The sequence below is a fragment of the Poeciliopsis prolifica genome, unplaced genomic scaffold (genome assembly GCF_027474105.1).
Source record: "Poeciliopsis prolifica strain line A6 unplaced genomic scaffold, Auburn_PproV2 SCAFFOLD012, whole genome shotgun sequence".
Classification (NCBI taxonomy): Eukaryota; Metazoa; Chordata; class Actinopteri; order Cyprinodontiformes; family Poeciliidae; genus Poeciliopsis; species Poeciliopsis prolifica.
The window spans coordinates 11,659,204-11,803,382 of record NW_026562387.1 but is presented as its reverse complement, the minus strand read 5'-3'; the positions used below and the strand labels follow the sequence as shown (position 1 = coordinate 11,803,382).

The following is a 144,179-nucleotide window of genomic DNA, read 5'->3' as shown; positions in this document are numbered from 1 at the left end:
CTCCACAGAGCTCTCCGTGGACAACACTCATTAAACTAATTACACATTGAACCTAAACTGAGAGGAGCGTAATGGGCTATGTGATATTCACGAGAAACTTATGCCGCTGGGAACATGCCAGCGCAAATTTATGACACCACCGTTCCACACCTGCTTGAAACTCACACCCAGAGAAAGCATGATAGGTCTTTTAAAACTATTTGAGTAATTGGTCATGCAGTTGTAAAAAGCAATAGAGGGGAAAACGGGATGCTATTCTGAATTTAAAAGATTTTTTTCTTTGTTTGAGCAAAAATAAAATTCATTTTGACTCCCAATAACTTTACAGGACTGGGATTATATGATGTTAAATGATACAGTGTTTTAGAGGTTGCAGGTCAGAGCAACCCTGAACAGTTTCACATTTCAAACGTAGGTGATCTGCTGTTTTCTTCATCTCCTATTTCCGTTTCCTTTTCATTTGCAAATAATGCAGAAAACCTTTTCACATCTAATTCATAGAATAGATGTGGAGAGAACAGGATAAGCCAATTCTAAAAATGACAAAAGAAGACACTGCCACACACCATAAAATGACAAAGTTTAATAAACTTTGTCATTTTGTCATTTGTTCATCAGACAAATACATTTCAAACATCACAAATTCCTGTGAATTTAAACAGTTTGTCAGTGTAGTACCTAAAAGTTCGACTGCTGTTGCATTTAATTAGTAGTATGAAATGACTACAAAAATCAAAACATCTGAATTGAGCAACAGCACAGATTGATTGATTGATTGATTGATTGATTATTGATTGATTGATTGATTGATTGATTGATTGATTGATTGATTGATTGATTGATTGATTGATTGATTGATTGATTGGTTGATTTGTGACTTTGAGTCAGTTTAGTCATTTTGGTTTGTTCAATGACTTTAGTCACTGTAGCTTGGCAGGAAAAACAACACAGTTTAATCAATAAAATAAACTGTGATTCACATCTATAATTTAAGTACATAAATGCATGCATCAAAAAAAACAATAAAAAGTGAGCACTTTAAAACTTGAACTGGTAAATGTCCCCAAAGACCAATCAAATGGCCACCTGAAAATTGTGTTGGAGCTTTGGAAACAAGAAGGAGAAAAACATTACATTCACCATGATGGGATGTGCAAAATGTGACTTTTGCATGGAAGGTTTACACTCAAGATTAATCAATAGGAGTTTAATTTATTTGGTTTATATGTGTTTTTTTTTTTTGTTGTTGTTGTTTTTGCATATTTTACATGGAAAGCAAAAATTAAACCTTTTTCTTCGATCCAACAGTGTGAAAGATAGGCTTTTGAGCAGACATACAGGAATATAAATTCTAGAGTATTTTGCCTCAATCTACCCGACAAAACTTTATGAAGCACGAAGCTGCTCCACCATGAAGCAAACAAGCCTGTAGGTTCGAAGAGGGTGCGATTAGGGAGATACCCTCTTCACAAGTGAGTTACCACATGGAGTTTCTTATTACAGTTACAAGTATCATGAGAGTCATCCTTCTCATCCTATAAAAGTCTCTTTTTTCTTCACTTTTTCTTTTTTTTTTTTTTTTGGTGTTGGTTTTACCCGGGATTGGTGAATTAAATGCTTTGCAATAAAAAAAACTGAATTAAAGAATAAAAATCTCAATCTCACATCATCGCCTTCTCCTTTGGGGGAAGAGCAGATAAAATAGCTTAAATAGGAGTAAATGCATTGAAGCTGTTTAGTCCAATGAAAATGTAAAATATTTGGGTTTTGTATGTTTGAGTTGGACTCATAGTCACAGTTTGAGAATTTCTTCAAATATCCCAGTTGAGGCCTACATTCTATGCTAAAAAACCACCAATGAAAACACAACTGCTTTATGTTGTTTCACCAAATACCCTTGAATTTGCATGGCCTCCCATTAAAATAATACGGTTTAAATGGGAGTCCATGCAGGGCAGGGAAGTTACAAAAGAGCTAAACTCTGAAGTGTTTTTATCCATTTATACATCAAAGGGCCAACACAGGAACAAACAAAGCAAACTTTCCCCACACCTAATGGCAGCTTAGTGTACGCTCCTATCTGTATTTTGAGAGTTAACCAACAAAACCACTGTGCAAAACAAATAAAAATTAAATAAGACCAAATGTTTTGTGGAATTTTTTCCCCAAACTTTTCTCTTCTGGAACAGGAAATTCTTGATGACTGCAACTTTTTTGCGACGCTGTTTTTCTCTACCTCCACCATTACCATCACTGTGGGCATGTGTGCAAAATCGCAGCTCAAAAAAGGAAGGCATTTAATTCTCTTTGCTCTCCATGCAGCCATCTAATAGGCATGAAGAATTAATACATTGCCGCTTTTATACTTCGCTAATAAATTTGCACTGCTATGTTTATTACATCCCACACTGAGGCAAGGATATCACTTTTCATTGAGAAGGACTATTTGTTCAAATGTTTTATTTCTGTGCAACTCTCTGGCTTTACTTCTAAGCCTCCCCGCTTGCTTTCGTTCCTCTTTTTTTCTTTTTTTTTTTTTTTACTTCCTCTACCCCCTCCTCACTGCACTAAACACATCCAGACAGGCTGTGATGGTGTGCGCTGGAAGTTTTCCATGCATCATAATTGTTTCGCTAATTTACTATGCTAATTGAGTAATTAATTCGGGAACAGGAGATTAGAAGGGGGCAAAAATACAGAAATAAATAAACAAGTAAAGCGTTGAACGTTACCGGCGGGGCTACCATTTTCCTCTGACATTAGGGATGCAGACTGACTTGAACGCTCAAGCATGTTTGTTTCCTTTGCCCAAGGCTAGCTGGTGGATGTGCTTGGCAGGCAGGCACGGTGTTAGCATCCCAAACTTCTCTCTGTGGGACTTCACAACCTCTAGAAAGAAATTGCTTGCTGCATCACCTCATTTCAGCTCCAGTGGAGTGGTCAAACTTAATGGTTACCAACATGTACCCATTGAGTGATTTTTATGTTGAGAGAGAAATTCCACTAAATAGAAAACTGTGCGTGGAAGCATCAGGCACTGACATGACTTTACTCATGGGGAAATATAATTACTATTCATAAAAATGGCCAGAAATTAGGAAGTTATTTTATAATAAAAGAGCTTGGCGTTCCAGTTACTGAAATCACCTGAAAAGCCATCAGGGATTTCTGATTTCTAGAAATCCATTATTCATTAAAACAAAAGAATGTGTGCTAAACAATTTACATGCAGTCCCTTGTATTTTTATCAATTTGCTAAAATAGAAACCTTTATATTTTTAAAACAGCTATGTCTATACGGTTCCAATTTCCATATATCCATGAAGCAAGGTTTTAAGGTTTTTGTGCAATTGAGAGTGGAAACCACAAGATGGCACCCACACAGTTCACAAATCTCAACCTACTTTCAGTCCATGATGAAAAGCCTGTTTTGATGTCTCTTCATTTTGTCCTTTGTAATAATTTCTGTTTTAAAAAATATGGAAAACGTCCTTATGTTGTTTAAGGGATCATTTACTGATGTCTTGATGTGCCTTTTATTTAGAAATGCCCACATTTTAATATATTTTTTAATCCGATCTCAACAACGACGGTAAGCCGCAAAAAAGAACTAAGGAAGCTGGCTGCTCAAAGAACATGTCTAAAAATGTTTGAAACAGTTGTCACGGGTAAAAAGCTGTGCGAGTCACTAAGTTCAGAGCTATAACAGGCAGTAAGAAACCACATGTATCCAGGACATGGAATGAGCTGTGGAATTGTTTTTGTACTAAACCACTGCTGCTCTTATTAGTTTGAAATAAACTTGCATGTAATGTAGTCCCAGGACCAATTTCCTTTGGTTGAATGCCCCAGGACTTGCAATTTTATAAAGTGAGTCTGGAAGAAGACTGGGGAGGCACACTATCCAAGTTGAAGTCCAGTATCAAACGACTTTGGGAACAGTGTCCTCTGCTGGTGTTCGTCAGCTATATTATCTCAGTTCCAAAGTCAGCACAACCCCATCCATCAGGGACATTTAGAGTGTTTGCTTCTGCTGACAAGTTTCATGGTGTTGCTGTTTTTGTTTTTTTTGTTTTTTTTTTCAGTAAAACCTGGTGCCTGGCTGCTCACACAGCCAAAAGTACCAATATCTCATTTAAGAGATATTGGCTTGGTTAGCCAGAAAACTGGACAAGCCTAAGACCTACAGAATCTGTCATAGGGTGTGGAATAAATTTGTATAACATATGAGTTTTCCTTTTTGAAATTATTGTAATAAATGTTCTTTATCATTACATTAAAATGTATCTTATAAATTGTAATGCTTATAACATTAAAATTCATAACATTTATGTTATGTTATGATAATACATCTTAATTAGATTAGTTTTTAGCTAAAATTTGTATCTTATTCATTTCAAAAACGCCCATTCTTTCTAATGTATGTTGTCCTTTGGAGCCACAAAAGCTTGAATCTCCCTCATAAAACTAGACTGCTTGCAGAGAGTGTGGAAAATTACAAATCTTATCTGTGGAAACGAGCACAATGGAGCAGCAACTGGGACTGGAAGTGATCCTATGGCCCACTGCCTCTGTGTCCAGCAGGACAGAAGCTGCCACTGCTTCCTGTGGCATGAGTGTTTGTGTTGAATAGCTGGAGAACACACAGTCTGTGTTGACATCAGTGTGATGGCTGAGCACATTTAAGTCAGTCTGGTATTCAGGTTTAATGGAAGCTATCATACTACTCCTTGGTGTATATTTTACATTTTAAAAACCACATTCTTTTTCATTTTTCAATACATAATGATAAACAGTCATCCACATATGACATTATAATAGTTTAGCTTAAAAGGTCAAAAAGGTTATTTTAAATCATAGAAAGGAGCATATGCTAATATTGACCTAATATGTAGGTGAAAGCAGCCTGTGAATTAACAAAGATTAATTTGTTAAATTTTTTTTCCTCCTTTATTTCCGTTCTTAGAGGTACTATCAGTCAGTAACACACCTTGTAAAACTATTATATTACATCTCCTACAGTTATTAATTTATAACAAACATCAAATGATTTTATTGTGATTCTGTGTGATGTTTTGTTTTGTTTTTTTTTAATCAAAAGATGCATGACAAGCATTTGTATTCAGCCCTCCAAAGTCAATACTTTATAAAATTACCTTTTTCTGTCACAGCTCTAAATCTCCCTCAACTATGATCATTAGGAAACTCAAAACTGTGTTTTGTAGACATTTTTGTCTTTTGTAAAACACCTCAAGCTTGCCCAAACAGTCTCTATGAACATCAATTCCCATGTCTTGCCAGATATTTTCAGTTGGATTTCAACCAGAAATAACTGTCACAGATAAGTTTTGTGCTGTGCATATTAATGCACAGTTGGTATGTAATGTACACATTATTAAAATAGACAAACATTGAAGAGGAGGGTCTCAGGTATTCACAGATTTCAACAGCTGTGGTCATCAGTTTTGGGTGTCTTCTGTATATCCAATGAAAAAAATATATATATTTTTATCCAGTTAGACAAATTTTAGTTAAAGGATAAATTTATTCCTGGAAAAAAAAAAAAAAAACCTCAAGCTGAACCCACTTTTGACAAGTAAACACCCTCTTGAAGTGTATTTAAAGCACAGAAAATGCAACTCCATCCCTCCTACAAGCCTTTTGTACAAATTGCACAACCTGCTTAACAAACAGAAATGCCTTCAACAAACAACCTGTACTTTGTTAACTTTAGAGCCCAAGTTCTCATGATGGGAAACATATGTGACTAAATGTATATTTAGTTGGAGACAACAATAGGAAGATGTCTCTTAGAATGTGACTGAAACTCGGTCAGTACGGGCTTCCTCAAAAACAAACTGCCCAAAGGAGGTGAGCTTGCAAAATGTACAACAGATGTACAGTAATGGAGATGGCTCATAAAAAGAAGAACACCATGTTCAGCCAACAAATGCAAAGGACCAAATTATTCCCCTGCAATGGAAACTGTGTCCATGTTAAGAAGTAGCACTGTGCTGTTGGAGCTGCGGGTGCCTTGGAATGGTTTCCCAACAGATATCCAACGCAACATGGTGAAGCATAAAAGAAATTGCTAGTTGTGGGGAAAAAAAATCACAAAAACTTGGCCTTGCAAATGATGATGTTAAGCAGTTTTGAAACCAGACCTTAGGAAAAGTAAAAAAAAAAAAAAAGACAGATTGGATCCAGCTGCCAAAGAAAAATCAAAAGCACGCCAAAGAAAAACATAGTTGGCTTCCAGTTCTTCTCAGAGTGAGACTAATGAATTGAATCAGAAGTAAATCACTATATCAAACATAGTACAACATGTAACACATGCTCATTCTGCTGAAAAGCTTGGGAGTTTAATCAATTCTCTCAGACCGAATTGCCTGCACAAAGCCAACGCAGAATAAAAATTATTGGTGCAATTTTCGTTGACCTTACTTTTCCTCTATAGCTTCTAATGGGTTGAAAACATCAAATGAACATTTATGAGCTCTTTTAAATGTAATTAAACAGGCAATAGAAACAAAAGGGTAATGAGCAGGGGTTTTGTGACGAAGGTTGTCGGCCACAGATATTCAGAAAACATGAGATGTTGCACATAAAACCAAGATAGCAGGGGAGGGGCAAACGGTCTGTGTTCAATAAACGGAGCAGATGCACTTGGGAATTGATGTACAACAGTGCCGCATGTCCAAATCTATATGGCCCTTTTAATCCAATGAAAAATGAGAAGTGTGCAGTAACTTTGTTAGAAGTGCGTAATGCAGCCAGGGGAAATGGAACACGGGGCAGATTTGCAGGCCTCCTCCACATTCGGTGTAAGGGCTAACCTGATTTGTGATGTGCCAGCTATGAGACCACTATCTGCCCGTATCTGCCGAAGCCCATCAGGAGAGATTAAATAAACATGATGGACAATTTTCTGAGGACCTACTAACTGTGACATCTGGTTAGCATATGCTCAGATATACACGTTCATTTGATATTATTTGACACTTTGCAATTCAAAACGCTTCATACTTTTTTTTTAAAGAGCTGATCCTCTACATATTATACATAGATCATGTTTGCAAACAAAATGATCTCAAGTGATACAATATGAAACATAGCAGAGACTGAAAATGATGAAAACAAAATGCCTGTTTTCCATTAAGTATGATGAAAAAGCCACAATACCCGTCTGCGGCTTGACTTTGGTAAATAACTGAAGACTCATGTGAGTCATCAATCAGTATTACTGCCATTGAAAGACAGGCATTTTAAAGTTACATGAATGACTCGGAGTTTAGACTATGTAAAAGCCAAGAAACTAGACAGGTTAGCCTCTGTTCAAACTGAACAGTGATTAAAGTAGTCCTGATTAAAAAAACAGAGATACTCCTTTTTGTGTATTTTTGCAAATATTTTATAGTTACTGGTGTACTTTAACTTCAATAATGTCAGGTAAAGACTGGTCATGAAGGCCGACTCTCCAGTCTTGAGTTCAAGCTGACGAAATATTTATTTTTACAGGTCAAGTTGCAGAGTTCAGTCACTTTGTCTAGTTCAAGATTTATAAACTTTTACCTCTTAATAAGTTTAATAAATAATATATATGAGGGTATTTGCCCTACATTATAGATGAGGCCTTATTACAGAGATAAGTGTTTGGTCTTCTTCTTAAGTAAGATAAACATATGATTTAAACTCGTGCAGTTCGAGTACTGGCACTATCACTATGAATTATAGCTACTAGTTTAGCAAACACATTTTTTCACACTCTGAACAGATGTTCAAAAATGAGTGTCTGAACAGGGATATAATAAGAATGAATGCAATGTCTTAGTGTGGATGTTGTCCAAAAAAAAGCCATCCGTCCATTTGTCCAGTCACTCCCATCTTCATGCATCTAACCACTCCACTGTGATTAATTAGGAAAATTTGGTTGAACTGGTCCATCAGCAGCCTCAGGGAGAGGATGAAAATATTTACAGAGCTCCCATGAAGGGATTTCATTAGTCGTTGTCTCTTGTTGGGCTGCCTCCTCTATGTGTTCCTGCCAAAGAAGTCTCAACGTTGATCTTGCAACTGTTAAATGTCATTGTAAAAGTGACTAAATGAGACAATAATGTATTTCTCCTTTGTTGACAGAAAGAAAAGAATACCACCTCTTCACATTAATATGTGTATCTTTGTACCATTACATGCACTAAAGTATAGTACAGCCCAAAAAAAAAAAAAGACTGAATAAATAAAAGCTACAGCAGGCAGATTAACCATTCAGTCCTTCCAAGGGTAAAACAATGCACACACAATCCTGGGAAATAGTTTAACATCAGTCTTTTGGCTAATGTTTGTTTCTCAGTTTGCTGTGCAGTGATTGGCACATAAGACTCCCCGCTGGGGTGTTATTTCCTCCAGCAATTTTTCTTTGTCTATTCATCCCAGCATTCTCAGCTTGAGCTGACTGACCTCAGAAACTTCCAACACAAAGACCCATAAGGGAACAGAGTGCCTCATGTTATCTGGGGGATATAAATACACGTCTCTTGAGCAATTTACTGGTCTAAGACACCAATCAGTCTTTTTTATTGTGCTTGGACTTGTATATCTCAATGAATTATGAATCAGAGGAAACATTGTATCGAGCTGATAGTTGATAAAGGAGGAGAAATTTGAATTTTACAAGGACACCCCAGATATTTAATTTATTCTAAACACAAAAACCTTTTCACTTATTTTGTCTTGGCGATACATAATGTATTTATACTGTGCTATTTGAGCGCTAAAACTATCCAGTGAAAAAGTTGTGATCGACAAAACAGTCCCAGTCAGTTTGCCTATATTTGGAAAATATCTTTCTTTTATAAAATGCCAGCGTAGTTATTCTACTGAAGAAAATTACAAATTAATATAATGTTTAGGGAAAAAAGTATGTTGAATACTATGCAATTTGCCTGTATCATTGGCATTATTAACTTTGTCCTTTCTATTACGTTTAAAAGATGGCTTAAATGCCCTTTTTTTTCTTGAGTTTATTGAGAGGAGAGATGTTTGTAAAGTCTGACAATTAGTGGGAGGATTTGTGAGCCTGGAATGCGTCACCCTATCACATAAGGAACACACCAGTTCAGCAAAACCTTCATGCATGGAACCAGGAGACACAACAGTGATGTTATTTTACAACAGTTACACATTTTGAAACATGATAATCTTTTTATTCTTTCCAATTTGAAGAAAAAAGCAAAATTCAAGAACACTCCAAAAGACTATTTAAATAATACAGTATACTCTGGGCCGTATTTTATATAAAAAATGGGATTTTCTGCACATTTTAATCAATTTATTTGTGCATTACAACAATCATTCACCAAATGTCTGACTTTTTTGCAGAAGAGATAATGCATCTCTATAAAGATATAAATGGCAGTAGGCTACAGTATAGAGAAAACTAAAGAGATGTTACACCTGAAATTATTCAGTAGTATATCCAGCTTTCAGCTTAAAGAACTTAAACAGAAGCAAGGTTACTGAGGCAGTTTCTCATAGCCCTTTTCCTCATCAACAATCAGGCTCCAGAAATAAGTTGCTTCACCAAGGACAGGTGTTTAGATTGATGACAGAATCCTGGCTCCATACATGTGTACCAGATTTCACTATAAAGACAATCAGTGATAGGACTCTCTGCTTTGCTAGGATGATGGACTCCAGTCGGAGTTAATAGTGGGAGGCTGGCCATTGTAGAGACATTAACACTAACTGGGTCAGGGACACCGACTCTGGGCAGTCTTTGCTCCCATGACCTGAAGTACATAGTTGTGAAATACAGACCCATCTATCTAGCAAAGGGAATTTATCTGTAGTAATGAAAGCTGCTGTTTACATTCCACCTACTGCTGATGCTAGTGTGGCCCTTCATTACATTAGCCCCAAGCTAATCAGGATTCCTGATAGCAGAGAATTTCAAATATGTGGATTTGAAACCAGCTTTCCCAAAACTTCAATGGCTCGTAAAGTGTCCAACTTAAAGCTACTTTGCTCCCACGCTCAGTTAAGTCTGAACATGTCATTGCTGATGATTTCTGCATACACTGCGCTATATGAACGTGCTTGTAATGCTACAAGAATAATCCCAATGTGGCCTGATGATGCCATCTATCAACTCCATGACTGATTTGAAAGAACCAACTGGTGTAAATAACTACTGTCTGGTCTAGTGCTGATGAAGTGTGCCGAGTTCAGAGTCATTTCATTTCATTGATCCCATTCCACCTGTCTCTGGCTTGTGGACTTTCTAATAAAGCTCATGCAAAGGGTCATAATGGTCACCCACCAGCTCTCCATAGGACCTTGGACTGAGCCCTGTCCTCCTCACTCTGTTCCCTGCAATCCACAACTCGCAATATCAAATATGTCAACAAATTTCCAGATGACACTCGTGTGGAGGAACTCATCTCAAAGAAGGATAACTCCATAGGAGCAAAGTCAAGTCACTGAAAGTGTGGTGTATACAACATATTTCTTCTGAACCCAACAAAGATCAAGCAGTTTATTGTGGACTTCAGAAAAGGAATAACCCACTACACGTTGAAGGGCACTGTGTGGAGAGATGTCAAAGACACAAAAACAAAATATTGACACAGATGATTTTAAAAAAATATATAAAATAATACTTCTGAGATTTGAAAGCACCGTTGGACAAGAAAGCATCCAGTGATTTTCCTAAGTGAGTCAACTTTGAATATTTCCTTGTCTTTTTACTGTGAAGCAAACAAAAAATAGGACAAAATAACAGAAAATGTCGATGTGCATAGCTATTCACCCCTATAAATTCAGTATTTTGCAGAGCCACCCTGTTTTCAGAAATTAGTTGCAAGTCGCTTTGGATAAGTCTTTATGAGTTTGCCACATCTTGCCACTGGAATATTCCAGTCTTTGCTTGGGAACTCTGCAGCTACTTGAGGGTTGCCTTTGGTCTCAGTGCTGCTTCTTTGATTAAAGCCACCTTACTCAGTCGGAGAGTTTCTCTTGGCATGTTTGTTGTGGAACGATGTTCTTTCCATTTAATGGTAATGCATTTGATAGTGCTCTAGTGGTTCGTATAAAAAAAAGAAGACTTTTTTTTATAACCCAACCCTGATTTATACTTCTCTGAGCAACTTTGTTCTGGGGCCTCTCAAAAATGTCTAAATACTCTCACGTTACATTTCTTTGACACCAACCTTGTTAGTTTTGGAATATTTCTCAAATCCTAAAAAAAATAATCAAATCTTTTAATTGGCTGATCTTAAATAGAACATAGTCAGAAACCTAAATTCCTAAAATTTGAGTGACAGCAGAATATTAAATGAACTTTACCAGACTCTTACAGTTTGGTAAAGAGTTTTGGACCAATAATATGGTCTCCATATTAATGGAGATAAAATGGTCCACATATTTTTGGGGATAAAAATGTGAAATCAGGTTTAGAGAACCTGAGAGTTTTCTAAACTCTTCAAAACTGTTCAGTTACAACTTCTTTTCTGACTGTAAATCCAATAGAATTATTCATACTGGAAACCAATATACTGTAATCGCCTCCTCTTCAGGGACGCTTCAACATAGTTGGCTGCGTTATAAAACCCTGGTGCCATCTATAAACTGCCACTCTTCTAAAGCACAGATTTGATAAGCTCCCACGGAAAGGCCACATCTTCAAAAAAAATAAAATAAATAAGTAAGTAACAGGGAAGTGGTAAATGGAAAAAGAAAAAATAAGGCTGAGTCACCAGAGACTGAAAGAAATCATAGTTTTGCATGACCTGTAAACATATTGTTTGACTCCAGATGTGCTGTTTAAATACGTATCACAAACAAGAGTTGAGGGAATTGCAGTTCACTTGAAGATCGGTCTTGACCTGTTGCTTATTTAAGTCAAGTAAACTCAGCGTCACAGAGTACGCAGCCAACTTTCAGGAACCTGGTGACGAAGAAGGGTGACTAAAAAATGCTTGTAAAGGCCAATTTAAGTCTAGTTTTCAGACTTTAAGTTAATGTTTCCATTTGATGTCTACAGAAGAGCTATCCCAGAGCAATACAGAATGTTCTAGTTAAAGGTCATTCCTTTTATAGCTCACAGGGGATTAAGGTCTATACAAGGATTACTGGCAAAGAGAACTCAACAGGGTTATGAGATTCTTTGGGTTCCCTAATAATCATTTTTATTTCTAATTCCGGCTCGAGGTGTGTCAGTTCTCATGCATCATGTATCTAGATTATGTCATTAGATGTGGCGTTTGGCATGATTTTATTTCATTATTTCTCTTTTTTTTCCATGATGCCTTATCCAGGTTGTTTTCCAAGCTGGATGAACTGAAGAATCTGTCATTAGACCCATGATTCATTGACATTTCAAGACTCAAAATAAACTAAGAAAACATTTTCTGCACTATTATATCACCATAAGCAGCTTAATTTGCTCACACTGGGGATTAAATAAATGTACTCCTTATGCTCTACTGCAGTACTCAGTGAAATAGGCCATTAGTGAGTGTATTTTTACTCATATAATTTTTGTTATCTCCAACCTTGGCTGTGTCTGTAGTACAGCCATAGATAATTGTTGAAACACTGAGTTCTACACTTCAGCTCACTGCGAAGGATACAAAGGTGGAATGCTGCTGTTGTAACTCATGTTCCATACTGCTCAATATATATATATATTTTTTTTGCATTCTCAGATTAAGTTTTATGACTTTAATTAATATTGTTAACTTATGTCACACCAAAGGTAACGGTTTGCAATATTGCCTTGGAAGTATTTTCAAATATACGGGTCATTTTACAGGTACTTGCTATAATTTCATCTGACCCATCTTAAATTAAGCTTGGCTATGGTTGTTATCATGCTTAAACCTCTGTCTAAATATTTTACACTCAATTCTTTTTTAAAATTTACATTTTTGAAAATAAAATTTGGAAAAATTATCTTTTTTTTTATTGCCCCAATTCAGAAAGTGAGTTGCACTCAGACTGATTTATTTAATATGAGATGTTTTAGTTATTTATGATTGTCCTCTATTTAACTTTCTTTCAGTTATAACCATTTTTTATATGTCTATCCTGTCAGCACTATGTTGCACCATGCTGATTTTATATTAATTAATGGTGATATGAACTGCGAATATGTTCATAATACAGAAATATGTGTTGCGGTGAAGTTGCAACAGAACATTAGAGCAGCTTTCCCAGTCTTGTCAACACTAGGATGGACCACAGAAGAGAGTTGTACAGAAGATACTGCGAGGACAAAACACCTGACGTGTCCAGAAAAACAGTAAGGAGAGATTATAGCATCCTCAACGTCATCAGTGAGTGAGTCAGCGTAAGAAAATAAAACATTGATGTAGGCCACAGAAGACGAGGGTGATGTGAATTGTGGGTTATTATCTGAGTCACTTTTATTTATTTTATAAGTAAAGGACTGCTTTATGAAGCAAAAAACTTTATCTTACTGAACACAATTTCACAAAATACTGAGTGGGAGGACCTTAAATTCACATTACAAGTTGTAAGTGACATTAAACATTTAATGACATGATTTTCTTTCACTTCAGATTATGAAGAAAAAATATTGATGGAAATGTTCCTAAGAAGAAAGGCAGTAAAAATAAGTCATTGTTCGTGGACCTCTAGGGTGGGATCATAAAATAACTGAAAAAAGGTTAAATGTGCAGGGGGGAGAACAGTACAGCTGTCATCGGTTCAGGAATTTTCAGTTATCATGGCCCATCCCTATTGAGAATGAAGGTGACTGGCTGGAAGGTTAACAAAAACGGGTACTATAAATAAGATCTTTAAGAATGAGGGGATCTTGCTGAAGGACAATCTCTTTGCCAATCGGGTTTTTTGTAGCTGAGATGTCATATGGAAACCATTCTTTACTAGAAATGACATGATTGTCCACTGGGAGTGTGATGAAAAGCTTTGCAAAGGCACCTGAGCAAAGCAGAAGAAACATTTATGAACTTATCAGCAAAATGGTCAAAACCTTGTGTCAAACACCCATTTCCTTTGAATTAGAAGGAAACCAGGCAGTGGCATTGCTTTATTAACACAATTCTCATTGTCTAACACGGAGAAGGTCGACGGATCAATCCCCATGACACATTCTCGTGTTCTTTATTGTTTGAGTGTCCTTTAGTGAGACCTTGAACTGCACGTTGCCTCTGATGCATTCAGTGGTGAGTGGGTGTGTGTATCATAAAAGTAGCAAAAAAAAAACTGAATCTGAATCTACCAATTACTGTAGGAATAAAGAGCAGTACATTCGTAAGAGAACAAATATGTTTTCCCAGAAATTTCAGTACATATGTACATACATTTTATCTGAGAAAAGTTTTATTTTTGGTAAAACAAGTTAATCAGATGCTGAGCCAATTCCCTTGAACACTCTCAAAGATTAATTTTATTTGTTTCAAGAGAGATAAGGAGATGACACATCCCTTCCATAGCTCTTACTGGATGTTGAAGATGATTATATTATTCTGAGGAAGCCCAGGGCTATTGACTCAGCTGAGCCCAAACTCCCCAACGTTTCACATAGTTGCAGGACGGCCCAACAGGCTCTGAATGGGAAGAGTGTACATGAGCTGTGAAAGCTCAGAGATCAATTTCAAAAGAGAAATTCAGAGGGGTGGCCTGTTTTATCTCATGCTTATTATTAATACTGGCTTTTACTTGTTACTTATTAATTTCAAATGGATGTTTTACTCTTCTGAGAAATGGGCCAGGGGAGAGGGTAGATCACTGATGCTCATATGTTTACATAAGGGAAGTCTGGCAGGGTCCTGGAGACGGTTCCGGTACATCAGAGTGGGTTAGAAACATTTCCTTTGCACTGTAATATTCAGACACATTTACAACCATGAACACCCACTCACAGCTTTACAATTGTAACCAGTGAAACCTAATGTATAGCCAGATTGTATTACAAATTGGGTCCAATTTAACATTTCAATACCAAAATGCAAGTTAGAAGAAAAAATGTGAGCAAATGGATACTTTAAAACACACAGTGGCATATTTATTTGTCTGAGTTGATTCTGTTAGATCCAGATATGTCTAAATGTATTAAAGAAATGTCTGTAATAAACATAAGTTAGTCTTCAGAGAAAAAAAAATTCAGCTTAAAGGCTTCCTTTAAGCTGCTTCCTTTCAGATACTCCATAATACTCCTGTAGCAGAACAGATTGGTATCTTAAGAGAGTTACACACATCAGTATGATAACTCACTGCCTTTATTGAATTTAAAAGTCAGTAATACTTGCTTAGCAGAATAGATAGTTACCTTATGGGCGTGGAAAACTGCAGTATGACATCTCACTCCCTTTATTTAATTTAAATGTCACTAACTGAAAAACTTCACTAGACTGGAAGGAAGTACGAAAATGGTTTTATCCACCAAAGATCTTATAAGGAACACAAAACATTCATGGGAGAGGTTATGCTGAATGAGAAGTAGCTCGCCTCCCTGAGCATCCCCCCTCAGCATTTTCCCATCCCTCCCTTAAAGAATGTGTGGATGTAAAAAAAAATAGAAAAAAAGAAGAAAAAAAAAAGTAACCTCGGGGAGCTCAGAACTAAACGATAACTAATTCAGCATTTGTTACAGGCCTTCCTCCAGTCTCTAAGACACTTCCTGTTTGTGGAAAAGATTGGTTGTCTGTACATCTCTGTTAAATTTTTTCCAATCTAAAGTTTGGCTACATTGTTTTACATGTCAAGAATCAACCTTTGGGTCATACAGTTTCACGTTCCACAACGTTAAAGCTAAATATAAAATTATTTTAAAAAAGTGTTCATTCCAGGTTCCAAGTTGAACTAATGAAAAAGGCTACCCAGCTGATGTGATAGAGGACATTATGTTTTTAATTCTTTGATTATGTCATCCTCCTACACAACCGCTGGTTCTGAGTCACAGTTTTGACATATGTTGGTCATGGCAGTAACAAGGCAGGTCCATTCAGAGTGAGAGGTGCAGTAAATATTTTCTGAACCTTGACTACGGAAGAAGGATGGTGAGTGCGCTGTCCTTGACAGCTTCACATAAAACTGGGAAAATAAAAGACCACTTAACGTCACATTTAACATGTTTGGGTCATCTGAGGAAGATTTATTCTGCCTCAATGTATGATAGACAGAGACATAGTAGAGCATAAAAAGATCATGAAAAATATATGGTTCTTATTTTTTTTTGTGAAAATTTAATTCTGACATATGTGGTATGGATTGAAATACAGCCAACTTTATTCTGATACTTCGATGTAAAAACTAGCAACAAAACTGACAAGCTATAAAAGCATGAATCAGGGAAGCCATCAAAATGCCCATGGTGACTCAAGAGGAGTTGCAGAGAGCCAGAGCTCGATCTGTCAACTGATTTGTTGACAGATCGGTTGTGCACACAAAATATCCGGTCTTAATCCAAGAGTGGCAATAACAAAATCATAAAAGCTCTCATTTGCTGTTTGCTACAAACACTGTAACAAGCATTTGGAAGCTGGAGACCAGGTCCAATGACACCAACCTAGTTTCCATTCAGCGCATTAAAATTCAAGATTGTTGCTTTGTTACAGCTTTATAGGCAAAGAAACAACCCAATGCTACAAGAAAGCTGTTTGTCTACTGTCACTGGTGGTGATGCTAACTATCCTGCACCTTCACAACCTGCTTCTGCTGTGGTGGAGGAGATGTACAGCAGCAGAGAGCTAGAAGGACATATTTTCTTCTTTATTTTACAACTTCTTTTTTTTATTTTCTGTGAATCCTCAAACTAATCATCTGCTCTGTTCTCTAAGCGATACTCTAAATCCCCTTGGAACGGCCAAAGATCTTACAATACCTTAAAAAGAAGTAAAAGTTGAACTGAGCTTTCATAACAGGAAATATTTGATCATTTCCACCTGTTCTCTGTGTCAGTCCTGTCAAGATAAAATGTGTTCAGCTCCCACAGGAATGATGGGGAAGACATGCATAGTAAATAGAAACTGAAATGCTATACAAGGTGGACAATTTTTTATTAAAGACTTATGATGATCATTGAGACTGCATGTCATTCACCTCTGATATATGTTGCCTCTTGTGCGCTCAGAGTAATATTGCAATGCACAAAAGAGAGTTTGGAATATTTCAAGCTAATGAATGCCATATGTGCAAAGAAAAAAATGTCTGTGTTCTGTATTTATTCATTATGATGAAATACAAAATGGCTTGTTAATGCTAATTAAAAATGCAATTTGTTCACACAATGTGAATTTCATAGAAACATGCCAATGTTATGTACAATAACAGCACATAAAGGTTTATAAAATGATTCTAAAATAAGTATAGCTCTAATTGCGTTGAATTTTAAAAAAATCTACTTTGGGAATTTGCTTATTTTTATTAAATGGGGAGACAATCCCCAATATTATTATCAGTATTTTTTTTATTTTTTGTTTGTATTTCAAATCATAAGTACCATAACTTATGGTGCCCCTAAGTATGTTTTACATTTTACTTTTTAAACTTGATCAGTTTGTAAAAATGTTTAATTAATAAAAGAAAAAATCTTGAAAAGCTGATGCAAATGTAACTTAATTATATAAAAATGACGTTTTCATTTATTTTAAGATATTGGAACGTCTTCACCGATTTTTACAAGGTGTGCTAATAAATATGGAGGGAGAGATTTGTTTTCCGTAAGGAGATTATACAGCTCCTTACTCAATCTCAGTAAGCCCTTTATGGTCTGAACTCAATCTTCACAGATTGCACAGTATTGTGTTTCTCTAGTAGGTGGTTCTGCTTTGGGTTTGGCATTTCACCGGCTGTGTTGCTGTGCTGCACACAGTCTGTCCTTCCCCGCGGTGCTCCTTGTGCTACCAGTAATTATGACAATTCATTCTACAACAGCTTAAGCGCTAACCAAGCTAATCTTGTTAGAATGATTTGATTAGCAAGAACATCAAGCACTACCACACCTCAGAGCAATGAGTGTAAGAGAGGAAGCCTCATCCAATTTCTGGCCTTACTCACTCAGAAATGATGCAACATACAATCAATAAATCAAATAAATAAGCCAGTATTTTACCTCTGTTGCACAATGTTGCAAAACATTGTTTTAGACATAATCTTGGATCGCCCACTGAAAGGGGAATCTCTTTTGGTTTGCTGTACCGTCCGCAAATTCAGATAAACACCATTTTCCCTTTCTATAATAGTACCATCCCTGAAGAGACAACATTTTCCCACATCAAATTCTCACAAATATCCATTTTTAAATCATCAACATCTGTTTCTGCTTGTAGTCCAAGAGTGTAAATCATTGTTACAGTGCTGGGTGTTGCAACAACATCCTGTCCCCACAAAAAAAAATGTTTGTTTTGTAGAACATACAGCTAGAGATTCAGTGCCTGATGCATTACTCTTCATCTTTGCTTCCTGAGAGGACTCATGGGGTCAGATGCAGGCCATTGATTGTTCCTGTGGCAGCACAGGGCAAGAATTTGCTGCCGCAGACTCTTTCTGCTCTCATAGAATACACCAAGCCTAATGGATAGTTCTTATCATTCGCAGAAATTGAAGATATAATGGAGCTGAACTGCAGTCCCTCTAGAGGTGTAAATGGCTCTGTTGCTGTGCAAAGCGAGATAAATTCTGACAGCCTGCCTTCTTTGAAATACAGGTATAAAAGAGATTTGTACCTGCATCTCATTGTATTTCCAAAAGTCTCTCCAAACTTTTGTATTAGTTCCCTTTCGACCTCCTGGGTATTTTCACCTGTTGAGGTTCACTCCAACTTGGACACTTACAAATGGTAAGGTCACACCAGAGTGAGAAAAAGTCACCAATCGGGCTGGCTGCAGCTTCATAGTTGTTTGTTTCCTTTATTTTACGTTCATGACTTTTCTGTTCAACTCTTTGTTTACTAAAACTCTTTGCACTTATTACACAACAGCCAAGGCCTCACTACGCCTCAGCATGCTTTAAGTAGGGAGGCAACTTCTCAACTTCTGTGAGGATCCTGAAAGAGAAAATAGTGAGAGACAAATACCTTTAGTACCGGTCTGTGCCTGAAGTTGCATGTGATCTCTAAAAATAGAGATTCCTTTATAACGTAGCTGGATTAAACGTTCTCAAAGTGGTGGGGCCTCAGATTCCTTCCCTTAGTGCTAAAGATCTTCCTTTAAATTTTTATTTTTATCAAAGACTTCAGTCACAAGAGAGACATTGGAGAAGTGCATTTCCATTTATAACTTCATTATTTCATGTTTTCACAGTTTTGGTTGTTTGGTACTTGGTACAAAATGGGGCAGTCTGCCACAGGACATTTCGTGCCAATATGCATCAATTTTTATCCACACAGTGGACATGTTTTACCCACATAGGACCAGTAATAGCCAGTTTACATACTGCAGACTTTGCAACAGTGGTAAAGTTTGGGGATGAATAGAACAGAGTCCCAGAGAGTGTGTAAAAAATAATAATAAATAAAATAAAGAAGTAAAATAAGAACAGCTGAATCTCATGCTGTTAAACAGGAAATGTTTGGAGAAACCCCAACAATGACTGTAAAACCCAGCTCTTCCCTGCCAGCCCCAAATTACCCCCTTTCTGAGATCCCTACCCCCCCGGACCTTTAACAATACTGCTCGATTCAAACTGAGAGACAGCATTTAGCAACTATTAATAACCATGATGACAGGGTCCATCATAATCAGAGCCTGGTTGCTCCTTTCAGGATGAGTCGAGGGCGACAGACAGGGTGCTGACATGATGAGCTCACTTCATGGCAGTAGATCGAGAAATGGCAAGAAGTTCAAGAACATTCTCTGCATGGCAGCAATTTTCAAGTAAATTCAGTTCATACAAAAGAAAGCGATTAAAAACAAACAACTCTAGAAAAGGCAAGAACATCAAGAATACCCTTTGCATGGCAGCAATATTCAAATGAAATCAAAGAGTGATTGAAAACATACAGGACAGTCAAAACAGAACAGCAAGAACTTCAGTGACGCTGTTTGTGTGAGAGTGTGACTATGGCCTGTTGGGTAAATATAGCTGGGCCAGGACAAAACTTAACTGGCTCCAATAAACTCCATTTATTATCGTAGTGCGTGTGTACGTGCGAATGTGTGTGTGTGTGTTGTTTGTGAGGAAAAAAGAGAGAGAGAGAATTTGGAAGCGTGGGGAGGGGGTCTGTCTGTGTGTCAGGCAGGAGTCCTGCTCATCTCGCTCCATGAGTTAAGTTAAATCACAGACAGGCACTGGCACTCTGCAGTGGTCTCTCTTTGTCCCTCTGTCCATCCAGCTCTGAAGGCGTTACACAGCCTCCTGATTCCACAGCTGAAGGTAAGAACTCACACTCTAAAACAAAAGTTTTTATGTCAAAACTATCTTGGTTTCTGTTGTTTTTAGTAATTAAAGAGTGTTTTTCAGGCAGTTAGCTAGTAGCTCCCTGTCCTGAGGCAGAACGCTGGCAGTTATAATAATATTTATGTAATGACAAGTCCACATGTTATTTGTAACCACTGCTTTGACGGGTGAGGCCCATTGTTGCTGTTTGTTTAGGTTATTCATGTGAAAGACCTGCAAAGTTTCTGCTTTACCTTTAGAAATGGCATGAAGGAAATTCTGAAATATATTTCGCAACCTATGCAAAGTAGCGTGTTCATAGACCCATCAGATTAGATCCGCTTCCTGACAAAACAAAAGTTGCATTCCTGCTGAAATGCCCAATTTTTAAAGAATGTCATCTAAAGGTAAGCGGAAATTGTTCTGAGAATAAAATCATGTGGGCCTGTGTGAATAAAGGAGACTATCTATTAATGAAGCATAAACTTGTTTTTCAAAGACTTTATTCTTGACTAAAATGTGAGATGTATAAATAGGTCTAACTTTTCCGGATGATTCATAAGCCTGTGATGTTTACATATTAATAAGCAAGGCAGTGTCAAAGCTCTGCAGCAAAGTAATCCTCTAATGGACTAAAAATAAGTAGGCGAGAACATGACTTCTTTTCTGTTGTGATGTAAATAGACATATGAGTATAGTACAGGAAATGAATAGAACTCTGTGGGCAGAACCTTGTTCTGTTTAATTGTGCAGGTCACATGTGGACTTAGTTCAGTAAACAAACAACTGTGGACCTGACATTTGAAATGTACAGTTTCCATTAGCTGCTCGGCAGCACACCGTAAGACATGACCCAGTTAGCTTATGCTAAACAATAAGCCCCTAAGATCTCAATTAAAATCAAGTCTAGCTGCAACTATCCAAATTATCGCTATGTTTATTTTAAACTGCACAACACGTTGATTACATTGGAGCAAAATTATCTGTGCAATATCGCAGTCACAAAAAATGACTAGCAGTTACTCAGTCCTCTGGCAAATATAGATTAAAAGTCATTTCCATTTAAATATAAAGCTTGTTTTCAGTGGAAATCAAACCAGTGTATCTGAAATAGTAGGAACATGTATTTTATCTTCATTGGCAATCCAGTAAATATAGATAGACAGACAGATCATGTTCAGCTAAACCCACCTTTTATTTCTCTTGAAGAAATAGGAAAAGATACATTGTGATATATCGCCACGTCACAATGCTGCCACCACTCTGTGGAATATGAATGAATGCATACACAAGTTTTTCCAAATAGTTTTAGAACATACATTCACTATGAAAAGCTCTTTTAGCACATACACACAGACAGACGGCACCTGGAATTTAGAAGAAATCACAGCTTCAAGTTTTCTTCAGCATACATAATCTTTTTCTAAAACTTTTTCCACTTACAGTTGGGCATATATATGCAACATTTCTTAAATATTTTAAACTTTTGTTGTGCAATTTTATTTGTACAACTTCATAACAGTTTTCGTACATAATCTTTTATATTTTCCCCCCTTCCAGTCAGACTGTTTTTGTTTGTTTTCCAAAAAAGATCTTTCATGGTTTTCAAGTTTTTGTTGAAATTTGATCGGGGGCATATGGATAAAATGTTCATGATGGCGACTATGCTGTCACTTATTTACTTCATTTTTCTCCACATAAAGATGCAAAATACTTTATATGCAAAATACAAACAGTGCGAGAAGTTTTGAACTTCATTTGAAATGCCAGCTTAATAATTCTGAGGAAAGTTGTGAGAGGGTATGTTTAGATATAACTAATATTGATCCTCATGGAGAAACCGATGAGTTATACTGTCTTGCAGTTTTAATGCAGGCGTGAGACAGTTGTGTGCTCTTCTAACTTGTTAAGATGTGCAGGATGTGAAGAGTTGAAAGCACCTATTCTTGAAGGAACTTCCTGTTGACCAAACGAGGCTGAAATGAGAGGACAATCAGGAGATGGCTAATGCATGCCTCCTAATGGCATGGTGAACCTTGCTTCCTAATGGGCTTTGTATAAATCATTAACTCCATCAGCCAGAGACTGTAGTTGCTTCTTGCTATGGCTGACCAGATGGTGGTGCTCATGTCAGAGCAGATTGGTGCTACAGCTGCGGGCAGCTTCGCATAACTCAGTTGATGGGAACCTCATTTCTGTTCAGTCCGGGTTACTTTCTCCAGCAGGATTCCCATGAGTTCACACAGGAAGAGGCACATTTGAATGCCCCTAAAATAGGATTAGAAGTGAAATGTTGCAACTGCAGTGTCACTCAGAACTCAGTCAGTACGTTTTGGGTCGGAAAAGTCCACAAACTTCCTCAAAACTTTGATTTTATCTTTCATTGTAAGCAGCTTTGTGTTTGTAGACAGGCACAGTGACACACAGACCATTGTCTTGTCTTAGAGGATGCAGCTTGCTCCTGGAGCTTGTGAAGTAGATGTTTACCTTCCTGAGTGTAGTCACCCAGGGTTTATGGCTACCGTTTAGTAATGTACCATCTCACTCAGAGCTGAAGCTCACTGGACAGAGCGGGGCTTATTAACCTGTTGCCGATCAACCTTCTATTGGAACCACCTAACAATTTTTACAGGATTCTCTTATGCATGACTTTCAGCTTTGCTCAAATAGCACTGCACAAGCAGTCACTATCCCCCTCATGGAAAAATACCAATGGTCAACTAATCACATACTGTACAGTCCATATGTTGTCAAATTTTGTCCACTTGTGGTCATCTGAAATGCTTTGACCACCAAGATATTCACTGTAATTCTAGAACCTGAAATCTTTTTCCCTTATGTCTTGGTATAACCCCAAATTCTATCTATTTCATTGGATTATGTGATAGCCTAACATTAGCCATAGTTGTGACTTTTACTCAACATTACTAAATCATCTAAATCATTTCAATATAACCACGGTTGTAAATTTAGGGTCAGTGTTCTGCAAAAAGGGGAACCTTTATTCTAATCGTGGCATCGGCAGCCCCTAACAAGTTTTCTTTCAATATAGCTTTACAGAGCTCTATTCATCTTCCTCGTAATGGTGCAGTTTCTCTGTACCTACTGAAGAAAAGCATCCTCACAATTATGATGTCACAACCATGTTTGAGTCGAGAGAAAATCTTCTTGCACGTTTACTGTGTCTCCTACATGACTTGCACTTGAGCTATGGCTCTCTGCAGATCCTCCAGAGATACCATGAAAGTTACTATGATGGTACCATTGTCTGGCCTGTCAGATTAGAAGGACAGCCATGTCATTCTAGTTTTATAGTCTTTCTGTTTCCAGTTGATGGATTGAACAGAGATCTGAGAGATGTTCAAGGTTCTGGACATTACTTTGTAACCTAACCCAGCTTTAAACTTCTCCACAGTCAAATTCTTGACCTGTCTGCTGTGTTTCTTGATCTTCACTGATGTTCTCTCACAGACCTGTGAGGTCTCCATAAAACAACTGGATTTATAAATTTGTATAAAATGCTGAAAACTATTAATAATTTTCCTTCCAATTCACAATTATGCAATGCTTTGTGATATGTTATCTAGATTGCATTAAAGTTTATTAAACCATGGAAGCATTAATTGATTTTGAACGCTTTTGCAAGGCATTGTAATCTCAACCTCTAAATAATGGTGTGGTTCTTCTTTGAATAATTATTTTGATTCACAGGCACAAACACAGGGAAAAAATATGTCTATTAAATCCCAGCAATGACATCTCTGGTCTCTCTTTGCTCTGTAACCATTACAAAGGAAGGTTTGTGCAGGAAACTCTGAGAGCTTTTCATTACGGTGTTGCCTTTGGCACTCGTGTACCTTCCACACTAAAGACGCAGTACCCACATCTGCAACCGATACCACTGTTGCTTTAGCACTCTGAGAATTCATCTGCTAAAACCTGGTGGAAAATGAAGAGATCCTCGAATCTAAGATAAAAGTGTTCCACTTCATGGCTCAGACAGCTTTAACTTCACTCTGAGGACAACACGAACCCAGTTTCTCAAAGAACAAAATTTGATTTTAATTTAACAAACACTAGCCTGTTATTTTTGCCTAAATTTTTCAATGCAACACTTTTTTGCTCTCTAGTGAGACAAAAAGAACATTTGGGTGCAATTGTATTGCTAGAGTGCCACCTTGTGGCAAGACGCACAGTTTCACCAAACTGGTACTTTAAGGACTTAATTTCTGCCTTTTGTCATTATCTCACAAAACAGTCAACTCAATTTCCCTAAATCTGCCCATTTAATTTTTATAGCATCTTCAAGCTATTTACCTGTTCTTGAGCTCAAAGCTCAGCACATGTCTCCCTGTGTGTCTGCCTGCTTTAATGAATCCACAAACATCTTGTTTGTTCATAATTAGTAACAGAAACTGTCTTTATGGCCTAAATGTTACATACACACGCCTTATGCTAATATTATTGCATCAGTTCCACTAATGACACCACTAAGCTATTCTATTAAACATAAAGACTATCAGCAAATGGGAGGATTTTTATTTTTACAACCATCTCTCATTCTGCTCATACAAATGAAGAAAAAAAAATAGCCCTGGGGCAAATTTTCTGTGGCACGCAGGTTTGATTTTCTCACAGAGTGAAGTTTCCACAGAGCCGAATCCCTGCTGTCCTGTTTGTTTAGGTGTGTGCTGATTAGAAGTTCTCACGCTGGGTGCGATGTATCTCCGCACGCCAAGGGTTTCAAACATGACAGGTCTTTTTGCGACGACCGGAGCCTCAGAGCTCTTTCACTCTCTCCTCGCTGCTCCCTCTCGCACCTCTGCCTTTAATGCCATTGTCATCAGAGCTCGGAGCTTTGCCATGAAAGCTTTCAATTAGCACAGGTCATAATGCCGGGTGTAAACGTTCATCTGGGCGCTGTCAGTCCACAAGTCTGATAAGCATTCCCTACTCCCCCACCCCTTTGCCCTTCATTAGCTGAGGGAGAAATTAGAGGAGGGAACGGAAAACAGACTGTCTGAATAATGATCTTTCACAGGACATTTTTGGAATATTGAAAAACATGTGACATCTGTTTCTCATGGCTTCTTCATTTACAGAAATAACATAAAGCTTCAGGATGGCTTTAATGTTCAGGTCTTTAATGAGCTAGTGCAGGGCGGGCACTTTCATGGGTGCTCGTGTGGATTAGCGTTTATGGACCATGCCAGCAGTAATGACGGCTCCTCTCCCAGACTGTCTGTGACATTTCTGTTGTATTTTCTTTTATAGGACGTGCCGAGGCCCTCGCCCAAGGCCTGTATCAGTCGCCACAGACGCACCCCCCACTGACACGGTTCCCTGCTCTAAGAGATCTGGCACTGCAAAAGAAAAGGGTGGGGAAATGCCGAACCAAATGAGAGACGAGCCAGCAGGGATAAACTTGACATGTGGCATGTCTGGAAGCCACGAGTTCATCTTCACCCTAGTGCCTATCGTCTACGCCTTCAACTTTGTCATTGGCATCATCGGAAACAGCATGGTGGTAGCAGTCATCTACTGCTACATGAAGCTCAAAACTGTGGCCAATATTTTTGTCCTCAACCTCGCTGTGTCTGATCTCACCTTTGTTATCACTCTGCCCATGTGGGCAACCTTTGCAGCCATGGGTTACCACTGGCCTTTTGGAGGGTTCCTGTGCAAGACTGCCGCTGGACTGGTTATGTTCAACCTCTACACAAGCATCTTTTTCCTCACAGCCCTAAGCATTGACCGTTACCTGGCCATTGTGCACCCGGTGCGGTCCCGGCGGTTTCGCACCGTGGTGTACGCACACATCACTTGTGTGATGATCTGGCTGTTTGCCTTTTTGCTTAGCGTTCCCATAGCCTTGACCAGGGATGTTCACTACATTGAAAACTCTAAAACTATAGTTTGTGGCACTCTGCACCCAATCGACAAAGACGACAAAAGGCTAAACAATTTCCTCCTGTGTATCAGCCTCATGAAAAGCCTGCTGGGTTTTCTGATACCTTTTGTCATCATTATCACTTGCTACTGTCTTATTGGGCGGGCCCTGCTAAGGGGGAAGCATATCCAGAAAAGCTCCTGCTCCCGAGATGACGAGGTGCTGCACATGCTTGCGGCAGCTGTTCTGGCCTTCTTTCTGTGCTGGGCACCCCACCAAGTATTTCACTTCATGCAGATGCTCACTCAGCTTATCTTGGCTAACAACTGCACCATCCTGGAAATCATTGACACTGCCATGCCGTTCACCATTTGCATTGCCTATTTCAACAGCTGCGTCAACCCCATCGTATACAGTTTTGTAGGGCGCAACTTTCGCAAGAACTTACTGAGACTGCTGCGATGCTCTCCAGGCGGAGTTGCAAGGCCTCATCCTAGCATCAGCTCTAAGATGAGTGCTCTTTCTTTCCGTGCCTCTGAAGCACTGAGCCTCACAGTCAAGAACAGCGTTTCCTGCGAGGTCAAATGACAATGACCAAAGACAGAAACTGTGAACGGATGAGTTGTCCTCCTTCTTGGTCTGTGGTAAAGAGGCTGAAAACTGAGACGTCCAAAGCGTTAAAACCTCAGATGTAAAATAGGAGCAGTGGAACATTTAAAAGAAAAAGACCAAAAAACAATCACTACCTTATTATGTTGAAAATTTGGCACTCCATACTGTCCTACTCATATTTTGTAAAACATAAACTTTAATATATTTTAGCAGCGTGACACAAAGGAGTTCTTTTTTGTAAAGTGGAAGGAAAATGATACTTACATTTTTGCGATGAATGAAAATCTAAAATAAATGGCATAAATTTTGTATTCAAGTTCCCTGACTAAGTTTTCAGTAGAACTAACTTTTGTTGAAAACACAATGCTGCCACCACAGTGTTTAAGCATGGGGCATGATGTGTCCAGTGTGTCCGTTTCCACAAGTAGCCTTTTCCACGTGACCTGCCTCCAACAGGGCATGGGACACACTACTAATTTGATTTTATTAGTAGTCATTCCCTCATCTTCATGATGCTGTTAATTCAATAATGTTGTCTAACCAGCCTAGAATTGTCAATGTGAAATGATTCTCTGTTGGACTCCATTTAATCATTAGATGGCTTTTGAAAGGAGTTGTCTGAGCTGGATTTTATTTGGGGCTTCAGAGTAAAGACAGCTGAAAACACTTTTTATGCCATATTTCTAGGTTTTTATTCGTTTGATTTTATGTTCCATTTCACAAGTATGCCTTACTTTGGTTTGGTCTGTCACATAAAATCATAAAATGTAAATAAGTTATCTTGAAGTTTGTGCCTGTAATGTAATAAAATGTCAAAAGAAAATTTAAGGGATTACTTTTTGGCAAAGGTACTATAATCATCCACCAACATTACATTCCCAAGAATAAATCTCTAATTATATTTTGGAATTTGTACCACCTCTGAATAACTCCTGAAACTACTGTAGCTACATAAGATAGCATTGCTCTGCCAGAAAAGGTTTGTGACTAATTAAAGCTCACTTATCCCATTATTTATAAAAGATGTGCATGTTCTGCAGGATTTTGTCAGTGCTGTGTCCTGATGAAACAGCGCAGTTATGTATTGCAGAAACTTTGATGTGCATTCTGTGTGCTCAGCAGGTTTTCCAAATGCTTTCATCAGTGATCAAGTGTTCGGATCCAACCCTGCATGCTCTGCCTCAAAATGATATTGTCATGTAAATTTAAATATGTAATATATGAGGCTGAGATAAAGTGATATTGCTTTGTGATGGTGACAATTTGTGTAAAAATGTATATGTGTATGCTAAAGTTCAATGTTGGGTGATATTTTTCTTTGTGGTAAGTATATGTGATTTTGTTTTTTTTACTCTGTATGTGTAAATTTTGTGACTAAATATGAGACCAGAAGTAAAATTAAAACATATCGATGAGTCGCTGTTTTTTTTATTTCTTTGTAGATTTTCTACAAACATTCGTAAAATCATACATAATTGGCATGAATTATGTTTTTGGGAGTTAATGGGGAGCGTCCAAAAAGACTTATTAATTATGACAGTTTCATGAAGGCAGCTAATTGTTTGCTTTGCACAAAAATTAACAGGTATGGATGAATAGCAACAATAATAATCAAATTTGAGAAATACATACTTTTAAAGGCCAGACATGTTTATCTTCAGTAATGGTGATGTTTTATTAATTTTGATTAACCTTTCCATCACTACAAAAATCTAACTCCTCTGTTAAATTACGCTATGTTTGAGTTTTGCATTTGTTTCTTTTTCCTGGCCCATGATATTTTTTAATTAGACAATGTTGGCGTAGTATTTGGACATCAAAACTTAAAAGTTTTGTTTTTTTTTTTAATAGATTTTTTAGGTAGAAGGGTTTTGGACTGAAGCTGAGGCTGGATGAATATCTCATTCATTAGCAATCTGACTAAAACCATAGAAGTAGATTTCTACCATCTCTCAGATTTAGATACTTACTGATATTGAAAAGGCAAAATTGTATCCTTTTTATTCAGGATTAAACACAGATTATGCGGAGGTGTAATAAAGATTCCTATGAATGATTCTTTCTTTTTAAATTTCAATAGACTCTGATTGTGTAAAACATTAAAGATCTGGCAATGATCAAAAGTTTGAATTATTGAACTTTGGTGCCCTCTGCAGGTCAATCTTTGGATCCCAAATAGTGAGAGTTCATAAGAAATTAAGTTTTATAATCTAAACCTTAATCCATACAAATCAATAAACAAGAATCAAGTTCACTATAAATCCATTGCGTACCTGGTAGTTATTACCGAAAGGAGAAAAAATAATAATAATACATACATTTAATCTACAAACTCCTTATCATTGCAAAGGAATAATCAATAAAGGAGAACTTATGCTGACCAACCAAAGTAGGCAAAAGAACAGTGTTTGTAAGTGAAAGCTCAAGTTAAGGAGGTGTGTTTCAGTATAAATCCTCTTTTGCTTCCAATCATAACAGTAAATGTAGGTACCTTTGATATTTATTCCTACATAGGTCCATTCTTTACAGATAGCAGAATGAATTAATTGCATTCCCTCTTCTAACCACAATCATATCAGAAAAACATTCAAAGGCTTCATCACACCTGCAAAGAAAACTTCCCTGATCACTTGATCAGGGAAGTTTTCCCTGATCATTTGATCATTTGATCAGGGAAGTTTTCTTTGCAGCTGTGATGAAGCCTTTGAATGTTTTGCTGAACCATATTGAAGATTGAGGGAAAGAATGTTGCGCATTTAGCAGTATTGAAGAGTTAAATTGTAAATTGTCTGCATAACCGTTATGACTGTGTAAATCTGGTCCTGGCATTTATCAATTCATAGTGTTATGGAAAAAAAATATTGATAAAGTCATACAGAAAAAGGTCACTTATATCAAATCATTTCCATGCTTCAGACAAAGATCAGACCATTAAGATTCATGATTTGCAAAACACTGGAATTGAAAAGGTGCCATTCTTCCAATTCACTTTACCAAGATAGGAGTGCTATAAACTTTCAAGAGCGAGATAGTGCTAGCAGGTTATGAGTGCATAAAAACTTCTGGTAATGTTGTTTAATGTGTTTCTGAAAGCTTAACCATGAACTCACCCCATCACTGTGTGAGTCTTATCTACAGGCCACATTTAGCTGCAGCAAACCATTTACTCCCCGCTCACATGCCTCATTCTCATGGCTCTTTCACCTCTCACCGGGGCGTCCGAGGGGAGCACAGTCAGAGCTCACACCCCTGCTCTTGGAGCTCTCACACTGACTGAACCTCATTGCATGGCTCTGCCCCCTCTTTTGCTCTCTTGTGATTTAGGCTCTCCATTTTACCAAACAAAAGAGCTCCAGGGATTCTACATAACTCATGTGTTCCCTAGGAAATATAATTTCCTGCTCATGCCTTTCTCTGGAAGGCCTGGAAGTTCATTTCCTTCTAGCAACTCATGGAATTCTACTGTTTCCCTTTTTGTTTGTTCTGTTTTGGTTTAGTTGTTTTGGGTTCATAATTAATAACTGAAAAAATGAGGATCAAAAACTGGTCATAATTCAGTGGAGCCCCCTGAATTATGAATCAGCAGGGACACATTGTTGAGACATAACTTGAATAAGAGAACATCGATATGGCGACGTGGCAAGACTCTTAATTTGATCCATGTTGTACTTCAGGAGATCAGTTGTCCAGAGGATTAGTACCAAGTGAGGCTGGGGGGAGGAGGAAGATGATAATGAACCCTGAGGGCTCAGGGTTTATAGGTATGGAGTGAATTAGGCTTTGGTTAAAGATAGGGTTAGGAACATAGTAGTATGGGTTACGGTTAAGGGAAATGCCTAAGTTAAGCATAAATACTGTTACTAAAATGAATGGAAGTCAATTCAGAGTCCTAATGTTTGTATGAGTGTGTGTGCATGTGTGATTCACATAAATACAATTGGGTTTTCAGCTATGTTACATTGCTGCCTTGCCGCCTTAACTGCTGTCTCAGAGCACATTTATCATATATGTGCTGTGAAATAGTAGATCTTCTCAGTATCAGAAGGTGACACAGTCATCCTGTCCTGTCCCGATGTGCTCCAGATAAAAGTATTCCTCCCCCTCCATCTGACATTTTTTTCTACCAAAACAGACCTGAGGTCGGCTCACAGATGGAGCCATTCCAGTGGTAGAGGTCTGATGCCTGGGGGTGTTTGTCTTTAAGGCTCTCAGTCCAGCAGCACAGTAGGTAACAACCATAAAGCACCGTTTTGGCAGCATCTCTGCCCTGTGAAGCATCTGCCTCAGTCTGGAAAATGAGCCAATGATCTGAAGGGAGTTTGCATACACTGCCATAAATCATGCTGCCAAACAATGTGATCAATGTTTATCTATTTTGACAAAATGAAATATTCTGATTTTTAGCAAGTCTTCAGATTTTTGTCAGCTGTGCCACAAAATAACCATAATTACATGCATTTGTTTGTTTCAACTCAAGTTCTAAGATACTGGCACTTTTATCTTACCTCTAAGAGCCATCTGTCAAAGCTCAATCAAAGTGTCTGACATATAAATAACTTTGAACTTTTACATGCATTTTTGCCCACAAGATGGCAACAAATGATTTTGGCTTAATTTATTTGGAAAAGATTCACATCACCCTATTAGGAAAGGTAACACTGAGGGACAAATGGGGTGCATGATACAAATGTTAACTTGAGTGACATTTAAGAAAGATATCATAGGAGTAAATCCTGTCATTGCTAGTTGGAACATTTGCGAATTACGTTTGAATTAACAAAATGAGTGCACAAGTTATTAAATCTGTATTTCAGAATCAAATGTTACTGTAATAAGGTTCCTCAGACCTTATTAGCAGAAGAAAGCACCATGTGATCTGGCTGTCTCAGTGGTATAAACTCCTCTTTGTTTCTTCAGTCAGTCAGACTTTGACTTCTCCAGCTATGTCATATTGACCGTTTATTATTGATTATATTTTATTAATTCAGTTTTTTAATGTATTTTATTTTCATAATTATTTTTATTGTATATATTGTTGATTTACAAAGACTTAAAATAAGAACAAAGTATGTTTACTACTCAAAGATTTGACGTTGTGCATTCATTACAACTGTATTGTATATGTAATACAATACAACACTTTGAAGATCTTGGGTTCATATCCTGGCCTGTTATCTTTCTGTGTAAAGTTTCTGTATTCGACTTGTTCCTCTCTGGGTATTCCAGTTTCCTCTCACAGTCCAAAAATAAACAATAGGTCAATTGGTCTCAGTGTATTGAGTGCGGTGACCTGTTCAGGGTATACAAAGCCTCTCGCACAATGACCTCTACAGATAACCACCAACACTGTCGGAACCAAGTTGCATTTCTGGCTGGGCTACTCCAAAATATTTGATATTACCGCATGTTAGAAAAAGCCTATTGGCTAAATGAAAATATTACATTAAACCTAAATATGCCAGAAGTATGAATAACTTTGGGTTTAACAGAATATTATCAGGCTTAATTGTGACAGAAATTCCATCTATTGTTAAAAGGAACATCAACTTAAGTTACTGCTCTACAAGGATTTAAGTGCAGTGCATACATAAACATGATTGACATTGCCAAGATCCTTCTTGATTGTTTCTGGTTAGCATTGGGAGCAATAGGAGGGCAGAGGAACCAGATTTGTTTTTTGTTTGTTTGTTTTGTCACAAAAGATCTGTATCATACTATACTGATACAACATAGTGACAGTTTTAACAGATATATAAATTACATCCTCCAGCTTTAATGAACTGCTGTTCTATGTTAGTTATTTAGCTGTGGACATTTATTCTTTTTTTTTTTGTCTTTTAAATGGTGTCTAATTCCATTGGTAGGTCACCTATCCTTCACAGAACCAACCCAGATATTATGGTGAGACAACTATCAACACACAAAAGGACAATCTCCAAATGTTCTTACATCCATGCCTGGAGTAGACCTACAGACATATTGTAGCATTGAGAACTACCTCAAAAGCACATGTGTCGTTTGGTGTGTATATTGAGGTAATCTATTCATGCATGTTCTGTCAGCAGCTGAACAAAAAAAAATTGAGATATGTTGCTTTTTTACTGTAATTTTATCCATGATGTATGTTTGACTAAGACCACGTGCTGCCATGTATTATGTGGTATTGACATGTCTTGCTCTTCTTGTTAAAAGTTTTTTTTTTTTTTCTAAATTTACATATTCTACAATAAAGAGGTCGTATAAATTCGTCACATTTAAATATAATCACATTTTCTTTTAATTCCTCAGAAGTGGATTTTCCAAGTACTATATTTAAATTTTACATTTCTTGGAAACAGACATCATTGATTACTCAGTGCTTGCAGTACCGAAGCAACTATAAATTAAGATATTGTTGCTATTTGGAGTAGAATATGTCAAGTGTCCTTGGTTGAAGTTTCCATTAACATCTGTTAATCATTGACTAGGGGAATTGGCAAAAATAAGTCAACAGGTGGACGCAGTATGGGAACTTTCAGGGAGGATGTATGATAGGGACGCATCTTGGATTAGGATTGGTGGATAGGTGAAGGGCTATTTGCTATAAGTGCTGTCTGCACGAGGGGTCAGCTTCATTGCCAACATGAAGCTCCTGTTGTTTTTCGGATTTGTGGCTGTTGCCTTGGCTGAAGTCACTCGCTTTGAGGGGTAAAGTTTTCATTTTATCAAAGGAAAGCAAACGCTTTGGTGTGAATTGCAAATGTCTCATACTCAGAAGTCGTCATGTTAATTATGCCTTTGTGCTTTTGTCATTGCTGTGAGGTAAATCATTGTAGAGTTAAATTTACAGTTTGTTAACAAGGAAGTTATGAGAATCAGGTCTAAGTCTGCAATCTGTTTTCATTCTCACATTAACATTCAGCACCACACATATGTTACTGTACTATTCAGTCTTAACCAATATTTCTCCATTTATACCCTGATACTTTTTACATTTTTTATTGATTTTAGACATATACTCAGTTGTTTCTATTTAAAGAGTATTTGGGTTTGGGTTTGTCAGTGGAATATTTTGATATAAAGATGTGTCTCACTATCCAGCGTAGTAAGTCAAGGTATGTTAAATGTCTATTTCAATGTATTATGGGTCTAAAGTGCAAACTGTAGCTCAAAGCCTAAAATACTGGGTTTAATTAAAACTTAACAGGATGTTTCTACAATATACTGATGCCATAATATTACAAGTTGCTAACCTGATTTACTTATTAGGCCCAACATTTCACTAAGTAAATTACATTGGTACATGTAGTTAACTCATAAAGTTTCATACTAAAAACATCAGTTTTTGTAGAATTGGCTTTGTTGGGGTAGTGCGTGTGTGTTTGGTGCTTTTTTAGAAGAAAGGAATAGCAAAAAACTCCTCTGGTATTTGTTTTGCAATTTCATATGGTGCATTGAATTGTTCAACTATCAATACTAATTAGAAAACATTCTGTTAAAAGCCCCTGATTGTTCTTTGTGCACTTAATTTAAATTTGTCGCAAACACACAATGTGCTTCAATTTCTTTGGCTTGGTCTACTGAAAATAGTAAAGATTGCTTTACTTTAGCATCTTATTACATGAGCACACAAAAGAAACTAACATCTGTCCATAATGTTTTCTTCACTTGAATCACTTTCTTTTTTCTTTCTCAGAGACAAAGTCTTCCGACTGAAGCCAAGCCTGGATGCACACGTGACCCTCATTAAGGATCTGGCTAAGAGTATTGAGGTCTACTACCATAGCCACTCACTCGACACTGCTGTTTTATCGCAAGGCTTCAAATTTGTTTATGTTGACAAGTGAAAAAAGTGACACATGACCAAAGATTGTAAAGACGGTGTAGATATACTTCAAAACACTTTTTTCTTTAATTAAAATTTAAAAATGTACATTGACGTTATTGTTTTACTCAATATTAAAAGCTTTTTAGGAGCTTGCGGTTCTTAAAAACCAGAAGCTCCTAATTGACAAATGTCGGACTCTACTGCCACCTGCAGCTCGACTTCTGGAGCCCCGACAGTGAGGATCTGGTTACTATCGACATCAATGTGGACATCCATGTGCCTGCCAGGTACCTCGACATGGTGTACACCACGTTGGAGCAGGGTGGGGTTGCACATGAGTAAGTTACTGATAACGTTTTTACATAAGTGTAAATTTCTGTTTGATAAAGTTTGAAAATTGAATTTTTATGATTTTACTTACACTGTTCTATCATCGCTGCTCAGGATTCTCATCGATGATTTTCAGTCTGCTGTTGATGGCCAGGCTGACAGCGGTGCCTCTCCAAGAGCTCACAGCTACACCAAGTACAACACCTGGAGTGAAGTATGAGAGGAAAACAACATCCATCGTGAAAAAAAAAAAAAACAAGCCAGCCTCTGCTTTTACTTCAGACTTCATTTATGCATTTGTCTTGTTTGTTTCAGATCGAGGCATGGACCAGCACTATTGTCTCCTCCAACCCCTCCCTCGTGAGCAAGCAGGTCATCGGAAACACTTATGAGGGGCGTTCATTGATTCTCCTCAAGGTATGTCAGCTTCACCCAGAAATAGCAAATTATCCAATAATTTTATTTTATTGTTCAATGTCTTAATCTAATCAAACAACCACAGATTGGCAAGTCATCCGCCTCACCTAAACCCGCCATCTTCATGGACTGTGGCATCCATGCTAGGGAGTGGATTTCTCCTGCTTTCTGTCAGTGGTTTGTCAATGAGGTAAGTAGGAAACCTACATGTAGGTTACAAATGTTATTTTCTGTATGAATGTTGTCTGATTTTTCTTTGTTTTTTCCTCAAAAATTTGTCAGGCTGTCACTACCTATGGCAGCGATTCTGCCATGACCAGCCTGCTCAACAACATGGACGTCTACGTTCTGCCCGTCTTTAACGTTGATGGCTATGTGTACACTCACACGAACGTAAGTTATGGGATATTAAAACCTTAAGTTTCAGTCAAACAAAAATTAAACCTCATGTTAGTTTTCAGATGTGATTCTATCTTCTTGGAAATAACAGAACAGGATGTGGAGAAAGACTCGTTCCAGGAACTCTGGCTCGTCTTGCATCGGAACTGATCCCAACAGGAACTTTGACGCTGGCTGGTGCAGTAAGTGCAAAAATTGAGTTGAATCTTAATGGAAAATCCAGCTATTTTATTTCACACCTGAAATGAATAAATTTATGGAGAAAATATTAAATCTTTGCAACAGATGCTGCAGTGTCCAGAGTTTTATCTGACAGACACCAACTTCTATAAATTTGCATGCCACAAAAGCGGTCACATCTCTGCTTTTTATGTGATTCCTGACTTGCAACAGACTTAGGTTTGTTCTTAAAAGAGAACAAACCTAAACCTTGTGCAAGAAACTAAATCAAACTATAGATAGATGACAAAAATAGAAAAGGAAAAAACAAAACCATCACAGAAGGAATCAGAAATTAGATATTTACATACTGGTATAAAAAGGTACATTTCTTTTACTAGCAGTCAATTAGACTAAATATTTCTTGCTGTAGGTTTGTTCTGATCAAAAGTATTATAATCCCACTTAACCTAAAACTTGAACAGTATAGTCTAGTTTAGTGGTAGCAAGTGAGAAAAAAAAGGTATTTTTTTTAGTGTATGAAAATGTGACATTTTAAACAAACTCTTTTGATGTCATAATTGAAGGCTTTCCTCTGTTTTTCTCAGCCATTGGCGCTTCCAGCAATCCTTGCAGTGATACCTTCTGCGGTAGTACTCCTGAGTCAGAGATCGAAGCAAAGAATGTCGCCAACTTTATCCGCAACAACAAGTCCACCATCAAGGCCTACCTCACCGTGCACTCGTACTCCCAGCTGCTGCTCTTCCCTTACTCCTACACCTATGACTTGGCTGCAGACCACAGTGAGCTGGTGAGTCCGTAGAGACTAAACGTTATCCTCTTAATCATGGGGTGATGTGTGCAGTGTATGTTATTTGGAAGAGTCTGATTTTTATCAATGAAACAATCCATGAAACTTATATGAGAAGCAGATATAGAAAAACCTGAGTGGATAAAACTTGTAATGTCACCTAATGTGTTTCGGAAAGCTTAAGTGTGAACTCAACCCAGCGCCATCACAGTGTGACTCTTATCTACAGGCCACATTTAGCTGCTGAAAACCATTTACTCCCCACTCACACATCTCATTCTGATGGCTCTTTCACCTCTCACCGGGGCACCCAGGGGCTGCACAGTTAGAGCTCATACCACTGTTCTCCAGCTCTGCCCCCTCTGTTGCTCACTTGTGATTTAGGCTTTCTACTGACACTTTACCGAACAAAAGAGCTCCAGGGATTCACCATAACTCATGTGTTCTCTTAAAATATAATTTCCTGCTCATGTATTTCTCCGAGGGGGTTTCATTTCCACCAAGTAACTTTACTTAAGCTTTTTGCAGTTTTTCAGAGAAACATCATAAACATTTTTTGTTTAAACAAGTGCAGAGGATGTGTAGATGCAACAAGGGGGTAAAACTGTATATTTTATAGGGGAATTGCTGTTTGGATTTTGTTCACGTAAGACAAAATTTCCCATTTTTTGGTGGTTAATGTCAGGAAAATCCTATGTTTCAATTGCATTCACATGGTGTCAGATGCCAAGAAACCATATGAGCAGGTATATCACACTAGAAACAGACAGTTATAAAAAAAGATTAAGACACTCGCATTAAAAATATCAAGTTCTTTTCAATAAAATGTTGCCATTTTATGACAATCTTTTTTTTAATATCTCTGAAAAACATTTTGAGATGATTGAGACATTTGAGGGGTTTCTTGCATGAAAAGCCAATATCACATAATCCCACAATTAATATTAATATCAAGACCAAAATCTGCATTTTTATGTCAACAGTAGCAAGAGCCTGCTGAAGGTATTGTCATTTAAGCATCCACTAGCTCCTCAGACTTAAAGATCTAAGTGTCTTAGAAATTGCTTTGAAAGTCCTGACTATTTTCTGGATGGTGAAATAACTAAATCAAAGTATTTTGGGGGCTCCTTAAATTTACTACAAAAATCCTGCAACAGCCTTCCTGAAGGCTTCAGAAAGATCTTTTAAGCTTACCATTATGTTCTTCAACAGTTACGGGCACACCGAACCAAATGTCTGAGATTTAAACAAGGATTTAATGGCAACAGCAATGGTATTCTAATCAATTCCCTCGAAGGTGATGTTTGTTGATGAGAATAAATGTGGGGGTGTCCTGATTTATTATTAACCAGATAATATTATTATTATTATTATTTTTTTTTTTACATTTTGAAAGGTGTTATGGCTGAGTTTTACAATATTGTTTTTAATCTACCACTAGGTAAATTTATATTAAGGATCCATAAGTTCAAACACGATTTGAAAAATCTACAGGGTTTCCCCAATTTTCAGCGATTGTAGATGTTAATTTTTGCCTTTTCTTACCAGATCTTTTAAAAACCATCCTTTGCCTTTTATTCCTTTCTCTATAGTTGAGGGTTGCTGAGGGAGCCAGTGCTGCTCTGACTAGTCTGTATGGTACCCGTTACACCAGCGGACCAGGAGCTGACACCATCTGTGAGTATACACAGCCAACAAATATTTATTGGTCTAGTAAGGAAAATAGAGTATTTGATGAATGACTGATAGTTTACACCTCAGACAGTCTGCATGATGCTTTGGTCAGTAAGCCTGAATGTCATCCAAGAGGAGGGACCTTTCTGAGTCAACAAATGACTACCTATCACCTTATATCAGCATATGTTGCGCTGTGTAACTTTCCCACTCTTTATTCACCCTCAGACCCCGCTGCAGGAGGGTCTGACGACTGGGCCTATGACCTGGGAATAAAATATTCCTACACCTTTGAGCTGCGTGACACTGGTTATTATGGCTTCCTGCTGCCCGAGTCTCAGATCAAGCCCACATGTGAGGAGACCATGCTGGCCGTCAAGTACATCGCCGCCCATGTGCAGAAGAACCTCTATTAGAAAGTGTGGTAGCCAGGACTTCTGCCCCCTGTAGCTCCATTATTGCAGCCCTTACAACCTCTAACCAGTCTTATGCCCTGTTACCATGGATACGGCCATCTCCCACCACGTTTTCTCACTGCATTTGACAGAATGTCAAGATGAGTGCAAACAATAAAATCAATGATCCATCCCAACATGCTGAATCAATTTTTTTATATATTTATCCTAAGCCCTTTTCGATGTTGAAAGATTTAAACCACAGAACACAATAAATTGTTGCGTTTGTGATATTGGAACAGCAGAAAAACTATCGTGTTTTTTTTTTTAGATTCAAACAGTCTTAGACGATGCTTATCTGTTCTTGAGGATTTCAGTCCAGCAGCACAGTAGGTGACAAACTCAGAGCTGTCCATGGCAGCATTTCTGCTCTGCCAAGCATCTGCCAAGCATCTGCCTGCACATAACCAATAGTCAATGGTAATTTCATCACCCCTACTGCGAAATCGATTTGGATCATACTTATTTATACAAAAGAAACACAATAGAAACACCAACACATAACGCAACACATCCACTGCTCAAGAAGAAAACAGATAAAAAACCTGAGTTTTCTGAAATTGACCAGCCAGCATTAAAAGGGCTTCATCCTACTAAGTATAACAGCTGCAGGCACTAAAGAAGTCACACAACAGGCCAAAAAAATACAATGCATACAAATAGCTTCATTGGTACACTTTACAACTAAATAAAGATATATGTAAGGAGTATTAACAGAATGCAGAACCTCATTTTGGTTTTCCAAAAGCAGTATGAAAATAAAGTTGTGACTCTTACAGATCTTCTCAACTTCAAAAAACAAGCGATCAACATTTATTACACCATAAACCTGTAATATCAGTGAATGTCTGAGGTTAGTTAGAGAAAATTGTGTATATGGATGAAATCAAATTCTGACTAAAATGCTCCTTTACTACAGTAGTTAGGATACACTTACTGGTGAATAATTTTGGTATTCTTTACTAGTACTGGTTTGGATCCTTTTACTTCAGGTTGCAGATACTTTTTCATGTAGATTCATAGTCTCTGACAATAGTGCATTCAGAATAATGTTAACTTACTCATACAAATAATGTATTTAGATCCAGTAACACTTTATTCAGGCTCTACGTGAATCAAGCATCCAACTGAAAAGATTATTTTTGCTGAGTTACTGAGATGTGATACTCAGAGTTTCCACAATGTTTTTAACTTCGTGGACAATTCACTCAAAAAAGGGGCTTAGAACTGCCCCTATAAAGGAGAAAAGCCTTCTGGTCCATTTTTTATCACTCTTGTAGCTCTGATGCTGCAACAAATGTCTGCAGAGTTCCCCCTCTCCACATTGACTTATTGAATATCTGCCATGTGTTGATGCAAAAACTGAAGGACCTACATTTCCTCAAGAAATAAAGTCTGTTCTGTCCTTTCTACAACATTGCTGTTCAGTCTCTTTTTCCCTCCAGTCTCTTTTACTCTCTGATGCCTGATAATTATAGTCATCATATTATTTCTGCAGATGAAAGGATTCTGAATTTTAATGGAACCATGGGCCGTTTGTCAGCTAAGCCAAACTGTAAAGGTTTCTCTACAATACTCGAGATAAAAAGAGGTCTGTAGAAACCATTAAAAATTCGCCTCAAATGAAAATGCTGTACGGCGGTATATATTTTGTAACCACAAGATGGCGACAAAGATCTGCTTTATATGGGAGCCTGGATCAAACGTAATAAACTTAGTAACACGGTTGCTTACTTCAATGATGCTTAGGGTTTACCTTAAGGAGAAAAATCATGTATGAAATTCCTAAAACATTTTAAAATGTCGAAATATTATAAATGCGCACAAATTTTAAAATTGAAAATGTGTGTGCAGTCCTCAGAAGTATCTGGTGCTTTTAAGTTGTGAATATATCGGCTGATACCCCTGAACTGAAGAGGCTGTGAAGGATCGTATGGGCAGCAGGTGGGTGTGCGGAGACAGCACCACGTGACGTGGCTGTCTCCGTGGTATAAATTCACCTCTTGCCTGTTTAGTCAGCCCTTCTCTTTCCACGCCGAGCAGTGAGTGGTCTTTGAGTCTGAGCTACCCCAGCAGTAGCTTCGACGACTCCTCTCAGCCATGGCAGGTATGGAACATTTTAACGCTTCTAACGTCGTTGACGAACCAGCCGGCGCAGTTGTTAAAGTGACGCTCACGTCACGCGCAGGAATGTTTGCTGCAAAGTTTGTGTCACAAAACAGATATTTGTTTATTTGTTGTTGTTGTTTTAGTTGGTTACGCGTATGACTGTATTCTGTTGTAAAATAAAGTGTCTCGCGAGTTAATGTGGGGAGTGAAGTGTGTTTAAATCGCACGCCGTGCACGGCAGGCACTTAATTATCCACAGCTGGTCCTAATGAGTGGGAGAAAAACTAGTTTGCTGAGCTCAGTTTAACTTCAAATAAACTCTTAAAGTCACGTTTGTTTGTTTTTTTTCTTTTTAACCGTTTAATTCCATACTTAATACTTTAGTATCCACATGTAAATATTCAAGGATTCGTCTGCAGTCAGACTCTCAACGCAACCTGGAACATTAAAACTTTTTTTTCCATTTAAAATAAATAAATAAATAAATAAATAAAAGTTTATGTTAGGGCTACATCACTGACTCTACCAATTGAAAAGGGGGTGTGATGTGAAAGGCGTGGTGCTGAGACATGGCATGCACAATTAATGGGAACCATTGTTCTCAAGCTGGCCCAGATTTTGGCACTACATGTCTGTGTGCAACTTTGTGTTAAGGATTAAGTTGCATAGCACCATGGGACTAACATACAGTTCTTATGGGATTGAAGTTGGATGATGCACAAATGTTGCAGAACCATCCCAGATCCAGTGATTAAATCATTCCAGTTTTTATAAATTCTCTTAACAAGTAAGTCCTTGTTAGAAGACATGGCTTGGCAGGTAGGGATTTTTTTCCCCTTGTAATGTGATGCAGTAAAGCAGAGCTGGTGCCACACTAGTTATATAAACTTTTTTTACTTTTGAACTAAATGTTTTTGTCCAAAGGGGACTTGTTTTTTTTTTTTTTACTTTGCAAATCATGTTAGAGCTTAAACAAACAATAATTTTAAATGTGACAACCAGTCTACTAACTGTAGGGAAGTCAAATTTGTATAGTCATATCTGTGTCTTAAATTAAGTTTAGTCTTAAATGTAATGCAACCTGGTATAATAAACCAGTTAATCTAAAATTGTTAATGCAACCTAAACTTGTGGACAGTAAGTGCTCCTACCCCACTCTGAAACTATAGGAAATGATGGAGAGAACTTGGTGGATTTACTTTGCCAATCTTGTGCAAGGTTTTATAATCTTCAAATGTATATCCTATCACTGACTGAAATTCTTGCTGGGGTTTTTTGTATGATTTAAGGTGAAATACTTGTTTTTTTGTTTTGTTTTTTTTTTCAAACCCCACAGATCAGGCTTTTGTGACACTGGCTACCAACGACAGCTATGCTCGAGGTGCCATGGTTCTGGGCAAGTCTCTCCGCAGCCACAACACATCCAAGAAATTGGTTGTACTTGTTGGCCCACAGGTGTCTAACCCTTGCCAGTAAGGAAAATTCAGTCCAGTGTCTGTTTGTAATCCTATCAGCTCTTGGGTTCTGCTTGCATGATTGATGCATTACTCAGTTCTAACTCAATAGGTCCGTGCTGAAGAACATCTTTGACGAGGTGAAGGTTGTGGATGTGTTGGACAGCGGTGACACAGCTCACTTGGCTATGATGAAGAGGCCTGACCTGGGTGTCACATTCACAAAGCTTCACTGCTGGACCCTCACACACTACTCCAAATGTGTCTTCATGGATGCGGACACTCTGGTGAGCTTTAATGTGCACCTATTCCAACAGCTTTAAGAAGCTGTGGAGACTTGTGTAAACATGTTTGCCTTATACTTGTTCTGCATCTTAGGTGCTGTCAAACATAGATGAGCTCTTTGAAAGAGAGGAATTGTCAGCTGCTCCAGATCCTGGCTGGCCTGACTGCTTCAACTCTGGTGTGTTTGTTTTCCGGCCCTCTGTAGAGACTCATGGCAAGCTGCTTCAATATTGCACAGAACATGGCAGCTTTGATGGTAAGCTAAAATGGAGCGTTACTGATTTTGCTACTTTTGTGCATTTTATCAAGTAGTCCTACCTAGATTAACAGATTTCACATGAGTCTTGCCTGCTGGAGTTTTAAGTGTGGCATGTGCATGTCCAGACACTTTGTGTCTGGACAAGTGACCATCTTTAACTGTAATCGACCTAGTTGGGTTGTTTTGAAAGCTCTAGACCTGTAATAGTTTGTGAAATCATGTCTCTCAGGGATTCCATGATCTCATTTGTGTAAATCCTAAATGGAGGGAGACAGAAACATGACTTTGTCCCTGATTTTCCTGCTTTTCAGCCCAGTCACAGTCATCTTCAACACTTTAGCATTAACCTGATTTGGGAAGTAAATTCTGAGGTGCATGATGTAAAGCTTGTTTATCTTTAGCTCTAAGTACCGTCTTTATCTCACCTAGTTTCTGGACACAAGGCCTCCTCTCAGACTTTCTAACGCTGAGCTATTCTCGGGTGTTCACTTGAGGTGGAGTGGAGGTTGCGTCTGAGAGGCCCTGTCTTGCCCAGAGGCACTTGGCATTTGGACTGTTAAAAGCACGGTACAACTAAACTTTGGATGTTTGCTCCAGATCTCAAATATTGGTCATGGTTGGGTAGCTAAAAACAAATCGGTTTATTGTGAGAGTTCAGAAAATCTTTGACAGGGTTAACACTGGAGTTGATTACACTCGATCATAATGATGTATTCAGACAGCATAGCTTGGTTGCAAGTCAAGATTGGCCATTTGAGCATGGGCCTCCAAGTAGGCACAATAAAACTTGTAGCATTAAAGTGCTATGTTGCCTGATCTACTGAATTTCTAAGTCTGGACACTGTAGGGATTAAAGTGAGATAGTCTTAACAAGAGATGTTTTCTACATTTGCACTTGCACTCTGCATAGAAAGTAATATTGGACAGTTGTACTTGCATGGTAAAACTAAGCTTTTGGACTTGTAACCTCAAAAACAGACTTGGACTCCAGGTCTGAGACTTGAGTCTAGGGTAACCACTGACATGTGATGAAGATAAAGCTTTTATATACTTTCATCCTGTAAAAAAGGATGTATGATTAACCAGTGATGATGGATTATGGGCTGTAAAGAGCTGCAGTTTAATAATGAGACAAATGACTATTCAATGAATCAATCATTTCAGAACAAAAGAACATGACTCTTTGACATTCTCTAGCTGGAATAAAACCGTTATTTATTCGTGAGCAAATGGGTAAAATTTAAAACTGCATTACTTTAAGATCTCTGGCATATTGTCAAGGCAACTTTATTCTATTTGACCAAAGCAAACCTTGTTTCAATTAAAGTCTAACAGGACTCTCAGCAATGCTAAGCTCATACGAAAAGATAAATGGACTGAACATTTCTGCATTAAGCAATCTGAACACTTCAGCACTAAAAAAAATTACCATTCAAAGCACTTTACACGAAACTCTCATTCACCCATTTGCACACATATTTATCCATTGATGCATAACGGGGAAGTTGAAATCAAACCTACAGCCTTCCAATTATAAGATGACTATTCACAGAGCCAGTTGCCTAAACTAAAGGATGACCATGCAAAAGGAATGGTCTTGTTTACAAAGTATTGAAGTAAATGGCTTATGCAAGAAGGAATGCTGGTCATTCTACAACTTGCCATGTTAAAAGATGATCCACTATTTGGTGCTGCTTTCTTAGTTTTGCTGTGCTCTGGGTAAAGCAAGGCACCGATTTAATGTAAAACCTGTCTGGGAAGTACAGCAATGTTGAATTTTAACATGTGGCAATGTTGCCAATGGCCTCAAAACTGAGAAACTTGGTGTAGGGTTAGTGTGGAGACAGCAAATGACTTGCATCTTGTGCCTGTGTGAACGTTGTATCCTGCTCAAACTTAAAGAACCTTTAAACTTGGCTTCAAAACTGTTGAATAAACATGCAATTGTTGACTGGAAGTGCTGACCCTTGTTAGTGGGCAGAAATGCCTGGCTGCTTTTTGTTGTGATGCTGTGAAAGATTCCAACAGGGGCTGTCTTTTTATGAGAAACCAATTAGATGCCTTTCTGTAGGCCAGTGCTTTCAGTAACTGGAATGAGTCGGTGCTTGAAAGTTTTCTGGCAAGTAGTTTGCACATAACAATAAAAGGACTCTCCTTTTTTCTACACTAATCCCATTAATTTAAAAAAATCTGGCATTTTAATGGGTTTGTTTCAGTTTTTAAACTCATGCCAGTGTCTACCAATGGCATGGTCTTATTTATAGTCATGGAAGTTCCTATCACATGTGCTGTGGCATGTGGTGAGGCTTCTTTGACCTTTAATGTTCTACTTCTAGTACATTGTATGTGCTGCATTTCTGAATATCAGAACATGTGGGGGGAAATTGCTGAGTATATGAGCAGTTGAACCCAGAGGCTATATCTGAATCTGTGGCTTTCATGCTAACTGCTGCCAAGACAAACTGGCAAAGTTAGAGGCACATTCTTTCTGTGCTCTGCTCATCCCTTCAAAATGAAGATTCTGTTTTATATTGAGTTCTGAGATGATGGGTTCAGACAAAATTGCTGTGTTCACTTTAAACTGGAGCTTGTGGATTCATAGTTTATTAGTCAGCACTCTACAGGGGTTCTAACAACTTTTAGTTAAGTAACTTGCTACTGAAGGTTAAGTCTGCTTCATTGGTCAAACTCATGAAATGTTTGTTCACTCCAGCATCTTCATTTGAAAGGGAGAAAATGCCTGTGCAAATATTTGTCTAAACAGATTATTTAAAGTTGACTGGCCTTGAATGGGGCTTGGCATTGTTGGAGCTCTAATCTAGTGCACCTAATTTTAGTTTATGGACAAAGTTTGCTTTTTAAAGGGGAAACAAATCACACATCTCCAGTGACGTGTCCTAGTTTGCATGGCAACATGCTGGTGTCTGTAACCCTACTAGGAGTTGGGGACTCTTCAAATTTGACTTGTTGACTGCATTAGTTCAAATCTTCCATCCTCCACCTAATTGGGACAAAGGCAAACTACCTGTAGCATGCAGCAAATCAAATGGCTTTAATTCAAATATCCACAGCAGTCAGTCAAGTAGTTCAGACTTGTGGGAACATTTCTATAATTGCATGCATTGAGTGCTGATGAATGGAAGTGAAAAGGCACATTCTCCAAGGTATGCTTTGCCTCACTGGTCACCTTCTGCTTAGGGCATTTTTAAATGTTCACAATTTTGAAATTTCTCTTGGCTAGACCAGTTTTAATAGAAAATCTAAGTTTGACTAAAAGGGAAAATGTTAACACTGTACTCACATGTGAGCAATATTAAGACGGATTACCATGCAATGGTCTCCAAAATAACACTTATTTCTATGACTAACTTTAGTGTACTAACGGGTCACGTACATCCATTCAGTTAATGGGTTGTAGTACCCCACTCGCCTGTCTGCTTTTATCAAGCAGTTACTCAGTTTTGGCAAAGACTAACTTTCACTTGGCTCAATATTTTGACAACAAAACTCAGGTAGAGTTGCATTATGCTTTTTAGATTGTGACTTTGGGAATGAGGTTTATTTATGTAGACTGTTCTCATCGAAGTAAGAGATTATTGTACATCATGGAATTTTTATTTTTATTTTTTTTAATTGTTTCGGCAACCCATCGTCTTTATCTTGTCACTGCAGGAGGAGACCAAGGTGTTTTGAATGGTTTCTTCAGTGACTGGGCAACAGCTGACATCTCAAAGCATCTCCCCTTCATTTACAACCTCAGCAGCATAGCTATCTACACTTACCTCCCAGCATTTAAGCAGTAAGTGTTAATCTACAGAGCTCGTGGTAATGAGGGGGAGAAAATTCAACTGTAAATGTAATTTGAATAAACTATTGCTTTCATTTGCCATTTCCTGAGCATAAAACCACAATTGTTACAACACATCAGTCTGTCAATGTAACTTCGAACTTGTGTAGACCAAAGATGTAAGTAGACCCCGATCACATGAACATGTTGCAAAATTATGACACGACCTCAAGTTACTGGGGAGATGAGCAGTGACATTCCAGTCTCAGCTGAACCGTCACCCAGCAGGCTTTAGCCTGGGTTGGATATCCGTCCTGAGGTCACAGCAGCTGACACCCTCTCCTAAAATAGTGCAGATTATTAAAGGCCTTTTTATGTTTGCCTCCTGGATCGCTCATTGTGCACCATCTTAATCTCGCCCACTCTTTCTAGCTGCATCTGTATGTCAACGGCAGTCTGGATTTAGAAGCAAACCTTCTCCAGAGGGTTTCAGTTTGGCACTTCCTTGTCCATAAATTAGTCTCTTGTGTTTGGTAGTTGTCAATAGAGCTTAATGGGTTGGCAAAAGGAATAAAAACAAAGTTGACCTTGTCTTTGCCAAATTGTTTTGAATCCATTTTTAGCAGTGGACTTTATTCATACTGTTCCTCAACACTGTTACATTATGTTTAGGAGACAATATTATCTTTCATGCCAATATAGTTCGAACTTATAGATGCCAGGAAAGTTGCTTCAGTTTGTCACATCTTTCTTTGCCCTCTACAGGTATGGGGGAAATGCCAAGGTGGTCCACTTTCTTGGAAAGACCAAACCATGGAGTTATACTTTTGACCGCAAAACCAGACAGATTTCAGGAGGTGTGCAGGAGCCTGCAATGCATCCCAGCTTCCTCCTGAATTGGTGGACTCTGTATGCCAGCAGTGTGGTTCCAATGCTGCAGGAACATTATGGCGACAAGCCGTTTCACTCTGGATGTGTGGAGGTGATGATGATCAAACTTTAATTTGTATATACTTCTGCACAAATGTAATTGGGTGTAGCTGATTGGATTCAGAGGTGCTGATGTTTAAGCTGATACTTTGTATTCATGTCACATAGAGGCTGATATTTTATTTCATTAAAGCAAGTTTTCCTCAACCTCCAAGGGCTTTAAGACATTTCAATGAAATTTCTGAAAGTCCTAGTGGCGTTTGGCTGTTTAAATGACGTGATGCATGTTTCATCTGCCTCACCGGTTTCATCCTGCTGGCCATCTGGCTGAAGGACATTTTAGCCATATTTTTTACAATAGGGACAAATTCAAATTTGGGAAATTACAATCAAAAACTATAAAAGCCTGGTGAAACTGGAGTGTTCTTTAAATGCTTTTAAATTTTACAGTTGGTAAGTTGTGAGCAGCTTTACAGTGAGAATCTTGTACCAGTTAATGTCTCGAAGCACTACCTTTTCTGAGTTGGCTCAAAGAGTTTATAATAAACTTTATTACAGTTTCCAACTTGGCAGACTCTTTTGTGCTCTGAGCTCTTGAATACAAGACACTGGCATTGTCGGTAGAACTGCCTGGAAATGCTTTTGGCTACTTTTGCACTGCAAGTACATGCTTTAATTCTGCCTCTTTTCTGTCTTTCCGTCCATCTCAAAGTTCAAGCACAGTGACTTGGTCACTTGTGAGACTGTACAGGTATGGAGAGGATTTGGTTTAACTGTTGGCGCCTGCCTGATTGCTGTTACTTATTCACTTGTTCTAAACTGAAAGGCTTGGGTTTTTTTTTTTCTCTGTGCTCATTAATACAGATTCACATGGTGTGGTTATCACAATAGGTGTCAACTGTTTATTTTCATTTATTTATTTATTTTTTTTGTCAAATTAAAGTTACTGATTTGGATCTTTTCTCTTAGGGGGAAGATGGCTCCTCACATGCACAGGCTTTCCAACCAATACCAACTTCAGAAGAACGCAAGGAGCAGTGGGAACAAGGCCAAGCAGACTACATGGGAATGGACTCGTTTGATAACATAAAGAGGAAGCTTGACACTTTTCTCAAATGAAAAGTGAAATGGGAGGGAGAAAAAAAAAAGTACCTGCAGTCTGAACAAATAGTCACTGTGTATCTATAACTCTAAATGGGTTGCAGTCAAACTTTCTTTCCCTTCACCAGCACTGTCACCAATGTCCAAAGATTAATCTCTAAGGAAAATCACTAACTGCTTTAAAAATCAATTTGCCCTGTTACACTGTGAAAACGCATGACAAGTTTACATTGACATGTACTCAAGGTAGACTCTTAGAATTCTTGTCAGTGCTGTTTTTTTAAAAACAAATGTTAAATATCACTTTTTTAACTTTCATGTCAACATTAGTTCTGTGCTAGAGTTGGCTTTTTTTTTTTTTTAGGATTTTTACAAAGCTTAAAGGCTAGCTAGCTTCTTTTGTCTCAGATTTGGTTGTGCTGTAACAAGTTTTACTTGAAGACCAGCGTAGTGGATGTGTAACTGTATCCCCTCAAACAATAAAAGCAATGGTCTGTTTCTATGAGCTTTCTTTCCTTCCAAGCAGTTTTGTATCTTGGCTCAAGGATTTTAAAAGCAGGGTAATGGGTCTAAAAAATAAACAAATAAAAATAAATAAACTGGTTTAGTTTTTTCTGCTTCATCATGTAGCAAAAACCCAGGGTATACCACAAAAGATCTGGAGTTTTTACTACGCTAAAAAGTTTGTTTAGGGGAGATTAAAATTTACTGGCTGGAGACTCATCTGCAACATGAGCCTATTTAGGAATATGATTGTCAGCTGTAAAGCCTCTCCTGATGGTGAGATGATGCAAGATCACAGTTTGACACCCCTACTAGATGATCCGAGAAGAAAAGACTGCTCACTGGTCTAAATACACTTAAGCTAAATTGAATTGCTTAAGTGGAATTTGAGCTCAAATTCAACACTGTCTCCCAAGACATTTTGGAGCACTTCATTGCTTTCCTCAACACTTCATGAGGTAAATGTCCACCACAAAAGTGGAAAGGGATCCTTTGACAACTCCACATTGAAATTTGAGGAACTACTGGGTTCATATAAAACTTTTTTTTTTTTGTAAAAATCTGAAATGTGAATATAAAGCCCCTAATTCAGCCATAGTGGAGAGTTTTCAAGCTTAAGGACGTGCTGCAGGGTTGAAGGTTTGAGTTCCTTTGCACCATGTTTGCTGATGTGACCTTTTTCCTAAAATAATTAATTCAGGATACACTCCTTATAAAAAAGTTTCACTTGGATTTCCCCAACTGACTTGGGAACTGTGTGTGTGTATATATTCAGAGGTTTCTCCGAAATGACGTTGTTGACCTTCTTATTCGGCCAAGTCTGCTGTTATTTTACCGGATTATTTTTTTTAAGTCAAGAAGCTTAAAAGCGGAGTTACTTCCGCTTTTACCGTGTCCCGTTAGTCAGCGTCACAGTGATGCAAATAATTTTAAAACAAGCCAAACCTTTAATCTTGGCACAGTCTACTACAGTTTTATCATTGTGGAACATTTGTATCTGTTACAGGAGATGCTTAGAGACATTTTATTTTGTTTACTTTTATTCTACGTAGGAAAGGGGGCGTGTCGTGACGCCACGCTGGTGGGTGATGTAGGCAGCTATTCCAGGAAAAATAAACACACAGTTTCTCCAAGATGGCTCCTCAGTCCGCTCTCCGAGTGGCGCTCCTGGTGTCCTTCTCGGTTCTCCTCACCGTGGTGCTGGGCTTCGGGCTCCCCGCTCTCCTCAACGCCATCATGAGGTTGCTGGGACTGCCGGAAACGAGCGTGACCGAGTGCATCGTCGTGATGTACGCGGCTTTTGTGCTGTATGTCGCAACACCTCGGTTCCCCAGGGGATCGGTGGAGGTGAGAGGGCAGAGCAGGAACGTGGCGCCTTTGCGCCCGTCTTATGATTTTAACCAGACTGTCTGAGGAATGTGTCAATATGCACAGCACATTTCTGAGAGGATACTTCAGGACTTTAGATTATCGGGAAATTTCCTTGAGTGCAAGGTGAACGGTGCATGAGGATTAACGCTGCAAACTTGCCTGCAGCTTTGTACCTGATCATCTTATTTACAGTAAAGTATTTAGTTCTCTTTTTGTTTTTTGCATGTATTATGTGGAGTCACGACTGTTTTCTGTTTTATAGGTTCAAGGAAAAGCCGTGCTTATTACAGGTTGTGACACTGGGTTCGGTCTTTCACTTGCGAAACATCTGCACACGCTCGGTTACACGATCTTTGCTGGGTGTCTACTTAAGGTAATAATCCCGTTCAGAACAACTGCAGTAAGTGACCAGTAGGTGCTTTGCAGAAGCACTTATTACAGCCACTGTAGCTTTGGGGAATATCAGTTTTGCACATAGTGGCTAAAAACTCTTTGCAAAGTAAATAAAGCTCTCTGTCAGAAAACAAAGTCTGATTCTGAATTTTCATGAATTCCAGATTTGTGGAGTGCACAATTAAGTTCTCCTTGTTAGATTTTCAATGTGGTCGCATACATACAAATACAATGCGATTGATTGATCGATACAGTTATGAAGATATGCAATTGCAACACTTTTATGTATATATTTCCATTCTTTCCTTACAAGTTTTCATTTTCCATCCTCATGATTTCTCCTGTACTTCTGTTGAGCTTAAGCAGTGAAATCTGCATCTGGGCCCCTAAAGGAGGATTTACTTAACGTTGTTTATGAGCCTGACTATATTCTTTGCATAATGCAGGACAAAGATGGAGAGGGTGCCAAGGAACTTGAGGAGTTTCATTCAGATCGCATGAAGGTGGTGCAGCTTGATGTCTGCAGTGATGACCAGGTGAAAAAGGCCGTTGAATACATCAAAGGCAATCTGGACGACTCGCAAAGAGGTAATGTTAACAGTTTATCACCCCTAAATCCAGATAAATGAAAAGTGCTGATTCATTATGATTCTGTTAATTTGTCAGGTCTGTGGGCTGTGGTGAACAATGCTGGGGTGTCGACCTTCGGAGAGGTGGAGTTCACCCCCATGGACACCTACAGGCAGGTGTCGGAGGTCAACCTATGGGGCACCATCAGGGTCACCAAAGCCGTACTGCCGTTAATCCGCAGGGCAAAAGGTAAACCCATGGGAGGTTTTTCTCTGTTTGTTACTTATTAACGCCCACCTTCGTGTAAGCATGGCATATCAAAAAAATGATGCGTCCAAAGTTCAAATATCTGAAAGAGAGACGTTGTACAGTGAACACACAATCAAAGCTGTTTTTAGAGTTTGGGGTGCAAAATGTGTAAACTATACGATGCATTTTTTTTTTCATCAAATCTATTTTTATCAGATATACACTGGTTTTTAACAAAAGACACTGTAAAGTACATGAGCTTAGCAGCTAAAAAGACATTCAGTTAGTAGAATGTAAAAACAAAAACACTACATTTAAGTAAATAGAATAGATAAAAAGTACACTTGAATTGTTTTTGAAAAAAAAAAGCACAAGATGTTTATTCAAATTATTTTCTTACTTTATTGGCACATGATGATGCAAAAGTTCTGGCATCTGTTTTTAGGCTGATCTGAGTAATTAAGTTGTTAACTTGGGAAAAAAAACAATTCAGAGCACCTAATATTAATATCAAAACTGACCTGAGGAAACACAAAAAACAAAAAATAAATCATATTTTCATTTGCTAAGGGACGATAGCCGTCCACGCCAAAAAAACCTCATGTAAAAAAAACTAATCACTCCCCTTTGATCGTATTTGTATGAGTTCAAAACATCTGAAATCATTTCCAAATCCAGAATGATAAAACTCCAACATTCTCACTTTCCATTCATTAGAACATAGTATAGTCCAGGGGTGGGCAATACTGGTCCTCGAGCGACGGTGTCCTGCAACTCTTGGATGTCTCCCTGCTCCAACACACTTGAATCCAATAACTGAATCACCTCCTAAGTGCAGTCAAGTTCTCCAGAGTTCTGCTAATGACCTCATTATTTGATTCAGGTGTGTTGAAGTAGATACATATCTAAAGGTTGCAGGAGACCGGCCCTCGAGGCCTGGAGTTGCCCTTCCCTGGTACAGTCAATTCACTGACTGAAAAAAGTCACCATTTTTGATCTTCCAACTGTTAGCAAACTCGCACCTGACCCCCTCTTGAAAAATAAAACTCTGACCAATAAATGCGGTGTGTTTCATCCGCTTGCAGGCCGCGTTGTGAACATCGCCAGCATGTACGGCAGGATGGGCAACCGCCTGAGATCACCTTACTGCGTGTCGAAATACGCCGTGGAGGCCTTCTCCGACTGTCTGCGCTACGAAATGAAGAACTGGGGAGTTAAAGTGTCCGTCATCGAGCCGGGGAACTACATCGTGGCCACCGGCATCCTCACCCGAGACATCGTAGCCACCACAGCCAACAAGCTGTGGAACGAAGCCCCTGCCGAGGTGAAGGAGGACTACGGGAAAAACCACTTTGAACAGTACATGGCACTGATGCGCTCTTACTGCAACAGCGGCGAGAAGGACATGACTCCGGTTCTGGATGACATCACAGACGCCATCGGGTCAAAGCGTCCGTACACGCGGTACAACCCCATGGAGCCGCACTGGTGGATCAGGATGCAGGTGATGACCCACCTGCCTGGCGCGTTGTCCGACTTGCTCTACTTCTAAAAGAGACGTTTTAGCTTCCTCTCTATCTCCTATTTCACAATAGATCAGTTCACCCAACTGATAGGGTTTCTGATTCCTCAACACCTGAAATCATTCACTGATTAAGCCTTAATACTTTTTAATGTTTTAAACTGTAAGTAAATAGCTACAGTTTACTTTTTAATATATCTGGCTCAGACTATGTATTCAGATCTATGCTCTGAGTCTCCATTCTTTTTTTGTTTTTATCAAGAGTTGCAGCATTCTTATAGCGACCAACAATACACTTTTATTGCTTGCTGTGATATCAACAACTTTGAGCTTGTTATTTGTATCTTTTATTTACCATGATGCTTTGCAATGTTTCCCCTCATGCAAATTGTTAGGGAAGTTGAGGGCTGCAAGAGGGGCTACGGCACGAAGACAAAACAAGCTTGAAAGGGCTCCTGCTGTTCTGTTGTCAGAACAGACCGGGGCCGGACTTTGAGGGCCGCTGTGATGTTTGCCCCAGAGTTATGTAACAGCCACACAAACTCACTTCGTCCCACATGCGCCATGAAAACCAGCGTACTACTTCACACTGAAGGGATTAACGAGGGTACTTGGAAGAAGAGGAAATAATGTTGGACAACCCCTGTCTTTGTAAGTGAAATGTTATGTAATATATTGAATTATGCAAATGAACAGAGTGATTTATTTTAAAATACTACAGTCAGTGTCCTTTTTTCAAAACCTGACTAAATAAACCAAAAATCATGAATAAGTTGTTTGAAATCCCTTCTGAATCATTGTAGATGTAGTTTTACTAATGACCACCAGGTGGCACACAAACATCATAGATGTTAATGCTGGAGTTATGAATTGGAACATAATTAAGGATTCATGTATATTCAGAGATATACACAGTTTTTTTTTTTATAAATTGGTATGACTATTGCTTGGAGCTAATAAAACATTATTAGCTCCAAGAATCACATGAGGTCAATTACAACATTTACCTCACTAAGAATAATTTGGAAATCTCACCAAGTTGCTGAAGAGTTTGTGTGCTTAAGAGTGCTGTATCCAAGCATATTGAAGGAAAGTTGAGTGCAAGGAAAAACTCCAGATATTTTCCACAGGCAACAGGAATAACCACAATATTGACAGGAATGTTGAGCAAATCCCATCCAAAGGACTGCTTCTTCATGGTCCAAACTTATCCCAGTACGTTTGTGTTAAAAAAGTACTGGGTTAAAAACCAATTTAGTCATTGGTCTAAATCTAAGAAGCAGAAATTTGGATTTAAATTACCTGTGAGTATCACCAATAAATAACTGAAATGTGTGTTCAATTTGTGTTGAGCTGAATAACAGAAAAAGGTACAAAACAAAATTTTATAAATTATGATCTAATATATTCAGAGCACCTGTGCTCCTTTTTATATCTACATACAAATATAACATGCATTAACAGTCAAGCAGAAAACCTTTTTTTTTTTTTTTTGCTTTTTATTACATCTTTAACACTCTAAATCTTCTAAATTATTACACCTGAAGACAGTCTCCCCTCCATAAAAACAGTATTAAGAGCATAACATTACGGGTTTTTTTTCACAGCACTGCCTTCTTTTTAATCATTCCACAGCATGAATCTGTTTCTTCACTCTCACTTACAGAAATAAAAAAAGAAAATAAAAAACAAAGGAAAAAAAAAAAAAAAGCTTTGTGAGACAAATATCACCACAGAAATGTAAGCAGCACGAAAGCACCAAAATCAAACACGGGCCACTTGTTTTTAATATTATCAAGACATCTGTGTGAAAGTTTAATATCTCAGGTGAATTTAGTGAGTTCAGCGCGCACTGTAGTAAGTTTACTCCCCATCAGGACTAATAGTTTGACGAGCAGTCTTGATAATATCTGTCACAACTGACTTTTAATGTCTCTTTAAAGCAGATATATATATATATATTTTTGTACAGCTACAAGGCTCTGCTCATGCAGCCTCCTTTTTATTGTAAAATGAAAAAAAGATCCCAGTAACAATATCTAAGCAGGGAGATACTGTAGTTCTGTTTTAATGTCAAGCTAAATATTTAAATATTGAGTTTGTTCATATTTATGTGGCTAATCTGCAAACAAACAAAAAAACAAATGTGAAATCTTACACTAGTTGTAGATAAAGATGTAAAAATGATATCTTAAAACTGTCGACGTTTTGATACACAAATTACTTGAGGTGCTCATACAGATTTGGGTCATGATTACATCACACCTGGAGTTATGTTTATCACTCAACATCCGCACGTGTGTTTATCATTTACATGTAGGCATTCACTGCTCATCTAAGACTTGATGAAGTCAGCTATGGTAAGGCCACTTGAAATGGAAGACACCAACTAAAAAGGGCGTATTATGTATGAGCAAGAAAAGAGAGAGGGGTAAGTCCATGACATTTGGTGAGCGCTAAAGGAGGAAATGCGCTTTCCTATGAGGATGTGTCCGGCCGTCCCCACGCATCTGCTAATCGCTCCGCTGATGCACATGCAAAGCTTTAAGCAGATAGCAGTGATCAGAAGTAGGAAGTATGGGTTCTAAAGAGAAAAGAAGGGGGGGGGAATTTTAAAAAAATCGGGGAGCTAAAGCTTTGGTTGCCGTAAAGCTGTGAAGGCACGTTAAATTCTCCCAAATCCTTTAAAGTGGGGCAGAATGTGTTGGCGGATTCACTTTAATGCTTTGTGGCATCACAGATGCTGCAGAAACTGGGGGCCGGGGAGCAAGTACTAGCAACAAGCAGGTGAATGAATCCAACAAATGAATCCAGCAGGTAGCTACAGATTGGGTATTTTCAAAGCCCTGGAATTGAGGGGGGTAATTCTTAAAACTTCAAAACCAGTGTGATTACTGAAATAAACATATCTGCAAAAGGGAATGCTAATTAATTGCTAAGTTAAATTATAATTCTACAATTATCTCCAAAAGCTTAATAATCCCGTTTTGTTTTAAGTGTGCTCCATATTAAGACACCTTTCCAAGAAACCTTGAAATTAGCACTTTAAACACATAAATCTGAATGAATGGTTTAACTTCTCATAAAACATTTTCAGATTTAAAAACTTTTATCTGAAACAAAATAAGGTGGGAAATAAAATGAGGCTTTTTTTCAAGTTGATGAACTCTAACCAGTGGCCATGACTCAAACAAATAAACCTGTGAACGCACTGTACCCAAGTACCTCAAATTCGCACCGACAACAGTCCTTAATGTGGAAGCAACTACTGAGAAAAGACAACAAAGTGAGCCATTTTCAGTAACACATCTGAGAAGTTGTTTCAAAGTAAACAATTGTTTTTGATGACATGTCAGTGGTTTATTTGGGCTGCGAGAGAAAGCAAGACTTTCAGCAGATACCAGGAAGGCTAAACAGTGTAACAAATTTGCCGTTTTGTTATTCTAAGCTTTTTAAAAATGCTGGATGATGAAATGTTTAAATTTTATATGAGTTAAGGTACAGAGTTACATTCTCCAGAAAACACACACGGAAACCGGTATTTTATCAATGCTCGCTCTGCTAAAAGCCAACATAAAATGCTGGACTTCAAAGTGTACTTTCATCCTTTTGTGTTTGTTTTAAAAACTAAGACTCACACACAGTGTGACATCACCACTACTCATCAAATAATGACGTAAATGTTTCAATCTTCCTGTAACAAGGCTCTCAAAATAAACAATTGGGAAAAACTGATATTGATGGGTGCAAGACCGATCATTCAGATTGGTCCATCTCTACTTCTGCCAATCACCTCAGATGCTTTCATCAAAAACTTTACAGCCAATGCAGCATCAGCTGCTTCGTAGATGATCAACTGGGCGTGGCTGTTACAGTGGAACATGCTCTCCAATTCCTTAGTCTATTTTTCCTTCCCTCATCCTCTTTTCTTTTTGTGCCCGGGTCCAACCAGCTGCAGAACTCATCATCGCAGGCTTTCTGATGATCATCATCATCCCCCTGCTGGAGCTGCTCCCTGCCAGCACTCCTTCTGCTGCAGTTTTGATTGCTGCCCTTCCACATTCAGACTCTACCTAGTCCCCTTTCAGTGAAAAAAAAAACGCTCACTCCAAACCTTCGCTGTACATAGAAACTTGGATCTTTTCTGCCTCCGCAAGGAATAGGTCGGGTTTTTTTCGTATAACATCCATGCTTTGCAACTACGCACACTTGATCTCCCGGTGACCCTCTATTCCCTTTAGTAATCACTAATTTAGGAGCGGTGAGATCACCCTGTTGGCTGCCTGAGCCAGTTCTCCACTTCCCCTCTCTGTTCCAGAGAACTAGATTTATACATTTTCTTTTCCGAATGACAAAAAACAAAAAAGGACTCCATGACGCCAACGGTGAGCTTCAGACACAAAGATATTCCCCAAACCTAGAGGTGCACTGACCAATAGGCCGGAAATCAAAATAGACCAATTTGGTCAGCTTTAATTTGTGAAAAATATGATTTTGCCTCCTCCTGTGATTAAGCACACTTAAGCTATAAACCTTCTACATAAACCCGTTAAAAAGCAGCATGTGTCATTTAAAAATAAAAACATAACTGAAGTTTGCAAAAATGAACCAATCAACCAGCTACAGCTCAAAATCTGCCAATGTTTTGCTAAATCAGCAGATCCAGGATAAAAAGATAAGATTTTTCAACAAAACTCATAGCTCCCATCATTTTAATTCTACAGATTGCAGTAAAATGTATTTTGAAGCCATTTGCCAATTTAGAAAAGGGGGAATCAGATAGCAGATGGGGGCATGGACTTTGGTCCATTAATGTGGATAATCTTGTAATTCCTTCATAAGCTGTTGGATTCCAAACCTGCAACACATTTGTTCTCATGTTTCATAATCCTTTTGGGGAGAATGGAGAGGGGGAATCAATCAAAATCAGAAATGACAGATCAGTTCTCAGAACCCTGAAAGTTGGTATTAGTCAGAAAAAGTCGATTTCTACCAGCTGTGAATGGATTCTTAGCGGAAGATAAAAGGGAGTTTGGTCTGACACTATTCTACTTATTTGCATCATGAGATTCACTGTGTCATTTGCCTCCTCTTTGTAACATTCACATGATGTGGATACAGCAAAATGTGGCACAAGCAGTTCTATTGTACAAAATAACAAAAAAAAAGCCTACTTTGCACAAGAAATGGAGGAAAACAACAACAAAAAAGCAGATGCATTATAACATTTCAATCTCAACACGGATCCTAACAAATCTAAATAAATATAGTTTGGTCACTTGATTTTTATCAATGATTAGCTGAAGTTGTGGATTAATGTATCCACAACCACAAAAAAGAAACAAACAAAAAAAAGCTTTAAGACAAACATTAAAGTGAGTCAACGTGTAAGACCTGTAGGCATGGCTCTGAGTAAGTCGTCATCTAAAAATATCTCAGTCGTGTAGTTTAAAAAAAAAAAATAAATCACATCTTTAAAGGAAATTGTTAAAAAAAAAGATTATATATTATCAACATAAAGAAATCTAAATGAAACCCTTATAGATACCAAGGGTGAAATACATGCCATTGCCTATGACCTAACGTGGATAATTTAAAATGCGACCAAGAGGCCTGTAGTCAACTCTCGGGGCCCGTAAGTCTTTTCTTCAGCCCTCTCTCAATGTCTCTCCCATGCTTTTTACAAATCTCTTCTTGGAATGCTCACAAAGTGGCCATTTAAGTCCTGATGATGTGTTAAGTCTTCAGACTCAGAGCAGAAAAGTTAGTATGTGTTCCGGTGTAAGAATCTGTTTTATATATGGAAGCCATTAATCTCTGTGCATGTGTGCGCGTGCGCATGTGTGTGTGTGTGTGAGTGTGTGTGAGGATCGGATCAGGATGCGGCCAGGGCTTTGATCAGGTACAGTTTGTCTCCCTGTTCACTGGTGAAGATGGGAGCCTTTTTGTAGTGTTCGACAAGCTCTTCCATAGAGTTGAATTTGCGCTGTCCGATGCAGTAAAGGTTCTCCTTCAGCTGCACTTTGAAATGCTTGTTCTTGCTCTGCGCCTTTAGGGAGATGGAGAAGTCATTTGGCTGAAAAAGTAGAAGAAAAACTCGGATTAGTGACCACAGACAACAGGAACGTTTAGAAGGAAAGGGTGGGAAGGAAAAGTCCAGAATTTGTAAGAGGAGGTCTGTTAAAAGCTCAGCAGCAGATAATACACATTCAGATTGAAGCTAATGACTGCATTGAAAGGCCCTCAAAACAAAGCAGACTTAAACCGTAAAGTACCTCTAATCTTAAAAATGTCAGAGGGTTTATGTTAATGCGTAGCAACGAGTATATTTAAGCCATTGCTACGCATTCATTGGACAGTTATTAATGCTGACGATTATTTACACAAAAGACGGAGAAGGGAGATCGTGCAACCCCGTAATATTCCTGTGTGAAACACAAACTGAGAACTGAGCATTAGAAAACATTCATAGTCAAAGTTAACACAAACAGAGGCGAAGACGGTTTGAAAAATAAAAATCGTATTTATAACTAGAATACTGTTAACTTGAACTGCTGTAATAGGATTGCTTTCAAGTATTTCTTTTACTGGTTAATGCTAGTTGGAATCTGCGCAAAGGACACATGAAATACTGCTCTTATAAATCATAATGATCACAAACTTAAAATGCTGAAAATCTGCTTCAGTCTTGGCTCTACAGAGACAAGCCCTTAGCTATAGTCTTCTGGGTACAACTTATTTGCATTTATACTAGACAAAGAAAAAAAAGTGTAGAACATATCAAAAACTTTTAGGGTGACACCTTCAAGACACCTGGGAACAGTTCTGGGAAAAAGATGTAAACAGAAACTATAAATAGAACCCAAGTCAGCTAACTGACTGAGTTAATGATGTAAATTTGTTTTTGTATTCATTGTCTTGTTGAAAAATCCACCCTCATTTCTTGTTTAGATTCTTATCAAGAATGCCTCTGGCACCGTTCTCCTTTCTTCCTTCCATCACTGACATGACGTCTGCCAGTACCGACTTATCAAAGACGGCCCAACATCATGTTTTCAACCATCTGATCGCAGTGAACTCCCAGTAGTGAACTGGCTTGTCATAGTCTTAAACCAACTTTGGAAATCTTTTTACTTCAATAGTGGAGTCTAATTCAGTATACATTTCTAAAAGGAATTGTGGTTTCCATGAAAATTCAGGTCTTTTTTTGAAGCTCTCTTTAAGTGATCTGACAATCAAATTATTCTTTTCACTCCACTGGCAACCTATTATTGCTTGTGAGCTTATTTGTGAGATTTTTGACATTGTCTTGGGACAGGGCTGGGCTTTTATGATTCTAATATGTCTCTTGTGTATTTCATTTTTACTGAGAAATCTTGCGTCATTCCCTTATATAACATACATCTGAATTTACTGACTAACTGGAGTTGATTTCTTTGTAGGCGTGGATTACTTGGATTGTTACTGATGACATTGTAACCTGATTACTCCCTTCAAGAGTTGGAGAAATGTTGGTGTGTTCAGTAATTAATCCTCTCTGTTGTATCTATTAGAGGTGAGATAGTAGCTGCTTTTAAACTTTTAACAGAACATAATTTCAAAAATTCTGAACAACTCCTTCAACCAACAGATCTTAGGTACTGACCGATGACTCGCTATCTCGGATGAGAAAGTCTCCCTCTGTGCCTCTTTGATTTAGCGCCACCTCTGCCTGGTGGCGCGTCACTTTTCCGTAGTACCACTCCTTCCCAGCAAAGCGTCCACTGCCTGAGGGCGAGATGTAGTCACAGTCAGGCGTTGGAGGCCCGGCTGGCCCTGCTGTGGATTTATGGGAGCTGGAGTCAAGAACAGTAACGTAGTTCTTAGGCACCAGGCCCAACTGTCCGTCTGCTTTGCGGCACTTCCACCACTCTGGGTCGTTCTCTGGTTTCTCTATGACCTCCATCACCTCGCCCCGCTCAAAGTTCAGTTCCTCGTCGTTGCCAGAGCTGAAGGGGTAGAGCGCCTGAACCGTGTGCAACACTCTGTTTCCATTCGTGCTGCTTCTTACCACGTCAACCAGTTTATCAGTCAGCGATCCGGCAGCCGGATCTCCCAGGCCGCCCATGCCTCCTCCCCCCGCCGTCCCATCCATGTCCTCCGTCACATAGTTGGACGGGAACCAGCCAGACCGTCCGTTGTAGCTGCCGCGCCACCAGCCGTCGCTGCACTTCTCCATCACCACCACCCTTGTGCCCTTCACCAAAGAGAGCTCGTCCTCGCGCTCCGCAGAATAACTGAACTTGACGAAAGCGGGCACGTTGAGGTCGTAGAGCCTCTCGCCGTTATCGGTGCTCAGATCCGTGTCGGCGTTGGAAGCGGTGTCTCTCATCCCTCCCTTCCTGCTCTTTACCTTCCCAATTCCTAGGAGCCAAAAAAAAAAAAAAGACAATCAGCAGTGAGATCTACACATGCAGATAAATTTGATGGTGCCCCTTTTGATGGTGGTAAATACTTACTCACCTACACCATTTCAAGAAATAAAATAAATTAATATTTTACAGTTCAGCCTGAATTTACAGAGATAGCGGTTTCTTCATTTGAGTCTACAATCTCAGAAAATTAAACACATTTGGGGTCTTGGAATCCTCTTCAGAAATCAAACCAAAAACAACTAGTAACAGTAAAGTACAGTAATTATTTCAATGTCAGAAAAGAAAAAAGACAGGATATAAAAGACATATTGGCTTTTGCATCATTATGCCCTGCTTAACAGTAATTGACATCTAACATTTATATGCAATAACCACGTGTCATAGGAAAAGGCTTGTACACAGCAGGGGTATTCCCACTTGTAGCAACAGTAATTTTGTTAATTGCTTTTTTCCCCCCTGATTGAAAAACCTGAAATCATGTTAAATATCTGAATGTAGTAGAATAATCAGAGTGAGATTATTCTACTGCATTAAAAAGAAGGCAAAACATTGAGGCTATTGACATTTTTTCAGCAGAGGTCTCAATAAATTTGCCCATACCTGTGTGCCAAAATACACTTTTTTCCCCAACTTTCTAATGGTGTGGGACAAGTCTCAACAAGCAATGAAAAGAAAAACAAAAAGAAAATAAAGCAATAATTAGCATTATAGGCTTACTAAATATCCTTTCCTTTTCACATCAGAGCCCAAACTCCCCAGACTCTAAATCTAAATACATTCATGAGGATTAGGTCTAGGTGCTGAGGAAACAACAAAAAACTGAATGGGATGAAAACTTGTTTTGACAGGGGCCTACAAATCCTGCAGAAACTGTTTTCTTTGTGTACCGTCACCTAATACTAAAATCAGACAACTCACCCCCACTCTAGTCGGCCTGAACTCGTTGGAACAAAACAGTTCAGCCTCATTGCTGCTAATCACATTGCAATAATCAACTTGGCCTGCACTGCATCCTGATTTCAAACTCTTCTACACCCCCCAACTTCATAGTGTTACTGCAGTTTCATTGTTGAAGAGCTGTGACCATTTTATAACATTTAAACAACTCCAGTTCAGCCCAACCAGACACTGATATCACAGACGGTGACAGATTTAGGCTCATTTCTGATTACGTTTGCAAGGCTATTGCTTGCATAATCAAAAGACAGCTGGATGAAATTACACAGTGGAGCAGGGTGGAGTCTCCGGGACTGTGCTGGGAGGACGGCGTGCGTCGTCTGTTATCCCAGCCGCTGGGGAAATGCGAGTGTCCTTTACCGCAGATGGATTGTTACTGAAAGGTGCCTCTGACTCAAGGGGAGCAGACAAATTTCACAGTAGGGCTCAGAGTCCAACGTCAAATTGCTTCCAGGTAGAGCCTGTTATTAGTCCCACCACTGTGCATAAGTACAGAGTGCAGACAGGGTGTTAAGAGCTGATGTCTGAAGGCGGAGGTTACGTGCTGCACACATGCCAGTTAGGCATCTTTGTACCAACTCAAACAAGACAAAAAGATATCGAAGGACAGATCGGAAGCTTCCGTCACAAAGAGGAACATATCAGATAAATTCCTGACATGCACAATTTAAAAAGAGATACTGCAGTTGGAACCTTTATGGTTGGAAGTGACCTAATTTAGCCCAATGGAGGTTACAGGTAATCAACTACTGATAAGAGACACCTTTAATCTCCAAATGAGAGCAGAGATAAAGTTTATATTTTATCTAAGGCTTATCACTGGCATGGTTACTGGTGTCCATTTACTGCTTTTGTCTGCTATGGTCCCTGAATGCTTTGCATTAAAAAAGCAGAGCCAAAGCATTTGCATAGATGCTCAATCTGCAGCCAGGTAAGTAATGGGAAGTTTGGATTTGCCTGCACAGCTAACAGATACAGGGGCTGCTACTGAGAGCAATGCTTCTCCTAAAGCCTCATCTATCATGGTGTTCTGGAGTTACGCAGAAGAATTCACTTGTTGGCTGTGTGGGAGAGCTTCCTTTACAGTTTAGCAGAGATAATATCTTTTCACATCAAACGCACGAAATGGAAACGCTTTTCCATGAAAGGGCGCAGCTGCACTGAGCTCAGGTGGCACTAACATATACTGGCTAGTGCTTCCTTGATATTCAGCCAGGCTTGTGTGTTCAATTGAGTTTTGAACATTTGTGTACAAATCACTTCTGTGCAACAGTAATGCGCAGAAGTAATGCAGGAAGGAATCTTGCAGAGCCTTCTAAAACCAAATACTGAAGGGAATTTGTTTGGATTTTGTTTAGATTAATAAAACTAAAACGGGGCTGAAACAATTGCGGACTACAAGTTTCTGATTATTTGTGAAACTTTGCAAGAACTACATATTATTTTCTTGGACGTCACAATTATCCACACTTTTTGTAGATCCATCACATAAAATCTGGGTAAAATCCAAATTTTACCTAGTTATTAACAGAAAACCGGGTTTTTTGTTAATAACTGAGCTTTAAACAATTTGTTTAACCAAGTATCCTAAATTTGTAACAAGAACGGATGTAAGCTGATTTAAAAACAGATTGATATAGCCCTTTAAGAAACCCACTATGACATGAAGAATCATTAAGAAAAGGAACATGTTTACCAAAGCTGCATTTCTCTTTCACTTGACATATGTCTTGATAACCTTCTCTCTTTTTTTAAGTACTTCTATATTTGTGCATTTTGTTTCACCACTTTATTTTGAGTAAACTGATCAAATACATGCCGTAAAAGTAAAGAAATGATATGGAAGTCTGAATTGAGTTTTATTCTTTGTTCCTTTTATATACGTGTTGATTCTGTAAATGTAATAATTACAAATCTGTCATTATCAGGGTCCAACAATTATAGATTTCTGGCTTTCTTTGAGTTCTGATCTCCAAGAAAGCTAAACTTATTTTTACTTAGGATTGTAAAATAGAAAAGTATTACCAATTATTAATCAAACAGAAAATGAAGGACCTGCATGATTTTTACCATGTTACCATTATCAGATTTTTAGTAAGAACTTCATAGTCAATACTAGATACTGTGAAGGTAGATATGCTTGTAGAATCTCAGTAGAGGTTCTTTTTACTTTACATTTTGAGGTGCTTGTCACCATAATTTTTCACATTATGGCAGGAATTGGGCAGAGAGAAAAAGAGAAAAGTTGGATGACTGTATGCAGCAAAACTCCAGAAAGTTGGGAGTGGAACCCCAGATAGCTGAGTTAATGACTAATACTCTCTCCAGTGAAACTCCACAGAAACTCATTATGGTTTTGACGCAGCTGAAGAAAGGGTATATGACCTACTGGTAAAGAGAAGCATTGCTACAACTACTAACATCAATAATGTAGTGATGAGATTAAATTACACTTGGGTAGACTGTTTTTACTGTTTTAAGTTGTCTTCAAAATGTGCTTGGTTGCACTGAATCTTATTTAAGTGTTTTACAGTTAAACAGTGCTGAATACAAACGCACACCATATGTTTCAGATGATATGTAAAAAAATTAAAAAATATATTTTAATAATCCTCAAATTTATATTTACATATTAGTATTTATTTGTCTATTAAAATTATCCTAATAAATACAGTGAAGATGGTGGTATGAATTAACTGTACCCAGGCATACTGAGGATTTAAAAAGTTGTGTTTTAATTTTTCCTTCTTTACTGTTCCCAGTTAAAGTTAAATACAAGTGTAGGAGATCCAAACGTTTCCTCTAGGTCTATGAAAGTACAGTTAACAGTGCTGGCTGATGCACACTGCCAGTCAGCTGGATGAAAGGAGGCTACCACACTTAACTCTTGCTAGAAGGAAAAATTCCACTATTAAAGGAAAATCTTCAATCCATCACTCATGAAGATAAAGAGCCAGCCCTGACCAAGTCACAGAAAATAGAAAAGTTCAAAGGTCATTACACTGTACACTACAGCTGGAGATGCCAAATTAAATTTTCCAATTTCCAGCTCAAGGGAAAAATTTACTGCAAAGAAATTTTGCAAATATTTAAATTTCTTTTCCTATGAGGTGACATGCAACAGTTTTTTCTCTGTATGTCACACAAAATGTACACAAATAGTGTATGTCATTGGGTTATTTAAAACAGGTATTTGTGATGACTGGAAAGAAGACACCACTCAAGAGATGTAAAAATATCCCTCTCCCCATTTTGCCTCATTTTCTACACCTGATAGTAATCCTAAACAAAGACAACCACTTGAACTTTGTGAGCACATACAGTGTGGGACGTTCAGCTTCCCCTGAAAGCCACAAACCTTGTTGCGGCTCTGTTGCAAGCTGGGAAAACCTTACGAGAGAAATTAAAAACACCGTGCCCTGGAAACTTCTCTCGTACGACATCACATGCCTCTTTTTTTTGTTTTTTTTGCGCACTTCCTGAGAGAGGGATGTGGGGGAAGGAAATTACACAGAATCAGATGGCTGTAAATCACTGCAAACAATGACAAGGAGCACAACACGGACATGTTGGGTTCCTCCAAAATAAAATACAAAAATAAATACTTTTTTTTAAAAAAAAGAAAGAAAGAAAAAATACAAAACAAGAGTTTGTTTACTGATGAAACACAACACAAAGAGAAGAAAGTGCCGGGAAGTCTGTCCAGCTACCGGTGACATACAGGAATGAAGGGTTTTTTTCTGTCCAAACTCTGGCCTGCCTACGCTAGTTGGCTGTCCATTGTCTGCCAAGGCCCTTTCGACCTCCCAGCTTCCCTCCATTCCAGGGCTCTTCCTCTGTGGACGACAACACCCCGCGTCAGCCTGTCTGACAGGCCTTTAACATCCCTTTGCTTTGACACGGACGCTTTTTCCAACCAGTCAGGTCAGAGCAAACCGGCCTGCTACCTCTTCTGTGGCAAGTTGTCATCACATCCTATTTTGACATTCCAGTCAAGTTGCTTAAAATTATTGTGTAGCAATGTCTGTTGTATGATTGCACACTCAAGAGGAGCTTTGCAAGTTCATGACAACAATATGTCTTCGGACATGTACTGGAAAACAGCAGTCCTCAGCCATATGGTTTGCTCAGAGACGTACGCATTAAGTGTAATGACAGCATGTTGAGCCAGAAGCTGTGTGAGTCAATCAAACGGAGAGGGACAGCGCACACATGAGTGAGCCGGCGTATTTGTGGCCGGGGCTGCCTTTTAGAGGCTATGGCTTCAATCAGGTCTGCCAGCATGACTGAGGTATACACAGGAAGCGTGCATAGCTCTTTCAAGTTTCAACTTCAAATGCATGCAGCCATCGATCTCTGTGATGGGGCAGAGTTCAAGGAGAAGTGCTGCTGAGCAAAGCTGCTGTCAGAAGCTACAGTGTGTTTGAGACTGCGATCTGTCAGGTTGTATCAGATCAACCGGTTAGAAAACTACTTTCCATACTCCACCCGATGGTAATCCATGCTCACCTTCATCGTTACAATAGCGCTGGAATCATGAGTGCAAATTAAAGGACATAGACATAATTTTTAAGTCTGTTTTCATCCCATCATCTTTCAGTTAATCAGAAAGACATGAATAAAGTAGGGCTGATCAATTTCAGCAAAACACTCATTGGCATCTATTGTAATGAATCTTGTGACAGTAATTAATCTGCATTTCTCCCATCTTCTACAGTCATCAAGATGTCTTTATTAACAGTGCACATAAAAAACTAAATCACTCAAACCTTTATGTGTATGGATTGACTTTGGAGAGAAAGTTCATTCAACTTGCCATAAAACAATATTGACATTAATGTAAATATACATGCATGGATACACTAATAAATACTTAGGATTCTGTGCATTCCCTTATAATACACAGCTGATGGCATAAAATCTGTGGTATGTTAATGAGTAAACGTTTAAACATTTGTTTATTTATTAATGAATGTAGATAAATAAGCATTTATTAACATTTGAGAGAGAGAACGCAATAGAATTTTTACACTTAAAAAGAGATACTTAGACAACCTAAGGTGAAACTTATTTATTGCACAGACAGCTTTAATATTGGGATTACATTTGAAGAAGTTAATGTATCTCTACACCCTTCAAAAACTGGGTTAAATTAAGTTTATTTTGCACAGCTAAGTTCCTCCGTTTTATTCTTATGAGTTTTATGTAACAAGCTGGACTTAGAAAAAACATTTTGAGTTCTTAACAGTTAAGAACTCAAATGCACACAAGCTGCTATTTTAATGATGCTAGCAGCACTACCCAAACCAGATGATAGTAGTAGATTTTAAGACACTTTAAGGGCTTAGTTCAATTTAGTCGAGTTATAATCTGTAATAGTTCCACTACCTGTAGTAGAAAGATTTAAACTTTTTGGATATTAAATAACCATATAATGATGGTCAGATGTAAACTTCCTGTTTTAATTCCCTTTAGTCATTTGAGAATGAGTCAAAATGAAAGCTATTGCTAGCAGGTATTAACAGTCTGTTAATGTTTTGCTTAGTTGAAAGTTCATGTTTCTAAGATATGCATATCTCTGACTAACTTGTCCATCTCCTGCAATGGAAATGGACACTTAATTTCCCAACAAGCTTTGAAGTTACCTACAGATTCACAGGAAATTTGAAAAAAAATTCCTGCAATGACTGTAACCAATTTCATAACACAGGAAACAAGAAAAACAACAGCTTAAGATTCAATGTAACAAATCTACATTTTGGACGATTGTCCTAATAAAAACATGTATTTCAGATGTGATACATGACTATTGCATTATAACCAATCAGAAAGTCTGCAATCTCAAGTATGCTCACTGTTCTGGCTTTGTGAAGACCACTACTCACTTCCTCTGAAGTAAAGAGAAAGCAGGAAAAGCAATGTGTGGTGATACAGCTTTACAGCAGAAAAACAATCTTGGGCATAAATGATTTGGACTATTCACACTAATCTTAGCCTAGTAATGATTCTTTTTTCCTTTCTTTGGTCTCTTAAGTCAGGAAACAGGAGTGAGCAATGTGGAGAAAATAAGCGGGAATTGAGGAGCGAGCCATCCAACAGACAATCCCAAACGGCATGATTCAACTTCCCTCTGACTTCTCACTTCCTCTTTGGCTCGCATTGAGCTACGAGAGAAATGTGGCTCAAATTAGAGTTTCCGTTTGCTGGGGAGGCTGAGAAACAGGAAAAAGGAGGGAGGGGAGCCAGAAAGAAACAGAAGGAGGGAGAGAGAGAGAGAAAGCAGCAGCTTACAGAGTTTACACAAGCAAAATGTCTGTTAGCTCATCTCTATCTTCTTCACCTCCCACTAGAGAACTAGCAGAGCAGTCAATGAGATTCCTGCAGACGGAGCCAGGACATATCAAGGTGAGATTACGGCCTTGTTAAAAAAAAATTCAAAAAAAGTGTGTCAGTGTGGCTGTAAACCATTGACATTCCTCTGATAGCCATGAGAGGTGCATAAGATGGGAACCCGAGTCCCATCAATCATTAAGGACCCCCTTCCTCCTCTTTGCACAATGACTACAGTGTTCGACATGAGAACTCTTCAACTGTAGCTCATGATCGGCGGCAGGGGGACCCTCCCAGAACCAGGGAGCTCGCCCTGAGGGAAAAATAAAAGAAAACAGCCATCTGCGATGTCGTGAGATACTCCTGAACCGGCTGGAGAGAATGACAGTGTAATCCACTAAGATGTAGCCCACCTCAATGAGGTAAACGCTGGAAGAAAACAATGAAGCAAGATTCCGGCCTGTGTGTGAGTTTTTTGCCTGTGTGAATTCAAAGAAGGATTGCTGAGGCAATTACAGGCTTGGGCTCAGCAGCAGGCTTTTCAAAAGCATATCCACCCAGTGTCTGCAGCCGCTCACACACACTGGGACAGCCTCTCTTTGTCAGACCAAATGGGTTCACACTTAAATCTGTTGCAGCCCGCTCTGATCCTGACACTTTCATTCGGTTAGCTTGAAACAGACATTCAGACAAAGTAAAAATCTGATATATTAAGTTGAAAAAAAAAAAACGGCAAAAAAAAGACCGGACATCTTTTTCTTGAATTGTTCAAAGAAACCAAACTGCTCAGAGGAGTTCAGAGAAATACATAAATAAAAATCAGATAACTGGAAACAAAGCAAGTCAAAACAACTTTATGGAATAACTTAGGGCTAGAAAAGTTTAAAACTCACGAAAGAAATGTTTGAATAGGTTAGCCATGTCCATTTTGGGCTTGCTCTCAGTCTCGTTCGCAGTCCCTGTTCTCTTCCCACTGCAGCTGTGGAGTTATTCCATGTGAACACCCTGAGAGCTGGGCGGACTGCAGAGAAGGGCAGCCCACATGCAGGCCATGTGATCAGGGGTTAGCCAATGAGGGCACGGGTTGGAGAGGCCTCCAGTTCAGCTCTGGAAGGCAGACTGCAAGAGGCCTCAAGAAGTAGGAGAGAAAGGGTAGTAGGAGGGGGAGGGGTGAAGCTTAGACACAGAGCACAAGAGCTCCATGCTACACAAAAAGTAAGAAGGTGATTTTCTAAACATATATACAGCAGATTTAAATGAAAAGGATTCAAAAAAAAATAGAGGAATCTCTGGGGAAGCAACAGAGTGATTCAGTGAAGTCTCACATGACACCAGCTGTTTGAGAAACACTCAGAAGTTTACAACAAACCCAGGGAACATAAGGTGTTAAACAGAAACACTCCCAAACAGTAAGAGAGCCATCTCCAGACACACCATGCCCTCTAAACGATGACACAACTTCACGCCCAGCAACAAAAAGATCAACTTTTACTCCCACACAACATATCAGAGTGTGAGCCCGGAGTTGCTCCCCTTACTCGGCCATGTGTGACCCAACCTCCCACAGCACAGATTAGGAAAGAGGCATAGTTAATCATAGATTACACAATGCCAGGTATTTTTACATTTTCTTTCTGTATTACAAAAACTGTAGACCGACAAAGATTATTATTTAAAGTGAAGAAAAACGATACAACCAAAAATCTGAAAATGTGGATTGCATTTCAGACATCCTTTTAAAGTTTAATACCCCTAATCTGAAAAGGCGAAACAGCAAATCGAGCCTTACGGCCCAACCACAGGATAACGTGACTCTCATTGTTTCCAAATGTTTTGTGTTTGTGTTTACTGGGACATGATCTGCATTGCATTAATGTAAAGTTTCATTCTGGAGGCAGTTGTCGAACTCTTGCGATTTTGTCAATATCAACAAAAAGAAGAAAAAAAACGAAACATTTATGTTTTACTGTTCTGGCATTGTCATGTACATGGGGCCTCAGTCATGCAGTCCAAAAGTCTGGGGTTCACAGAGTGACAGCAAAATTAAATTAATGAGAAATTCTGGTGCTACTCTTGACAGTTTACCAGGGTTTGAGATATTTTGCAAAGAAAAATGGACAAAACTTTCAGCATCTGGATGTGCAAAGCAGGTAGAGAAATACCACAACAGACAAGGAGCTGTTATTGTGGTGGAAAATGACTCCACAAAACAATGACTCAGATATGAACATACATTCAGACGTATGAACTAATGGGACAATAATGTGTTGCTCCATTAGATATCATCTCAATAAAATACATTTAAGTTTATGGCTGTGCGGGGTGTGAAAAGCCCCTTCTATGATTATGTTGGTGTTAAAACAAGATTGCTGCAACTTTGTGTTTTATTTCGAGTGTACGGTAAGTTAGACATAACTTGTGTTTGTGCCAGCCAGGCAGCTGTTCTTAAAAATGTAAAGATCGAATATGGTGACAGCTGGGATGTTGTTAAGAGGCCATGGGCTTTTGTTTATGGCAGCATAACCTCCTACACAAACGCATGCGCGCGCACACACACACACACACACGAGCACCACAGAGGAAAAATATCATGGCATATAAATCTCTAGACACCTCTGAGTAACGCATGAGGGACAGACTTGACCTACAGTTCATCCAACAGTCGTAGAAAATCTTCGCTCAAATCATTGGGTTGAATTATTTAAAAACATTTCAATTCCTCTTTCACCCACACTTTTCAAAAATATTATCACACTCTACCCACAACTGCTGTGCACACACCCAGACACAAACACAAGAGAAAACGGGAAGTTGCAGTCCAACAGATAAGTGTTTTGCAAACACTGGTGAATGTGTGATAATTGTGAAATTATGACACATGACAAGGAGCACCCAAAACCGCAGTTTTTTTTTTTTTCCATTTTTAACATTTTCACCATTTGTTTATATAAAAAACTAACTTGGAGCTACAGTATGATCATTTGCATCGACTGGCAATAGCTTCTTCGGCACACATCATTTTCACGCCACATCAACGAGTAACGGACTTGTAGGCAACTTTGTTGTCAGCTTACAATCGAAAAGTAATTTGTCTTTTTTTAATAGTCAACTAAAAAAAGACAGATAAAGCTTGTTGATGGAGTTGATGGTGTGTAAAGAATCACCAACCAAATTGCATTCTACAATAATACATGAGAAATAATAATATTTGGCAGATCTAATGCCAGGACTGACAGTGATTCAAAATACATCACAGAGAAGAAGAACTCAGTTAAGACAAACTATAACTTTCTCATTTATGCTTGGCTTCAGCTTATAAAAATTCTCTACTTTTAAATCAAATTGCACACTTGTGAGTTTAGTTTTGTAACCTTGTGAAATAAAATGGCTGAGAATGCATGTTTTGTGTCAATAAATGTGCAGGTAAATATAAAATCAATGCTTTGCTAATGTTGTGCTTGTAAAACAGAATGTAGTTATTAATAAATTGTCACCTTGTAAACCAAATAGACAATTTCACCTCTGTGGATCCATAAACAAAGATTTGGGTTGGTAAAGAATAACGACATCTACACATGCACAAAGCAGAAATTCTCAGTCATTTTACTTTTTCACAACTATGCAGTTTGATTTACGAGTACAAAATATTTATGTAAAATGTATCCCCATATTGGTTTTACATGGTTTGCAGCAGCTGGCAATATCTACAAATTGAACTATTTTGCTAAAGGAAAGGCAAGAAAACCAAAACCAATTTATACTTGTTACAAAGCCGGAAAGATAAAAATATCTATAACTCCCTTACCTGAGTAAATACGTCAAAGTTGCACTTAAAACCTTTAATGTCAGCAAGACGATCAAAAGCAGAAGTCCAATTCTAGGTGTGTGCAAACAATAACCTGAGAATACTGTGTCTGCACTCTGAACAAACACTCTCACTGTGGTGAATAACATGCAACAGGTTATATGGCACAGTTGTGGTGAAAAACGATATGAAAGTTGCCCTAGATAATGCTTTTGAAGCAACGCTGTTTCAGTTAATAATTAAAAGAAAAACTACATGTGAGAGAGGAACCCCATCAAGATGCTGAAGATATGTAAATATTTAGAAAAGTATCATCTATGCAGCTTAACTGGAATATTATGAGCTCGTCAAAAAAATAAATAAGCTGAAAGGGAATTCAAACCAGCATGCTTTCTCAAAATTACTGAGAACCAACCTACTGTAGAAATAAACAAAAGCGAAACCAAAAGGAAAAAAGTAAATTCTCTTACCGAGTGTGTCTTTGAGATTCTTGACAATTGAAGCTTTCCTAGCGCTGTTTTTTCTCTCTACATAGTTGGATGGGACGAAGCCAGTTTTGTTGGTGGCATTCCGGACCCTCCACCAGGACTTGGAATCGTCCAGCAGCCAGAGACGCTCGTTCTTCTTGATGTCCAGCTCCTGGTCCTGCTGGGCCATGTAGTCAAACTTGGCGATGACAATCACCTCTTCAGTCATCTTGACCTAGTGAGACTGATGCATCACAAAACTGTTTAACAAAAAAAACATGGTCGTCATAGTTTTCTTTAAACTTTCTCTAAGTTTTAAGTCTTTAAGATTCAAAAGACATGAATGCATTGCATCTATTTAACTACCTAATATTTATTGCATATTAGGCGGCCACTTTAAAATAAATACTAATAATAATTTATGTTATGAGATTGGCTGCCAAAACTGTATTTTACACAGTGAACATAATGTTGCAGATCAGACAGATCTGGATTTTCCCAACAATCTGTTTGTACCCTTAATAATCTGAAAGCTGAACCACAGACTGCTGCAGCTTTCAGTCTATCCTGTGATCTCTTCTGCTGTGTTCTGACATCCTCAGCTGTTCTCAGAGAGCTGCACTGAGAGCAATTGAAACAGTCGCTAAAAATGATGACATTCAAAGTACAGTATGATATTTCAAGGGCAGAATTTTTTTTCTGAAGTTTTGTATGGAAATGACAAACAAAAACTGCAATGTAATATTTTAGTAACCAAGCTAATACAGTAGTAAACCCAGTAAGTATGATGACATTAGCTTTGCCCTGAGTATTAAAACATCTGCACCAGATATTTCTTTGGAAAGGAAGTTACCCACTTTAAAACCTATGGATGACTTTCCTAACCAAGTCAACCCTGTGTTGGAGCTGAGGAGATAAACTTAATGAAAAACTACAGACAGGACAACATCTCTGTTGCTCTAAACTTTAAGAAAAATTAAGGACACAGCAGGATCCTGATCATAATTGGTAAATAAGTGGTTGACAATCCTAATCATCATTATCATGATAGGACACTGGTGAGATCTAGTGTTTAATTTTTTTGCATGGCACTGACTTCAGAGAATTGACCTAGAACTAGTTCCTATATGTTATTCGTACATGTATTACAGACTGTTGCAGTCAACAAAAAAATGGAAGGAAAGGAAACTAGGTAACAAAGAAGAAAAAAGGGAGTTAGAACGACGGAAGATAAGAAAGAACAGGAGGAAAGGGAAGCATAAGAAAGAAGATAAAAGAAGGAACAATAAAGGCAGAAAGAGGACAAGAGGAATTAAGAAAAGGAGAAAACGGACACAAGGAACTAAAGAGGTAGGAAACAAGGAAGAAACTAAGATCGGGAGAGAGGAAGGGAGGACAAAATGGAGGAAAGATGGACAAAAAGAAAAAAGGCAACATTTAGACAAGAATGATAAGAAAAAGAGTCTGAATAAGCCTTTTTGGTTTCACACTTCAGCACACCTGGAAAATACTGAAATCATATTCCAGACTTTTCTAAACTGTTTTGGAACAGTGGTTAAACTTCTCTGATATGTATCTGAGATTTAAAATCTTGATCAAAATATCAATAACTGATAAGTGTTAAGACAAATGAAAAGGAGTATGTTTGGAGACTGAAGCTGGACAACCATACCTGTTCTGCATCAAAGCTGAGAACAAGCCGTTCTGATACTTCTGCTGACCTAGAACAAGAACAGAAACGATACAATGAAATTACAAATGAACTTCTCAAACTTTTTTGTTTGAAATACGTAATTATGTGCTACACTCTTATACAAGCAGGTTTCAAATGACATAATAGCATCTCTTGCAGTAAACCTATGTCAAGATGGTGTGAACCAGGGTTATCCAAGTATACCACAACAACCCGGCAGAAATTCCAGCACCCATTTCCACAGTTTAGTCTTGTAGAGCAGAATTTCCCTCCACCAATTGTATTATTGAAATAACAGACAAATTGCTTTGATACTCAATTGTTAAAGCCAAGAGCTGTCAGAGTCTTCAGAATTACACAGGGGACGATTTCCTTTGACGAGCTGACAAAATATTGCCTTTCTTTGCCTGCCGTCAACTTACATCAACAGGGTGGTAAAGATTACTGTAATGGTGCAACTGGAATCTCTTTCTGTGCCGTGATGATGAAGGGAATTGTTTTAAATTTAGATATGACCCAGATAGGTTCACATATGCAAACCGCAATGCCAGTATGAGCTGAATTATTAAATACACAGGGCTCTATTATCCACAGTCCTCCTTAGCTTCCCTCAACACATCTAAAATTATGATTTTGGAGGACTGAGAACCACTGTGAAAGTTTGTTCATGTTGAACAATGCGCACATTCACAACATCCAGTCTTATGACCTGAACAGCCACAAGCAGAGATAAGCTACGCTTAGTTTAACATTGCAGATCCTTGGGTCAGCTATGGTGGGGAGCAAGGCCTGCCTGAAGTGGCTGCTCTGATGTCATGAGAGTGGATGAAGTTTCATCTCTCCCCCACCCCAAGTGAGTACAGGGAACAGACACTGACTTTATTGAATGAGAGAGGCTCTTGAATTTATTTGAAGCAGCAGTGCTGTCTAGGTTTCAGCCACAGCTGGCCTTGAGATGGGCGTATAACCTGATCTTGGGCAAACAAGAGTGGAGGTTAGCGAAGCAGACTTCCAGCATGGTTAACCAAGACATGAATAAGATATCGATCAGATTTAAATCAGCTCATACTGACAGAAAACAAATAATAAACAATCAGGGGGAGGTGGGTTACTTAATGTACCATAGAGCAATTGGGTGTACACTGTGGTTAAATCTTAAGGCATGTTATTGCCTGCTTCTTTTCCATTAATTACATTAGTGAACACTGCGAGAAATGCAAGGGAGCGGCACACAAAAACAAAGAGCTGACTTACTCTCCTCGAGTGCCTCATTCACTCAGACAAAAGGCAACAATCTCTTCACTCCCTGGGCTGGACAAAGTAGCTGTGTGTGCGCTCCGTCTGCCTTCATAACCCTCCGTAATTTTAATTTGTCCACTTCATGCTTTTTTTTTTTTTTTTAATCATGTAATGCTAGTACCATCAGTACTCCATTTATTGCCTATCTCACATTTCCGGTTGAATCTTGCATCTATTCTTTTAGCATCCATCTAAAAGGCTGAGTGTAAAAATCCATGTTAATTCTTCAGTGACTCTTAGAGTAGATATGAGGATCAGAAACGGTGGGTGACAGATGCTCTGAGATAATCACGCAGCTGCAGACTGAGCAGAGACCAGTCGCCATGCAGAAGCACTAAACACCAGGTCAGACAGGTCAAACTGCTCATATGGTGGCACTACGGATATTCATTTACACTGATCCCAACCAACAGCATATGTATCATCTCATTCAGAGTGTGGTAGTTCTGAATTGGTGCTTAAAGCTCTTTGCTCTCTAGATTTAACTAAAGACTTTCTCTGTGAGACGCACCATGAAACTGGTTTGTGATTGGAGTTGGCCAATTTTCAGCAGAAAAAAATTCATTCTCAATTCATTCATTTGAATGAATGAATAAAACCTACACTACGAGCACATGAAAATGACAAAACTCATCAGTGTGGAAGTTTTTATGTATTTCTATCAGTAAGGTGTTTTGAAGTAAAGGAAAGTATAAAAGGCTGAAGAAGTCCTTCAAAGGAATCCATTTTCCCCAACACATCACAACATGTCAAGACATGTCTGCCATGCATTTAGGCTGCTACTTTAAGAGACAGCAAGATGTTAGCAGATAGCTGAATGTGTGACATCAAAGTTGCTCTTTTTTAACCTTTGAGTTTTAACTTTGGTCCATCAACTTGGGATAACTCCTGGTATAAATGTATGCCAAGTTATCATTCCATAACCAGTGAGAGTTTCACTCAGATGACTCTAATGCCAGAGAAACTGTTGGAATTACAAGATTTTCTCCAGCTCTGTAGAGTATTAAGAAAGCACCACAGTCTTTCTCCTAGCTGTTGCTGCACACTGTTGGCCAACTGGCTGACAGAAGTCACTTTTACTTTTTCCACCCCACTTACAGGGCAAATCAAGTCTTCAAAAATAGACTCATTCATGGTAGGAAAACTGAAGGAACTTCGCCCACAACTCAAATTATTTTAACATTGTTTCAAGCAACATTTGTTAGGCTGAGTGGCCAGTTTGCTAAGCAGGTGACTACAGGCTGGATACTGTGGCAGAAAACTGACCAACTTTCAAGGTAAAATCAGCTTAATACTCCCAGATTTGCTTTATAAAGAGAGCTGTTACCTTGAATAAATACTTTCTGTACAAAGTTTTGTCTCTGTGCATGCTTGGGTTATCCGGGTTCCTCCCACTAGTCAAAATCATGCCAGTAAAATTACCTCTCTATATTGCTCTGACTTATCCAGCAAGTGAAGGAGTTGGCTTACTCTTTAGTAACTTTTATTAGCTATCATTATCAATTTTGTCCTTAAAAGCGATATTTTTTTTATTTATAATTCTTTTACATTAGAGGATAATTTGGTTCTAAATTTGTGATATGCAAAAAATGTGAATGATTTTATTACAAAAGAGCTAGTGTGTGTAGCTCTTTTCCAACAAGAAATTAAGATTTCTTGTTGGATTAAGAAACAACTTTGGAATTGAAAAATTTGATGATGTGTTGAATTAAAAGGGGGGGAAAAACTGGGTCAAAAAATAAAATATTTGACCATTTTTGAATTTGTATCCAAATTAAACCAAGAGCAGAAATGCCAGCAACAACTTCAGCAAGCATTTGTCTTCTTGGTGCTAACCACTAACACTTCTCTGAGGTAAAATATAACCAAGGGTGATTTCAGTTCATCTGGTAGGAGAAAATTAAAGTTCAGAGCAAATCTGTTTTAATTTAAGTCATTATGCAGGGCATTAAATTGGGCATGGGATGAGCTTTCAATGTGTTACTTAAGACTTTATATCCATGAACTATTCTAGAAACAAAAACAAATAAAGCAAAATGTTTTACACATGTAGACCAGAATAGAACGTATGGGTAACCACTTTCTATATTTTGATTGTAAGGGGTTAAATGCTCAGTCAGTGAATGACATAGAACATAATTACAGAACAATTGAGCCTGTCTCTACAATGCAAATGGACACAGTTTTGTAAACTATGAGGAAACAAACCATGTCTTATCTGTGAAATAAGCCGAACCAAGGATTAATGACAGTTCAACAAGTGATCCTCTCATGTTCACACTTCAAGCACCAATAACTTGTCTCACATTCATCTAATACTAAAAAAAAGTACTACAATAATTTGTAATACAAAGTATGATACATTCTATTTATAATACTAATAAACACAAAGTATTTATTAGTATTAAATAAATACCATTCCTCGTTTTAGAAACAAGGATCAGCCTGTAGATACAATTTTGTGAAGATGTTATTAAAAAAAAGTCTTTACAATGAAATCTCGACAGTTTATTTAAAAACCACAAATACTTTGTGTCAATAGTAAAAAGCAGATGCAGGGTGCAATCTTGTGAATTCTCTTCTTATGGTGAAACACCAGTGACATAAATTCACCACATCCTGTACACTACAGCTGCTGCGAAAACCTCTGCTGTGTGTTTCAGCAGACGGAGTCAAAGAGCACACCTAGCGGTCAGTTTTAGCCACAATCCTGCTGGTACACATAGAAGAGATGTCAAACTGGCTTTAGACGGTTTTAGGTAAAGTCAATTTACATCAGATATTTAAAGTTTAGTAGCCAGGTAGAGGTGAATGAACATATGTCATAGTTCTCCTCGCACTGGGAGCAAACTGTTTGCTGCTGCTCAGGAGGATTCCTGCGGCACTGAGACAGCAACGGCATGAGCTCACAGAAGCAGACAGGGTAACCTAATCCCTGTGACAGCCCGCTAAAATCACAGAGCTGTGCTGCCTTCAGGAATGTGCTCTATGAGTTCACTGCTAACTCAGCCCCCTCTGGCGCTGCAGCGCTTCCTCCAGCACGCACCAAAAGTTGCATATTAGCCACCGGGACCAGCCTGTTTCACAAAGCGACAGGCAGAGGACAGCAATGGACCAATAAACACAAGCTTGGGTTTGCTTTTTCTTTTCTTTTCTTTTTTTTCTTTTTTCCACCCTGCAGTGCATCAGTTTAAAGCTCATGAGACTGAAGCTCATCCCGGCGGTCCTGCATTCTCTCAAAACAAAACAGCAGCACCACAGCAAAGGGTCATGGGAGACTTGGCAGGCCAGCTGTGAGACAGGAAGTGTGGACACAAGAGTGACCGGATGATGGGAAAGTGATGCTATCTGACAGAGCGTGGACTTGACCCCTAGACTGAGAGTAGTAAAGATAGCGTATCTTTGAATCAATGTGCGTAATATAACTTGTTAAGGAGATGAAAGTGTTAACTTAAACACCAGTGGTTACTGAGAGAAGAAATTCCTCATTGGAAAACTGTCCTGATTTGGGATCCCACTGAAATTTAATAAGAGGGAACTGATGGCAATACCGCCGTGATTGTTTGAATGAAGTCGGTTATTCACCCCTGGGGATCTCCCTTAGCAGTTGGCAATATCCTAAAATAGATTGTGGCTCGTGTCCTTTGAGAATAGACAGATTTACTCTCACAGCAACAACCAACAGCAAAAGTTTTTAGTTTTCTGTCGGAACCACTTCACATCAACGGGCCCATTCTTTTCTCCAAACAGAACCGTGTATAATGTCATAGATAAGCCACTGTTTGGAGACTGTTGCCTGGCAATTCCCCCAAAAAACTGCTCAGGCTGGAAGCACTGGAGTTTTAACACAATAATTAAGACAGAAACTGGGTTTGTTGGAATTAAGAAAACCACATTTTAAAAACTGCAGCCTGCTGAGCAACATCTAATTAGAGAAAACCTAGTGCGAACATCGAGAATGTCTGCTGAAAGCCTTATAGCAACTTAGAAAGCAATTCAGGCTGTAGAAACATTTTTGATGGACACCCAGTGGAGTCAAATGTTGATAAACTCCCCCTGGCAGGCCAAACATAATGAACTAATGCAAAAAGCCTTTTCATTGTTTTTTTAAAGGACTTTGGATTAAAATCTAAATACATAAATATACTCAGACATGATTTGAAACTATTTTGACAATAAATTGAGATTTGCCTTTTATGACTATTGTTTTTTTTTTTTTTTGCATAACACACCTCAGATGAGCTCTGACTTACTACAAAAAATAACATTTATGTAGAAGTTACAGACAAATTGTCTAAATGTTCAATAAAGGTTGTATCTTACAAGCTGAATGCATCATTATTAGTGATGCCCAAATCGAGAATGGAGAAAATCTGGATTCCTGACTAAAATGAACTCCCGATTTCTGTTGTTATATTTTATGTCACAGAGTTATACATTTAATGCAGCAAATTTAATAATAATAATAATAATTGAGCGCACAACCTATATTTGCATAAATAGCCTCCAAATCTAGGCAGGTCACATCATTTACTTGGTCTAACAGATCTGATTTTTATCAAAATGTTTTTAGTCCTTTAAGGTTAAAGAGAAACTTAGTTGGGTCGCTCAGTCTGTGTCATGTGACCGATTGGTTTCCAACCCTGTATTAGAGAAACATCTTGGGATTGGTCAGCAAAAACTGAAGTGGCTCGTGTCCTTTGTTTTCTGTCGGAACCACAGAACCGATTTCATTGATTATGTAATTTTGATAAAAATGCACAAAAAAGACATCCCTAACATTTTATATCTTTGAGTATTCCCATTTAAAGATACTCTAAAAAATTTTTTTAAATACTCCAAGAAGTTCAAACTCTGAATTAGATCTACCAGAGCAGACATAATTCAATGACTTCCTTTTAACCAAGATGCTGTATTTGAAATAGCTAATAGAATGTAACAAATACATCTATTAAGGTGCAAAGATTGTAGCTGCAAGGAAGTTGAAAGATCTATTTCAATTATGTTGTATGTAATATGCATTGTTGTTTATAGGTTGCTGGTCAACCTCTAAACATATTTTGAAGTTAGCCCTTCGTTATTAGAAAATACATGTTGCTCAATGTCAGGAATAACCGATCATAAGACACTGGAGAAAGATTAAGCCACACAACCACTTCATAGTGCTTTCACTTCCCTGTTTCACTTTATGCTTCGTTCCGGCTTCAAATTCCCCAGGCTGGTTGTTACGGTCTGGCCAACAGAGACACCGTCACAGGTGAAGTAACATTTCTTTTTAAATGGAAAACCGATAAAAGAGATGATCAGGTGATGCAATGATGGTTTATCTGATGGTAACCCAGGAAAGTTAAGTGGTTTATTCTTTCTGTATTCCAATCCCATTAGTTAAACTAACAATTACAAAAATGTGTGCGTTTTAACTTGAATCTAAACAAAGTCATGAATGTTATGGAAACTTGCTATTAATTCATGAACTAAGAAGTGTTTGTGCTGCCACACTTAAGTTAAAATACATTTTTAAAGACGGTTTTACATGTAGATAAGTTAATGGTTTCATTGATGTTTAAGCTATGACAATTACAGTTTATAAGCTTGATTATGAGGCATTGTATTTTAATTTCAGATTTAACTATAAATAGATGCAGCAAATCACTACCTTGAATACTCATCATCCTGTTTGCTTGTGAAAACAAAAGATGAGTCCTTTTCAGTTCTTTACAAGTCAACACCAATTTTCCAACATGTCTGCTGGGAGCTAAATCCTGATCAAAGCGCTTAACATACAAATGCAAACTTCTGATCAGAGCCATCAGATTAAACAGTGAGCCAAAGCAGGATAAAGCTGATGTGATATCCAAAGTACAAAAGCAGAGCTATAAATAAAACCAGATTTTTTTCCCCAAAAGATAAATGAATCACTCTAAATGACCTCTTATACAGGTTAAAGTGGATCACTTTGTAAGAAAATATTCACTATTTTAAGAGCAGAAATCAGCTAAGTGGAGTGAGAGAAAAAAGTGACAATCTCATTCAAAGGGTTTCTTCTTGCGGGTGCACACGCGGAAATAAAAAATACTTAGATGAACCAAACCGGTGATCTATATCAGCACTACACAGCAAGTTCAAAGCCAGCTTATCATTTACTCACGCTGCTTCCAAGCAGCCTTTCACTTTTCAAGATAAACTATAGAAATAGTAGTACAGCAGAAGTTTCCAAGAACCCTAAATATGGGCCAGACTTTCACACAGTCACACAGAATACAGAGAAAAAAAGAAACGTTCAGATGGCTCCAATAATTCTGTTGTCAAAACGAATCACTGGAGGAGGTCATCTGTATGAACTCTGATCTAAAAAAACAGATTTCCCCTGAAGATGCTCTCTAAAGTCTGAACAATCTATTCTTTAACTTTATTGTTACTAAACAAGCTCCAATGTCTTTCAGGCTAGAATATTAACACTATAGAACTCTGCCAAAGAAATCTCAGCTCTGCACAAATCAGCATCAACCAGATCTTTGATAGGAGATGGGGAAGAAAGAAAACATTTTCCTCAGAAAGGCTTTGAACTTTGGTGCATGACTTGGACAGCCCACACAGACTCCAAACAGCAGTGAATATTGTTCTTAAAAATTGGCTCCTTTACACTGTTAAAGAAAAATTGAATTCCTGTTTTTAAACTAGTTTATATCCAGCAAGAAATACATAACATTTTAAATGAATCACCCAGAACAAACAATTATTTATTATGGGAGAGATGATTTGTGTAATTTATGTCAGCAGTTTTGCTCAGCAGTTTTGCAGTATGACATTTTCACTTCCCACATAAAGAAAAAAACAAAAGATTAGAAACTAGAACTAAGCACTAAATTACATTTTTTTCATAATTTCAGACATTTAGAAGTGATTTTGAACATGGAGTTGCATAAGCAAATACAAATAAACCTCAGGCACTATCTTAAAAACATGTTATTTTTCACACACTTAGAAATGGATTTATATTAAGGTTGCTAAATAACAGAAGAAGCATCAACGATCCTGTCTGTCTATGTTCATTTTCTAGCTAAGTGCTAAATTTGAACAACCAGATAGCGAGGAAGTGAATTTTCCCAAAAGTTACCATTAAAAAAAAGTAAAGAAATATAATTTCTGATGTCAACTCTGACTTTTCTTAAAGAAAGACATTGCTAAATAATCATCAACTACTGTTAGCATAACTAACATCAGCCTGTGTATTTTTCAGATAATAATTAAGCCATACAAAATTACCAACACAAAAATGGAGGCTAAAAGTTCAAAGGACAACTAAAACCGTAATCCTGCTTGACTGTTCTAGTACACAGAATGATGCTGCTCCCGTATTTTGTGTGGTGGGCTGGGGGGCTGTTGGATTTAAAATGGTTTTAGTAAATGTGTTCATAACTTATCCAGGATATCTTTTCACAGTGGTATAATAACAGTAGCAATTCGCCTCTTATGTTTTTTTTTTTTTTTTTCTGGTTCCTATAAATTGCGTGTGAATAAAACTTTTACAAATCTGTTTTCTGCCTCATGGGTTTTATAGTAGCCTGTAGTGTTGTGTTCAGGTCTCTCCAAAGTGGTTATTGCCTGAGTGAGTCACATCAAACACACAAGGAGCCAAAAGTGCCTGACTTTTGCTGGGAAAATCGCCGCAAAGGTTGAGCTTCAGATTCAGTCAAACAGATAAACTTAATTATATTTAGCTCTATAAAGTGGATTTAATTTTGATTGCTGAATTTTGCAATGCCGTTAATGTTTTCTGCATTAGCAGCAGAAAACTGGTTTCTGTATAGCAGAAACCAGAAGGCCTTATAAATGGCACAGTGTCTCTGTAGGTAAGTTTTCTCCTTCGTTTTTTGCACTAACTCAATCCAGCATTTCCCTCTTCAAATGTTTGCATGCAACACTTAACAAATCCCCACGTTGTTTTTTCTCCTTCTAAACACTAAACTATCTCCATAGATGGCCATGCTGAGTAAGTAGACAGTCCACTGGCATGTAGAAGGTTTAAGGAAGCTGTGCAATCCCAAAAACGGAGACACATCACTTATGTCTGTCTCTCCTCTCAACTCCATGCCTACAAGCTTATACCTCCAATGTAAAAACGCCATAAATACAAACAACTCTCTGGATTGGTGGTCTCAACCCAAGAGCCGACCCAAGAAGGATGCCAGAGTTGATATCATTATTGGATCAAATCAGTCCAAAAAATAAACTGCATTCAGGTTGGACAGTTATTATGCACTTCAGTATATTCTTGTTTGACTGGGATCACCTTCATGTACAACTGAATTTGGCACAAAAGCAAACTACAGAAATGTTAAATTTCTTTTGTTTTTTAACCCAGAATAATTGATTTCTATTAAGCTTTATAGGTTGGTTTCACAGTGTGATTTTGAAGATCAGGTTCTGTCAAAATAGCTCCTGATCCTCAAAAAGGTGGATTAACTTTTTTATAGCAAAGAATTGATAAACAAAACCAAGCAATCAAAATGACGACTTCAGAGCCTGAATAGTTCTACTCATAAGACGGTGGGTAGAACTTCTGCAGAAGTGCCTTCTTGCTATGGATACAGAACTAGAGTTAATATGGCATTGTGGTTTCATAAGTGCACACATCCTCATTATCATTCTGCCAAACCCACTGAAAGAAAACCCCTAACCCTAATGAACTAAGACAGAAACAAAAAGCTGAAACTGCATACTTCTTTTATCCTAAAGAGGAAGTCTCATCACTGACTCCAAGTGTAAAATGTTTGCAAATTTCTCACCACACACACTCTACACACAATGACAATTTGCAGTAGTGGTAAGAAGAAACATGAACAGTGCTTAATATTTTTGCCTCAGTATACACTTAAAGATACATGTAGATACACAAAAGTACTTCTCCGTGGCATCAGAGAATCAAATGCAGAAAAGCTGAGTGAAGTGTTCAATCACTCACTGCATTTTCTAGATTTTTGACATTGTTCTGTGTTTCTCAACTAATTAAGTAGCAGTCACTTGCGTGGCAAAACACAATCGGCACACATAACACACTTTAGCAACCTATCAACATTTGATTTCAGGGTTAGGCTTAGCTAAGCTTCCAGAACCAATACTGTGATGTTATGTCAGTTGACATTCTACAAGTTATAAGATTTAAGCGTTCAATGTCGCCATCTAGTGGTGAAATTTATGTACATCACTTTAAGAGTCGAGCGTTAATGATGTCATTAGAAAGCCGACAGGTCAGGACAACGCAACGCATGGGTTTTCGCAGTAACACGGCTACTGTTATACAATTGGTCCTAGAAAGCACTGTCGGTACGTATAAGATTTATGTTAATATTCGTTGTGGCGACCGAGTGTACTTGTGAGTGCTGTATTGGCGCTGCTGTGTATTATTCAAAGTTTGTATATTTATTTCATAGTTTTATACCTACTCCAACTGGCTTCATTAAAGACTCAACGCAAACGCTCCAGTCTGTGTGATTCCTTTGGAGAGGAGTTTAGCTGAGTGTCGACTCCGGCAAGGCGTTGGAGGTTGAGGACATGACAGTAAAACGACACTTTCTGGCGGTCCAGCTTCAACGGTGAAAAGTAAACGAATTAATCAACGGAGAAAATCCAGCTCAGCAAAAGAGTAAGCAACACGCTTCAGCCTACATCATGTCAAGAAAAAGCTCCATATCAGGATCTGTTAAAACAAGATCACGCATCTCAGGCTCGTCTAATCAGTCTACGAGTTCGGAAGCTAGCAAAGTAGCAGTAGCGTTGGCACGTGCAGAAGCCGAAGCAGCTAAAGCTGAGGCAGCATTCGTCGAGAAAGAAATTAAACTGAGGTTACAACAAGCAGAGCTAGAGGCTTCAACACAGCTTCAGAAAACACATTTAGAGGCTTCCTTGGAAAAGGTGCGCTCGCAGAAAAGAGCTGCAGCCGCAGAAGCTAAAGCCGAAGTCTTAGAATTAGCTGTGGGACAGCATAGTGAGACCTTCAGTGAAATAGATGTCCCAAATGAGGACCCAGATTCACGCACAAAAGACTATGTTGAGGGAGCAACCCAACATGGGCCTACATTTAACTTGGAGCAAAGAACCTCTGCATCAGTAATGGCGTTGCCAGTTCAGCCAAGACAAGAACCTGCCATAATGATGCAGGCTCAGAATCCTACTAGGACAGTGGGGTCCAATCACCATTTCACGCTACAGACAAGATTAAATGAAAAATGTATGCCAAAAATGGAGCAAAACACAGGTTCTTGGGATAATCCAACGGACATTCCCTTCTGTAGAACAGACTATAGAGACAGAAATGATCATTTGCCTTTGCCACAAAACGCATGCTATCCCAACGACGGTTCGCAATGAGTCATGGGGATGAAAGTAAATGCATGTCTGACCTTGTCAGATTCATGGCAAGACGGGAGTTAGTCTCCACAGGACTCACACAGTTTAATGATCGTCCTGAGTGCTTTAGAGCCTGGAGAGCATCCTTTTTGAGTGTAATCAGAGATTTAAACCTCTCAGCTAATGAACAGCTTGACCTTTTAGTCAAATGGTTAGGGAAAGACTCAGCAGAACATGCTCGACGTTTAAGAACGGTGCATGTGAATTATCCTGAGTATGGCCTCAGGGCAGTTTGGGATAGACTAAACGAATGTTACGGGGTTTCAGAGGTGGTGGAGAGTTCCTTGTTCAAAAGGTTGGAAAGTTTTCCAAAGATCTCTAATAAAGACCACCGCAAACTAAGAGAACTTGGCGATTTGTTAATGGAAATAGAAGCAGCTAAGGTGGACGGTGATCTACTAGGTTTGAGTTATCTAGACACGCCACGTGGAATTAATCCTATTGTACAGAAGTTGCCATTCTATTTGCAAGAAAAATGGCTAACATCAGGCTTTCAGTATAAGCAGGAACACAGGGTTCTCTACCCTCCATTCAGATTCTTTGTGAACTTTGTTTGTAACCAAGCAAAGATGAGAACTGATCCCTGTTTTATGCCAACGACTTCGAATAATGATTCAGCTGAGCACCATAGGCAAGCTTTAAGAGCTGATAGTCATAAACCTCTTGCTGTAATGAAGACAGGGGTTTTCACTAAGAAGTTACCTGGACAGCAATGTGGCTCTGTTCAAACCAGTATGCAATCTGCAAGCAGACCCATCATAACAGATGATCCAGCCAAACATTGTGTGCTACACAACAAACCTCATCCTCTCTCGAAGTGTAGAACCTTCAGAGGAATGCTCATTGAAGAAAGAAAGGCAATTCTCAAGAAATATGGAATATGCTACAAATGTTGTAAAGCTGTACATCTGGCAAGAAACTGTGAAGAAGAAACAGTCTGTACAGAGTGTGGAAGTGTAACACATGTCTCAGCTCTACACCCAGGACCTACACCGTGGGTAAACACCCCAGATTCTCGGATATCAGAGAACGGCGGGGAGGGAACAAGTGAGAAAAAGGAAGAAGCCGTCTCCACGACTTGCACCAAAATCTGTGGCAAGGAAATCTCAGGACGCTCCTGCTCTAAAATAAGTCTGGTGAAAGTATATCCAGATGGTCGTCCAGGTGCTGCAGTGAAGGTGTATGCAATATTGGATGATCAAAGCAATAGATCACTTGCACGGACTGAATTCTTTGATATGTTCAACATAACAGGGACAGCCACACCGTATTTCCTTAAAACGTGTGCAGGAACTATGGAAACGCAAGGCAGACAGGCTTGTGGCTTCATGATCGAGGCAAACGATGGCAGCATTCAGCTCGCTTTACCAACGTTGATCGAGTGCAACGAGATCCCGAATAATCAGTCGGAAATCCCGACACCAGAAGTGGCATTAAACCACAGCCATTTGAAACACCTTGCAAAGTACATTCCGGCGCTCGAGGAGCAAACTCCTATTGTACTCTTATTAGGCAGAGACATTCTTAGAGTGCACAAAGCTAGGAAACAAGTGAATGGCCCACACAATGCACCATATGCCAAAAACTGGACTTGGGATGGGTGATTGTTGGTGATGTATGTTTAGGAGATGTTCATAAGCCATCTGCTGTGACCTCCTGTTACACCAACATCTTAAAAACTGGACGGCCCTCTCTATTTGAGCCGTGTCCAAGGAGTTACACAGTTAAAGAGAGATTCTGTTGTGATGACCCCATCTCAACTTCATCTTTCAACACAGGCTTCATCAGCAGTAGTGAAGGTCTGGATGCGGATGTCTTTCTCCAAACAAAGACGGATGATTTGGACGCTCCTTCAATAGAGGACATTCAATTCCTGACAATGATGGACAAAGAAGTACATCAGGATGAAAAGAACAACTGGGTCGCTCCTCTTCCTTTCAGGACATGGCGACCACAGCTTCCAGATAACCGCTCACAGGCACTTCAGAGACTTCACTCACTGCAGCAAAACTTCAGGAGAAAGCCGGAGATGAAACAGCAGTTCTTCGACTTCATGGAAAAGATCTTCAGAAACGGGCACGCAGAAGAGGCACCCCCTCTGGGACCAGGGGAGGAGCATTGGTATTTACCTTCATTTGGGGTTTTTCATCCTAAAAAACCATCTCAGATCAGAGTTGTCTTTGATTCTAGTGCACAACATAACGGACTTTCTTTGAATCAGGTACTCTTAACTGGGCCTGATCTCAATAATAGCCTCAATGGAGTCCTTCTGAGGTTCAGGAAGGAACCAATAGCCTTTTCAGTAGACATAGAGCAAATGTTTTATTGTTTCACAGTGAAACCAGCAGATCGCAATTTCCTCCGGTTTCTCTGGTTTAAGAACAATGAGCCGGAAGGAGAGATAATAGATTACCGCATGAAGGTGCATGTTTTTGGAAACAGCCCTTCCCCTGCAGTAGCTATTTACTGCCTTAGGAGGGCAGCAGAAGCTGGCCAAAAAGAGTTTGGTGAGGACGCTAAACAGTTTGTCGTCCGCGATTTCTATATGGATGATGGCCTAAAATCCCTTCCTTCGTCAGAGGATGCCATCAGCCTGCTAAAAAGAACAAAAGACATGTTAGCTTGTTCTAATCTAAGGCTACATAAGCTGGCATCTAACAGTAAAAGTGTAATGGAAGCTTTTCCTGGTGAGGATCATGCTACCAATCTGAAAGACCTGGATCTAGATTCAGGCAACCTGCCTATGCAGCGCAGTTTAGGATTGCTGTGGGACTTGGATTCAGACAGTTTCACTTACCAAGTTCAGGAGGAGAGAAAAGCATTCACTCGGCGTGGAGTCCTCTCCACTGTAAATAGTTTGTACAACCCACTTGGATTGGTGTCTCCAATCACCATTCAGGGCAAAGCACTTCTTCGAGAACTCACCACAGACTCCCCAGACTGGGATGCGCCTCTTCCTCCAGAGAAGGAGAAGCAGTGGGAGCGTTGGAGAAGCACTCTTAAAGAGTTGCAGCATTTTAAGATCCCTAGATCTTACACACATGTACCACCATCTGCTGCAAAGCACAAAGAACTTTGTGTGTTTCTCAGACGCCTCTGAAAGAGCAGTGGCAGCAGTTGCATATTTAAAGACTGTGGATGGGCATGGAAAATGTCACACTGGCTTGATAGCAAGTAAAGTCAGACTTGCACCAAGGCTGGCTATACCATACCTAGACTAGAGCTTTGTGCCGCAGTCATGGCAGTGCATTTGTATGAGGTTATTGTCTCAGAAATTGACATTCAGTTCACATCAGTTACCTTTTACACAGACAGTAAAGTTGTCCTGGGGTACATTTACAATGAAAAAAGAAGATTTCATGTATTTGTTCACAACCGTGTCCAGAGAATCAGACGCAGCACACGGCCTCAGCAATGGCAATATGTGCACACAGAGCACAACCCTGCAGACATTGCTACACGACCTGTTCCAGCAGAACTGTTGAGAACACAATATGGTTCACTGGTCCAGCCCTTCTATCCAAACATGAAGTCTCATCAGTTGTAGAGCAAACATATGAGCTTTTGGATCCAGAATACGATCCAGACCTAAAGAAAGTGACAACTCTAACAACAGTAGTGTCTCAGCATCTCGGCTCTCATCGTTTTGAGCGATTCTCTTGTTGGAGAACAGTTGTTAGAACAGTTGGAGGATTGATTCACATCACTCAGTGCTTCAAAAAGAGACGAGACGACCTTTCAATGGAGTGTAAAGGCTGGCATTTGTGCTCACCACACTTGTCAGTGGACATTCTCAAAGACAGTACTACAATAATTCTCAGATCTGTTCAGCAGGAAGTCTTTGGAGCAGAGCTGGAATTGATTGCTGCTAATCAATGCATTCCAAAGAGCAGCCTGTTGTGGTCGTTGGATCCTTTCATTGACTGCAAGGGAGTTCTAAGGGTCGGAGGTCGTCTTCAGGAAGCGAACTTAGGATCTGCAGAGAAAAGACCAGTAATTCTACCTGGACGTCATCATGTCACCACCCTGATAGTTCGTCACTACCATGCAGAATCTCAACATCAAGGGAGGCATTTCACGGAAGGAGCTATCAGATCTGCAGGCTTTTGGATCCTGGGTGGCAAACGATGCGTGAGTAAACTCATCTTTGAATGTGTCACATGCAAAAGGCTCAGAGGAAAGTGTGAAGTTCAAAAGATGGCAGATCTCCCGGCTGACAGACTCAGCACGGAACCACCGTTCTCTAATATCGGCCTAGATGTCTTTGGTCCATGGTCTGTATCTGCCCGACGGACAAGAGGAGGTCATGCGGAGAGCAAGAGGTGGGCTATTTTGTTCACATGTTTAAGTGTCAGAGCTATCCATATCGAGGTCATTGAATCCTTGGATACCTCCAGTTTCATAAACGGATTGAGAAGATTCCTGGCCATCAGAGGACCAGTGAAGCACATCCGCTCTGACAGGGGAACTAACTTTATCGGGGCTTCAAAAGTCCTAGGAATTCCCTCAAATATTGATGAAACATCTGTGCAGGATTTCTTTCAGATCACGACTGCACTTGGACCTTCAACAGCCCTCATTCTTCTCACATGGGCGGAGTGTGGGAACGGATGATTGGTGTCACACGCCGCATTTTGGACTCAATGTTCCTTCAGATGGGAACTTCCAAACTCACGCACGAGGTGCTCGTGACCTTCATGGCAGAGGTCGCAGCTATCGTCAACAACAGACCGTTGATTCCTGTCTCCTACGATCCTATGGATCCATTCATCCTTACACCTGCCACTTTGTTGACGCAGAAAGTGGGACCTTGTCCAGCTCCTGTGAGAGACTTGGAGGACAAGGACTTGTCCCGACAGCAATGGCGCAGGGTGCAAAGTCTGTCTGACACCTTCTGGGACAGATGGCGCAAGCAGTATTTATCTACTCTGCAACCTCGCAAGAAGTGGACATCTGAGCACAGAAGTTTGAAACCAGGAGATGTTGTGCTCCTAAGAGACAATGCGGTGAAACGTAATGTCTGGCCTATGGGCATCATTACTGAGGTGTTCCCCAGTAAAGATGGACTTGTTCGGAAAGTTCAAATTAAAGTACCGAAGGTAGATGGTATTAAGCTGTTCTTAAGACCCGCATGTGATGTGGTTTTGCTTATTGCTTCGCAAGTGTAAAGGTTGTGCATTTTTGTGTTATGTGAAACTTCGTAGTTTCAGACGGGGAGTGTGATGTTATGTCAGTTGACATTCTACAAGTTATAAGATTTAAGCGTTCAATGTCGCCATCTAGTGGTGAAATTTATGTACATCACTTTAAGAGTCGAGCGTTAATGATGTCATTAGAAAGCCGACAGGTCAGGACAACGCAACGCATGGGTTTTCGCAGTAACACGGCTACTGTTATACAATTGGTCCTAGAAAGCACTGTCGGTACGTATAAGATTTATGTAATATTCGTTGTGGCGACCGAGTGTACTTGTGAGTGCTGTATTGGCGCTGCTGTGTATTATTCAAAGTTTGTATATTTATTTCATAGTTTTATACCTACTCCAACTGGCTTCATTAAAGACTCAACGCAAACGCTCCAGTCTGTGTGATTCCTTTGGAGAGGAGTTTAGCTGAGTGTCGACTCCGGCAAGGCGTTGGAGGTTGAGGACATGACAAATACATTTAAGGAGGAAAATCAAGAGCTACTCACTGGGATGTTCTGGCAACATGATGTTATATCTTATAGTAGTGGTGAGAAAGTAGCTACATTAGAAACAATCCAGATAATTCTAAGGAGTCTGCAGCTCACAAACTCAGAGGCAGAACTTTGTCATGAGATGAGAAAAAAGACTTTTTTTTCTTTTCTTTTTTTTTACATGATTAGCCAGCAAGTGCTTTTAAATTCATTTCACATCTCATTTACAACAATACTGTTTCGAAACAAATAGCGTTGGCTTCCTCTTCTGGAGAAAAGACACAAGAGTTAAGAACTTATCATCTGCATGACAAACCCTAAAATTTTGTTTGACACTATCCGCTCAATTGTTTTATCAGCAACCGTACAATCCCTAGTTTAGTCCAAAGCCAAAGGTAAAGAATTGTATTATTTTTTCTTTGGGTAATTCAACAGTCATCTTTTCATGTTCCCTCTTTTGACTTGTCTCCTTCACATACTTGGTTCTCTTTCTGTCTTGTGACCTTACATGATGTCTCTGATTTGCTCAACACAATAAGACCCTCATCTTGCCCTAATAACACTATGCTTTGTAAAAAAAAAAAAAAAAAAAACATTTGAGTCCATTGTCTCTTTAATAAATCAATTTCATCTGAGAAATGTAATCTTTTTCAAAGCACGGTAGCACATTAGTTGAACTATACCTTAGTCAAGATGCAACTTTACCTCAGAGTTACAGGTCAATTTCTAAATTCAAACTCAAATCAAAATGCTAGAAAATGTGGTAGCAGATAAAGTCATGACTATTATGAATAATCAGAATGTTTTTTTTTTAAATTTCAATTAGGTTTACTTAAAAAGCATTCTATGGAAAACACTCAAAAATTCTAGTAAGATGATGTCAGCAGACTCAGGGGAATACTCATTTTTGTTTTGATTAGAGCTTTTATCTTTAACACTGTTGATTTTAATTATGTGCTTAATAGAAGCAGAAGCTTTGGTGTTTATGCCAATCAGCTTATGGAAGATTCCACTGAACTGAGGTAGAGTACCTCAAGGCTTTGTTCTGGGTCCAATCTTGTTTCTCTTGTATTTTCACCCTCTGGGTTCAATGTTACAGTTCAGTAGTACCAGTTTTGGAAGGTATGTATCGGCATCGACATCAAAAGCGGCCAATGGTAGGCATTTTCTTAACTTATCTATGTTATTTCAATGAGTAAAACTGAGTTGATATTAACAAACAATGTTCATTTTCATCTTGTTGTTTGCATGCATTTCAAGAGAGGAAGGGGACTGGCAATGTGGTAATTGTTCAGTCATGTGACAGTGATGGTGATGCAGCACAGGATTGCGGGGCGTTTAACTTCAGCAGAGATGCAACATAAATGCTGTGGTTGCTTTTACAAAGTGTTAATAGTGTGAAGAAATATATCTAATATACATATAACATTGGTAGTTATAGGTCCACACAGCAGAATTAAAAGTTGGATGTCATATTGGTGAGTCCCTAATCTCTCTGCTGATGATTTTCAGTCTGCTGAATTGTTTTTGACCCAGAGTCAAAAACTCTGGGTGCCATAAACCTTCTTAATTTGTTGTTTATCTTACATCAGGTCTCCAGGCTGAGACACTAATTAGTGCAAAGGGATGATAAAACGTCACATTAAATAAATTAGAATATGCATTCCAACAAAGCTTGTTTCTGGCATTAGAAGTATAACCTTTAAGTAGAGATTAAACTTACTTTTTATTAAGCCCCAATTTCTGTACTAAAAATATCTTGTTGGTCTGACATAATATTCTTAGATGTGTTTTCATTAGCTGTAAGTGGAAAATCATCACAATTAGCAAGTCAACATGCATGGGCAGTCATAAAAGATGAAAAAAAAAAGATCACAAAAGAAAAAGAGGAAATGGAAGACAACTTTTGCAACAACTTAGACTGTGGATTGAACACAATCCCCATTTCACCGCATGGAACAATTCCCCTCAACAAGAATTTAAAGAGGAAAATTTTTGAGCCACATCACATTTCTGGCTTTTATTGAAATGCACAGTTAGCACTTTTCCTCTCAAGACTTGGCCGCTTCAGGCCACTGAGATCATCATCCTCCATGTATGTTGTTGTTATTTTCAGTCATGAAAGGCAACAATTACAAAACGAGTGATTCAACAGGACATCTAATTACACAATGCCACCGCCAATGCCAGTACAAATGTCTGTAGCCTCTTAACTGTGAAACCTCAATTGTGCACAAAAACTGACAGCTGACAGGTGCAAGTTTTCCAAACAAGTTGCCCCATGGCTATTTTTGGAATCCAAATATGAAAATAAAACGAGTGCCTTCAGGCATAAAAGATAATGATAAAAAAACAAAACAAAAAAAAAACGAAAGGGAACTAGTTCAAATCTATCACATGTACGCCCTCAAAGGCAGCTGAAGACAACAAAAGCAAGCACAGGCCACTCCTGATGTAGAGACAAATCACAGTTCTGCACTAATCCACTATTGCGCTTAAACACATAGCGTGTAGATGGCAGTCAGTACCATGGTAGTTCTACTGCAGTCACAACTGCGTTTAGTCACTTGTCATAACTCATAAAAGAAATTTATCAGAATCTGCTCCTGTGTATTTACGTCTGTGAATTTTCAAGTCATGGGCTGGAGGACTCAAGCTTTCTGCTGCTGACTGAACAGTGTACTTATGGTAAGATAATTAATGTATAATGGCATTTATTGCATAATCTATGGAACTGTAGCACTGAAAGGTGTTACTAGACACTCTCGGCTTTTAAAATCGTTGCATTAGAAACCTTACAAAGAAATCTTGTATAGCAGGGAAACATGTTCTGCCCTTCCATCTCAAATGTAAACATAAATGCATTCAGGAAATTTGACTTTGATCAGAAAGCCTAAGACCAACAAATAAATATTACATGTTGGTCTATTAAGAAAAAGATTAATATCCCTACTTCTAAGTACAGTGGCGGATCTGTAATAGGGATTTGTTATTCTTACAAAACCCCTGCAAACCTTGTGAGTGTACTGTAGACAGTAGAGACTTTTAGAAAGCCAGGAGGTTTTAGATTATCTGTTGGACAATCCGAAATACCTAAACATGGAATGTCACTAGATCCATATGGTCTAATTTTTATAGGAATTGCCCAGAAACCAATAAATCTTCTTTCTTGGCCAAGATTGAATTTCACACTCTACTTGGATGGCACCACATTACAAGATCTGAGACAAACTGAAATATTTTTTAGCAAAAGTAATATTGTTCAAATTTATCTTTTTCTACATTTGATACATAAAATTTTCAGTCTGAGATTATAACACTGCGATAAAAGGTGTTTTATTTTTTTTCTATGGCCTTTTAGCACATTTTATTACAGTGAACCCTTGCTATAACGCGGTTCACTTTTCACAGCCTTGCAGACTTTTTTGTGCAGTTTTTTTCCCCACAGTGCTTTGCGTTCTGCGTACTGATTGGTGAAACAGTTTCCGCTCTTCTTCTCTACCAGTGTGCCAATAACACACAGGTAGAGAAATATTTTTGCCCAGAAGAAAAAAAAAAGACTACAACTACCTATAACTATGTTCATCTCTTGAAAAAAACACACCTGCACCACAGGCTTCAAAAGAAGAAGACAGGACAGAGCGGAGTCAGGCCACAGCATCATAGTAAGAGGCACAGTGAAATACGAGTCACAATTTGTCCTGCTGTACTTCGTATTGATCATTTAAATGATTATTTTACTGTAGTTATTTGTAACAAAAATGTTTGGGCCTGAAAACAGGTTTTGTTCTTTGGTTTCAATGTAGAGTATTTAATTATGCTTAATAATAATTGTAAAAAATGAAGGTAAGTACTTCACAGATTTCGCCTATCAAGTTCTTTTCGGAACGCAACCCCCGTAAAAAAACAAGGGTTCACTATATTGGGGTCCCACAGTGGTTGGGATCCTGCGTACAATAGACATAACGCAGTGCAAATTGCTGAGCCTTATCTTAAGCTACAGGTAGATTATTCTACCCAACATTTTTACAAGTCATAGCATACAACCTGTGAGAAGGGAGATACTGTCCAATAACAACAGAAATACACTGACAAATGGCAATATCCACAGAGAGAATGTGTAACTTGGTCCTTATGACGTGTTGATAAGGCTTGTGTTGCTGTGCAATTTATTTAAAAGGTCATAAAAACACAAGTGGGAAAATTTTGCCAGAAACGCACTCATTTCATCCATTGTGTGGCTGAGGCATGACATTTAGTCCGTCATAGATTAATAAATGCAGGAACAACGTTGCATGAAAAACACAGAGCTTCTAAAATACAAACTAGCTGCATTAGGCCTCCAGTTGAAGGTTTCACATGGTAAGTGTGGCAGTATAGTGACCTGCTTTCAACTTCAGACCTGTTTAAAGTAAAAACAATTCCTCAGTGATGATGCCAGCAACTCCATTAGATAATTTCATCATAATAACACCACTGAAGGTGGCAGTTTTGTTGGGTCTACATTTCAGATCAGTCCAAACATAAAATTTGGGGAAATCATCTTGGCTTCTAGGAAAACTATGATACATACTCTTTACTGACATCATGGCCTCCAGATAATCATCTTGAGGTCATGATGATCATTCAATTGACTGTAAAATGAGACAAAAACATGTTGGAAGTTTTTGTGTAAACATGCAATTCACTGACTGAAAGTTTTATCCCAAGCACGTGGATCAAATACATTACAGTGTAAAGAAATCTACAAACTAAATTGTCCCAAAGGAAATAGGAGGACACATTTAATACACATGTACTGATATGTGCATTACATTTACATATACCTATTAATTAGAGTTACACAATATATCAGATCACTGTCATCATTACAGTATTAATGTGTGCATTATCTCAAATCACACAAAACTGTTTAGATGCAATATTTAGGAGGCGACTGTATCTCAAGTACCATGTATTTACTTTCTATGGCATTAATAAATGTGGCCAGATAAATGGACTTTATATACACATTTTATCAGTTGCATTGTGTATGGGAAATAGTTGGATAGTTGTGATAATAAAAAGAAAAATGTGTACTTCATTACTGCAACACACGATTCCCCTTTGTCAGAAAGATAGCTTATTATTACAGTTTGTAAAAGCATCAAATCTCCACATCTCAAAAGATAATTCAAGAAAATGATTTTTATTCAATTAACGAAAAGATCATTTGTGTAATTTATGTAACCAATGTAAAGAGTATCTTAGGAGGCTGTAATATTAGATTAGATCCCCAAATATCTCCCTATACTTCACCACTCAAGTGTAAATACGGTTAAAAAAAATAGCATAGTATAAAATATGAAGTGATTTATGCTTGAGAAGATGCTTAGTCCATCCATGTGTTTTATGATTCCATTTGTCATCTGTAATTATCATGGAAACTTGCTTTTTTTCCAATCTCCAAAACATCCATCTGATGAAGCAGAAACCGTGTTTTATGAAAAATATTTTGAAAATCTTTCAAACCTGCCTACTTCATAATAACGGTACAAACAAAAAAAGAGCCACTGTGCTTACTAACAAGAGCATCTCCTTCATTTTCAGTCTCAGTCAGTGAGCATAACTATGCTGAAACAAGGCAGATTTGATGTAGGACCAGGATTTGTTGCACTCAAATGTTTGCCTTTTATGTCAAGTTGAGCTTTTCAGTGTGGAGCCACCCAACTTGGTTGATCCATCTGTGAAAATTCAGCAAACACTAACATCTCGTTTTAGAGTCGAAATCAATGTTAACCCCTCTGCGGACTGTATGTTGGACCAAGCTGGCTATGCGACACAGCAGAAAGCTTGGCTTTCTCTGTGTTGGCTTTCTCGGTTGCCTTTTAGCTGCTAGCCTATGTGGGTTTAACCGTTAAACAGAGGGGGAGCAGAAGAGGAGTGCGGCTGCAGCAGAAGGCAGCCTGGCACATTCCCTCTTCAGTCATGCCACGTCTTACCTGACTGCTGACGGCCACCTCTTCTTATCTCCTTTTAAATATATTGTACTGATGGAGGCGTCTCGAAGAAGATGCTCGCAGTGGATGTCCACAGTCCTCGCAAGCCAGCGGCCAAATATTTTCTTTCCTAGTCCGAGAAGCTAGCCTAGCTGACGAGACGCAGCGCCCCGTTGGAAAAGCATTTCTGCATCAGACCGTGTCAGAGCTCAGCAGCAGCTAGGCTGGCTAACTAGCTGAAACAGCTACACAGCATTTGGAAACCCACTCGGCTCTCTGCTGCTCCTCTGTGATTGGCTGCTGGAGGACAGACTGGGTTCTGAATGGACGATCTCGCTGCCAATCAATGCGACTGCAGCTGTTAATGTTCTACATTCCCATAGAACGTCCTCCTTAATTTTGCCTTCAAAGGGAAAAACAACCATAGCAGCATAAGACTATCCTCTGTCAACTTCATAAGGACTGAAAATTATTTTTTATGTAGTATTATCTGCCTAATTTGTTTAAATTTCATTTACTGCTTAAATAAAATAAGCATTCAGTGTTTAAAAACATTGAATAACGACAATGACAATATTTTACAAAAGACTAAAGAGGGTTTATCACCAAATGAACACAGAAATTATTCACATGAGCCAAACCAAAATTCTTCAGTGGTTACGTAAGTTCACAAAACTAGATCCTATATGAAACATTTGGAGTGAACTGAAGAGAAAGAAGATGGAATAAGAAAATACAAAGTTTCTCGATCAGAGACACAACACAAAGTCTTCAGCTTGGCATTTATGATTTTCTTGCAAGGTTGGTTCAGCAACTCGGAAATTGTTGGCCTCTTTTATGAAGGCAAACATGTAAGACTCTTATGTTTTGCAGATCTACAATCATTTACAGAATCTTTTCTCTTTTTTGAGTTGTGGCCAGCAAACACTTCCAATTTCACAATGTTTGGCACGCCTTTGCAGAAAGTTTGTGAGAAGAAGAACTGTCAGAAAATCCTTTCTCTGTATGCTCCAAACTTGTGAAATATTATAGCAAAAGTGTAAAAACTGTTGCTCTGCCAAGAATGCTGTACAGAGAAATCAGAACTATCAACAATTGTGCCGCCAGCAATTTTGCAAAACACATTAATTTCTTAATGCTTTTGTTTGCGCTTTCACAAGTCTTTACCAAGGGTTCCAACGCAGAGTGATGTGTTTCAAGGTATCCACGTTTCACAAAAATGCTCAGTAGTCATCCACTACAAATTTCCATAATAATACAAATATGCATACAGAAATAACATAATCATATTCCGTTCAGTCATAATGCATCTTATAAATGTGTCTGTGGTTAAGAGAGTTGCAGAGTGATTTGGAAGGTTGTGCAGCTCGCTGCAGGATGCAATCTGTTTCCTGCTCTAACAGATGGGCCTCCTCTACGTGTCTTCTTCGTTCTGCACCCAAAAGCCAGTCTCAAAAGTACTCAACGTGAATTGTCAAGCAGGATTTTCAGTTGAGTTGGGTTTACAAAGCTATGGGTCATGATAATATTTATTGCAAAAAGCAAGTAAATAAATGCTGGTTGTTCTAGTTTTAATTGAAATCAAACAGGATTTATGCTTATCTTTTTTTATTTAAAATGACAGTGATTCTTTGCAGATGTGTCCAACATTAAATTGAGTCTCATTTATAACAGTCACCTTTGTAATACAGAGTGCATATGTCACAACATGACTGCTTCTGCTGAATGAATAAAAAGATGAAATGTGATGTGTAATTTGTACAATTGCTGTGATCAAAATGCTATCTCTTCCTGACATAAAGGAAATGGAAGTAACACCAACAAGCTTTATCCTTCAGTATGAAAACAATTTAGGTAGGGGCACTTCCAAAAGCTGACATAATATTTGTTGGGTAAACAAAAACTTAAGCCATTATAGAGGATTTCAGGAATTTAAGAATAGTGTTGTGTAGAATTGGATGATCAAAAGCAATAAATAAAAATTCTAAGAATATTAAATTGAGTCATAAAACATAACATGCATGTCAGACTGTCAAGTCAAGTAAATACACATGGCTCGCCTTGGTTGCACCATTGATTTCAGCTTTTCTTCTTTCACTCCTGGCTGTCAGAAACATTAAGTAGGTCATGAATGCCACCTGCTGGGTTGTTGGTGAAGCACGTCAGTTCTGAATCAGCAATGTGTCCTCGTTCATGGCAAGTATTTTTTTTTTCCCATCACCATTGTGTCTCTATTTTGTTCCTCGGCAGTTCCTTTTGACCCTCAAGGCGACATCTAAGAGACTGTTTATCTTTGCTCGGTTTCCTGAAAAGACTAAAAAAAAAAAAAGGACGAGGAGGAGAACGAGGAGACGTACCCGGTGAGCTGCTGACTTAACTGATACAGAAAAAGAAACAGCAGAAGGACCAGCATTGTTCAAGGGGGACTTTAATTCAATTCGGTGCACTTGCCTCTGGGCATTAGTTTGACATACATCTGAGAGTAAACAGAAGCCACAGTCAGAAAGAAAATCACGTTTGTCAAATATAAACTGGCTAATGGGGTTGGAGATGTAGTTTGAACAGAATAAATTGCTCTAGTCATTTATTCTAGTTTGGGTTTTTCTCTCCTATTTTTGGATTTGCCTTAATGAATCTAATGTAATTCTGAAAAATATTTATGTAAACCAATTTTACATAGTTTCTGTGGAGTTCTGAAAAGTGTTGAATTTGGATTGTTTGAACGTATACAAAAAAATTGAGTATTCATATTTTGAGGTAAAACATAATTATTTTTCACTGCTTTTTAGGCTACTGCATCCCATGATTTGACATTCACTTTTTATTTTCACAAGCACAATTAAGTTGTCACTGTACTTTAATGAATCTGTAATAAATGCGTTATTAGAGTTTAGATAGAGTTGCCTAAGTAAGTCCATATGCCAAAACAAAACAGAAAAGTAGCTCTTTAATAACTTGGTGAGTTGAAAATTTGTAGAATATTTTGCACTTTTGTTCCAAATGTTATCTAACTATAAACAATCTAGAGAGAATTTAAAGTTGGAGCATATGGATTTTTGAAATGGAAAGTTTGTAAGAACCATCTATTCTTTTGTTATTTTGGCTTTTAAAGGAAAACATTACAGATATGTTAGATATCTCTAACAACAAATCAAGTCTTTCAGTGAAGCATTTTCTTTTTTTCTTTTTTTATTCCTTGTTACAATATGAATGGTTCCAGGGCTGACATTTACACAGTTTTGGCAGTGTGACAACAGAAGATTATATTAACACCTTGTGGTGTCATAATTCACTTGTGCCTCGTTTTGCTGACATTTTAGTCTGTGGCACGATTCGACATTAAAGCATCACTATACGAAAGGGAAATGGTCACAATATTACAATTGTCTTTTATTTCACACATAAATATTAACACTTTAGTTACACAAACTGGCACTCTGTTCACAGCACAACAATACAAAATCATCAGATGAAGATTCAGACATTCTTTTGATTGCACAACCAAGCAACACTGTAAACGGATGGACTGACAGATTCATTTGATAGGCGAGTCCAGGATTTCTTGGTAATCCTGCCGAATGGCCCTGCTGACTCTGTACAGCTTGATCCCGGTCAAAGTGAACACGCTGACCATGATGACAAGGCCTCCGATGACATCGTACACTGAGGGGATCATCCTCAGCACGATCAGCTGCAAAAACATTGAAACCACGATCTCTAGGTGCTGTACGGTGCTAACTAAGGCTGGATGAAACTTGTTTAGAGCATAGTAGACTCCAAGGAACGCTACCGTGGAGCAGATACAGATCCCAATTAAATAGCCCCAGGTCTCCCCATCCAGGGGAATAATAGGCTCCTGCATTATGAACATAGTGGAGGCGCCCCAGACAGTGCCTGTCCAGCCGAAGGTAAAGAGTGCAGTCCACATGGTGACGCGCTCCTTGATGGCTCTGTAGACAATCATGGAGAGGGCGGCGGTCAAGCCTGCCATAACTGTCATTGTATAGCCAAATGCCTCCTTCCAAAACCCTAGCCTGGACTTCTCCTCATCAGCTACATTAGGCACCATGACTAGACACAGGCCAAACACACTTCCCACCACCGTGACCACATCAGTGTAGCTCAGCCTCTCATCCAGGAGCAGGAAAGCCAGTATGGCACTGAAGACAGTGGTGGATGCTCTCCACATGATGGTACCGTTGCTGGGGGGTACAATGGCAAAGGATGTGTAGGCGCAGGTGATAGAAATTACATTGCACACACCATAGAAGAAGAGACGGAGCCGGTAACCCTTGGGGCCAAAGGGTGCCTCATGGTAGTAGAGGACCACTAGGATTGACAACACTTGGATCACAGAACGGATGAAGAGCAGCTCGAGAGAGGGAACCTTAGAGCGATCTGCTGCCAATCGGGTAATTAGCGCCACACATCCGTGAGCTGCTGCTGCCCCAAACAAGGCCATCCAGGTCACTCTGGAGGCCAACACATTAGCCTCGCCAAAGCTGGCCAGCTGACCCTCGACCCCCTTGTCTCTTTGCACACTTGGCTGCTTAGGCTGAGTCTCCATGGTTCCAAAGAAAGTCCTGCTGCCTTTGGCATCAGACACCAGTCTCTTTCCAACATTTGCCTCTGCAAAAGAACCAAAATCCTCAAAAGAGGGTGCATCGTCGTACCCTTCGTCACCAGGCTGGGGGAAGTGGGTGGCATACTTTACTGTGACTGTGTTTGGGTGAATTTTGACCCGCTTCTTTGATCCAAACTGCAGGGAGGCTGAAGCTGCATCCATGATGTGTGAGGTATTTAACAGTGTTATCTGGAAAACAGAGAAGTAAAAATGATCATATAAAATTACACAGACACATTTAGGCTCTTGCATAAATATTCATAACCCTGGAACTTTTTCACATTTTCTCAAATTATAACCATTAACCTAAGCATTATATTGTGGTTTTACTCACTACGCCAATAGAAACTGATGCATAAAGGAGGAGTGCAAGGAAAATGATAGATAGTTTTTAATTGTATTTCACAGTAAAATGAAAACTGTGGAATGTATCTGTATCTCATATCCTCTCAGATATGATTGTGGAGCTATCTTTCACTCTAATTACAGCAGGAGGTCTTTGGGGGAATATGTCTACCAGATTTGCAGAAGGTTGTGTCCATTCTTCTTTGAATGTTGACTCAGATTGGGTAAAGCATAAGCAAACATCCATTTTTAACTCTTGCCACAGATTCTGATCTGTGACGAGATCCAGACTTTCACTGGACTGGTCTAACCCATGTACATACTTTTATATAAATCATTCTATTGTGACTCTGGTTTTAAGTTTGGGGTTGTTGTCCTCTTGAAAGGCAAACCTTCACTCCTGTCTTGAGTGTTTTCTAGTCTTCATTCTGTATGTACCTCCATTCATCTTCTTATCAACTCTGATCCCCATTAGAGACAATAAGTAACAAAAACATTCTTTTAGCAAAAATGGTGCCATTATTATATTTTGCTGTAGGCATGGTGCATTCAGAGGAATGTGCAATACTATGTTTTCAGCAAAACATAGAATTTCATTTTGGTCAGTACAACCAGGTCACATTTTTTCACATTTGCTGTGTCCTCCACATAGCTTGTGGCAAACTACAAATAGGGATTTTCTTTTTGCTACTCTTTCATCAAGGACAAATTCAGCTTTTAATAGTTACCCTGTCAACAGACTTCCTCACCTGAGTGGTGGATTTCTGCCAATCCTCCACAATTATAATTTAGGCCTCTAGGCCATTATTTAGGTTTACGATTCTGCTATACTCTTTTCATTTTTTTATCTGATGAACTGAACTGTGTTTTCAAGACATGTTTAGAGCACACATTTTTATCTCTGACCTGTCTGCTGTAATATTTGGTCTTGATCATTTTTGCTCAGAACTGTTCTTTAACGAACTTTCCCATTTTTGATTTTGTTTTCATTGACAACCATGTATTCATTGTCTCATCTATGCACTACTTTGTGTTGGTCTATCACATTAAAACACAATAAGATAGACATTTGTGCTCACAGAAGCCAAACAGCAAAGACTCTGAGGCTGATGCAGTCTGATGGGAATGAGATTACATAACAAGGAATCCACAGAGGGGGCTGATGCATAAATGTGGGCCATGTATGAGATGAATGGAGAGGCACACCATAATTAAGCCACATCTGAATACGCTCTGTAGAATGGACACAGGAACAGTCATCTGGAAAATTAGTTTGATTCTTTACTCATCAGATTTTGCATCCTGGAGTCAGATGAGTCAGTGATTTATATTTTAAGTTAAGTTTATTTTACATATTTTTATTTCCCCCACCCATATTTTGCAGTCAGTCTAGCCCTAATTTTAGAAACACATTAAAAAAACAGCATGAGTCCAAACCACAAGGGGGCAGAAAGATACTTCTGACTGTTATGTGGTTGGTCCTCTTTCATTAAGATTAAAATGAAAATACAAATTGATGAAAAACGGAAGTTGGAGAAATGACACGATAACAAGGCGTCTAAATTAAAAGGCGTCTGTATCCGAAACGCTGCAATTAGTGTTTTGTTTGTTTTGTTTTGTTTTCAAAATCGCTTCTCCTCACAAATTGCAGGATAAAAATAAGAGCAATTCTTCTAATTCACGAGCACCATATTAATAATGATATAATTTTAAGGGATCTCTAATCCATGTCTTTTCTGACAGTCGTTTGCATCAAAACCGTTTTCTTTTTTCTTTTTTTTTCGTTTTTTGAGTAAGAAAACGTTATTTAAAAAAAAAGCATCTTACCTGGTGTTCTTTAATGAATTCCTAATGATGTTGGATGAAGCAGAGGTCTGTGTCATAAAAGCAGATTTGGTCGGAATTCCTCATCCTTGCACTCGTCCATCTGCAGCTCCCATTCACCCATGTTCCCTCCCCGTGAAGCGGAGCTCCTCTTCAAGACGTCTGCAAGACCATTTGTTTTCTTTCTTTTTGTCTTCTTCTTCTTCCTCCTCTCCAAACTGTTTAACCAACTCTGCCTTCGCTTCTGCCGCCGATGAATCTGAAGCTGCTGTTGCTGGTGAGGCGGGTGATGATGGTGGCGATGATGATGATGAAGATGATGATGATGTAGGGGGGAGGAAGCGACGGTCGTTGTCACAGCCAGCGGTTTCTTCTTTTCCGTCTAAATCTCTCCCTCCCCACTTCCACGCCCACCCCCTCCACTCCCAGCGACATCTGCTCTCATTCGTCTTTCCCCAATAATCATCATCATTATCATGATCGTAATAAAAATATAGCCCGAAAACAAAGTGCACATGCATTTGCTTCCTTCATTTAGATGTTTGTTTCAAAAGGGAAAAGGGTGTTATATTTCTGCAACAGATCTGATTCCTCTTTGAAACCGATTGTTGCAGATGAACATGAAAATTCCATTCATGAAGTTATAATCAGATTATTAATCCCCCTGAGAACCCTAACTTGGTGTTCTGTTTTTGGGTGCAACACTCATTTGTTTTTGCTCCAGTCAACTCAAAAAATAAATAAATAAATAAATAAATACGTACTGTTTGAAATTCTTTAACTTTTTTCTACTCTGTCACGTGACAACCACAAATTAAAAGTATTTACTTAAGAATTTTATATAATGAACAATCACAAAGTAGTTACTTGTCAGGTGGAATTAAAATGAAACAGTTCTATTTTTTATTTATTTATTTATTTATTTTTTACAAGGATATGAAAAGTGTGGCATTAGTAAAATAGCCCTAAATAAATCCCATTCCAGACTGTTTCTTTCATGCACCCTGAAATAAAATTAACTTTTGCGAAAAAACTCTAGACAGTGTCACCCTGAACTTCCTCATGACTGAAACATGGTGGCAGTATCATGCTGCATGCTATTTTCTCTACAGGCATCAGAGATGCTAGTCAGAGTTTAGCTATAGTTTAGTTGTGTTAGTATCTAAACTCACTTGAACTTCAGGAGTCCTGAAATTTGCTTCAGGACGGCCCTCATGGGAAGCTCAGCTTGTTTGACTTCCCATGAGGGAAGTTCCGAACACAACCATTCTGCCTTGGATAAACAGATACTTTGGAGGAAAAAAAAGGTAAAAGCTTGCTGCAATAAAAACAGCAGGGCCACAATAGAATAATGTGATAATGTTGTTTCTTCATGGAGCAGATTTATAGAACTTAAATTAGGTTGTGAAGTTTACCCCCCCAGGCAATGCACCAAGATTCCCAGCTGGTAAAATAAGTCTATAACGCCACTGGCTCTGAAACATGACACAGATTTTAATTATCTTGGAGGACCACAGAAGGTGATTTGCAACGCTGGAGCAATTAACTCTGTGTCAACATCTGCATAAAGCTCCACGCAATCACAATAAATCTGCCAGTAGGGAATGAGCGTGTAATGTAATTGCTTATTAATGAAGGAAATTGTGGTTGGAAAACACGTGTAATTGTTTTCTGCATGACAGGTAGCACAGTTACAAACTGTGAAACAAAAACAGTTGAGTGAACCCTTAAAATAATATTTCAAGGTGACATAATTCATTTCATTATTTTATTTTATTTTATTGCTTGTTGTAAAATTGATAGTACGCATCACGATTATAAACTATGCGTTATGATTCGGAATGAAAATAGAATTTTATATTCTTCAATTATTCAATGAAAACAGAACTTTTTATGTGGGAGACACATGCCTTCAAAAGGTAAATGAGAAACCTCCATTCTTATGCTGGATAGTGGGTGTGACTTTATGCTGATATGCTGCATGGTGTGCATATTGCCAGACAGTTCTATTTTAATCTCATCTGCCCTAAGAACCTTATTCTATAAATCTTGGTCCATCCAGGCAAACATCAACAACACCCATGTTTCCCTGTCATTAACATCCTGATCACATGTTTTCATTCCCACTGTAGATTCATCTGAACTGAATTAGTGGATCCTCATCCCGATGAAGGGAATACAAATTCAGATATGTCTTACAAATATCCATCCATCTGGATATTAATATGTATAAAGCCATAACAGCACAAGCAATTACCCATCCTTGGGCTGTTTGAGCACTTAGTGTTTGAGAAATAAATAAATAAAAAAGCATGAAAATTTCCACTGTAAACTCTGCATGGCCTCACAGCTCATTGAGCTAAGATGAGAACTGGGAGGCAATCATGCTCTGTCCTCTCTTTATTATCCAGGGTGTGGGATTAGTTCAGCTGACCCGGACTGTTGAGGAGGTGCTCAGGGGTCTAAAACACTGGAGGTATTTTACAATCTCACAAAACACTCAAATGATTCTGTTGTTTCTAGAAAATCCCTGGTGATGTAAGTGTAAGGCTGAATTTATTTATTTAGGCTAGATTGATTTCTATTAAGAGCATGTTTAGGTTTACATCTTCTATGTTTGATCAATCACACATCGCATAAGGAGAGATAGCTTTAAGATGAGATGTTAGTTAAGTTGTACATCAAATACAAGAAAGCATAATTTCTGATGTTTGATCTATTACACTGTATGAAGTACAAGAATTTTAATAAATTTAGATGTTGCACAGGCTGACTAGACATGAAATAACATATCAGGACTGGCTTTTGAGAATAAAGCCCAAAAGAATCCTATTGACCTGCACTAGACTGTAGTAAAACTCATGAAAACATAGCAATAGCAAGAAGACTAACTCCCCTTTATGATGAAGAAACATCCTGCAGAACCTGGTTCAGTGTCAACCTGCCTCAGCTGTCAGGAGCTTTGAGACGACACAACAAAGACACTGAAAGATTGATCTGGTGGCTTTGTCTTGAAGAGAAACACAGCTAAACAGGCTGTGGGACAGTTTTCAGGTATAAGATGAAAGGGAACGTGTACACTTAGTCACAATAAAAGCTCAGCCAATATTTTTGTCTAGGACAGAAATAGTTTTAAATACTATAAGATATGAGGTACAAAGATATCATGAATAGAATGAGAACATTTAATTGTTGGCAACTAGCTGAAGCTGACAAACAGCAACAAATGCAACAATGTAACGTGCCAGCATTACAACGTTTCAATGTAATGAAACATTGTAACATTGTTTCATTATGTTACAATGAAAGACAGGCAGAGTCTATAGGTCTCTGCCCAGGCATTTCAGGAATTGTAGATTACTCTTCCTGCAACAAATTTGCAGGAACTGTGTGATGCTGTCATGGCAATATGGACCAAAATATTTCCAAAAACCTGTTGAATTTACATACATTTAAAGGGATTAAGGCAATTCTCAGGGCAACCAGCCATGTGAAAAGTACCGGCAGCAGATTTACGAATGGACGGATGTTTTTCAATGTTGTATTACTCTGTCTATTTCAGTTGAGCCATTTTGTTCTTATTTTGTGTAGCACACCCCTCTCATGAGGTTTGCATGATAAATATGTAAATACCACTTTGGCATTTTCAGTCACGCAAATGCTCCTTTCCAGAAAAACTGCCTCCATTTCTGGTTTGGCCATGAGATTTTGGAATAATTACCTCAAACAACACTTCACAGATTGAAAGAGATAAATATAGCAGAGTGACTGTTTTTTTATGACCACTGTGATCTAACATTGAAACAAACAGTGAGATCTTGTCCAAGGGTGAAATTTGAGGCATTTCTGTTCATGCACCCTGAAGCTTATTTCTTGCTTTCAAATGCTCATGCTAAAAGGACCAGCTTCAGTCACAGTAAACACGGATGGTAATTCCTTACCTGCAGCAGCAACCGCTGGAGCAGAGGTTTCACTCAATATATTCCAATGCGATGCTCTTAGCTACAAATGGAATTGTAGATTACTCCTGCAGGCTATTTGGGAAAACGTGAAAGCCCCCGAGTGCATTTGTATTGATTACATGTGGGTTTTTATTTGCTCATCACTATGCTCCCTCCTAAATGTGACAGATGTGGTACTTATTTATCGCCCATTGTAAACCTCAACCATTCGTCATCGATCAGGTAGTTATACAGTATTTCTGATGTAATAGCGCAGGATGAGGAACTCCAATCTCTTCTTGTAGTCTGACAGACTGAGTTGGAAAATTCATAAGACTTGTCACTGACAAACAATACTTTTTTCAGCTTTTGAAAACAATGAAATTGAGTGGCCTGTGGGTGGTAAATGAATGCATGTGTTTCCTGTTTTGTTAAGGCATGCAGGCGTGGAAACCTGCCAACTATGATTGTTTCTTAACAAGATAACAAACGTTGTCCATCGTAAAATACAACATTTTCCAAATCACATGATCTAAAGTTAAAATATTACAGTTTTAGTTTACTACATAATGCTGCTTTCCAGTGAAATGGGTCTCTGTGTCCTCTGTCTGAATGTACACCATGTTAAGGTTCCACCAGCTGTTTGTGTCAAAGCCAAACTTTCTTCTGCTTGAAGGTACTGACAGATATTGCTCCTAGAATAGCTCATCCCTGGGAGCTAGCTTTTGGCACTTTTGTTTTTTGTGCACATACCCTGCCCCCAAATCATACACTGCCTCATACTTACTTATATGAATACCAAAGAGGCCAGGGCTGAGACGTGTTCTAAATTGAGCATTTTAAATTATGAATGAGCAAGAGAAGTTTGAGGCTCTCTAGATTTGATGCTCTCTTTCATCTTGTCTCAGAATAAAACAAAAGAAAATGATATCTTCTGTCTAAGATGTGGAATACTGAATGATGCTAAAGCTTAGGATTTCATCAACCTTTAAGCTTATTAATGGTGTCAGAAGTTTTATTAAAATTTCAATGCTGCATTACAAGCTGTGTTAGAACAAATGCAGTGTGCACCCTGCTATCCCAGGGTATAGGACTCCCTTCTTTCTATCAGGGCTGCCATAATCCTTCATGACATGGACTCAACAAAGTGTCAGAAACATTCCTACTCCATATTGACATGATGGCTTTACAAAGTTGCAGGTTTGTCAGTTGTACATCCATGGTGAGAATCTCTTGTTCCCACACTCTTAATGGCACTCTGATAGATTGAGGTCGGTGATTATGAATGCTGTTGGAGAAGAGTGAGTTCACTGTCATGATCAAGAAACCACTTTAAACAGAAGTTATCAAATCACTGTTAAAAAAGAGCAATTTGGGTAAGCTGCAATTGCAAAATTGCAGCTTTGGCCAAAGCTGAAAAGAACACAATAAAGAAACACTTGTAATAGCAAAAATAACAAATGAACACAATGCATAAAAAAAAAAAAAGAAGCTAAAAATGTATCTTTTTTCCTTCCAGTTCTATTTATTTACTACATTATGTTGGTCTGTCATATACATTCCCAATGAAAGTCTTTAGAGGCTGAACAATGTCAAGAAGCTTGAAGACGCTGCACATCCCCAGCAACATGAATCAGTGTACACACTCTGACACAATAGCAGATGATAAAAGTATAATTTGTCTATCAACTGAGCTATGTCTCATCTCTTTTATTTACTTTGAGAGACAGGAGCTGAAACGTTTCACTTTTTCTCTGAGGACCGAAATGACAGCTGCGCCATTAGCTGCTGTGTGTGGGCTGGACAAACCGGAAGCTGTAAAAATATCATAAGAGAACACTTAAGTGGATGAGACATTTTCGAATTTCATCACGGATGGACGTTCGTCTGTCCACTCAAGCACATGAGTGAGTAATCATCGCAGCATCTGAGCCCCAAAGAGAGGCTATTCATGTGTTATACTGAGGGACAACAGACACAACAATAAAGCTGCAGTGCAGTGGACCCAATAAATAGATTGTGTAGGCGTAAAATTTAGACATCGAAGATAATAATGGAGCTCCTTTAAATCTGATTAAGCCTTTCTATAATAGCAACTGTAATGAAGTTTCCTCTCAGTCTTGGCAGTCTTTTAATGGAAAGTAATAAGTAAATCAAAATTAGATGAGACAAGGCTGTGAGGAAGAGGTCAGAGCTTTTCACTCTTTCTGCACATGATAGAGGGCAAAATCAAAGAGTGGTAAAAGTGGTAATTTTGAGAACTTAGTCTAATATATGTCTAAAGATGGTATTTATGGGGCATGAATGTCAAAGACTCCCATTAGAGGAACTTAATCTGTACTCATCACTAATCTCATCCTCTACTTAACCTCACATTAATGTTGACCTTATATTAGAGTGAGATCAGGACATGTCCAGTTCTGGTCCTGACTGACCCATTCCTGTTCCCTTTCTGACTTCTGCTACAGACCAACTTTGTGCGTAATGCTTCTGACACCACTCTGGCTGTGAGCAGACTCAGAACACTGATCACAGCGTTTTATTAAAACCCTGCAAATACTGAGATGTGACGGCACAAACTAGAAATGCAAACCTGAGACAGGCAAAACAAAAAAGCTAGAAAAATAAACTTGATGCCTCCTAATCTGACATTTTAAACAACAGATGGCAAATCTTTAATTTTAAAAACAGTAAAGCGTGTTATGTCTCTAGGAGATGATTAAATCAGTTTTGGTGCCTTTCATCATGTCAATCTAACAAACTTTGATTTGGTTTCTACTTGAAGAAAAAAAGGATGTGAATGATATGCAGGCACATTTTACAGGAACACTTCACACTGCATGTTGCATCTTGTTCTGTACTTCCTCATAATTAGGAACAGATTTAATGTCTAATGTCTGAACACTATTAGGAAAAAGAAACATTAAAGTATGGCTTTTAATGTTTGTCTATGTCATAGAGGAGACATTTCCCCCTTTTGCCAATTTTTTGCAAAGAAAATGTTCAAAGAAATTCACCAAAAATTATAGAAATTAAAATGATAATTCTTAAGAAAACAATTCCTGGAGAATGAAATAGGAAATTGTGATTATTCCTATTTCCTATTGCATTCAAGGCAACAGTCGAGGCCTTGAATGCAATCAGACTCAAACAAAGACAGATTGAAATCAAATTGACTTCAGCTCCTGAGAATAAATGTGTCCTTCAAAGTCATTTGTGCTTTAAATCAGAAGCTGTTCAGAATTGAGTTATTGATCATCTTCATCATTTATGCCACATTCATTGTGGCCTGACAGCAACATGAGGGCATAATAGATGCCTTGTGATGATTTTCTTTCCCCAAACTGTTGTACTGGTGCTGAGACATGAGACAGTAATAACAGTGTAAACCAAAGTTAGATTGTTAAAGCAGCATGATACTTTATTTGATAGGAAATTAATCACCATCTGCTGCAAAGCGGTGCTGTCTGGAACAGGGGGAGCAAAGAAGGTCGGATGTGAAGGTGATTTATTATGGTGGATAACGGCTTGACTGGAAACTTCATGTTAAATATACTGAATAAAAAACTGTGCCATTTATCATTGTATGCACTCCTGCTGTTATTACATATTATCTTTATTAAAACAAAGAAAGAATAAAACATTTTTGGATTGGAGGTAAAGCTTCCAATATGCAGAGCGATTGTGGCTCTGTAGCTAGAGTAGTCGTCTTGTTATCAGAAGGTTGTAGGTTTAATTCCTCCTGGTACATGTCAGCGTGCCCCTGGGCAAGGCACTTGACCCCACACTGTCAACCGATTTGCATATCGGTGTATACATGTGTGTGCGAATAGGTGAATGTGACTCTAGTGTAAAGTGCTTTGAATGTCAAAATCATATATAAGTTCAATGTATTCACTTGTGAGAAAAAATTTATAGCCTAACCAAACTAAACCATCAAACAAAAGTATTCACCCACCTGAATTTTGTTTCTATAAATACACAAACTTTAATGCACGTCATTGTGGATTTATGTAATAGATGTGCATTAAATAGTAGTGAAAACATGTAAAGAGGGACTCTGAGATCACAGATCACCTCATGGTCTCCTGCTAAAAACACAGCTTCCTGAGTATTTTCAATTACACAATAACTTTTAGCTTCTATTTTATCACTGCCAGTGTGTTCATATGTGTCAGTCACAGAACAAACCTTCCTGGATGACAGGAGATCAACCAAATTAATAGGTTTAGTTAATTGATCAAGAGCCACTGCTGTTTCAGTCTCTTCTGTCGGGGAAAAAAAAAACAAGTCATAGCTGTAATATTCTGTTTTTTCCTCACTACTAATTACAGATGTTTTCTGTCCAGCTGCTCAATTATACCATCTCCTGATGATCCCTCAGTGTTTTAGTTCCGGGCTGTTTGGGTCTGAGTTTAGTTGAAAGGAGCACTTTTTTTTTTCCCAAACAGCGCTTGTTGCCTGGTCCCACGGGGTATTGATTTAAAAGCCCTGGCCGAACCTGTTGGCTTTAGATTCACAAACACTGTTGCCATGACATAAAAGCCACCACTGAGCTGACGTGTACGTGCTGAAAAGGTGAAGGATCCGGACAATGCGAGCTAAATACAGTCACTTTAGAAAGCAAATGTCACTCCCGCAGGGGATGAACTCGTAACATCAACTCCGTGAAGCTGAGGCTAGCAGCAGGCTAAACCACAGCTTCCGCAGATGCTACTGCTGAGTCAGATTTCTGAGGCTCTGAGCATGGATGCAATTCAATCAGCAGGTTTGGTCATGAATTCAGGAATGTAAATGATGTTTATTTTTAAAAACTGTAAAAAAACAAAACAACAAAAAAAAAAACCCTCCACAATAGCAAGACTTTTTATAAATCTGCCACAAGAATGTTTCAGTTTGCTATTCTCAGGCATTTCTGACAGCACCTTATAATGAGGCTAAAAATATAAGTGTCTCAACACCACCTTCTCCTTGTGTTTAAATTCCTTCCGAACTGAAGATTTCTCAAAAAATTTTAAAACATCATTCTAAAATAGATTTTAAAACATCATTCTAAAACAGACAAGACTTGCTCACGTTATGCCATGTTACTACTTTTTTATAGCCATTGGGCACCAGGGTGCAGTTTATCATCATTCCGACGCCTCTGCATCGGGAGCCAGACAAAATTCCTCATCAAACTCGCCGAATACAGATCCTGCTCCTCTTACTGACCGCCCTGTCTCTCCCGGTGGGCATTAGCCTTTTGCGGGCTCGTTACCAGATGGAGCGAGTCAGCAGTGGTGTACAAAGTGACCCCATGCGCTGTCTTTGAGTGAACAGATGGAGCAGGAGGAGATGGGTAATCTCATATGGAGCAAGGAAGCAGAAATTACAGAGGGAGGCTTGCTGACGCTGTGTAACTAGAAAACTCAGCGATAAAAATTGAAAAAGAAAATAAAAGAAAAGACAAAGAAGCAAAAAAACAAAGATACGATAGAGTGATATCAGTCAAAGGATCTTCTTGTGGTATAAAAACTTCCTCAGAGTTCAGATCCAGATTCAACTGATGATACATGTCAAAACTTTAAAAGTTGATTTGAGTGAATCCTATCACTTCAGTCTGAAAGAACCTGAGAAACAGACTCTGGATATGAAAGCAGGTGAGGACATTCCCCAAGAGTTGAGACTTTACTTGCATTGAATAAAGCATATGAAGCTGCTATATTTAATGTACCATGGCACCTGCAGTTCCTTCTTTATGTGTCTTTCTGGGGTTATTGGGTCCATTGGAATGGCACATTCTAGTTCCAGAATTTTGATGCTAACAATTTGTGGTGTCATTTGGATATGTTGCTGTGGAATATCATATGTGATGGACAGAAATGTAGCTGTTAGTATGTCATTGTAGACATAACGTCTGTCATCTAGCAAACGTCATCAGTCAGAGGCATCTTCGGATTTGTTGCAAGACTGACTGCTACAGGATGCCCACAGCATCAATATGAGTTGATGATGTGAGTTGCAACAAAGTTTCATTTCTCTTTGGGATAAAATATTTTTGAATTGGATTGAATTGATATTGTGTCAATGTAAGCCTCAGAGACTGTATTGTAATGAGTGGCAACTATTCTTGCCCACAACATTTGGATCTAAAAATATTCTGATGATAAAAAGAATATAATTGTGATTGACAGAATCTGCTGGACTTTATATAAAGAAATCTAAGAAAAACAAGTGACAACTAACAAAATTTAGGGTCACTGACTGAACGATTGTAGCAGTATTTGCCATCTGTGGGGAGATTAGATGAATTTATTTGCTAATTCCCTTCAAAATTATTATGGAGGACTCTTGAACAGCAGGAGATATTTATTTTTCTTTTACAAAAGCATTTTCAGGAGCTGCTGGAAGGACTCCCTGCCCTCATTTCTGCAGCTCCTCCTCTTGGTTTCAAGCAGAGTCCTTAGCACATGTTAAAACGAGACAGATCCACACCCCACCAACTGCTCGGCTCTGCAACTCTCTTCCTCTTGTTCGCACATTCGCTCTTCTCCATGAGGGCCTGGCCCGGAGAACGTCGTTTTATGAGAGTGGAGCAGCTGTCAGCAGAGCAGCACATGTGCTGTTCTGCCACTATCTGCAGAGAGCATAACATTATGAAGTGTGGAATATTCTATTTCTAGGATTTCATTTTTGCAAATGCAAAATTAAAGCCCAGGATAGAACAAGCCCTGCTACAAGTAATTGGGTCATGCTGCTTGATCATGCTTTCACCCAGAACTCAACATATCCCTCTAAGAATGTCAACTTTCTTATTGTATTATAAACATTTGCCCGTTTTTTGTACTCAAAGACAAACAATGACAGAAAACACGATGAGGTAGAGTTGTATTTGTACCAAATTGTGCTGGTGCGTTCAAGAGAGCATTTGGGACAAATGTGGGAGAGACTGAGAGGAGGGGCTTGAGAGGAGAACAGACAGTCACGACAAAATAAGGCATGAGTCACATGGTGACGTCGCTAGATGGGTCAGGTAGCACCCATGTGTAGTTATCACTGACCCCAGGGGCTGCAGGAAAGCAGCAGACGTGTCCCGGGAATTCAACACCAGATTGAATGTATAATTTCATCCTCTATTGAATGTCGGCTAAAACTGCAGAAACTGCTGCAAATCCAAGGGAATTATGGAGAATATTTAAATGCTCAGTGTTTGAAAGCACTTATTAAGACTTCAGTGTGGCAAAGTATTGGTGCCGGTGATGTCAAACTGCTGCCTTCTGCTTTATGGTCCATTGTTTTCCAGCTCAAATGTCATTGATTTAGTTTTACAGCCTGAAGCTTTACTGTTTTTCTGCAGCCTCTCTGCTCGCATCGGCCGTCATTGGAGGCTTATGAAGTGTTTTCTGCGAGACTGGCAGTAAACGTCATAAAACCACATGTCAGAAACACAGATTTAACAACCGCAGGAACAAATAAGCCCGACATTTAGTCATTTTTAGTATCTGGTACAGATTAAAGTAAAGGTGAGCAGGTTGTATATTTGAGACTATTTACAGCACAGTAAAATGCTGCAGTGAACATTTACGTATCAGGACTTTACACCGAGTGTTAAAATTAGATGTTGATCCATCAATCACTCTTTAATATAATCTGACACTTAAACCTTTAAATTTTTTCAAATTACAACTTTAAGCTTAGATGTACTTAATTAGGCTTTTAGACACACAATTAGTAGACGTGAGAAAAACGAGAATTTGTTTATGAATGAAAATTAGTCCCCCAAATATGCATTTTTTAAAACCACTTTTTGCTATAATCACAACGCCGATGTCCCCTGGGTATATCTCCATCAACTTTGCACTTGTAGAAATTGTTATTGTCTCCTGTTCTGTGAAAATAGCTAAGTTCATCAGATTTGATTGAGTGCATCTCTAATCATCAACTTTCAAGATTCTCACTTTGAATTTGATCCATTTTGAGACACACCAGCTCATAAAAATGCTTCCATCTTAACCTCTCAACCACACATTTAGCTGTGTTTTTGGTTCTTCTTCTAGAAGCTGAATTAACCATCTATCTTCACATCATGATCTAACTGGTCTCCCTGCACCTACTGACAAAAAGCATTTTCACAGCATGATGCTGCAACCACCATGTTTCGCGAAGGTGATGGTGCGTTCAAGGTACCCGCCGTGGTAAAAGCAGCTGCCTTTCTGCTGAATAAATTCATATCTAATGATGAATAATCTGAAATGTTGTTTAATGTGTATGATATGTGGCTTCATTCAAAAACTACGTATCACGTCCTCTTCGTTTTTCAAGCATGTGTTATTTTGTGTTACGTTCAAATAAAAAAATCCAATGAAATACATGAAAGTGCAAGAAGTGCAAGATGTTCTTTTGCGAGGTGCTGCATGCGAGGTGCAACTATCTAAGAGCACACTGGCTTCGGCTTTGAGACAGTACATCACCTTTTTAATCCCTGATGCAGATCTTTGTTGGATTTTGCACAGAAAAATAAATGCAGAAAATCGTTACAAAAAATAATGCTGTTGACTCATACGCTTTCCTGCAGAGAATTGAAGCTTAACGTTAAGCAGCTTATCTACAGGTTCCTCTGGTTGCATTCTGGATGCTGTTTTCAAAATCCAAAAAAACCTTTATTTAATTCTATTAGTGCAACGACAGTCTTATGTGGTTTCATGACTGCAAAGTCACAAGATTTGCCATTTCAGTGTGTTTTCAGTTTTCTGCTGAGTTTAATCATTGTGCAAGAAAGATAAGGGTTATAAAATGTAAATAACTGTTTGCATTTAGATTTTTATTAGCTATGGATTCCCTCCCTCTGCTGCTCATGTTTGCATACGTGATCTGTTCCTCAGTCATCGTGTCATTAAATCAACAGGCAAGATAAAAGCCTCCTCTGCTTGTGCTGAGGAGCAGATGACGATAACAGCTCCTGGCAGCAGCCTCAGAGCGACGTTATCACAGAAGACAAAACCGTCGGGGAGCAATTAACAAGAGGTAGCTCTTTTTTTGTAGATTTCGACCTCAAGACAATAGGATGCGTAGTACCTCCAGTTGAGTCCTCTGAGGAAACATGAAATACCGTATATTTAGAAACTTATATTTGTCTCTTCTGCACAGTAGATTGCTTGAACTTGTACAAATATCACAGGTCCAAGACAGTTGTTGTGTTATGATGATAAAAAAAAAAACGAAGAGGACTGGTAGATTGAGTTTAGTTTGAGTTATTTGAGTTTGAGTTATTTGTGTTTATAACCAAAAGACCCAGTCAGTGACCTGAGACAAACACAAGGTGGACATCTTCTCCAGCTGGTGCATTTTACAAGACAGATGTCATCTACATAGATATGATGAGAAATATCACATATATCAGATTATTGTATCCAGACATCTGAAACAATAGAGTAACTTGTTCATGCAGTTAAGTTAGTGATTCCTAAAATGCTTTAAAGACTAAAACTAATAAATGGTGGGACTAAATCAGACATTAAACAGGCACAGTGTGCTTAAATTGTGCTTTGCACCCAGTGCCATTTACTACTAAAAACATTGTTGTCTGTCTTTTAAAAATAATAATAATAATTATTATTATTATTATTATTACTGTGAATGATCCTACCTTTATACTCTAGCTACTTAATCTTGAACGCCACCAACCGTCACATGCCATATGGATATAATTTCTGAGCTGGAAACATGATATTTGCTCTCACATCATTAACTGTAATTGCATGTTGCTTTAAATGTCACGACGTGACTCAATGCAACAATCAGCAGCTCGCGGCTGGCTAACTTCTGAGCACAATGTTAAATTCCCACCCACCCAACAAGCTAAATTACACTGCACCTGCAGCAAAAGATCAAATCAAATCATATGTTTTAAAAATGAACAGGTGCTGCTCTGCTCCTCTAACAGTGTTTGGAAATGCTGTGGTCCTTAAAGCTGTGGCTCATGAAAGGAAAATAAGGGGGATGATGTGCAGAAAAACATTCGGTTAACTTTTCATGAATTTTTAGACACAAATCAGAACCCTGTAATTACGTCCTGCGTGGCAATTTTCAGTTGCCATAGGGACACAGACAATGAAATTAATTATAGCTTAGTGTCTAACCATTTTTTTTTTTTTAAGAATGTAAAGGTGGAATACTGGGGAAAGCTGCTCTTCTAATATGTCAACACATTTCCTCATCTCCCATCTGAATACTTGAAAGCTAATTTACATGACAGGGAAAGATTAACATAAAGCAGAAGAATTAGTTAACCTTTTTACTGCTGCTGCTACAAAAGCTCTCCATATGGAACATGAAGGGAACATTAGGTCTCCAAGAGGGAAGCAGCTTAAATCAGACGCTCCTTTCAGTGACTTCCTCACGTCTGTGTGACTCGTGTATCTGCAAACAGAGATGAAGAGCTGCAAAAACTCGCAGCTGTGCAGTCAGACGACTCTGGATGATCACAGTGGAAAGTTGCCATCAGCGCCTTAAAAAAAAAAAAAAGAAAGAAAGAAACGCTCAGCCACCCACACATGATGATGCTCAATATTCCCCTTCAAATCATATTGTTTTGGTATTGACAATGGGTCATCTGCTGATGACTCAGTACCAGACAAGAGACAGTCCAGCTCTCTCTGACTCACCTGATCCCCGTCTATCACTGTAAGTGGAGACACGGGTATTGGCAGGAAGACAAACCCACCTGTCAGACCCTGTTTGCGGGTTGGTAGGTAAACACAGTTGTCACTTTGTGTGTTTGTTTTGTCCTGACACCAATAAGTGAGCTTGGCTGGCTTTGTTAGGAAAAATCTAAACTATTCACACCTATTCATAAAGCTACTTAGCAGTAGCCAACTGTGTGACAGCTCTGCAGACTGACTAGTATGGGTTTTAATTGATTACATCAGTTTTAATTTAATTTTAAGTATTTAACAGTCCCTCCTTATAAGTTAAATAGCACTAAAATATTGAATGTGTCTTGTCTCATTACACACTAAATGTATTTAATGCTGATTATAAGTCCTTTTGACTTTTAGTTAAAAGAATAGATAATTTGAGAGTCTTCACTGTTCAGTAAATGGAAAGTACTTGTCTCACTCTCAGACTTTCAAGCATGAACTTGAGTCAAAGTGCAAATAGCAAAAGTAGCACTTACCCATTTCCACCATTTTGTGACAGTGCACGACCAGCAGAATGACTCACGCCTGCCAGATCAACAGAGAGGTTTACTGCAGTGCCTGCGACCTTTTTGCAATACAGTCACACACTCCAATGGATTCAGGGGGGATTTTGAGTGTTAGATCAACACAGAGAAGCATGCAGTCTTGACATGGAAGGAATCTGATACTTGGTTTTTGAAATGTTCAGCAGATATTTGAAAACTGTGTCATGCTTAGATATCTACCCCACTTTGCTCTGATACCCCTTAATAGAATCCAGCTGCCAAATGCCTTTCAAAGCTTTGCTCAGTAAACAGTGTCCACATGTGTGTAATGTAATGATCTGTGAAGGCTGCAAAGGTTTATTAGAGAACGTTAGCAAACAAAACGGCCACATGAAGACCATGGACACATTTCACAAGGCCCTGCTCAATATAAGAAATCATAAAAATGGAAAGAGTACGGCAAAACAGCACAACGACTTTGCTGTCCACCTAAACTTACAGACGGGTAATGGAAAAAAACGGAAACCATGCAGGTGACACAGCAAGAATGATGATGTAAAATCCTAAATGTGGAGGAAAACGAACATCGAACAACCAACACTGGAGCAGTGACAAGTGGTAGTGGCAGCATCATAATGTAGGGAAGCAGCAGAAGCTTTTAGTAGTGAGCTGCTATTTTAAATGGCTGGTCTAAAAACGTCCTCCGACACTGGTTTGATCAACATTGCAAATGTCTGTTTGATTTAAGTATGGTAGGAACAAAATAAAACAAACAAAACAAAACAAAAAAATAAATAAAACAATACACACCAGTCTCCAAAACAATATGATTAAAAATTGCAGAACAAGAATATGCTAAGGAGGATGTCAGTGTTGCTTTGGTCTAACAGGTTTCCACAGAGCTCCACTTATTTTGGCCATGAGTTTTAGAGTCTCTCTTATGTGCAATCTGGTTGTTTTCACCTAAATTCCCACCCGGCATCAACCTGATTACACTCTCAGTGTGCACACTGAGCCCCTGTAACAATTCTGTAAATCTAATCTTTAAATCAAAACAATTTTCAACAGAGGAGGCAGATGGGTATTTTTTTTCTCTCCCATCTGCACACCTCTGATAAAACCTTAGCGTAATTCTGCATTTTATTTATCCGAATGCACCCCCGCGTACTCTTAATCACCCTTTCATTCTGGCATTAAACATGCTTCCAAAAAGCCGGCGTTCTGCACCCCTCGCCATACTGCGACAGCTATAACCTGCAGGGACAAAACACACTTACACACATACACACGCTCTCTCTACTCTTATGACGTTGATCAGTGATTTACCGACATGGTAAGAAAGCCGTGTGATGTCCGCGTTGTCAGAATCAAGCTGTCGTCTGTTTTTGAACACAGGGCAGAACCAGAGCTGCAACTGGAAGCTAAAAGCTGGAGCTGTTTTTCTGAGCAGGCAATCAATCACACAGATGCAGAGGGATTTTTATGTCAGCACAAAACAAATGGCAGGTTGTTTTCAGAGCAGAGATTGCTACGGGAGTAAATGTTTCAGATGTAGGCTGTGCAACATCATCCATAGGTTTTTACACAAAATTGAAGTCGATTTATTTGACATGAAGGCTTAACTTTGTCAACATCTTACAGCCCTCCCTGGAATATGAAGCTTGTAAAATCTAGCTTTTCTCTTTATATTTGATCAGCTTGTTAATGTTTTTAAACCCCCTTAAAGCAGCATATTTTACAAAACATTTCAATCAGACTTTAAATTTAGCTTTTGAAGTCAATAAAAGATTAAATCGTTATTTTTGAGACATTTTACATGGCATTTTCTATGTGCTGTGGATAATCATATTACCAAACCAATCTCTTTGTTTTTAACTCCCTCCGTTCAAAGCGACTGCCTTACTTTGCCCCCACATGCTCTATGCTGTGACGCAGAGTTCATAAATAAATCACACAGCCAAATCTTTGACGTCACAGAACAAACCTCGTCTTTCCATATAGAACAAGCCTCACCTCCTGTCCTGGCTGCTCACTAAGCACACAGCTTCAGCGGTGACTGTGTTTGTTCAAGTGGCTTTGGGAGGTGATGGGGCACCAACTGTCTCTGAACAGCATCTGCATAAAAGCAAGATAAAATGTGTTCATTGTAAAAAAATGAAAAATAGATAAAACTGATGTAGGTTATTTTCCAGAGAGAACAGTTTGCATTAGGTAAGCTGTCTGTCAGAGAAAGCCATGCTGTATCTCACTCATGCATGTACCTTTTTTGTATATTTTGACTGAAGAAAGCCATGACCGAGCATGCCTTTCCTTTAAGGGTTGTGGTTAACCGTCAAACAAAGATAACTCTCAGAGACAGCACCCCTACACGGTCCGAACCCAGACTGGGTTGTGGTGGGCATGTCACACCAACTATGTCACAAACAGCAGGAAGGGTGCCGAGTCATGCTTCTCCATCTACTCGCGTTCACCATGGGAGGATGAGCCAGACCTTTATGTGTCTGCCTCATTTGCTGCTTCTTCTAGCCAAAGCATAACTTTTTTTTTTCCTCAATACTCAGACTACTTCAGTTGAAAAAAAAAAAACAAGTTTGGACTTTACTAGACTGAAACAGCTTGAGATTTAATTGTATTCAAGTTAGTTTTCCTGGTTTTGTTTTCACAATCATCTAAATTCTCTTACGGAGTCGTCTTCGGTGCAAAGTGAAGAAGCAAAACCTACAGTGGATTTTAAAATGAATCAATTTCTGACTGCCAGGATTTGGACTGCTCTGGACTGAAGCGAGCCCCGAGAGCAAGAGTGAGATATGACACATGCGGTGAAGGTTGTTTTTTTTTTTTCTGCAGGTTGACAGGCAGCCACAGCAGCAGATGGGCCTGGACTTGACATCAGCAGGGACATTCTGACAGCAGAACACTGTCTGCTGCCTTCTGGGGCTGGCTCCTCACCCCAGCTGAGTGGCAACGAGAGAAGCAGGCTTTACTGAACATTCCCACTGACAGCGACTGTCTGATTTATCTCTTGCTATCTTCTCTGGAGGAAAATACAGTAAATTAGACAAGATTACTACTCTGTTGTACAATTTACATAGCTGTAAAGAGAGAAATGTCAGAATTTTGCTAATTTATTCCAAATAAGTGACGTGTGATTTGACATTGTTGCTGTTAAAGGTTTTTGCAATTGTTTGACGTTTAATTTAATCTTAGTTACACTACCTACTAGTTACACCAGAGGAGATAAGTTACACTATCTATCCATGCAAAATATATACAATCAAACTACAGTCCCTTGTAAAAAAAGACGTGTTCCTGTCAGGATCTCTCACATGTTGCTGCGTTCTTGTCACACTTCCCTGCTTCACATCATAAACATCAGAATACGTAAATGCAAAAAAGATATTCTCAGTTAATTCATTAATTAATCAATTAATTCATTTAGTGAATCTAGCTCTATGTGAAACATTGTCATTGATAGCAACAACTGCCATAAAACATTCATTCCATCTTTGACTAGGCCAATTCAAACTCTTCTGCAATGAATCAGAACTAGATGCTATTATTGCTCATGAGCCACTGCTTCCAAAGTTGAGTGACTGTTTTTGGATTCTTGGGATTTTCCCAACATAACTGAATCGTGATCAGAACTTTTCTATGTTGGAGTTACTGAGCATCCTGTTTTGATATTGACGATTAATTGTCAGCATAACAAAAGCTGTGTTTGCAATGACCCTGTGTTTGTCGAATGGTGTCGCTTTGTAAAGCTATATTAGACATACGCCGTTATACAGAAAGTATTGCATTGTCCCTTTCTCACAAGCATCTCTATACCACAGCTTAACTGCACTCTACACAGTTTGGGTGGCTTTCTATTACAGTAACAACTGTAGTGGGTGGGGTAGTCATATAACTGGGTGATCCTACCATCAGCATCTTGAGCTGTACATACAGACACATTGCAACATCAGAGGACATGGAAGCTACTATATGTTGGACATTTTACGAAGTCTGTCCAAATGCTCTCAGTCACTGTTGTGAGACTTTACAAATGACCCTCATGTGAGTCTGTGTTGTACTTTTGATATCCTGTTTTCAGGGTCCTTGTAGCTCAGAAAATGAAGTCTCGACAGCCAGTCTCAAAAATGCATTCATATTTCAAATGCTTTAGGAATGTGTGAAGTTATGGCCAAAGGGTAAATCTGAGGAGAGCTCAGATTTGCTCAATGGGAGTGAATCCAAAGCTTCTCTACAATCATAGCAAAAACGCTGTCCTTTGGAATCAACTGTACGATATGCAAACAACCTCCAGATGAATTGAGGACCCCTCACAGCGACAGACCTTGTACATGAATGAATCTAATTATGGTCTGTACATTGCAGTCTGATGCAGACAGGCACTTACTCAGATTATTCCCTTTGTTGTGCATAATGTGTGAATCTTGTATGTAAATGTAACTTTCAGCACTTCCAAATAAAGCTTCCATCTTGTCAGAGTGTCTGTGATGAGGGTGGGGAGGTGATAGAAACAGAAAAAAGAAATCTGGAAGTGTGGGGAAATTTGTTCCCTCACATATGGATAAAAACACAATTTTTGACAGTTTTTGCAGGTTTATAAACTGCATATACACAAATTGCTAGACAAACATTCAAACGTGCCAGTAGAGATTTAATTAACGCCGAATGTAAATCGAGCTGCTGGATGCAGGACTTCAGCTGCAGTTATCCTGTGTTTCAGCACCAACTCTGTTCGCCCCCCCAGTAGATATTCCTTTTCACGATTTGTCATGCTGCAGCGCGATGCTGAACGCTGGTGCCTGTGAGCCGAGCCTCACAAAGGGCTGAGATAAAACCAAGCTGACGTGTGGGTTCAGCTGCGTCACACTGTCCTCTGACTGAAAAAAAAAGGGAGAGCAAATGAAGGGAAGACGTGCTCCTCCAGTTGTGGCCTCCTTTTTGCAGATCCCTCCTCCCTGTTTCTCCTGGCACACAGATGCTGGTTTTTTGCTTTGAACAGATGCTTCTAAGCAGACGTATTCAATCAGCTGTATGAAAACACAACTGAACTCTGGACTGAAAACAGGTTGATTTGGTAAGTTTAAGGAGTTAATCTTCAAACATCTCAACACTGAAGTTGAGTCTTCAGACAGATTGAAAGGCAGTTCTTCACACAAGAACTATAATCTGTTTTAAAGATCCAGAAGACTCACAGGTTTGTCTCCCTGAGAATGCTGCTCCATCACTGGAGGAGAGATAAATCCATCTACCATGATGCCCATCCCCCTCTACCTCCTTCTCAACTGAAGATCTCCATGGTAAATAATTGAGGAACATCCCCCATCTGCTTTAGTGTAGCTTCTCAACTTGATGATTTTTCAGCTCATGCAACCAAAATTTGGTTCTATTTTGTTGAGACTTTGAAAAAAGTTTTAAGGGACACTGTTAATGGTAAAGACAGTGCTGTGTGGTTGCAGACTTCTGCACAAATGTGTGGTTGTTTGTTGTTTTTGAGATCTCTCACTTCTGCAACCGAGAACCGACCAAATAAAATAATCAACACTAGATTATGATCTTCAGCTATCCAAACACTTGATTTAACAAACAGATTCCTTTATTCTGCAGAACTAACCTGAACATCATATTCAAAGTGCTACTCCATTCATGACATGAAAACGCGTGTTGATATGTCATCAGTTTTCAAGCTGCAGTGAAGGAAAATGGAATCAATCGGGAGGCGTTTGCTGACCCCTGCTGTCGAGAAGCATAATCTCAAGCCTCTGTTCAAAATCTGAATTGTGAAAATTATAACTAAAGTTTGAAGGGAATTTTTTTTAAAACTCAGCCTTTGTTTACACATCTTGCTTTTAGTTCTATTTCTGCAACACAAAGCAGGCTGCTTCTGCTGAGTCCATGTAGATACAAGAAATCTGGCAGACAGGCTAAACATACACGTATTAACTCTACAGCAGGTTTTTGATTATAAACAGTGCATAAGCTGACATAATTAAAGTTAACTTCCTGCTAACTTCACCTAATGAACGGAAGAGTTTTCAGTTCTTTTGGGCATACATTGCAGTGCTTGTTCACCAACTTCTCCCAATCTTCTTAAATTAAGAATTATGTTTTTGCATGAATCATTAGTTCTTAACCTTCTGTAAAAAATAAATAAAAATGAACCTGCTGTACAATAATGCAACCACTTCCAATGTTTTAATTATTATTTTTTAATATAAATAAAGCTTGAAACATAATTTGACATAAAAACCTCCAGGAAAACAGGAGCAGTATCCCACGTTTCACTCATTTACACCAATCAAAACTTTGATGTAAGCACTTCAAGGCAGAAAGTACCAAACCGTAAATGCCTGAGAATAAAAAAAAAACAACTAATTTTTACACTTGCTCCTCCCTAATGAAAAAATAAAACCTGCATTCCACAATGCCAAAATTAAAAATCCTGGCCTTCTTCTTATGCATACAAATCAGCTTTTTTGCAACAACTCAACTAAGGCTTCATTTAGTGAAATCTTGAAACAAAGTTAAGTACATTCACGATGCTTTACCGTCTCTGTAATTTTTAACAGTCGATACAATCTTTTTCTCTTATTTTAATGTGCAATTCAGCATGCAACAGTGGCACTGGTAGAAATAAAAGGCTTTTCAACTTAAAAACAGTTCCAGTGATAAGAGTTTAAAATAAATAAAAAGAAAAAAGTTGCATTTTTCCACCACCGTGTGCTCCTAATCCTCTTTCTGCACCATTCTCTTTGCTGCTGCAGATATTTAACTGCCTGATGTATCAAGCTCAGTCATCTCCTGCTCTGAGAGATGGCCTGAGCTGAAAGCTTCCGGGTTAGGATTCTGCACCTCTGGGATGATCCCCATGCTCTCTGAGGAGTCGTTGAGGGTAGCAGCATCCTCTGCATCCTCTCTGGGACGGCCGCTAAGATTTGCAACACTCTCTTGCAGTGCTTGATGAGGGTCTTCTTCTTCCTTCCTCTCTTGAGATAAAAGCTTTTGGTCAAACATGGAATCATCTAGAAAGGATAAGCATATATGTAGTCAAACTGTCAAAATAGTTTAGTACATCAACTAAAACATCAACTTTTGGCCATCTGTTGAGAAAGACTAAGTAAAAATATTAGTAATCAGGAATCCTTACACTTAATGTAAATGTTATGTTTATTTTTTGTGCAAGAATAGAAAATAATGCACCTATACCAAAGTATTTAATGACTTGAGAGCTGGAAGCTGCTTAAAATGAGTTCATAGTTTTCTTTTTTTCAACCAAGACAGAATGAGAAACATGTAATTGCTCCATCTAGTGGCACAATGTTATTGCGAGTGAAGTGCTTACCCAAGCTACATCGGTCACGCGTGACATCTCCATAATTAGCAACCACAGAGCTGTGGCATTCATCATTGGTGGAAACAACTTCGGATAAATCTGAGATTACGGATCCAGGAGAGACGGAGGCATCTGTGAGGAGCGCAATGCAAAAGCAAATTATTAGGTGTGAAAGTACAGAAAATATTGACTTGATCAGCATTTCTAGTTGTGAACGTAAAGGTTTGGAAGAAAAATTATTTGCTACATTATGTCATGTTAAAACGACCTACTGCAATATATTTTATAGAGGTTTCATGTGGTAGACCAACACAAAGTCTATCACATGTGTAATTGGAAAGTGTGAAAAAAAAAAAAGATTTTCAATAAAAAAACTATCTTAAATAAAATCCAGTGCAACAAATTTCCCTCACAAGTAAGTCCACCATCCAGCGTTCTCTCTCCCACCTGTTCAGCTATTCCAAGTGCATTTTTCATTTAAATACATTCTAGCTGGGATTTGTTAGACAGATCACAACTAGAATGAAGAATAATTTCATTTTTTAATTATATTTACTAGCTGGTATTAATGGCTAATGTTATATTTGCAATATCTATTTCAAGTGTGGGACGGTAGGGAGTTGGCCATGTGGTATTTGTTTGGTCACATGACAGTGATAGTGATGCAGAACATGATTGTGGGTGTTTAACCCAAAGCAGAAATGCAATATGGTCACTTTTGCGATGTCGAAAGTGGATATGTAGATATGTAATATTGATACATATCAGTTATCGGCCATAACAGCAGTCAAATATCATTACTCGCCCAGATTGTCCTATCAGTTTATCTCTGGAAAAAATGTAACAGATTATAATACTTTTTCTAGGGAAGATAGCTACCAATGTCTGCAGACTCCTGTGGAAGTGAGATTGTGCTCAAATCAAGCATAACTCCTTCAGTTTCAGTTAAACCTGCTTCATTAGTTGGGCTATTTTCACACACTAAAGACACCTGAGAAGACAGAAACGCAGACGTTAAAAGTCACATCAAATGGAGAACAACGCGATAACAGATGAGAACAACCTGTACCTCACTCTGACCAGATGAAGTCTCCACTTCTCCGCTGCTTGTATCTGCTGGTTGAGGAACATTTCTGTTCTGGACATTTGGGTGAACTGGATGAGACGGGATTCTGTGCAGATAGCCGTAGCCAATCCCACAGCCTAAGCTGAAATGAATGGAAAAGAAATGTAAAAGAAAAGTCAATGTATAAGAAAGCCCAGCCAAGATATATTCACATCTATTCAAAAATATGTATTTAGACTGCATTTTACATTAACAAAACTATTTATTCTTACTGTAAGAGATAAGAACTAGGAGCACACAGCAATAAAAAACCTTTTTTTTTCTCTTTGCCTTTATATACTTATACATTTATGTTCAATAAATATGCATTTCAACAAGGCTTGTTTTTCTTTCAATGGAATAATAAAATATGAATCTGGCTAATCTTGAATGTTGCATTTTCATTAACTGGAAGTGGAAAATAATCATTAAATAACAGAAACAAAGACTTCAATATATATATATATTGTTTTTTTCTTTAGGTTGTTTCAATACAGAAGAGTTCTATTAGTCACCAAACATTCTTAATTGGTACAAATCTGATTAATTTATAATATCAATCAAAAAGCTGATCACCCACCTTCCCTCTCCTCCCCAGGCTCCATTAGGGGTCACAACAATTTCCCTGCACTGTTCGGTTTGCGTGTTATAAACCAACAGCTTCAAAGGCTTCCCCTCATTGGCTTCAATTAAGGAGAAGAAATCTTCAGACTGTATAGATACATAAAAAACAATTGTGCAACTTGAGTTTTTTTCTTCATTTTTTTAGTTTTGGTGTTTTTTTTTTCTCTCTTTTTTTTAAGCAGAACAGATAAAAACCTACATCTTGTAACACTTGGTCAGCCCCGACAATAAAGTCGTCATGTGCAATAAGGCCAGCGAGTGCTGCAGGGGAATTCTCCTCCACATCCTGAAAGGAAAAAGAGATTCTATGAATCAAATCATTTTAAACAAAATGCTTTTGTCTTTGTAACGTTCACGGGACGGCCAGAGTTGAAAACAAATCTCAAAAACGAGGAGTAGCCCCGACCTACCAACACATGCCACATATTCTCGTTGACTCCTTCAAAGCTGCAGAAGCGAACGCTGGCGCCCAGCAAACCCTGACCACCCCACATGTTACTGGGTGTCACCTCCAGCTCCCTCACCCGCTGGGTTTTGGAGTTGTACACTTCAAGCCTGACTGCCTTCTCCACATTGGCCTTAAGTAGATCTCTTAGCAAGTCACTCTCCTTATTCTGGGGGAAACAAAGGCACAACCTAAATTAGTGATAAAGGTAAAAAGTTACAGGTTATATACAAAGAAAAACTGGACTCAATTTATATATAATACGAATGTTACATTTCTCAATAAGTTATGTAGTTACTGATGAGTTAAGGGATAGGCCAATTCTCAAAGAAAACCTGTTGGAAAGTAAAATGTTTAAGACTGAGTTGGAGGTTCCAGCCATTCAATAATACTAAAACATTCAGAACTACAGTGTAATTTGTTCAGCTTAGCTTTGAAGTTAGCTCTAAAGATGATGTTCATTGATGCTCTCTATCCAATCTCAATAACTCTCAGCTATCTGCAAAGAACAGGACAAAGATTTTAGTCTGCTGATGTGAAAGTCTGGTCGATGAAGTTACTCACAAAATATGTATCATTGTGGTTTCACAATAAATTTACTCCAGGAGGCTGTATACAATCACCCATCTGTGTTTCAAAATAATCTTCATTCCGCATCACACATATAATAAAATAATATAATATGACATTTACTCACAAGCCTGGTGTTCCCTATGGAGAGAATGAAGTCAAAGAAAGGCTCCAGACCAGCCTTCAGAGCAGGCGAGTCTTCTTGAACCTGTAAGGAAAAACAACTCATTTGTCGCCCTCTTGTGTCTGTTTTAGGTATTGCATGCGTCAGAAAAAAAATAAATAAATAAAAATAAAAAGTATTTGCTTATAGAGACAAACACGTAGCTTGCGTTTCTCGGCTGTTTCCCCCTTTGGCTTACTTTATTATTTATGCCAGGGCATTTTCTCGGAAGTTGGCACGGAAAACACTGAAATTATATCAGGGTAAAATAACAGCTTTGGATTGGTGCCAAACGCCACCTCATCATCATGATAGTGCTGGGCGGCGGGTGCCAACAACAAACTTAAAGAAACACCTACAGCTTTTCAAGACAAATACCGCATAAATTGCAATCCAATTAATCATATTCAGAACGTTCTTAATGTTAAACTGAACTGTAAACCCATTAGCAACTAACTGTTGCCGTAATGATATATATAACCTTGCACTACAACAACGTACTCCGTGAATGTGATAGCCACTGTTACTTCCACCGTCCGACAGGAGGGAGCTCTGCGGCAGCCCCATTGTCTTCAGCGGTCACAGTCCGTGTTGACTGTCAATGAGGTCGAGTTGTGACAAGGACCATGATAGGGAGGGATACAGGACACCAGGACACCAGGATGCGGCTAGCTAACGCTAGCATGGGAGGCAGTTTAACAGCAGGTGCAACACAGAGTCAGGCAAAGCTAAAAACAGGAAGGAAAGCAGATAAATCGAACTCGTCTGTGCGCGTGTGCAAAGAGAGGGGAATGTCTTTGCTTGATTAGCCGTGTCTTGGAAGGTTGCTAAGAAACGGACAACAGTAGTTTCACACGTGAAAATGGTTACTGTGAAATTAGAAATATAGACTGTACATAAAAAGCTCTGTGATGCCTAAACTATGTTTTAATATTACATGTTGTTTATTATTCTTCCCGTAAAATAAAAAATAAATAAATGTATTATTATTATTATTAACAAAACCACTGTTACACTTTGGATTATTTTGGACATTTAAAATGAAGTTTAATGAAAATTTCAAAATAAAGGCAGAGCATTAGCTTTAGCCTTTTACCTTAAATGAGGTATTAGCTAATTCTTAAGATTCCTTTCTGGCTCATGCCTATTTTAGTGGAAATGGCTGCCTCAGACTGATAGAATTATGTCTCCCCCTGTCTGACTCACAGCTGGCAGAGGATCCATACCATTGCAACAGAACACAGCAGGTCCAGCTGATTTAGGTCTACAAAAACGCATCACTGTAGTTCTAACTATGGCAGAACTCAGAGGAAAAAGCTGGACTTTAGAACTGCTTGTGTTTTGGGCCTAACTCATTTTAACCAAACTATTGTTACATGGAATTACTGTGGCAATTAAAAAAAAAAAATAAATATATATATATATATATATATATATATATATATATATATATATATATATATATATATATATATATATATATATATATATATATATATATATATAGACATCTCTGGAGCAGAGATAGATAGATAGATAGATAGATAGATAGATAGATAGATAGATAGATAGATAGATAGATAGATAGATAGATAGATAGATAGATAGACAGACAGACAGACAGACAGACAGACAGACAGACAGACAGACAGACAGACAGACAGACAGACAGACAGACAGACAGACAGACAGACAGACAGACAGACAGATAGATAGATAGATAGATAGATAGATAGATAGATAGATAGATAGATAGATAGATAGATAGATAGATAGATAGAATTGGTTTCACAAGTTTGTATCAAATGAAAGCCAAACATTCCAGGTTCCTATTTTTGAAATATTAAATTAAATAAAATGCTTTTGTGTCAGTCTATCAAATAAAAATCGAAACACAAAAAACACATAGAGGTTTCTGGATGCTGCACAGTGGCAGCCTGTTTCTGCAGCTCTTAATTGTATTGGAGATTTAAACTGTTTTCATTGCTGAATGTGAATGTCTGAAATACTGACTCTTGGTTTCCAAGCACAATGTTTTACTCAAGCTGGTTTGCAAAAAAAAGTGAAGCTACTGTGTGACGGCTCAGCAGTGAGAACAAATTGTATAGCATGTCAGCTGTGTCAACTGTGCATTAAAACAAGTTCAGATTATAATTTCAGTGCAATGTTTTAAAGATGTTTTGTTGTTTCGAAATGGTTATATTAGAAAGTAGAGCAACCATGCTTCCAGCGCAACAGTATTTGTGTGATCAAGCCTCGGTTTGTTTTTCGTTTGTAGAAACAGAAATGATCTTATAACCATAAAGAATCGATAAAATACAAACAAACCACGTTGTGGTTCAGCAACAGAAGAGACTGGGTTGTTTTTTTTTACAACAGAAGGACATGTTTTTGGCTCATGTGTTTTAACATGACTCTGCATGCAGACTGGGAGTGCATTGGTGTCAGGAGCCACAATAAGACATTCATAGTGCTCCACTTTTTACACTTTTTCATGTTTCCTTCCCTTTAACAACCACACCAAGAAAAAAACCTGTAAAAAAAATTTTCTTTGCATTTCTTTTACCCATGGGTGACTCATAAACACAATCAATTTTTTTTTCAACAGACCCTGTGGTTTTTAAAATGTTGATCTCTACCAAACGGTTGAGATGTCACTTAAAGGTTTAAGTACATGATGTAATAAAAATACCTAGTACAGTAGATAAATCAAAACAAAATGCAAATTTATAAAGAAATTAACAACAACAAAATCTGGGGATTGGATACAGTTTATGTTTGTCAAATGCTACACAACACTGGTTTTAACTTCAACCAGGAAAACATTCATCGAACAAGGAAATATTGCCTTTTTAGTTTTCCCATCTTGATTGTATCTGTACTAAAGTGCAACATTTTTCAGTGTTTTCACTGTTGAAAGGGCATGATCCCATAGCTTTACTAAGCAAGTTGACCCATTTGTTATCCAACTACTTCACTGGAAGAACCCCTTCAGCAGCCCTAAAATCACAGGCCGCACGCCCCCTTTGAATCAGGACTTTGTCATGAATGGAGCTCCACCAGTGCAGTTCGGTCATACGGTGCCGATGCACTTGACGCCAAGGGCAATGTGCAGGTACTAACCAAGTCGAAACTTGTGAAGAAGTTGTCACAAAAGACAACAAGCATCTGGGCTCTTTTATCGTTTTGCAGAGTGTTGACACCACTTTTGCTCCCAAAGGAAGAAATTATTACAGAAATTATTTTGTAAGATGATGTTTACAGCAAGAAGGTCCTGGGTTCGATTCCCGGCCCGGGGTCTTTCTGCACGGAGTTTGCATGTTCTCCCTGTGCATGCTGGGTTTCTCTCCGGTTATCTCCGGCTTCCTCCCACAGTCCAAAAACATGACTGTCAGGTTGATTGGGCTTTCCAACTCTCCTTAGGTGTGAATGTGTGTGTGCATGGTTGTTTCTCCTGTTTGTCTCTGTGTTGCCCTGCGACAGACTGGCGACCTGTCCAGGTGAACCCGCCTCTCGCCTGGAACGCAGCTGGAGATAGGCACCAGCACCTCCCGACCCCGTTAGGGAGAAGGGTGGCCAGAAAATGGATTGGATGGATGATGTTATAATTATTCTTAGTGTATAACATTGTAATAACACTTATTGTTCCTATTTACACCAATAAATGAAATGACTGATTTTATAGCAAAAAAAAAAAAAAGTTAACTAAATTACCTTGATTTGCTACATTTACCATCAAGTGACAAATCAACCGTTTTGGTCAACCATATTTTGAAAAAATTATTAAACCTCATAATTTAGCTTTTTTAGGTGGTATGAAGTAACATAATTTCTGTTTTAGTAAGGTCTATAACACTATCATATGCCAGAAAACTATTCTGCCTTTCAAAGTTTTACCACAACCAGTCAATATTTGTGACAGATTTTTTGTGTTTCTGACTTCCTGGTTGGAGAGGGAAGAAGAAGAATACTATTTAAAGAAAATGCCTGTAGTGGATTTCTTTAGCATATCATACCTCAACCAAGCGGCAGAGATGGCTCAATCAGTTAAGCTAAGTTAGGCACTCCTCATATGGAGATACAGAGATCCAAATGTGCTAACCATGAGCGGGCAAGTTGAAGGGTTTCCAAATCATTTTTCTCAAAATTCCGCACTGTAGAAATTATTAGTTTGTGGAAAAGGTCTTGATGCCTCTGCCTCCAGTAGAAGCTGGAGATGTGAGATAATGCAACACACAAATTGAGCATGTTTTTCAGGCAAATTCCTTCTGCCACACTGCCCACTTATGATGTGATGAACTGGCTACTGCAGCATTTTGACGGCATGGCGGAGAACAAACTTTACGGCAGCCCTGAGGTGGCAAACCACTTCAGCAAATTGAAAGCACAAATGTAAATGACCTTATTAGTATTTGTGTTTCCTCATTTAAAAACGAGTATTTGTTAACATAAGAATTTATGCTTTTATTTTGAAAGGATTTGAAACGGAAGAGTGGTTGGTGTGACGCCAACGTTAGACAATTAACTGACAATTAACTGCTGTCATCGCGCAGAAAGAGAGAGCGCTCAGGTCGGAGTAAAGCTAATGAAGGAGTGGTTCAGATTAGGGTATATACAGTCAGTAGGTTGGCGCTTGGTTGATGGAACAAGGTGAGAGTTTTTTAATATGTAAATATATGTTTAGTTTTTACTGTAAAACGTGTTGTTTGCTATTGGGTGACGGTTGTATTTTACTATTATACGGCACTAATATTCGTTAATTAACCGTTAACAGTTAATATATTGCGCTTTATTTCATGACAGAAGGTTTAATGACAGAATGTAAGAAAAGGATTAATATGTTAAAGTAAAATGTGAAAACAACACTGTTTGAGTTATTAATGTATTGTATTTGTATGTTTTGTAGCTCTTATGGTGTGTTCACATAAAAAGGCATTCAATAAAACATTGTGAACCATCAGTTTGAGACCATCCATTCAACCGGACGCTACAACAAATACAAATGACAAAACACAACATAGCAACTTTAGTAGGTATTTGGAGACATCGTCATCTTACTGACTCCAATTCACCTGGAGTAACAAAAGCTTTTCAACTCAATCAAGAATTGACTTCTCATAAGAAGATCCCTTATCTTTTTCTTTTGTTTTCCTTTATATTCTTTTTGCTATAATATACAATCTTCATATGTATTTGAATACATTTTTGACATGTTATGAAAACCTAACTGAATAAGTACAAATCATTATATTATACCAATGTATATACAATATATTTATTTAAATTTTGTCTTTCTAGACTTTCACATCAACACCCTCAATATCTGCAATTATTCTTTGTTTTTATTATATTTTTAATATTTGACATTGATTTAACCTTTGTATGTATGCTCATGTTATTTGATTGAAATAAAGTAAAAAAATTAAAATAAAAAACACGCAGATTGTTTTCATTCAAACTTGATGAGTTTGCCATTTGTTCTACTGAAGCTGTGACATCAGATTGTGACATCACGCTTTTCACTATGACATCACAACACTGAAATCTTTAATTTTGGTTCCAGAAAGACACATTTAGTCAGTAAAGAGCTCGACAATTCAGATCACTTTTGAAAACAACGGATTGTTTCACAAAAATGGATGACGTCACTGGTTCCTTTTGTGAAATATCTAATTACTCTCAATTTCTTTTGAAAGAAGAGAATTGGAAAAGCTGGACAAAGAAATAGAAGACTTGGAGAATGAAATCCAGCTACTAGAGAAGACCTGGAAATTTGGGACTTACAGCCTGTGGATTCATCAGGCTATAACAGTATCACAGGCTGTGTTAGAAGATTGAATAATGTATTGCAATTGAGGAAGACAAAGAAATGAGGAATCCACAGGCTGTGGTTCCTCCACAGCCTCTTGAGGAACCACAGCCTGTGGTTGTGGAAAACCAGGCAGTGATTTTGGAGAACCAGCCAGTGATTTTGGAGAACCAGGCTGTGACTGTGGAGAAGCAGCCTGTGATTTTGGATAACCAGCCTGTGATTGTGGAGAAGCAGCCTGTGATTTTGGAGAAGCAGCCTGTGATTGTGGAGAAGCAGCCTGTGATTTTGGAGAAGCAGCCTATGATTGTGGAGAAGCAGCCTGTGATTTTGGATAACCAGCCTGTGATTGTGGAGAAGCAGCCTGTGATTTGGAGAAAAGCCTGTGATTTTGGGAACCAGCCTGTGATTGTGGAGAAGCAGCCTGTGATTGTGAGAAGCAGCCTGTGATTTTGGAGAAGCAGCCTGTGATTGTGGAGCAGCCTGTGATTTTGGATAACCAGCCTGTGATTGTGGAGAAGCAGCCTGTGATTTGGGAGAAAAAGCCTGTGATTTGGAGAACCAGGCTGTGATTTTGGATAACCAGCCTTGATTGTGGAGAACCAGCCTGTGATTGTGGAGAAGCAGCCAGTGATTATGGAGAACCAGCCTGTGATTATGGATAACCAGGCTGTGATTGTGGAGAACCAGCCTGTGGTTCCTCCAAAAACTGTGGAGGAACCACAGGCTGAGATAAAAAAGAAGACAAAGTTCCTGAAGCATCTCACTACAGGCTTTGCAGCAGCCATAGGAGTCGGATTGATTATTGCGGGGGGAGTACGTCTATGGCGAGCATATTCATCATGAAGGGAGCTGTGGCAAGGTGACCTTGTTGAATAATGTATTGCAATTTGAGGAAGGCAAAGAAATGAGGAATCCACAGGCTGTGGTTCCTCCACAGCCTCTGGAGGAACCACAGCCTGCGATTGTGGAGAACCAGCCTGCGATTTTGGAGAACCAGCCTGTGATTTTGGAGAACCAGCCAGTGATTTGGGAGAAAAAGCCTGTGATTTGGAGAAAAAGCCTGTGATTTGGAGAACCAGGCTGTGATTGTGGAGAACCAGCCTGTGATTGTGGAGAACCAGCCAGTGATTTTGGAGAACCAGCCTGTGATTTTGGAGAACCAGGCTGTGATTTTGGAGAACCAGCCTGTGATTTTGGAGAAGCAGCCTGAGACTTTGGAGTACCAGCTAGTGATTGTGGAGAACCAGCCTGTGATTTTGGATAACCGCCTGTGATTGTGGAGAAGCAGCCTGTGATTTTGGAGAAGCAGCCTGTGATTTTGGATAACCAGCCTGTGATTGTGGAGAAGCAGCCTGTGATTTGGGAGAAAAAGCCTGTGATTTGGGAGAACCAGGCTGTGATTGTGGAGAACCAGCCTGTGATTGTGGAGAAGCAGCCTGTGATTTTGGATAACCAGCCTGTGATTGTGGAGAACCAGCCTGTGATTGTGGAGAACCAGCCTGTGATTGTGGAGAAGCAGCCTGTGATTTTGGATAACCAGCCTGTGATTGTGGAGAAGCAGCCTGTGATTTTGGAGAAGCAGCCTGTGATTTTGGATAACCAGCCTGTGATTGTGGAGAAGCAGCCTGTGATTTTGGATAACCAGCCTGTGATTATGGATACCAGGCTGTGATTGTGGAGACCAGCCTGTGTTCCTCCAAAAACTGTGGAGGAACCACAGGCTGAGATAAAAAAGAAGACAAAGTTCCTGAAGCATCTCACTACAGGCTTTGCAGCAGCCATAGGAGTCGGATTGATTATTGCGGGGGAGTACGTCTATGGCGAGCATATTCATCATGAAGGGAGCTGTGGCAAGGTGACCTTGTTGAATAATGTATTGCAATTTGAGGAAGGCAAAGAAATGAGGAATCCACAGGCTGTGGTTCCTCCACAGCCTCTGGAGGAACCACAGCCTGCGATTGTGGAGAACCAGCCTGTGATTTTGGAGAACCAGCCAGTGATTTGGGAGAACCAGGCTGTGATTGTGGAGAACCAGCCTGTGATTATGGAGAACCAGCCAGTGATTTTCGAGAACCAGCCAGTGATTTTGGAGAACCAGGCTGTGATTTTGGAGAACCAGCCTGTGATTTTGGAGAAGCAGCCTGAGACTTTGGATACCAGCTAGTGATTGTGGAGAACCATTCTGTGATTTTGGAGAACCAGCCAGTGATTGTGGAGAACTAGCCTGTGATTTTGGAGAACCAGCCTGTGATTATGGAGAACCAGCCAGTGATTTTGGAGAACCAGCCTGTGATTTTGGAGAACCAGGCTGTGATTTTGGAGAACCAGCCTGTGATTTTGGAGAACCAGGCTGTGATTTTGGAGAACCAGGCTGTGATTTTGGAGAACCAGCCTGTGATTTTGGAGAAGCAGCCTGAGACTTTGGAGTACCAGCTAGTGATTGTGGAGAACCATTCTGTGATTTTGGAGAACCAGCCAGTGATTGTGGAGAACTAGCCTGTGATTTTGGAGAACCAGCCTGTGATTTTGGAGAACCAGCCTGTGATTGTGGAGAACCAGCCTGTGATTGTGGAGAACCAGCCTGTGGTTCCTCCACAGTTTGTGGAGGAACCACAGGAGATAAATAAGAAGACAAAGTTCTTGAAGCATCTCGCTACAGGCATTGCAACAGCCATAGGAGTCGGACTAATTATTGTGGGGGGAGTAGCTCTATGGTGAGCATATTCGTCATGAATGGTGACCTTGTTTTTCTTTTGAGTTAATTTATGATTCTTATATTGTTTGGACTGTGTATTTTGAAGTTAGCTATTTTCCGAGATTATTTTGGGTTAAATGTTGGGTTGTTGTGTTGCATGTTTTTGATTGGTGGTTTGAGGTCACGTGCCACATGCGCCCCACCTCAGGGACGCAGGTGATCTACATTTCAATGAAGATGTGGCAAGATTAGCAGCAGAGAAAAAAGCCATTGGCGACACGGCCGGGCAAGATGGCTGGAGAAGACGGCCGGACAAGATGGCTGGAGAAGATGGCTGGAGAAGACGGCCGGACAAGGCTGGAAGAGCGGGAATTGCGGGATCGACGCTGGAGGTCTGTTGGGAACCGGAGGATCGGTCGGACCAAGCCGGACGTGTGGGCCAGTCAAGACTCTCTCACAAACTTGTGTATTGATTTCTTGCCAGGAACTGTCTATGCCTCCATTTTTTAACCAGCTGTTGTTTTTGTAAATAAATTATTGTATCTTTTTATCATCTTGATTGAGACTGTGCACAATCCTTGCAGACTATTATTTTTTTATTTAGACTAAAACCTCTCGACCATTACAGAGCCACAGTCTGAAGTGCGCGGGAGCAAAGTGATTGGAGTGATTTTTCACATCTACCACCAAGCAGAGCATCAGACACAGAGAAAACCTGCCTTAACACCAACCAGGGGAGTTTGACAGTTCTTTTTTCCTAGCTACCAGGGTGTGTGGGGACCAGTGGTATGGATGTTGGTTCTCCAGAACCAGGGGTTCCAGCCAAGCTCCATGTGAGATTTGAGTGCACTATCCTGGCAGGTTTAGGGTAAGGGTTCGGTGGCAGAAGGTAAGTCGGTGGTCCCTGGATGAGATCCAGGATCTGGGAACCATGTACCCAGAATGAAGCTCACTGGGGCTTGGCCAGTTGCAAGGGGGCCAGGCAACTGGCACCGGGCTGGGCGTATCCAGGGGACTCCCTGGGACGGGGCCCAACCTTGGGAGCCGTCCTTTGGAGCCCCCCGGCCGAGATCAGGTACCTCTGTACTCTGATGTTTAATTACATGTAATTAAAAGAACGATCTTAATTACATGTAATTAAAAGCACAATTTTAATTACATGTAATTAAAAAAACGATTTTAATTACAGGTAATTAAAAGAACGATTTTAATTACATGTAATTAAAAGCATGATTTTAATTACATGTAATTAAAAGAACTATTTTAATTACATGTAATTAAAAGCACGATTTTAATTACATGTAATTAAAACCACAATTTTAATTACATGTAATTAAAACACGATTTTAATTACATGTAATTAAAAGCACGATTTTAATTACATGTAATTAAAAAAACGATTTTAATTACATGTAATTAAAAGCACGATTTTAATTACATGTAATTAAAATCGCTCTTTTAATTAGATGTAATTAAAATGTAATTGAAAGAACGATTTTAAATACATGTAATTAAATGCACGATTTTAATTACATGTAATTAAATGCACGATTTTAATTACATGCAATTAAAAGCACGATTTTAATTACATGTAATTAAAAGAAGGATTTTAATTACATGTAATTAAAAGCATGATTTTAATTACATGTAATTAAAAGAACGATTTTAATTACATGTAATTAAAAGAACGATTTTAATTACATGTAATTAAAAGCACGATTTTAATTACATGTAATTAAAAGAACGATTTTAATTACATGTAATTAAAAGCACGATTTTAATTACATGTAATTAAAAGCACGATTTTAATTACATGTAATTAAAACACGATTTTAATTACATGTAATTAAAAGCACAATTTTAATTACATGTAATTAAAAGCACGATTTGAATTACATGTAATTAAAAGCACGATTTGAATTACATGTAATTAAAATGTAATTAAAAGAACGATTTTAATTACATGTAATTAAAAGCACGATTTTAATTACATGTAATTAAAATCGTTCTTTTAATTACATGTAATTAAAATCGTGTTTGAAAGAACGATTTTAAATACATGTAATTAAATGCACGATTTTAATTACATGTAATTAAATGCACGATTTTAATTACATGCAATTAAAAGCACGATTTTAATTACATGTAATTAAAAGAACGATTTTAATTACATGTAATTAAAAGAACGATTTTAATTACATGTAATTAAAAGAAGGATTTTAATTACATGTAATTAAAAGAACGATTTTAATTACATGTAATTAAAAGAACGATTTTAATTACATGTAATTAAAATCGTGCTTTTAATTACATGTAATTAAAAGCACGATTTTAATTACATGTAATTAAAAGCACGATTTAATTGCATGTAATTAAAGAACGATTTTAATTACATGCAATTAAAAGAACGATTTTAATTACATGTAATTAAAAGCACGATTTTAATTACATGTAATTAAAAGCACGATTTTAATTACATGTAATTAAAAGAACGATTTTCATTACATTTTAATTACATGTAATTAAAAGAACGATTTTAATTACATGTAATTAAAAGAACGATTTTAATTACATGTAATTAAAAGCACGATTTTAATTACATGTAATTAAAAGAACGATTTTAATTACATGTAATTAAAATAATTAAAATAATTACATGTAATTAAAAGAATTAAAATAATAATTTCAATAATAATAATTAATTACATGTAATTAAAAGCACGATTTTAATTACATGTAATTAAAAGAACAATTTTAATTACATGTAATTAAAAGAACGATTTTAATTACATGTAATTAAAAGCACGATTTTAATTACATGTAATTAAAAGAACGATTTTGATTACATGTAATTAAAAGAATTAAATAATTACATGTAATTAAAAGAATTAAATAATTGCATGTAATTAAAAAAATTAAAATAATTACATGTAATTAAAAGAACGATTTTAATTACATGTAATTAAAAGCACGATTTTAATTACATGTAATTAAAAGAACGATTTTCATTACATTTTAATTACATGTAATTAAAAGAACGATTTTAATTACATGTAATTAAAAGAACGATTTTAATTACATGTAATTAAAAGCACGATTTTAATTACATGTAATTAAAAGCACGATTTTAATTACATGTAATTAAAAGCACGATTTTAATTACATGTAATTAAAAGCACAATTTTAATTACATGTAATTAAAAGAATTAAATAATTACATGTAATTAAAAGAATTAAAATAATAATTTCAATAATAATAATTAATTACATGTAATTAAAAGCACGATTTTAATTACATGTAATTAAAAGAACAATTTTAATTACATGTAATTAAAAGAACGATTTTAATTACATGTAATTAAAAGCACGATTTTAATTACATGTAATTAAAAGAACGATTTTTAATTACATGTAATTAAAATAATTAAAATAATTACATGTAATTAAAAGAATTAAAATAATAATTTCAATAATAATAATTAATTACATGTAATTAAAAGCACGATTTTAATTACATGTAATTAAAAGAACGATTTTAATTACATGTAATTAAAAGCACGATTTTAATTACATGTAATTAAAAGAACGATTTTAATTACATGTAATTAAAATAATTAAAATAATTACATGTAATTAAAAGAATTAAAATAATAATTTCAATAATAATAATTAATTACATGTAATTAAAAGAACGATTTTAATTACATGCAATTAAAAGAACGATTTTAATTACATGTAATTAAAAGAACAATTTTAATTACATGTAATTAAAAGCACAATTTTAATTGCATGTAATTAAAAGAACGATTTTAATTACATGTAATTAAAAGAATTAAAATAATTACATGTAATTAAAAGAATTAAAATAATTGCATGTAATTAAAAAAATTAAAATAATTGCATGTAATTAAAAGAATTACATTTTCTTGAAACTATATTTTACTATGCAGATTTTATTTCTTTTAATTGTGATCATTATGAAATCCTGAAGCAGTTAAGAAATCAGTAAATTAGTTAAGTACAGCGAAAATGTAACATTCAGAATCATGAATAAAACCTCAGACTTGACTCCTTATCCTCCAAAATGTTGTAGGATAAGGAAACCCAACAACTGGAAATGGTTGACAAGGATTGCCAACCAAAAACCATTCAAGAGTTTTGGTGGAGATTTGGATGGAATCAGTACTTCACATATTGCTACACTGACCTATTTTAATTAGGGCATAAGCGGCAAATATTGCAATAATTGAACATTACGTTTTTTATCATTTGTAATACATAATCATCTAAATTAACAATCAGAAATATTTCTGTGTTATGAGCATTGCTTTTTGAATTTAATGACATTGACTTGTGACTATAAATTGAGGGCCTTTTGATTCAGATAAAACCAGCATCCTAAATGCAAAATCTATCTTTTTATTGTAAATACAGAAAAGATCTGTTCAACTTTTAAAACAGTATAGTGTTTTGCAGCTCGATTCAGTGTCATTTGCCGTTTATTAGTTATTAGAAACACCCCAGATCCAGTTTTTTAATGAAAAATCTGATCAAGTTGTACAAAAGGAACAAGGAAATATTGCCTTTTTAGTTTTCCCATCTTGATTGTATCTGTACTAAAGTGCAACAGTTTTTCAGTGTTTCACTGTTGAAAAGGGCATGATCCCATAGGCTTTACTAAGCAAGTTGACCCATTTGTTATCCAACTACTTCACTGGAAGAACCCCTTCAGCAGCCCTAAAATCACAGGCCGCACGCCCCCTTTGAATCAGGACTTTGTCATGAATGGAGCTCCACCAGTGCAGTTCGGTCATACGGTGCCGATGCACTTGACGCCAAGGGCAATGTGCAGGTACTAGACCAAGTCGAAACTTGTGAAGAAGTTGTCACAAAAGACAACAAGCATCTGGGGCTCTTTTATCGTTTTGCAGAGTGTTGGCACCACTTTTGCTCCCAAAGGAAGAAATTATTACAGAAATTATTTTGTAAGATGATGTTATACAGCAAGAAGGTCCTGGGTTCGATTCCCGGCCCGGGGTCTTTC

The 144,179-nt window shown here is 38.4% G+C and overlaps 8 protein-coding genes across 12 annotated transcripts; 5 read left to right on the top strand and 3 right to left on the bottom strand.

Annotated features, from left to right (window-relative positions):
* Positions 1-20,255: 20,255 nt before the first annotated feature.
* Positions 20,256-28,278, top strand: agtr1b (angiotensin II receptor, type 1b). The gene is made up of 2 exons (XM_055037136.1): positions 20,256-20,358; positions 25,636-28,278. Exon 2 carries the CDS (start codon positions 25,748-25,750, stop codon positions 26,837-26,839), a length of 1,092 nt encoding a protein of 363 aa, XP_054893111.1. The 5' UTR covers positions 20,256-20,358; positions 25,636-25,747; the 3' UTR covers positions 26,840-28,278.
* A 5,177-nt stretch (positions 28,279-33,455) lies between these two features.
* On the top strand, positions 33,456-39,052 carry cpb1 (carboxypeptidase B1 (tissue)). The gene is made up of 11 exons (XM_055037890.1): positions 33,456-33,550; positions 34,539-34,614; positions 34,884-35,008; positions 35,115-35,214; positions 35,316-35,417; positions 35,503-35,607; positions 35,700-35,810; positions 35,908-35,998; positions 36,584-36,786; positions 38,379-38,463; positions 38,689-39,052. Exons 1-11 carry the CDS (start codon positions 33,486-33,488, stop codon positions 38,874-38,876), a joined length of 1,251 nt encoding a protein of 416 aa, XP_054893865.1. The 5' UTR covers positions 33,456-33,485; the 3' UTR covers positions 38,877-39,052.
* A 1,841-nt stretch (positions 39,053-40,893) lies between these two features.
* gyg1b (glycogenin 1b) lies at positions 40,894-49,340 on the top strand. Of its 2 annotated transcripts, XM_055037829.1 has the most exons (8): positions 40,894-41,022; positions 42,361-42,496; positions 42,591-42,765; positions 42,857-43,019; positions 46,695-46,821; positions 47,575-47,791; positions 48,452-48,490; positions 48,709-49,340. In XM_055037829.1, exons 1-8 carry the CDS (start codon positions 41,016-41,018, stop codon positions 48,856-48,858), a joined length of 1,014 nt encoding a protein of 337 aa, XP_054893804.1. In that variant the 5' UTR covers positions 40,894-41,015; the 3' UTR covers positions 48,859-49,340. The 2 variants fall into 2 exon arrangements, with proteins under 2 accessions (XP_054893804.1, XP_054893805.1); XM_055037830.1 differs by lacking the exon at positions 48,452-48,490.
* A 1,104-nt stretch (positions 49,341-50,444) lies between these two features.
* On the top strand, positions 50,445-54,221 carry bdh1 (3-hydroxybutyrate dehydrogenase, type 1). 3 transcript variants are annotated; one of them, XM_055037381.1, is made up of 5 exons: positions 50,445-50,691; positions 50,978-51,088; positions 51,555-51,696; positions 51,775-51,927; positions 53,013-54,221. In XM_055037381.1, exons 1-5 carry the CDS (start codon positions 50,479-50,481, stop codon positions 53,477-53,479), a joined length of 1,086 nt encoding a protein of 361 aa, XP_054893356.1. In that variant the 5' UTR covers positions 50,445-50,478; the 3' UTR covers positions 53,480-54,221. The 3 variants fall into 3 exon arrangements, with proteins under 3 accessions (XP_054893356.1, XP_054893357.1, XP_054893358.1); XM_055037382.1 differs by lacking the exon at positions 50,445-50,691 and adding an exon at positions 50,698-50,838; XM_055037383.1 differs by lacking the exon at positions 50,445-50,691 and adding an exon at positions 50,819-50,906.
* A 719-nt stretch (positions 54,222-54,940) lies between these two features.
* On the bottom strand, positions 54,941-98,693 carry nck1b (NCK adaptor protein 1b). 2 transcript variants are annotated; one of them, XM_055037379.1, is made up of 5 exons: positions 98,482-98,693; positions 75,095-75,143; positions 73,426-73,666; positions 61,095-61,852; positions 54,941-59,525 (listed from the first exon to the last, which is right to left on the bottom strand). In XM_055037379.1, the coding sequence occupies exons 3-5, from the start codon at positions 73,649-73,651 to the stop codon at positions 59,325-59,327; spliced, it is 1,185 nt and encodes a 394-aa protein (XP_054893354.1). In that variant the 5' UTR covers positions 73,652-73,666; positions 75,095-75,143; positions 98,482-98,693; the 3' UTR covers positions 54,941-59,324. The 2 variants fall into 2 exon arrangements, with proteins under 2 accessions (XP_054893354.1, XP_054893355.1); XM_055037380.1 differs by lacking the exons at positions 73,426-73,666; positions 75,095-75,143; positions 98,482-98,693 and adding an exon at positions 70,044-70,140.
* Positions 91,083-92,233, top strand: LOC129364930 (uncharacterized). The gene is made up of 2 exons (XM_055037881.1): positions 91,083-91,146; positions 91,358-92,233. The coding sequence occupies exons 1-2, from the start codon at positions 91,083-91,085 to the stop codon at positions 91,990-91,992; spliced, it is 699 nt and encodes a 232-aa protein (XP_054893856.1). The 3' UTR covers positions 91,993-92,233.
* A 2,196-nt stretch (positions 98,694-100,889) lies between the features above and the next one.
* slc35g2b (solute carrier family 35 member G2b) lies at positions 100,890-105,642 on the bottom strand. Its single transcript, XM_055037917.1, has 2 exons — positions 105,275-105,642; positions 100,890-103,291 (listed from the first exon to the last, which is right to left on the bottom strand). Exon 2 carries the CDS (start codon positions 103,262-103,264, stop codon positions 102,014-102,016), a length of 1,251 nt encoding a protein of 416 aa, XP_054893892.1. The 5' UTR covers positions 103,265-103,291; positions 105,275-105,642; the 3' UTR covers positions 100,890-102,013.
* Positions 105,643-126,556: 20,914 nt separating this feature from the next.
* LOC129364505 (Golgi reassembly-stacking protein 1-like) lies at positions 126,557-131,383 on the bottom strand. Its single transcript, XM_055037164.1, has 9 exons — positions 131,130-131,383; positions 130,593-130,673; positions 129,861-130,064; positions 129,650-129,736; positions 129,407-129,537; positions 128,791-128,929; positions 128,601-128,712; positions 127,731-127,853; positions 126,557-127,410 (listed from the first exon to the last, which is right to left on the bottom strand). Exons 1-9 carry the CDS (start codon positions 131,193-131,195, stop codon positions 127,157-127,159), a joined length of 1,197 nt encoding a protein of 398 aa, XP_054893139.1. The 5' UTR covers positions 131,196-131,383; the 3' UTR covers positions 126,557-127,156.
* Between the last annotated feature and the right edge of the window lie 12,796 nt (positions 131,384-144,179).

Coding starts and splice junctions, on each gene's coding strand:
- agtr1b (XM_055037136.1), top strand. CDS start 25,748: ATGCCGAACCAAATGAGAGACGAGCCAGCAGGGATAAACTTGACATGT.
- cpb1 (XM_055037890.1), top strand. CDS start 33,486: ATGAAGCTCCTGTTGTTTTTCGGATTTGTGGCTGTTGCCTTGGCTGAA. Junction 34,615..34,883: donor ATCTGGCTAAGAGTATTGAG/GTCTACTACCAT, acceptor TGCCACCTGCAG/CTCGACTTCTGGAGCCCCGA. Junction 36,787..38,378: donor CTGCAGACCACAGTGAGCTG/GTGAGTCCGTAG, acceptor CTTTCTCTATAG/TTGAGGGTTGCTGAGGGAGC.
- gyg1b (XM_055037829.1), top strand. Junction 42,766..42,856: donor TCATGGATGCGGACACTCTG/GTGAGCTTTAAT, acceptor TCTGCATCTTAG/GTGCTGTCAAACATAGATGA. Junction 46,822..47,574: donor TACCTCCCAGCATTTAAGCA/GTAAGTGTTAAT, acceptor TGCCCTCTACAG/GTATGGGGGAAATGCCAAGG.
- bdh1 (XM_055037381.1), top strand. CDS start 50,479: ATGGCTCCTCAGTCCGCTCTCCGAGTGGCGCTCCTGGTGTCCTTCTCG. Junction 51,697..51,774: donor TCTGGACGACTCGCAAAGAG/GTAATGTTAACA, acceptor TTAATTTGTCAG/GTCTGTGGGCTGTGGTGAAC. Junction 51,928..53,012: donor GTTAATCCGCAGGGCAAAAG/GTAAACCCATGG, acceptor ATCCGCTTGCAG/GCCGCGTTGTGAACATCGCC.
- nck1b (XM_055037379.1), bottom strand. CDS start 73,651: ATGACTGAAGAGGTGATTGTCATCGCCAAGTTTGACTACATGGCCCAG. Junction 61,853..73,425: donor GAATCTCAAAGACACACTCG/GTAAGAGAATTT, acceptor TTTGGCTCCTAG/GAATTGGGAAGGTAAAGAGC. Junction 59,526..61,094: donor TCCGAGATAGCGAGTCATCG/GTCAGTACCTAA, acceptor CTACTTTTTCAG/CCAAATGACTTCTCCATCTC.
- LOC129364930 (XM_055037881.1), top strand. CDS start 91,083: ATGTCTTTGGTCCATGGTCTGTATCTGCCCGACGGACAAGAGGAGGTC. Junction 91,147..91,357: donor GGTCATGCGGAGAGCAAGAG/GTGGGCTATTTT, acceptor ACATCTGTGCAG/GATTTCTTTCAGATCACGAC.
- slc35g2b (XM_055037917.1), bottom strand. CDS start 103,264: ATGGATGCAGCTTCAGCCTCCCTGCAGTTTGGATCAAAGAAGCGGGTC.
- LOC129364505 (XM_055037164.1), bottom strand. CDS start 131,195: ATGGGGCTGCCGCAGAGCTCCCTCCTGTCGGACGGTGGAAGTAACAGT. Junction 128,930..129,406: donor GCCTGGGGAGGAGAGGGAAG/GTGGGTGATCAG, acceptor CATTCATTTCAG/CTTAGGCTGTGGGATTGGCT. Junction 128,713..128,790: donor CTTCATCTGGTCAGAGTGAG/GTACAGGTTGTT, acceptor CTGTCTTCTCAG/GTGTCTTTAGTGTGTGAAAA.